The sequence below is a fragment of the Oncorhynchus masou genome, chromosome 14 (genome assembly GCF_036934945.1).
Source record: "Oncorhynchus masou masou isolate Uvic2021 chromosome 14, UVic_Omas_1.1, whole genome shotgun sequence".
Lineage (NCBI taxonomy): Eukaryota > Metazoa > Chordata > Actinopteri > Salmoniformes > Salmonidae > Oncorhynchus > Oncorhynchus masou.
In genome coordinates this window covers 32,976,075-33,111,201 of record NC_088225.1, presented here as the reverse complement: position 1 = coordinate 33,111,201, position 135,127 = coordinate 32,976,075, and the positions used below count along the sequence as shown (strand labels likewise).

Sequence of the window (135,127 nt, the reverse complement as noted above, 5' to 3'; positions counted from 1 at the left end):
GAGAATGAGCTAGTTAGGGGAAATGTAGAACAGCTGAAGAATGAGAGACAGAGAAGGTAACCTAAAAAGACCAGCAGAGAGAGAGAGTGAAGAGAAAGGACAGGAACAGACATAACAAGACATGACAACGGGGGGCTGTTGAGTGTGTGTGTGTATGTGTGTGTGTGTGTGTGTGTGTGTGTGTGTGTGTGTGTTAGTTAGGTGCTGGGACGGTACCAGAATCTCCCAAAAAAATTCCACTGCAAAAATGAGAACACGAATCAGGAAAAACTATATAAACTATAGTGTGGGTATATCTTCAAAAAAAATAAATAATTGTGACTCTATTTTCCATCAATAAGTAAAATATAATCTCAGCGACTATTTAAGCAATAAACCAAACAACATTATAGCCCCTCCCCTACTAATAACGAGTGATTCCAGGCTATTGGTAAAAACAGCTGTGAGATTCGTACTTTTTCTCTGACACCAAAATGGGAGTGAATGCATTGAAGCAGCGTATTCATCTGGGATAGCGTTAAGTGTAAGAATATATTTGTCGGGGGGCCTCGCGAGTGGCGCAGCGGTCTAAGGCACTCCTCGCCGTGCTGGAGGCGTCACTACAGACCCGGGTTCGATCCCAGGCTGTGTCACAGCCGGCACGTGACTGGGAGAACCATAAGGTGGTGCGCGATTGGCCCACCTTCATCCGGGTTAGGGGAGGGTTTGGCCGGCTGGGATTTCCTTGTCCTATCTCGCTCTAGCGACTCCTTGTGGTTGGCCTGGGTGCCTGCAAGCTGACTTCAGTCAGTGTTACCTCCTACACATTGGTGTGGCTGGCTTCTGGGTTAAGTGAGCCGTGTGTCAAGAAGCAGTGCGGCTTGGCAGGGTCATGTTTCAGAGACTCTCCGAGTCTGTAGGGGAGTTGCAGCGATGAGACAAGACTGTAACTATCAACTACCAAAAAAGGAAATATTATTTGCCAGGGCATATTAGTTCATTATAAATCAGATTTTTTTTTTACATGGGCTGTGGGAAGCTAATCAACTTTTAAATCACTTCAACTTCAAGATTGCCGTCTTGGTTTAGCTTGGCATTAAATAAACAGCCTATTTTGCATTAATAGCTCAAATATTCGCACTCCAGCCGAGAGCATGGGCCTAGATAAACCCTTTCATACCTATGGTGCCTGGTTAGCGTCCAAGCAGTTGATTTAGAATTTTGGTCTGTGTGTGCCCCCTCGTGTTGATTGGCCGCGTGACTGATTGACAGCTGTCTGCCCTCCCCAGGACCAATGAGCAGCTGGTGGGCTTCCTGACAAAGTACCGGGACATGAACTTCATCAAATCCCACGGCAGAGACAACACACGGTGAGACACATGTTCATCTGTGTGTGTGTGTGTGTGTGTGTTCAGCTGTGTGTGTGTGTGTGTGTGTGTGTTCATCTGTGTGTGTGTTCATCTGTGTGTGTGTGCGTGTGTTCATCTGTGTGTGTGTTCATTTGTGTGTGTGTGTGTGTGTGTGTGTTCATCTGTGTGTGAGTGTGAGTGTGTTCATCTGTGTGTGTGTGTGTGTTCATCTGTGTGTGTGTGTGTGTGTGTGTGTGTGTGTGTGTGTGTGTGTTCATCTGTGTGTGTGTGTGTGTGTGTGTGTGTGTGTGTTCATCTGTGTGTGTGTTTGTTCATCTGTATGTGTGTTTGTGTGTGTGTTCATCTGTGTGTGTGTGTGTGTTTGTGTGTGTGTTCATCTGTGTGTGTGTTTGTGTGTGTGTTCATCTGTGTGTGTGTGTGTGTGTGTTCATCTGTGTGTGTGTTTGTTCATCTGTGTGTGTGTTTGTGTGTTTGTTCATCTGTGTGTGTGTTTGTGTGTGTGTTCATCTGTGTGTGTTTGTGTGTGTTCATCTGTGTGTGTGTTTGTTCATCTGTGTGTGTGTTTGTGTGTTTGTTCATCTGTGTGTGTGTTTGTGTGTGTGTTCATCTGTGTGTGTGTGTGTTCATCTGTGTGTGTGTTTGTTCATCTGTGTGTGTGTTTGTGTGTGTGTTCATCTGTGTGTGTGTGTGTCCTTTCCAGGTTCATCCGTAAGCAGGGTCTGGACCGGCTCTTCTTCGAGTGTGACACACACATGTGGCGCCTAGGCGACCGCAAGATCCCAGAAGGCATTGCGGTGGACGGAGGTTCCGATTGGTTCCTTCTGAACCGCATGTTTGTGGATTACATCATCAACTCTGAAGATGAGCTGGTGGTCAGCATGAAGCGCTTCTACGCATACACACTGCTGCCTGCCGAGGTAACACACACACACACACACACACACACATTGATCTGTTGCACACACACACATCTGTTGCACACACACACACACATACACACATCTGTTGCACACACACACACACACACACACACACACACACACACACACACACACACACACACACACACACACACACGTCTGTTGCACACACACACACACACACCTGTTGCACACACACACACCTGTTGCACACACACACACATGCACACACACACACACACACATGCACACACACACACACGTCTGTTGCACACACACACACACACACACACACTATGCAATCAGCACAAACTGCACACTACTGACTATCTAACATATCCCCCCCCTTCTCTTTCCAGTCGTTCTTCCACACAGTACTCGAGAACAGTGCTCACTGTGAGAGTATGGTGGACAACAACCTGCGTATCACCAACTGGAACAGGAAGCTGGGCTGTAAGTGTCAGTACAAACACATCGTAGACTGGTGCGGCTGCTCCCCCAATGACTTCAAACCCCCTGACCTGCCACGCTTTCAGGTGAGACACAAGCGCTTACAACGCTCGCACACACACACGCACGCACGCACACACACAGGGCTGTAAATCTCAGTACATCTCTCTGCCAAGGGTATGAACCCAACTAGCTTAGCTCTAGCTGGCTAACTTCTATGAACGAGACTAGCTTAGCTCTAGCTGGCTAACTTCTATAAACCAGAATAACTTAGCTCTAGCTGGCTAACTTCTATGAACGAGACTAGCTTAGCTCTAGCTGGCTAACTTCTATGAACGAGACTAGCTTAGCTCTAGCTGGCTAACTTCTATGAACCAGAATAACTTAGCTCTAGCTGGCTAACTTCTATAAACCAGAATAACTTAGCTCTAGCTGGCTAACTTCTATGAACCAGAATAACTTAGCTCTAGCTGGCTAACTTCTATGAACCAGAATAACTTAGCTCTAGCTGACTAATTGATGTGAACCAGAATAGCAATGAGACAGCTGGCTATGTCTCACTGTGGCACAGCAAATGGACAAGAATAGCTTAACGTTCACAACTAAGTGCTCCTGTCTGTACTTATAGCCTGTGGTTACTTTATTCATCTAACAACTGTTCCAGGGCCAGCGGTGGTTGAGTTCCTGATGATATTGCTGATGACTTGGCCAGAGGAAACTGATTCTAAATCAGCAGTTCTGGGTCAGTGTGTGAGCGGTGGTTTCTGTAGTGCCTTGTAGCTGGTGGTGTGTGATTGTCAGAGTTGTTATTATAATAATGTTGGGGTTGTTGGACTGTAGAGAGGTCTTATGTAGCCCTGACCGAAGGGAAGCACACACACACACACACACACACACACACACACACACACACACACACACACACACACACACACAGGGGTTCTGAGGGTTTTCATTCAATTGAATTTCCTGGGCAGTGAGGTCGTCTTTAACTCTGAACCTCCCCCAGCTGAGTGCAGCACAGGTTCACGTGCACATAGATCCTCTCTCTCTGTCTCTAGTGTGGTAGTTGATCCTGTATTCTGTTGATTTTATGTCCTGCCTACAGTGATTGGCAGCGTGATTGGCAGTAGTGTGGGCCAATCACCAGTCAGCACCACAATGATGTTCTATGTCATTGACATTTTGGTTTCATTTGATGTGATGCACGGCCCCGGAATAGAACCCAGCTTGTTCTGGAGCCAGTCAGTCCTCAAACATTTATGTTTGTGTATAATACACATTATGGAAAGAAGGTTTTTTGTGGTCCTTCCACTCACATCCTCCACATCAGCCGTACAGTGAGTTATTAGTGAGATTCACAGTGCTCGCCATGTTTAGGTAAACTGGTTTTTACTAGTGGTTTATTTTTATTATAATTACATGTAGGCCATACTTGGCAGCTCAAAGCTTAAATCCAGGAAGTATTGATGGAGGAAGCTCCCATCCTGACTGAAGGAAGTATTGATGGAGGAAGCTCCCATCCTGACTGAAGGAAGTATTGATGGAGGAAGCTCCCATCCTGACTGAAGGAAGTATTGATGGAGGAAGCTCCCATCCTGACTGAAGGAAGTATTGATGGAGGAAGCTTCCATCCTGACTGAAGGAAGTATTGATGGAGGAAGCTTCCATCCTGACTGAAGGAAGTATTGATGGAGGAAGCTTCCATCCTGACTGAAGGAAGTATTGATGGAGGAAGCTTCCATCCTGACTGAAGGAAGTATTGATGGAGGAAGCTCCCATCCTGACTGAAGGAAACATTGATGGAGGAAGCTCCCATCCTGACTGAAGGAAGTATTGATGGAGGAAGCTTCCATCCTGACTGAAGGAAGTATTGATGGAGGAAGCTTCCATCCTGACTGAAGGAAGTATTGATGGAGGAAGCTTCCATCCTGACTGAAGGAAGTATTGATGGAGGAAGCTCCCATCCTGACTGAAGGAAGTATTGATGGAGGAAGCTCCCATCCTGACTGAAGGAAGTATTGATGGAGGAAGCTTCCATCCTGACTGAAGGAAGTATTGATGGAGGAAGCTCCCATCCTGACTGAAGGAAGTATTGATGGAGGAAGCTCCCATCCTGACTGAAGGAAGTATTGATGGAGGAAGCTCCCATCCTGACTGAAGGAAGTATTGATGGAGGAAGCTTCCATCCTGACTGAAGGAAGTATTGATGGAGGAAGCTCCCATCCTGACTGAAGGAAGTATTGATGGAGGAAGCTTCCATCCTGACTGAAGGAAGTATTGATGGAGGAAGCTCCCATCCTGACTGAAGGAAGTATTGATGGAGGAAGCTCCCATCCTGACTGAAGGAAGTATTGATGGAGGAAGCTCCCATCCTGACTGAAAGAAGTATTGATGGAGGAAGCTTCCATCCTGACTGAAAGGCCGCTCAGCAAGGAAGAAGCCACTGCTCCAAAACCGCCATAAAAAAGCCTGACTACGATTTGCAACTGTACATGGGGACAAATATCGCACTTTTTGGAGAAATGTCCTCTGGTCTGATGAAACAAAAATAGAACTGTTTAGCCATAATGACCATCGTTATGTTTGGAGAGAAAAGGGGGAGGCTTGCAAGCCGAAGAACACCATCCCAACCATGAAGCACGAGGGTGGCAGCATACCCAAGCATGCTTCCAGAGTTGTGGCAAAACGGCTTAAGGACAACAAAGTCAAGGTATTGGAGTTGTCATCACAAAGCCATGACCTCAATCCTATAGAAAATGTGTGGGCAGAACTGAAAAAGTGTGTGCAAGCAAGAAGACCTACAAACCTGACTCAGTTACACCAGCTCTGTCAGGAGGAATGGGCCATAATTCACCCAATTTATTATGCAAAGCTTGTGGAAGGCTACCCGAAACGTTTGACCCAAGTTAATCAATTTAAAGGCAATGCTACCAAATACTAATTGAGTGTATGTAAACTTCTGACCCACTGGGAATGTGATGAAATAAATCAAAGCTGAAATAAATCATTCTCTCTACTATCAGTCTGACATTTCACATTCTTAAAATAAAGTGGTGATCCTGACTGACCCAAGGCAGGGAATTTTTACTAGGATTAAATGTCAGTAATTGTGAAAAACAGAGTTTAAATGTATTTGGCTAAGGTGTATGTAAACTTCCGACTTCAACTGTATGTATCTATGGCAGATACGCCCTAGTCATGACATTGTGACATCATCAACCCGTGCCCATCTGTACCCCCCACATCAGACAGTACCACATACACACCGATAAACATATACTCTCTTCCTCCTCCATCCTCTCTCCCCTTTCACTCTACCATCCCTCTGTCCCTCTTTCCCCTTCTATCTCTTTCATTCTCTCTCTCCCTCTCTCTCTCTCCCTCTCTCTCTCTCTCTCCCTCTCTCTCTCTCTCTCTCCCTCTCTCTCTCTCTCTCTCTCTCTCTCTCTCTCCCTTTACCTCTCTCTCTCTCCCTCTCTCTTTCTCCCTCTCTCTCTCCCTCTCTCTCTCTCCCTTTACCTCTCTCTCTCTCCCTCTCTCTCTCTCCCTTTACCTCTCTCTCTCTCCCGTTCTCTCTCTCTCTCTTTCCCTATCTCTCTCTTTACCTCTCTCTCTCTCCCTCTCTCTTTCTCCCTCTCTCTCTCTCTCTCTCTCTCTCTCTCTCCCTCTCTCTCCCTCTCTCTCCCTCTCTCTCCCTCCTTCCCCCACAGCAAACATCCAGACCTACGTTTTTCGCCCGTAAATTTGAGGCTAGCGTGAACCAGGAGATTGTTACCCAGCTGGACAGCTTCCTGTTTGGCCCTTATCCACAGGTGGGTGGAACACACAGAGTACACACAACATACACACAGAGTACACACAACATACACACAGAGTACACACAACATACACACACACACAGAGTACACACAACATACACACAGAGTACACACAACATACACACAGAGTACACACAACATACACACACACACACACAACGTACACACAACATACACACACACACACAACGTACACACAACGTACACACAACATACACACAGTACACACACACAACATACACACACACACAGTACACACAACATACACACAACATACACACACACAGAGTACACACAACATACACACACACACACACACACACACACAGTACACAAACACAACATACACACACACAGCGTACACACACAGAGTACACAAACACAACATACACACACACACACAGAGTACACACACACTGCTCCCTCGCCTCCAGGAGACCCCAGGGTTCTACTATAACACCTCTCCCTCGCCTCCAGGAGACCCCAGGGTTCTACTATAACACTGCTCCCTCGCCTCCAGGAGACCCCAGGGTTCTACTATAACACTGCTCCCTCGCCTCCAGGAGGCCCCAGGGTTCTACTATAACACTGATTCCTCTCCTCCAGGAGACCCCAGGGTTCTACTATAACACTGATTCCTCTCCTCCAGGAGACCCCAGGGTTCTACTATAACACTGCTCCTCCAGGAGGCCCCAGGGTTCTACTATAACACTGATTCCTCTCCTCCAGGAGACCCCAGGGTTATACTATAACACTGCTCCTCCAGGAGACCCCAGGGTTCTACTATAACACTGATTCCTCTCCTCCAGGAGACCCCAGGGTTCTACTATAACACTGATTCCTCTCCTCCAGGAGACCCCAGGGTTCTACTATAACACTGATTCCTCTCCTCCAGGAGGCCCCAGGGTTCTACTATAACACTGCTTCCTCTCCTCCAGGAGACCCCAGGGTTCTACTATAACACTGCTTCCTCTCCTCCAAGAGTCCCCAGGGTTCTACTATAACACTGCTCCTCCAGGAGACCCCAGGGTTCTACTATAACACTGCTCCTCCAGGAGACCCCAGGGTTCTACTATAACACTGATTCCTCTCCTCCAGGAGACACCAGGGTTCTACTATAACACTGCTCCTCCAGGAGACCCCAGGGTTCTACTATAACACTGATTCCTCTCCTCCAGGAGACACCAGGGTTCTACTATAACACTGCTCCTCCAGGAGACCCCAGGGTTCTACTATAACACTGCTCCTCCAGGAGACCCCAGGGTTCTACTATAACACTGATTCCTCTCCTCCAGGAGACCCCAGGGTTCTACTATAACACTGATTCCTCTCCTCCAGGAGACCCCAGGGTTCTACTATAACACTGATTCCTCTCCTCCAGGAGGCCCCAGGGTTCTACTATAACACTGCTCCCTCGCCTCCAGGAGGCCCCAGGGTTCTACTATAACACTGCTCCCTCGCCTCCAGGAGGCCCCAGGGTTCTACTATAACACTGATTCCTCTCCTCCAGGAGACCCCAGGGTTCTACTATAACACTGCTCCTCCAGGAGGCCCCAGGGTTCTACTATAACACTGATTCCTCTCCTCCAGGAGACCCCAGGGTTCTACTATAACACTGCATCCTCTCCTCCAGGAGACCCCAGGGTTCTACTATAACACTGCTTCCTCTCCTCCAAGAGTCCCCAGGGTTCTACTATAACACTGCTCCTCCAGGAGACCCCAGGGTTCTACTATAACACTGCTCCTCCAGGAGACCCCAGGGTTCTACTATAACACTGATTCCTCTCCTCCAGGAGACACCAGGGTTCTACTATAACACTGCTCCTCCAGGAGACCCCAGGGTTCTACTATAACACTGATTCCTCTCCTCCAGGAGACACCAGGGTTCTACTATAACACTGCTCCTCCAGGAGACCCCAGGGTTCTACTATAACACTGCTCCTCCAGGAGACCCCAGGGTTCTACTATAACACTGATTCCTCTCCTCCAGGAGACCCCAGGGTTCTACTATAACACTGATTCCTCTCCTCCAGGAGGCCCCAGGGTTCTACTATAACACTGCTCCCTCGCCTCCAGGAGGCCCCAGGGTTCTACTATAACACTGCTCCCTCGCCTCCAGGAGGCCCCAGGGTTCTACTATAACACTGATTCCTCTCCTCCAGGAGACCCCAGGGTTCTACTATAACACTGCTCCTCCAGGAGGCCCCAGGGTTCTACTATAACACTGATTCCTCTCCTCCAGGAGACCCCAGGTTTATACTATAACACTGCTCCTCCAGGAGACCCCAGGGTTCTACTATAACACTGATTCCTCTCCTCCAGGAGACCCCAGGGTTCTACTATAACACTGATTCCTCTCCTCCAGGAGACCCCAGGGTTCTACTATAACACTGCATCCTCTCCTCCAGGAGACCCCAGGGTTCTACTATAACACTGCTTCCTCTCCTCCAAGAGTCCCCAGGGTTCTACTATAACACTGCTCCTCCAGGAGACCCCAGGGTTCTACTATAACACTGCTCCTCCAGGAGACCCCAGGGTTCTACTATAACACTGATTCCTCTCCTCCAGGAGACACCAGGGTTCTACTATAACACTGCTCCTCCAGGAGACCCCAGGGTTCTACTATAACACTGATTCCTCTCCTCCAGGAGACACCAGGGTTCTACTATAACACTGCTCCTCCAGGAGACCCCAGGGTTCTACTATAACACTGCTCCTCCAGGAGACCCCAGGGTTCTACTATAACACTGCTCCTCCAGGAGACCCCAGGGTTCTACTATAACACTGCTCCTCCAGGAGACCCCAGGGTTCTACTATCACACTGCTCCTCCAGGAGACACCAGGGTTCTACTATAACACTGCTTCCTCTCCTCCAGGAGACCCCAGGGTTCTACTATAACACTGCTCCTCCAGGAGACCCCAGGGTTCTACTATAACTCTGATTCCTCTCCTCCAAGAGACCCCAGGGTTCTACTATAACACTGCTCCTCCAGGAGACCCCAGGGTTCTACTATAACACTGCTCCTCCAGGAGACCCCTGGGTTCTACTATAACACTGCTCCTCCAGGAGACCCCAGGGTTCTACTATAACACTGCTCCTCCAGGAGACCCCAGGGTTCTACTATAACACTGCTCCTCCAGGAGACCCCAGGGTTCTACTATAACACTGATTCCTCTCCTCCAGGAGTCCCCAGGGTTCTACTATAACACTGCTCCTCCAGGAGACCCCAGGTTTCTACTATAACACTGATTCCTCTCCTCCAGGAGACCCCAGGGCTCCAGTCGTACTGGGAGAATGTGTACGATGAGACGGACAGCGTTGCCAGCTTATCAGACAGCCAGCTCACTCACTACCACGCCTTCACACGCATGGGCCTATCACGGGCCGCCACGTCACTGCAGGGCCACCCTGACAACAACAGCTGCAGGTCAGTCCAGAAGGTGTGTGTGTGTGTGTGTGTGTGTGTGTGTGTGTGTGTGTGTGTGTGTGTGTGTGTGTGTGTGTGTGTGTGTGTGTGTGTGTGTGTGTGTACGTCATGTGTGTGAATAACTGAATTCCAAACCAACCCCTAACACCCCCCCCCCTCCCCCCCTTACCCACCCGTACACACTGGTAGAACAGAAAGGATTGGATAGGGCCCTGTCCAACCCCTACTCTGTGCCCCCTACCCCCTACCCACTGCCCCCTAGACAGTTGTAGAGAGTGGAGAAGTTTTGGAAAGGTTTAGAAATATGGCAAAAATCCCAGCGAGTTTTTCAGAGGGTACGGAGGGGAAACATCACCACATTGCTTGTTATACCTCACAGTCTACCTGCTGTCTGCACTGTCACGGTACAATAGTACAGGAGCCTCAGAAGGTATTCTCACCTCAGGGATGTCACCATGAGGTCAATGGTGACTTTAAAACAGTTACAGAGTTTAATGGCTGTGACAGGAGAACACTGAGGATGGAGCAATAACATTGTAGTTACTCCACAATACTAACCTAACTGACTGAGTTTAATGGCTGTGACAGGAGAACACTGAGGATGGGATCAACAACATTGTAGTTACTCCACAATACTAACCTAACTGACAGAGTTTAATGGCTGTGATAGGAGAAAACTGAGGATGGAGCAACAACATTGTAGTTACTCTACAATACTAACCTAACTGACAGAGTTTAATGGCTGTGACAGGAGAACACTGAGGATGGGATCAACAACATTGTAGTTACTCTACAGTACTAACCTAACTGACAGAGTTTAATGGCTGTGATATGAGAACACTGAGGATGGATCAACAACATTGTAGTTACTCCACAATACTAACCTAAATGACAGAGTGAGAAGAAGGAAGCCTGTACAGAATAAAACATTCCAGGATATACATCCTGTTTGTAACCCTAAGTAATACTGCTAAAAATGTGGCAAAGCAATTCACTTTATGTCCTGAATACAAAGCGTTATGTTTGGGGCAAATCCAACACGTCACTGAGTACCACTCTTCATATTTTCAAGCATGGTGGTGGCTGCATCATGTTATGAGAATGCTTGTCATCGGCAAGGACTAGGGAGTTTTTTAGGATAAAAAGGAACGGAATAGAGATAAGCTCAGGCAACATCCTAGAGGAAAACCTGGTTCAGTCTGCTTTCCACCAGACAGCAGGACAGTTACCTAAAACACAAGGCCAAATATACACTGGAGATACTTACCAACTGATGCGGAGTGGCTTAGCTACAGTTTTGACTTAAATCCACTTGAAAATCTAATGGGTAAGATCTGAAAATGGCTGTCTAGCAATGATCAAGGGGCTAGGGGTTTATTCTGGACAGGACCCAGGGTTTAGGGGCTAGGGGTTTATTCTGGACAGAGTCTAGAGTTTAGGGGCTAGGAGAGTGGTTCACAAACTGTTGGGCGTGCCCGAAGGGTCGGCGGGGGTGCAGAATCTTCTGACCACAGAGGTTAAACCAGATCTCACCTATGCCAGGCTAGGGGCTAGGTTTTATCTAGCGGAGGAGACCAGATCTCATCATTACCAGGCTAGGAGCTAGGTTTTATCTAGCGGAGGAGACCAGATCTCATCATTACCAGGCTAGGAGCTAGGTTTTATCTAGCGGAGGAGACCAGATCTCATCATTACCAGGCTAGGAGCTAGGTTTTATCTAGCGGAGGAGACCAGATCTCATCATTACCAGGCTAGGAGCTAGGTTTTATCTAGCGGAGGAGACCAGATCTCATCATTACCAGGCTAGGAGGTTTTAACTAGCATTGTCTGTCTGCCTTTCTATCTGTCTGTCTGACTTCCTTTCTGTCTGACTGTCTGCCTTTTTATCCGTCTGTCTGCCTTTGTCTGTCTGCCTTTCTATCTGTCTGTCTGCCTTCCTATCTGTCTGACTGTCTGCCTTTCTATCTGTCTGTCTGCCTTTGTCTGCCTGCCTTTCTATCTGTCTGACTGTCTGTCTGCCTTTCTATCTGTCTATCTGTCTGTCCTTGTGTCTGTCTGTCTGCATAGGTGTGTCTGCCTTCCTTTCTTTCTGTCTATCTGTCTGTCTGCCTTTGTCTGTCTGTCTGCCTTTCTATCTGTCTGCCTTCCTTTCTGTCTGTTTGCCTTTCTATCTGTCTGTCTGCCTTTCTATCTGTCTGCCTTTCTATCTGTCTGACTGTCAGTCTGCCTTTCTATCTGTCTGACTGTCAGTCTGCCTTTCTATCTGTCTGTCCTTGTGTCTGTCCGTCTCCATAGGTGTGCCTGTCTGCCTGTCTGTCTGTCTGTCTGCCTGCCTGTGTCTGTCTGTCTGTCTGCCTGTCTGTCTGTCTGTCTGTCTGTCTGTCTGTCTGTCTGTCTGTCTGTCTGTCTGTCTGTCTGTCTGTCTGTCTGTCTGCATAAGTGTGTGTGTGTTTGTGACTGTGTGTGTGGGTATGTTGCAAGAGTTCCAAATCAAATATGGAGAATAACTTGTTACATTTAGACAAACAGGCCTCAGTCTCTCAGACTGGCTTTTTCCAGCCATGTAAGTCGGGGGGAGGACGGTGTGTGTGTGTGTGTGTGTGTGTGTGTGTGTGTGTAGGTTATGGGTGGAGTGTGTACACAAGCACAAGGAGACACTTGTTGCTGGTTGGGTGTGTATCAGAAGTGGGGGGACAAGATGTGTGTGTGGGGGGGGGGTTGAGAGGAGAGTGATCTCTCTGTTCCTCACCAACTCCTGTGACTGAAGCCCAGTTTGTTCTGACGTGTGTTTGAGTACCATCGAGTGGGTATGACTGTGTCTGTGGACATTTCAAATCAAACTTTGTCACATGCGCCGAATACAACAAGTGTAGTAGACTTTACAGTGAAATGCTTTACTGACAAGCCCTTAACCAACAGTGCAGTTAAAGAAGAAGATATTTACCAAGTAGACTGAAATAAAAAGTAACACAATAAGAATAATGAGGCTTCATACAGGGGGTACCAGTACTGAGTCAGTGTGGAGGCCATATACAGGGGGTACCGGTACTGAGTCAGTGTGGAGGTTATATACAGGGGGTACCAGTACAGAGTCAGTGTGGAGGTTATATACAGGGGGTACCGGTACTGAGTCAGTGTGGAGGCTATATACAGGGGGTACCAGTACAGAGTCAGTGTGGAGGTTATATACAGGGGGTACCAGTACTGAGTCAGTGTGGAGGTTATATACAGGGGGTACCAGTACTGAGTCAGTGTGGAGGTTATATACAGGGGGTACCAGTACTGAGTCAGTGTGGAGGTTATATACAGGGGGTACCAGTACTGAGTCAGTGTGGAGGTTATATACAGGGGGTACCAGTACTGAGTCAGTGTGGAGGTTATATACAGGGGGTACCAGTACTGAGTCAGTGTGGAGGTTATATACAGGGGGTACCAGTACTGAGTCAGTGTGGAGGTTATATACAGGGGGTACCAGTACAGAGTCAGTGTGGAGGTTATATACAGGGGGTACCAGTACTGAGTCAGTGTGGAGGTTATATACAGGGGGTACCAGTACTGAGTCAGTGTGGAGGTTATATACAGGGGGTACCAGTACAGAGTCAGTGTGGAGGTTATATACAGGGGGTACCAGTACTGAGTCAGTGTGGAGGTTATATACAGGGGGTACCGGTACTGAGTCAGTGTGGAGGTTATATACAGGGGGTACCAGTACTGAGTCAGTGTGGAGGTTATATACAGGGGGCACCAGTACTGAGTCAGTGTGGAGGCTATATACAGGGGGTACCAGTACTGAGTCAATGTGGAGGTTATATACAGGGGGTACCAGTACTGAGTCAGTGTGGAGGTTATATACAGGGGGCACCAGTACTGAGTCAGTGTGGAGGCTATATACAGGGGGGTACCAGTACTGAGTCAGTGTGGAGGTTATATACAGGGGGTACCAGTACAGAGTCAGTGTGGAGGTTATATACAGGGGGTACCAGTACTGAGTCAGTGTGGAGGTTATATACAGGGGGTACCGGTACTGAGTCAGTGTGGAGGTTATATACAGGGGGTACCAGTACTGAGTCAGTGTGGAGGTTATATACAGGGGGCACCAGTACTGAGTCAGTGTGGAGGCTATATACAGGGGGTACCAGTACTGAGTCAATGTGGAGGTTATATACAGGGGGTACCAGTACTGAGTCAGTGTGGAGGTTATATACAGGGGGCACCAGTACTGAGTCAGTGTGGAGGCTATATACAGGGGGGTACCAGTACTGAGTCAGTGTGGAGGTTATATACAGGGGGTACCAGTACAGAGTCAGTGTGGAGGTTATATACAGGGGGTACCAGTACTGAGTCAATGTGGAGGTTATATACAGGGGGTACCAGTACTGAGTCAGTGTGGAGGTTATATACAGGGGGTACCAGTACTGAGTCAATGTGGAGGTTATATACAGGGGGTACCAGTACTGAGTCAGTGTGGAGGTTATATACAGGGGGTACCAGTACTGAGTCAGTGTGGAGGTTATATACAGGGGGTACCAGTACTGAGTCAGTGTGGAGGTTATATACAGGGGGTACCAGTACTGAGTCAGTGTGGAGGTTATATACAGGGGGTACCAGTACTGAGTCAATGTGGAGGTTATATACAGGGGGTACCAGTACTGAGTCAGAGTGGAGGTTATATACAGGGGGTAGCAGTACTGAGTCAGTGTGGAGGTTATATACAGGGGGTAGCAGTACTGAGTCAGTGTGGAGGTTATATACAGGGGGTAGCAGTACTGAGTCAGTGTGGAGGTTATATACAGGGGGTAGCAGTACTGAGTCAGTGTGGAGGTTATATACAGGGGGTAGCAGTACTGAGTCAGTGTGGAGGCTATATACAGGGGGTAGCAGTACTGAGTCAGTGTGGAGGTTATATACAGGGGGTAGCAGTACTGAGTCAGTGTGGAGGTTATATACAGGGGGTAGCAGTACTGAGTCAGTGTGGAGGCTATATACAGGGGGTACCAGTACAGAGTCAGTGTGGAGGTTATATACAGGGGGTACCAGTACTGAGTCAGTGTGGAGGTTATATACAGGGGGTACCAGTACTGAGTCAGTGTGGAGGCTATATACAGGGGGGTACCAGTACTGAGTCAGTGTGGAGGTTATATACAGGGGGTACCAGTACAGAGTCAGTGTGGAGGTTATATACAGGGGGTACCAGTACTGAGTCAATGTGGAGGTTATATACAGGGGGTACCAGTACTGAGTCAGTGTGGAGGTTATATACAGGGGGTACCAGTACTGAGTCAATGTGGAGGTTATATACAGGGGGTACCAGTACTGAGTCAGTGTGGAGGTTATATACAGGGGGTACCAGTACTGAGTCAGTGTGGAGGTTATATACAGGGGGTACCAGTACTGAGTCAGTGTGGAGGTTATATACAGGGGGTACCAGTACTGAGTCAGTGTGGAGGTTATATACAGGGGGTACCAGTACTGAGTCAATGTGGAGGTTATATACAGGGGGTACCAGTACTGAGTCAGAGTGGAGGTTATATACAGGGGGTAGCAGTACTGAGTCAGTGTGGAGGTTATATACAGGGGGTAGCAGTACTGAGTCAGTGTGGAGGTTATATACAGGGGGTAGCAGTACTGAGTCAGTGTGGAGGTTATATACAGGGGGTAGCAGTACTGAGTCAGTGTGGAGGTTATATACAGGGGGTAGCAGTACTGAGTCAGTGTGGAGGCTATATACAGGGGGTAGCAGTACTGAGTCAGTGTGGAGGTTATATACAGGGGGTAGCAGTACTGAGTCAGTGTGGAGGTTATATACAGGGGGTAGCAGTACTGAGTCAGTGTGGAGGCTATATACAGGGGGTACCAGTACAGAGTCAGTGTGGAGGTTATATACAGGGGGTACCAGTACTGAGTCAGTGTGGAGGTTATATACAGGGGGTACCAGTACTGAGTCAGTGTGGAGGTTATATACAGGGGGTACCAGTACTGAGTCAGTGTGGAGGTTATATACAGGGGGTACCAGTACTGAGTCAGTGTGGAGGTTATATACAGGGGGTACCAGTACTGAGTCAGTGTGGAGGCTATATACAGGGGGTACCAGTACTGAGTCAGTGTGGAGGTTATATACAGGGGGTACCAGTACTGAGTCAGTGTGGAGGCTATATACAGGGGGTACCAGTACTGAGTCAGTGTGGAGGTTATATACAGGGGTACCAGTACTGAGTCAGTGTGGAGGTTATATACAGGGGTACCAGTACTGAGTCAGTGTGGAGGTTATATACAGGGGGTACCAGTACTGAGTCAGTGTGGAGGTTATATACAGGGGGTACCAGTACTGAGTCAGTGTGGAGGTTATATACAGGGGGTACCAGTACTGAGTCAGTGTGGAGGCTATATACAGGGGTACCAGTACTGAGTCAGTGTGGAGGCTATATACAGGGGGTACCAGTACTGAGTCAGTGTGGAGGATATATACAGGGGGTACCAGTACTGAGTCAGTGTGGAGGCTATATACAGGGGGTACCAGTACTGAGTCAGTGTGGAGGTTATATACAGGGGTACCAGTACTGAGTCAGTGTGGAGGTTATATACAGGGGGTACCAGTACTGAGTCAGTGTGGAGGCTATATACAGGGGGTACCAGTACTGAGTCAGTGTGGAGGTTATATACAGGGGGTACCAGTACTGAGTCAGTGTGGAGGTTATATACAGGGGTACAGTACTGAGTCAGTGTGGAGGTTATATACAGGGGGTACCAGTACTGAGTCAGTGTGGAGGTTATATACAGGGGGTACCAGTACTGAGTCAGTGTGGAGGCTATATACAGGGGGTACCAGTACTGAGTCAGTGTGGAGGTTATATACAGGGGGTACCAGTACTGAGTCAGTGTGGAGGCTATATACAGGGGGTACCAGTACTGAGTCAGTGTGGAGGCTATATACAGGGGGTACCAGTACTGAGTCAGTGTGGAGGTTATATACAGGGGGTACCAGTACTGAGTCAGTGTGGAGGCTATATACAGGGGGTACCAGTACTGAGTCAATGTGGAGGTTATATACAGGGGGTACCAGTACTGAGTCAGTGTGGAGGCTATATACAGGGGGTACCAGTACTGAGTCAGTGTGGAGGCTATATACAGGGGGTACCAGTACTGAGTCAGTGTGGAGGTTATATACAGGGGGTACCAGTACTGAGTCAGTGTGGAGGTTATATACAGGGGGTACCAGTACTGAGTCAGTGTGGAGGTTATATACAGGGGGTACCGGTACTGAGTCAGTGTGGAGGTTATATACAGGGGGTACCAGTACTGAGTCAATGTGGAGGTTATATACAGGGGGTACCAGTACAGAGTCAATGTGGAGGCTATATACAGGGGGTACCGGTACAGAGTCAATGTGGAGGCTATATACAGGGGGTACCAGTACAGAGTCAATGTGGAGGCTATATACAGGGGGTACCAGTACAGAGTCAATGTGGAGGTTATATACAGGGGGTACCGGTACAGAGTCAATGTGGAGGTTATATACAGGGGGTACCAGTACAGAGTCAATGTGGAGGTTATATACAGGGGGTACCAGTACTGAGTCAGTGTGGAGGCTATATACAGGGGGTACCAGTACTGAGTCAGTGTGGAGGTTATATACAGGGGGTACCAGTACTGAGTCAGTGTGGAGGCTATATACAGGGGGTACCAGTACTGAGTCAGTGTGGAGGCTATATACAGGGGGTACCAGTACTGAGTCAGTGTGGAGGCTATATACAGGGGGTACCGGTACTGAGTCAGTGTGGAGGTTATATACAGGGGTACCAGTACTGAGTCAGTGTGGAGGCTATATACAGGGGGTACCAGTACTGAGTCAGTGTGGAGGTTATATACAGGGGGTACCAGTACTGAGTCAGTGTGGAGGTTATATACAGGGGGTACCGGTACTGAGTCAGTGTGGAGGTTATATACAGGGGGTACCAGTACTGAGTCAATGTGGAGGTTATATACAGGGGGTACCAGTACAGAGTCAATGTGGAGGCTATATACAGGGGGTACCGGTACAGAGTCAATGTGGAGGCTATATACAGGGGGTACCAGTACAGAGTCAATGTGGAGGCTATATACAGGGGGTACCAGTACAGAGTCAATGTGGAGGTTATATACAGGGGGTACCGGTACAGAGTCAATGTGGAGGTTATATACAGGGGGTACCAGTACAGAGTCAATGTGGAGGTTATATACAGGGGGTACCGGTACAGAGTCAATGTGGAGGCTATATACAGGGGGTACCAGTACAGAGTCAATGTGGAGGCTATATACAGGGGGTACCAGTACAGAGTCAATGTGGAGGTTATATACAGGGGGTACCGGTACAGAGTCAATGTGGAGGTTATATACAGGGGGTACCGGTACTGAGTCAGTGTGGAGGCTATATACAGGGGGTACCGGTACAGAGTCGGTGTGGAGGCTATATACAGGGGGTACCAGTACAGAGTCTATGTGGAGGTTATATACAGGGGGTACCGGTACTGAGTCAGTGTAGAGGTTATATACAGGGGGCACCGGTACTGAGTCAGTGTTGAGGTTATATACAGGGGGTACCAGTACTGAGTCAGTGTGGAGGTTATATACAGGGGGTACCAGTACAGAGTCAATGTGGAGGTTATATACAGGGGGTACCAGTACTGAGTCAGTGTGGAGGTTATATACAGGGGGTACCGGTACTGAGTCAGTGTGGAGGTTATATACAGGGGGTACCAGTACTGAGTCAGTGTGGAGGCTATATACAGGGGGTACCAGTACAGAGTCAATGTGGAGGTTATATACAGGGGGTACCGGTACAGAGTCAATGTGGAGGTTATATACAGGGGGTACCAGTACAGAGTCAATGTGGAGGTTATATACAGGGGGTACCGGTACAGAGTCAATGTGGAGGCTATATACAGGGGGTACCAGTACAGAGTCAATGTGGAGGCTATATACAGGGGGTACCAGTACAGAGTCAATGTGGAGGTTATATACAGGGGGTACCGGTACAGAGTCAATGTGGAGGTTATATACAGGGGGTACCAGTACAGAGTCAATGTGGAGGCTATATACAGGGGGTACCAGTACAGAGTCAATGTGGAGGCTATATACAGGGGGTACCAGTACAGAGTCAATGTGGAGGTTATATACAGGGGGTACCGGTACAGAGTCAATGTGGAGGTTATATACAGGGGTACCAGTACAGAGTCAATGTGGAGGCTATATACAGGGGGTACCGGTACAGAGTCAATGTGGAGGCTATATACAGGGGGTACCAGTACAGAGTCAATGTGGAGGCTATATACAGGGGGTACCAGTACAGAGTCAATGTGGAGGCTATATACAGGGGGTACCAGTACAGAGTCAATGTGGAGGTTATATACAGGGTGTTACGGTACAGAGTCAATGTGGAGGTTATATACAGGGGGTACCAGTACAGAGTCAATGTGGAGGTTATATACAGGGGGTACCGGTACAGAGTCAATGTGGAGGTTATATACAGGGGGTACCAGTACAGAGTCAATGTGGAGGCTATATACAGGGGGTACCAGTACAGAGTCAATGTGGAGGCTATATACAGGGGGTACCAGTACAGAGTCAATGTGGAGGTTATATACAGGGGGTACCGGTACAGAGTCAATGTGGAGGTTATATACAGGGGGTACCAGTACAGAGTCAATGTGGAGGCTATATACAGGGGGTACCGGTACAGAGTCAATGTGGAGGCTATATACAGGGGGTACCAGTACAGAGTCAATGTGGAGGCTATATACAGGGGGTACCAGTACAGAGTCAATGTGGAGGCTATATACAGGGGGTACCAGTACAGAGTCAATGTGGAGGTTATATACAGGGTGTTACGGTACAGAGTCAATGTGGAGGTTATATACAGGGGGTACCAGTACAGAGTCAATGTGGAGGTTATATACAGGGGGTACCGGTACAGAGTCAATGTGGAGGCTATATACAGGGGGTACCAGTACAGAGTCAATGTGGAGGCTATATACAGGGGGTACCAGTACAGAGTCAATGTGGAGGTTATATACAGGGGGTACCGGTACAGAGTCAATGTGGAGGCTATATACAGGGGGTACCAGTACTGAGTCAGTGTGGAGGTTATATACAGGGGTACCGGTACTGAGTCAGTGTGGAGGCTATATACAGGGGGTACCGGTACAGAGTCAGTGTGGAGGTTATATACAGGGGGTGCCAGTACAGAGTCTATGTGGAGGTCATATACAGAGGGTACCGGTACAGAGTCAGTGTGGAGGTTATATACAGGGGGTACCGGTACTGAGTCAGTGTGGAGGTTATATACAGGGGGTACCGGTACAGAGTCAGTGTGGAGGTTATATACAGGGGGTACCGGTACTGAGTCAGTGTGGAGGTTATATACAGGTTAGTTGCGGTAATTTGAACATGTAGGTGGGGGGTGAAGTGCTATTTCCGTTGATGGCTGTACATTTGGTTGAAGATCTGTGTACATTTGGGTGGATGTCTGTGGATATTTGGGTGTGTATTTGTGTGTAATTGTACTCTGTATGTGTATATTTGGGGTTTCCCAGGTATATCCCCAGGGGCCACCCGGTGTCTGTCCATTTGTACTTCCTGTCAGACGTGTTCCAAGGCTACCTGGTTCGTCAACATGCTAGTAACCTAGCAACCAGCCAGCTAGAGACCCTAGAGACTTGGGTCTCCCATAGCAACCACTTCACCCTGGCCCCGGCAACCAACACACTCAACAGACTACAGTTTGCAGAGGTGAGACATGCACACACGCCCGCACACATACACTTTAAATGTAACCTATCCCTGGTACCTGAGAGAGAGAGAGATGGTGGTTCTGTCCCCACTGAAACAGGCTTTGGTACCTGAGAGAGAGAGAGATGGTGGTTCTGTCCCCACTGAAACAGGCTTTGGTACCAGAGAGAGAGAGATGGTGGTTCTGTCCCCACTGAAACAGGCTTTGGTACCTGAGAGAGAGAGAGAGAGAGAGAGAGAGAGAGAGAGAGAGAGATGGTGGTTCTGTCCCCACTGAAACAGGCTTTGGTACCTGAGAGAGAGAGAGATGGTGGTTCTGTCCCCACTGAAACAGGCTTTGGTACCAGAGAGAGAGAGATGGTGGTTCTGTCCCCACTGAAACAGGCTTTGGTACCTGAGAGAGAGAGAGAGAGAGAGAGAGAGATGGTGGTTCTGTCCCCACTGAAACAGGCTTTGGTACCTGAGAGAGAGAGAGATGGTGGTTCTGTCCCCACTGAAACAGGCTTTGGTACCAGAGAGAGAGAGAGAGATGGTGGTTCTGTCCCCACTGAAACAGGCTTTGGTACCTGAGAGAGAGAGAGAGAGAGAGAGAGAGAGAGAGAGATGGTGGTTCTGTCCCCACTGAAACAGGCTTTGGTACCTGAGAGAGAGAGAGATGGTGGTTCTGTCCCCACTGAAACAGGCTTTGGTACCAGAGAGAGAGAGAGAGATGGTGGTTCTGTCCCTACTGAAACAGGCTTTGGTACCAGAGAGAGAGAGAGAGATGGTGGTGCTGTCCCCACTGAAACAGGCTTTGGTACCTGAGAGAGATGGTGGTTCTGTCCCCGCTGAAACAGGCTCTGAGTCACTATTTGTTAAGTGTCTTTATTGTCAGGTTGCTGCAGGTTGCTGCTGCCCCCTGGGGATGACATGTGGTACTGGATGTGTCCTGTCACGCTGTCGCTAGAACACAAATTTAATTACCATTTGTTAATTAACAGGGAAGTCGTTAAAAAAATCAAGTAGTGCACAGGCTGCCATTCAGGGGACTTAGATTCCACCTGGTTAGCCTGTTGGAAATCCTTCACACGATTCTCTCTCTCTCTCTACAGTATCTCTGTTTTCATTCAAATCAGCCCTCTGTTTCTTGATCTCTCTCAATATCTCTCTCTATGTCCTCCCTCTCCTCCCCTCAGGTGGGTACAGACTGGGACGCCAAAGAGAGAATCTTCAGGAACTTCGGTAGCCTCCTGGGCCCCACGGAGGAGCCGGTTGCCATGCAACGCTGGGGCCGGGGACAGAACGTCACGGTAACCGTCGTCTGGGTGGACCCCACCAACGTCATAGCCGCCACGTACGACATCCTGGTGGACGGCGGGACAGAGTACACACACTACCGGCCCCCGTTAACCGTGCCGTTACGACCCGGCGTGTGGACGCTGCGTGTGCTCCATCACTGGAACCTGCTGGCCTCCACCAGCTTTGTGGTTTCACCTCTGGAGCACCACGGCCAGCAGCCTATACGCCAGGGTAAATACACACACACACACACACACACACACACAGTCACTGGACTGAGGACTAGAACCTGGACACCTCGATACACATCACCTGGAACACACTAACACACACCAAACCACACACACACACATTCACAGCCTATCCTGTAACACCTACATGGAATTTAAATAAATAAATAATAAATAATTATCTCCCTTTCGCCCCTCCTTCCTTCCTTCCTTCCTTCCTTCCTTCCTTCCTTCCTTCCTTCCTTCCTTCCTTCCTTCCTTCCTTCCTTCCTTCCTTCCCCTGTCTCCTCCCCTTCCTTCCTTCCTTCCTCCCCTCCCCTCCCCTCCCCTCCCCTTTCCACCTCTCTAGAAGACACAATGAAGCTCCACAGCGGGCCGGTCCGTAACTCCTACATGGATCAGAGTTTCCACGGCCTCAACCCCATCCTCAACCTCCCAGTGCACCTGGGACAGGTGGAGGAGGCGGAGTTTAAAGCATCACTGACAGGGGCGGAGCTCCAGAGCTGGGTGGACCATCTCCTGGCAGGGGTGTGGTCTGCAGCGGACGTGTGTTCTCAGGGTCCTAGCTCCTGTCCCGTTATGCAGCGGTGTCGGGAGACGGGATGGAGCGCGCTCAGTCCCGACCCGAAGTCTGATCTGGGTCCCCCCAGAGGGAACGGACGGATTAGGTAGCACCGTCGCCACGGCTACTGCTACAGCCAACCAATGGCTTGGAGGATGAACTGACGGGAAGCGTTTTAGTGTGTGGTGAGATGGTCTGCTGCGTTCTAAATTGTTCCTCCATTTCCTGTATACTGAGTGGACAAAACATTAAGAACACCTGTTGTATCCATGACATAGACCAGGTGAATCCAGGTGAAAGATATGATCCCTTACTGATGTCTCTTGTTAAATCCTCTTCAATCAGTGTAGATGAAGGGGAGGAGACCTGGTTAAAGAAGGATTTTTAAGCCTTGAGACAATAGAGACATGGATTGTGTATGTGTTGCCATTCAGAGGGTGAATGGTAGTAGGTGCCAGACACACCTGTTTGTGTCAAGAACTGCAACGTTGCTGGGTTTTTCACACTCCACAGTGTCTGTGTCTATCGAGAATGGTGCTCTTAAATGTGTTGTATATGCTCAGTGTATAGTGCACTACCATAGGGCTCTGATCAGAAGTAGTGCACTACATAGGGAACAGGGTGTCATTTGGGACACAGGGAAAGGGAGGAGATTGAATGCATTGGATTACTGTACGAACGGCGTCAACACCAACCATGGCGGAACTCAGGAGCCAGGTAGTAAAGAAGGTTAGAAGAGAAGGCTGCGGACTGAAACCAAGAAGAAATGAGATAAGGAGCAGAGTCATCCTCTTCAGCATCAGGTGGCGCCACCTTCTGTCTCGGAGGCTAAACTGACTCTAGGATTAGTTGAATTTGATTTATTTATTGATTGTTGTGTGGCACCCTTTTCCCTATATAGTGCACTACTTTAGACCAGAGCCCTAAGGGGAGTAGGGTGCCATTTGGGATAAATACTCATGCCTGGAGAAGAGGATGGAGGAACACGACACTGTTCTCTGAAAGGAGATGGAGAGACACAACACTGTTCTATGAAAGGAGATGGAGGAACACGACACCGTCGTGTGAAAGGAGATGGAGGAACACGACACCGTCGTGTGAAAGGAGATGGAGGAACACGACACCGTCGTGTGAAAGGAGATGGAGGGACACGACACCGTTCTCTGAAAGGAGATGGAGGAACAGGACACTGTTCTCTGAAAGGAGATGGAGAGACACGACACCGTCCTGTGAAAGGAGATGGAGAGACACGACACCGTCCTGTGAAAGGAGATGGAGGAACACGACACCGTCCTCTGAAAGGAGATGGAGGAACACGACACTGTTCTGTGAAAGGAGATGGAGGAACACGACACTGTTCTGTGAAAGGAGATGGAGGAACACGACACTGTTCTGTGAAAGGAGATGGAGGAACACGACACTGTTCTCTGAAAGGAGATGGAGGAACACGACACTGTTCTGTGAAAGGAGATGGAGGAACACGACACTGTTCTCTGAAAGGAGATGGAGGAACACGACACTGTTCTGTGAAAGGAGATGGAGGAACACGACACTGTTCTCTGAAAGGAAGGAGAGGACTAAAAGAAGAGGAAGACCAGGAGAGAGGAGTGAAAATACCTCCATATTCTCATTTATTCTCCTCTGAGCCCCTACTGAACTCATTTGGACTGAGTGTGTGTGTGTGAATGTGTGTGTGTGTGGGTTTTCTTCAGTGCCATGTCTGTATCTCTGCAGGTTATCGTGTGAGAGAGACCAGACCTCAGCTCTGCTGGATCACACAGGGGGTGCATCACGATAACATCTCCTGAAGTGCACACTCCTTCACTACTTCCCACACATCTAAAAGCATCGGATTGGGAGGCCGTAGTGCGAGTTCACTACTTCCCACACATCTAAAAGCATCGGATTGGGAGGCCGTAGTGGGAGTTCACTACTTCCCACACATCTAAAAGCATCGGATTGGGAGGCCGTAGTGGGAGTTCACTACTTCCCACACATCTAAAAGCATCGGATTGGGAGGCCGTAGTGGGAGTTCACTACTTCCCACACATCTAAAAGCATCGGATTGGGAGGCCGTAGTGGGAGTTCACTACTTCCCACACATCTAAAAGCATCGGATTGGGAGGCCGTAGTGGGAGTTCTGATACCAGTCATTTCCTTTTCAACCAGTGACAGGAAGTGAAGACACGGGGAGGAAGGAGAGATAATTGGCATGTACAGTAGCCAGGGATTGTATTCATCTCCCTGTTTATCCTGTAGAACTCTCTACCCTTCATGTGCTTAACATGTGACAGAGTACAATTCTAAGTTAACTATTTATTCCAGTTTATATTAATGAAATAGTTTTTTGTTGTTGTCAATGACTGTCAATGGCATCCTATTCCCTACATACTGTCTATGGACGCTGGTCAAAAGTAGTGCACTATGTAGGGAATATGATGCTGTTTTGGAGGCGATCATGCTGGGGGAGGGGGGGGGGGTTGCACACGGCAGAGAACCTGCTGTCTTGATTTCCAAAAACCCTCAACCCCCTGTTGTCATGACATCAGACATGTTGTTCTGTTCAGGGCTACATGTCAATACTCTAAAGAGGCTTGTCATCCCCTCTCCTCTTGTTCCTCCGGGAAAGGAGCTTAATAAAAGGGCTACGTTGGCAATGAGACCTGCCAGCATGCTAGCAGATAGCGCAACGACTGGAAGTCTATGGGTAACGCTAGTTAGCATCGGTTCGCAAAACTACCTCCAACTTCCCTCATACTGGACACAGAGACATAAACATACTATCCACGCGTTCAACGGGCTCTGGGGAAGTAGATAAAGATAAACCTCACTGCCAAAATCCCAAAGTATCCCTTTAAGGAAAAGAAGTGAGGAGAGGAGGCGAGGAAGCCTCTGTAGACTATTGAGATGCAACCCTATGACTGTGTTCTACTGCCACCCACAGGCTACATTCCAAATGGAATCCTATTCTATATATACTACTGTTGACCTGAAAACTATGGGCCCTTTTCCCTATATTGTACATTACTTGACCAGAGTCCTACATTGTACAGTCAGTAGCCGGTTAGACAGGATCACTGGGTCTGGATGCAACATTATAGACAGGATCACTGGGTCTGGATGTAACAGACAGGATCACTGGGTCTGGATGCAACATTATAGACAGGATCACTGGGTCTGGATGTAACATAGACAGGATCACTGGGTCTGGATGTAATATTATAGACAGGATCACTGGGTCTGGATGTAATATTATAGACAGGATCACTGGGTCTGGATGTAACATAGACAGGATCACTGGGTCTGGATGTAACGTAGACAGGATCACTGGGTCTGGGTGTAACATTATAGACAGGATCACTGGGTCTGGATGTAACATTATAGACAGGATCACTGGGTCTGGATGTAACATTATAGACATGATCACTGGGTCTGGATGAAACATTATAGACAGGATCACTGGGTCTGGATGAAACATTATAGACATGATCACTGGGTCTGGATGAAACATTATAGACAGGATCACTGGGTCTGGATGTAACAGACATGATCACTGGGTCTGGATGTAACATTATAGACAGGATCACTGGGTCTGGATGTAACATTATAGACAGGATCACTGGGTCTGGATGTAACATTATAGACAGGATCACTGGGTCTGGATGTAACATTATAGACAGGATCACTGGGTCTGGATGTAACATAGACAGGATCACTGGGTCTGGATGTAACATAGACAGGATCACTGGGTCTGGATGTAACATAGACAGGATCACTGGGTCTGGATGTAATATTATAGACAGGATCACTGGGTCTGGATGTAACAGACAGGATCACTGGGTCTGGATGTAACATTATAGATAGGATCACTGGGTCTGGATGTAATATTATAGACAGAATCACTGGGTCTGGATGCAACATAGACAGGATCACTGGGTCTGGATGTAACATTATAGACAGGATCACTGGGTCTGGATGCAACAGAGACAGGATCACTGGGTCTGGATGTAATATTATAGACAGGATCACAGGGTCTGGATGTAATATAATAGACAGGATCACTGGGTCTGGATGTAACATTATAGACAGGATCACTGGGTCTGGATGTAACATTATAGACAGGATCACTGGGTCTGGATGTAACATTATAGACAGGATCACTGGGTCTGGATGTAACAGACAGGATCACAGGGTCTAATAATAATAATATCCCATTTAGCAGACGCTTTTGTCCAAAGCGACTTACAAGTCGGCTGGGGCCACTACTTTTACATATGGGTGGCCCCAGCGGGAATCGAACCCACGACGCTTGGCGTTGCAAGCGCCATGCTCTACCGACTGAGCCACACAGGACTTCTATAGACAGGATCACTGGGTCTGGATGTAACATTATAGACAGGATCACTGGGTCTGGATGTAACAGACAGGATCACAGGGTCTGGATGTAATATAATAGACAGGATCACTGGGTCTGGATGTAATATTATAGACAGGATCACTGGGTCTGGATGTAATATTATAGACAGGTTCACTGGGTCTAGATGTAACATAGACAGGATCACTGGGTCTGGATGTAACATAGACAGGATCACTGGGTCTGGGTGTAACATTATAGACAGGATCACTGGGTCTGGATGCAACATAGACAGGATCACTGGGTCTGGATGTAACATAGACAGGATCACAGGGTCTGGATGCAACATAGACAGGATCACTGGGTCTGGATGTAACATTATAGACAGGATCACTGGGTCTGGATGTAATATTATAGACAGGATCACTGGGTCTGGATGCAACATAGACAGGATCACAGGGTCTGGATGCAACATTATAGACAGGATCACTGGGTCTGGATGTAACATTATAGACAGGATCACTGGGTCTGGATGTAACATTATAGACAGGATCACAGGGTCTGGATGTAACATTATAGACAGGATCACTGGGTCTAGATGTAACATAGACAGGATCACTGGGTCTGGATGTAACATTATAGACAGGATCACTGGGTCTGGATGTAACATAGACAGGATCACTGGTTCTGGATGTAACATAGACAGGATCACTGGGTCTAGATGAAACAGACAGGATCACTGGGTCTGGATGTAACATTATAGACAGGATCACTGGGTCTGGATGAAACAGACAGGATCACTGGGTCTGGATGTAACATAGACAGGATCACTGGGTCTGGGTGTAACATTATAGACAGGATCACTGGGTCTGGATGTAACATAGACAGGATCACTGGGTCTGGATGTAACAGACAGGATCACTGGGTCTGGATGTAACAGACAGGATCACTGGGTCTGGGTGTAACATTATAGACAGGATCACTGGGTCTGGATGTAACATAGACAGGATCACTGGGTCTGGGTGTAACATTATAGACAGGATCACTGGGTCTGGATGTAACATAGACAGGATCACTGGGTCTGGATGTAACAGACAGGATCACTGGGTCTGGATGTAACAGACAGGATCACTGGGTCTGGATGTAACATTATAGACAGGATCACTGGGTCTGGATGAAACAGACAGGATCACTGGGTCTGGATGTAACATTATAGACAGGATCACTGGGTCTGGATGTAACATAGACAGGATCACTGGGTCTGGGTGTAACATTATAGACAGGATCACTGGGTCTGGATGTAACATAGACAGGATCACTGGGTCTGGATGTAACAGACAGGATCACTGGGTCTGGATGTAACAGACAGGATCACTGGGTCTGGATGTAACAGACAGGATCACTGGGTCTGGATGTAATATTATAGACAGGATCACTGGGTCTGGATGTAACATAGACAGGATCACTGGGTCTGGATGTAACAGACAGGATCACTGGGTCTAGATGTAACAGACAGGATCACTGGGTCTAGATGTAACAGACAGGATCACTGGGTCTGGGTGTAACATTATAGACAGGATCACTGGGTCTGGATGTAACATAGACAGGATCACTGGGTCTGGATGTAACAGACAGGATCACTGGGTCTGGATGTAACAGACAGGATCACTGGGTCTGGATGTAACAGACAGGATCACTGGGTCTGGATGTAATATTATAGACAGGATCACTGGGTCTAGATGTAACAGACAGGATCACTGGGTCTGGATGTAACATCGACAGGATCACTGGGTGTGGATGTAAAATTATAGACAGGATCACTGGGTCTAGATGTAACATAGACAGGATCACTGGGTCTGGATGTAACATTATAGACAGGATCACTGGGTGTGGATGTAACATTATAGACAGGATCACTGGGTCTGGATGTAACACATGTACAGTCAGCGATGTCACATGACCTTCTCACTTTTGACCTCAAGAGTATACATGGCTACGATTGGCAAAACCCCAAAGAACATTGAGCCAGTGAGACGTCTGGTTCTGAGGCACCCTCTCCGCAGGGCGGGGCCAACAAGCAGGCCAGGCTGTCTGGTTTCAACACACCCTCAAAGGCCTTTCACTGCTGGGACCAACCGACATTGCTAACCTTCAATGAAATACGCTCTTGTGTGATGAGCAACCTTGCTTGGGCTTTAGCTCAACAGGCTAACACAGTTTTGCAGCGCACAGTCGACCCAGGTTCAAACCCACACTGACCTCAGAAAAAACACTGTTGCTTAGTTACCTCGTGTCCATGGGAACAATTCAACTTGTAGTTTCAGTCTCGGACATTTTTAAAGGTAGACTGAGCTAACTGACGTGATGCCACGAGCAGCGCCCGCAGATATTGAGATGAGCGAGATGCAACACTTCTCTCTCACGCCAGTCACACACAGTACCTGCGCATGTGCACAGGTTTGCTTCACGCTGTTCACAGCCCGGTAGCCAGGGGACCAAAACAGCGGACAAGTTGAGCGTCACGCTTCAACACTCTTACGTTTGAGGCGCTAATGCCGTTTCCTTTCTGCATGTACGTCATATTGCTGAGTCTACCTTTAAATTAAACTTATTCAATAAAATATTCCACAGATGTTTTTATGATGTACAATAGCTATTTTATTATGAATTATTTAAAAAAAAAATACAAAAAATGTAAATAAATATGTATTTTGTGACGTTGTGTTTTTTTAAAGTACAGTTTATAACATGAAGTTATGGAAAAGTGTCTAACAAATTGGATGGAGAAAAGGGCTTTGTATTAGTTCCAATGGCTACATATTCCCTATATAGTACACTACTGTTGACCAGGGCCTATAGGGCCCTATTCCCTATATAGTACCCTACTGTTGACCAGGGCCTATAGGGCTCTGATTGAAAGTAGTATGCTGTATAGGGAATCATTTGGGTCGCAAACTCAGTACTGCAAGTCATGTGACTGTTTTAAAGAGCCCTGTCAAGATGTTATGATAACGTTGTGACTATGTTGTCTGGCCGTTATGATAGAGGTGACCTGACATCAGCTCAACGTTGGTTAGCCTCTCTTTCTTTCTCTCAGTAATGTTTTTGCTCTACAGTCTCTACATCGCTCTACTCTCCTTTTTGGTCTTCCTTTCTGCGCTCTCCCCTCTCTCTTCCTCATCCTCTCTTCGCCACCCGCACCCTCCCTCTTTCTCTGATGGGGTGGTGGGCTGTGCCTTAGCTGTTCTCCTGTCTGAGGGCTCTAATTCAATCTATATCGCTGAAGTTCAGCGTTACAGTGCGATTGAAATGTAAAGGCAATGTTCGTTAGCTGAGACTGCATTCCCGGTAAATTCTGCACATGTTGGCTCAATCAGGAAATGATCTTCACGTTTCTATTGAGCAATCTGTAAGGCTTCGGCTTCAGACTGACTAGAGCCCTCAGGTTTGGGATTCAATCAAAGACGCATTCTGTCTGCGGAGAAAGCATTTGCGGTAAAACGCTACGAATGTTGTGGCTCAACCGTAATTGACCTGTAAAAGTTAAAGTGCCGTGAGCTTGTGGACAGAGTTCATTCTCAACCTTCTGTCTGTGACAAACAAACACTTCTGATGTTGCTGATGCCTTCTGGATTCACTTGTGGTTTGTGTCTACATTTTGAAATAAATTAAGGAAATAAGACCGTTTGTCATCTTGATTTCAGTCAGTCAGCCAATCAGTGAGTCAGTTATTTAAATCAGTCAGTAAGTCAGTTATTTAATCAGACAGTCAGTAATTTAATCAGCCAGTGAGTCAGTTATGTAATCAGTCAGCCAGCCAGTAATTTAATCAGTCAGTCAGTTATGTAATCAACCAGTCAGTTATTTAATCAGTCAGCCAGTTATTTAATCAGCCAGTCAGTTATTTAATCAGCCAGTCAGTTATTTAATCAGTCAGTCAGTTATTTAATCAGCCAGTCAGTTATTTAATCAGCCAATCAGTTATTTAATCAACCACACAGTTATTTAATCAGTCAGTCAGTTATCTAATCAGTCAGCCAGACAGTTATTTAATCAGTCAGTCATTTAATCAGCCAGTCAGTTATTTAATCAGACAGTCAGTTATTTAATCAGCCAGTCAGTTATTTAATCAGCCAGTCAGTAATTTAATCAGTCAGTCAGTTATTTAATCAGTCAGTCAGTTATTTAATCAGACAGCCAGTTATTTAATCAGCCAGTCAGTTATGTAATCAGTCAGCCAGACAGTTATTTAATCAGTCAGTCAGCCAGTCAGTTATTTAATCAGACAGCCAGTTATTTAATCAGCCAGTAAGTAATTTAATCAGCCAGGCAGTAATTTAATCAGCCAGTCAGTAATTTAATCAGTCAGTCAGACAATCAGTTATTTAATCAGTCAGCCAGTCAGTTATTTAATCAGTCAGTCAGTTATTTAATCAACCAGTCAGTTATTTAATCAGCCAGTCAGTTATTTAATCAGTCAGCCAGTCAGTTAGTCCTTTTCTTATGTCGTGTTGAGTCTCTACATCTCGTTCACCCAACCAGACAATGTTTCAAGATAACAGGTTTGTTCTGACATCAAGTTGACATGTTCACACGAGCACCAAGGCAGGCACTCACACACACACACACACACACACACAGAATGGGTGATTCCACTGTGTAGACGGACATGTTGGTCCTTTGAAGAGCTCTCACCAGTGTCTCCTATACACCTGTCAGTTAAGACTATGATCACAGGACAGATGAAAGGATTTTAACTTGAAAGAGGGCGAGCCACAACCGGTCACTGGTCTTAGGGAGAGAGAACACATGCAGAAACACTCCTTCCCTCCTGAAGTGTACACTCCTTCACACACATCTAAATGGCCAATGGGCTAGTGGGAGTTTCCACTATGTTTCTGATACCAGTCGTTTCCCTTCAAACCAGAGAAGGGAAGTGAACAAGTGCACACTTCAGGAGATGTTATTGGGACGGACGACAGGAGGGACGGACGCTGCCTCACTAACTCATTCACGAGGGGAACAAGAGGTCTGAGCACACACACGCACACACACACACACAGTGACTAGTATAAACTCTGATGTGGTAGTCTGTGGTAGACAAGGCTCACATCACTGTCTGTCATTATCATCTTTTCAGAAGCAAGCTAATGGTACACTACTCCTAGTGGGACCACACCCTTTACCAGACTCCGAGTGGGGGGACACACCCTTTACTAGACTCCTAGTGGGACACACCCTTTACCAGACTCCTAGTGGGACCACACCCTTTACTAGACTCCGAGTGGGACCACACCCTTTACCAGACTCCTAGTGGGACCACACCCTTTACTAGACTCCTAGTGGGACCACACCCTTTACTAGACTCCTAGTGGGACAACACCCTTTACTAGACTCCTAGTGGGACCGCACCCTTTACTAGACTCCTAGTGGGACCACACCCTTTACCAGACTCCTAGTGGGGGGACACACCCTTTACTAGACTCCTAGTGGGACCACACCCTTTACTAGACTCCAAGTGTGGGGACACACCCTTTACTAGACTCCTAGTGGGACCACACCCTTTACTAGACTCCTAGTGGGACCACACCCTTTACTAGACTCCTAGTGGGACCACACCCTTTACCAGACTCCTAGTGGGACCACACCCTTTACCAGACTCCTAGTGGGACCACACCCTTTACTAGACTCCTAGTGGGACCACACCCTTTACCAGACTCCTAGTGGGACCACACCCTTTACTAGACTCCTAGTGGGACAACACCCTTTACCAGACTCCTAGTGGGACCACACCCTTTACTAGACTCCTAGTGGGACCACACCCTTTACCAGACTCCTAGTGGGACCACACCCTTTACTAGACTCCTAGTGGGACCACACCCTTTACTAGACTCCTAGTGGGACCACACCCTTTACCAGACTCCTAGTGGGACCACACCCTTTACTAGACTCCTAGTGGGACCACACCCTTTACCAGACTCCTAGTGGGAACACACCCTTTACTAGACTCCTAGTGGGGGGACACACCCTTTACTAGACTCCTAGTGGGGGGACACACCCTTTACTAGACTCCTAGTGGGACCACACCCTTTACTAGACTCCTAGTGGGGGGACACACCCTTTACTAGACTCCTAGTGGGACCACACCCTTTACCAGACTCCTAGTGGGACCACACCCTTTACTAGACTCCTAGTGGGGGGGCACACCCTTTACTAGACTCCTAGTGGGGGGACCACACCCTTTACTAGACTCCTAGTGGGACCACACCCTTTACTAGACTCCTAGTGGGACCACACCCTAACTCTAGGCTCCCAGTGGGGGGGGGGGGCTTTACTAGACTCCTAGTGGGGGGACACACCCTTTACTAGACTCCTAGTGGGACAACACCCTTTACTAGACTCCTAATGGGGGGACACACCCTTTACTAGACTCCTAGTGGGACCACACCCTTTACCAGACTCCTAGTGGGACCACACCCTTTACTAGACTCCTAGTGGGGGGGCACACCCTTTACTAGACTCCTAGTGGGGGGACCACACCCTTTACTAGACTCCTAGTGGGACCACACCCTTTACTAGACTCCTAGTGGGACCACACCCTAACTCTAGGCTCCCAGTGGGGGGGGGGCTTTACTAGACTCCTAGTGGGGGACACACCCTTTACTAGACTCCTAGTGGGACAACACCCTTTACTAGACTCCTAATGGGGGGACACACCCTTTACTAGACTCCTAGTGGGACCACACCCTTTACTAGACTCCTAGTGGGACCACACCCTTTACTAGACTCCTAGTGGGACCACACCCTTTACTAGACTCCTAGTGGGGGGACACACCCTTTACTAGACTCCTAGTGGGGGGACACACCCTTTACTAGACTCCTAGTGGGGGGGACACACCCTTTACTAGACTCCTAGTGGGGGGACACACCCTTTACTAGACTCCTAGTGGGACCACACCCTTTACTAGACTCCTAGTGGGACCACACCCTTTACTAGACTCCTAGTGGGGGGACACACCCTTTACTAGACTCCTAGTGGGACCATACCCTTTACTAGACTCCTAGTGGGGGGACACACCCTTTACTAGACTCCTAGTGGGACCACACCCTTTACTAGACTCCTAGTGGGGGGACACACCCTTTACTAGACTCCTAGTGGGGGGACACACCCTTTACTAGACTCCTAGTGGGGGGACACACCCTTTACTAGACTCCTAATCGTGGAACTAGATTCAATCCGATCGCCCCTTTCAATGGCAATATTTTCTCATTCGCGGAGACCACACTGACTGTACACGCCACATGTGTCGGCTCAATTGGGAAATGACCTTTAAAAATGCTGCATTGTCCAGATCCCTGATCGGCTGGTCTCTTGGCCGACGTTAAAACTATCACTCTGATCTCATGGACGGTCCGAGCACTGAAAGCTCCGTTTGTGAATTTGAACAAGTCTAATGTCATAGTGGTTCCATTCCTCTAGCCCCATCATTCAGCTGTTTACCAAAACAGGGGGGTCCTCTTTGTTGTTGTTTGAACTGCAGATTGTAAAATCACCTTTAGCCGACATCCGCAACATTTAACTTGCATCCGATCTCCATAAACAATCACAACAACAAAAAAATGCCTTCAAAAGTCAAGTGCAGTCTGCTTGTTGACAATGTGCCCTTTGTCAGTTTATTAATGGAAAGACATTAATAGTCATTCAATAACAAATGCTAAAATCAGACACGGTTAGTGAACAATGAACCTTCATAAAACAAGACTGTCCTTTTGAGATATAATACCACCCAGGACTGTCTGTCATCATAGATGGACAGGGACTCCTGGTGCCAAGACACTGACTGACTGACTGCTCTCTATGAAAACAACTACCACCCAGGACTGTCTGTCATCATAGATGGACAGGGACTCCTGGTGCCAAGACACTGACTGACTGACTGCTCTCTATGAAAACAACTACCACCCAGGACTGTCTGTCATCATAGATGAACAGGGACTCCTGGTGCCAAGACACTGACTGACTGACTGCTCTCTATGAAAACAACTACCACCCAGGACTGTCTGTCATCATAGATGGACAGGGACTCCTGGTGCCAAGACACTGACTGACTGACTGCTCTCTATGAAAACAATTACCACCCAGGACTGTCTGTCATCATAGATGGACAGGGACTCCTGGTGCCAAGACACTGACTGACTGACTGCTCTCTATGAAAACAACTACCACCCAGGACTGTCTGTCATCATAGATGAACAGGGACTCCTGGTGCCAAGACACTGACTGACTGACTGCTCTCTATGAAAACAACTGACTTTCTACCAGGTTCTACAAGTTCTGTCCATTTTTAAAGCAGTTGCAGCAGAACGGTTTCTCTCCTGAGTGAACTCCCTGGTGGAGTTTTAGATAACCTGACTACGTTTCTCTCCAGAGTGAACTCCCTGGTGGAGTTTTAGATAACCTGACAACCTTTCTCTCCAGAGTGAACTCCCTGGTGGAGTTTTAGATAACCTGACAACGTTTCTCTCCAGAGTGAACTCCCTGGTGGAGTTTTAGATAAAAATCCACATCACTATTGTGTTGTCAGGTTGCAAAAAAAAAAAGATTAATTTGTGAACGACTCATTTTAGGGACTCGTTTTTCTGAGTGACACGTTCATTTTAGTTGTTCGGTTGACCTGCTGGCCGCATTGAGTCCTACTATAGGATTGGCTCCTCCTCCTCTTCCACCTGCAGAGACGGGCTCTGAGTCATATACCCAGGCAGGAAACAGATAAGCCTGCATAGAGCGTAGTGAACAAAAAGACATGTTTAGATCTGATCATTCTTGCACCATGCGTTCAGTTAATAGTTATTTATTTAACATTTATTTAACTCGGTAAATCAGTTAATTAAGAACAAATTCTTATTTTCAATATCGGCCTACCGGGGAACAGTGGGTTAACTGCCTTGTTCAGGGGCAAAACGACAGATATTTACCTCGTCAGCTCGGGGGATTCGATCTTGCAACCTTCCAGTTAGTAGTCCAACACTATAACCACTAGGCTACCTGCCACCTCTACACTCTAACCACTAGGCTACCTGCCGCCCCTCTACTCTAACCACTAGGCTACCTGCCGCCCCTACACTCTAAACACTAGGCTACCTGCCTCCCCTACACTCTAACCACTAGACTACCTGCCGCCCCTACACTCTAACCACTAGACTACCTGCCGCCCCTACACTCTAACCACTAGGCTACCTGCCACCCCTACTCTAACCACTAGGCTACCCTGCCGCCCCTACACTCTAACCGCTAGGCTCCCTGCCGCCCCCACACTCTAACCATTAGGCTACCTGCCACCCCTACTCTAACCACTAGGCTACCCTGCCACCTCTACACTCTAACCACTAGGCTACCCTGCCGCCTCTACACTCTAACCGCTAGGCTACCCTGCCGCCCCTACACTCTAACCACTAGGCTACCTGCCGCCCCTACACTCTAACCACTAGGCTACCTGCCTCCCCTACACTCTAACCACTAGACTACCTGCCGCCCCTACACTCTAACCACTAGGCTACCCTGCCGCCCCTACACTCTAACCGCTAGGCTCCCTGCCGCCCCCACACTCTAACCGCTAGGCTACCCTGCCGCCCCTACACTCTAACCACTAGGCTCCCTGCCGCCCCCACACTCTAACCACTAGGCTACCTGCCGCCCCCACACTCTAACCACTAGGCTACCTGCCGCCCCCACACTCTAACCACTAGGCTACCTGCCGCCCCCACACTCTAACCACTAGGCGACCTGCCACTCCGGACTCATTAACAATTGAATGTTATGATGATACACAGCTTGTAGAACCAAAACATACCACTGCCTCTGCTCAACAAACTCGAACACAAATCGATTTGGGAGTGCTGCAGTTTGTGAATTATATTGTGCATATTACCCTCACAGCAGTCAAGCCTCTGTAACGACTCAACGGAATGCCTTGGCAATCTAGTCAGACCGTATCTAGACCTCTTTCCACAAAGTATCAATAAATAATATCCTTTGTATGTATGGCCACAAATGTACATTGCTTAAAGGCACTTTTACAAATGACGACACCAATAAGCCCCTAATTGTGAACGAGAGGCTTGTAGAATCATTTCATCATTCACCGGTAGGGGGTCCTGCGTGCTCTGGGCGTTACTGACACGCAAGAAATTAGTTCAATGATTTTTTTATTTCTTTAAATGAGTCAAAGATCAGAGTCTGTAAAAAGAGCCAAACTTCCCATCACTACAATGCAAAATATTTTCCACAAACAGAACACTGGTGGGGTTTCTCTCCAGTGTGTATTTTCTGGTGAACTTTAAGAGAACCCAACGACATAAAGAAATCTCCACAAACAGAGCACTGATGCCTTCTTTCTTCATGTGTGGTCCTCATGTGGTCTCTCAGGGTTTTCATCGTTGGGAAGCGTTTGCCACAATCGCTGCAGAGGCACGATGGATTCTCTGGTTGGTCGGTCTCTGGTTTCTCTCCCGAGTAAATATGTTTTAGTTCATTTGATGACATAAGGGAACTGACACAAAGAGGACACTTATATGGATTCTCTCCTTTGTGAGTTCTCATGTGCCTCGTCAGAACCATCTTGTTTTGGAAACATTTGCCACACGCTATGCAGGTATGTGATTTCTCCCCTGTGTGCATTCTCAGGCTAATGTTATGAAGGAAACATTTGCTACATTCTTTGCAGCTATTAGATTTCTCCCCTGTGTGTGTCATCATGTGTTTAACCAGGAGAGATTTGATGGGGAACCGTTTGTTGCATTGAGTACATTCGTGAAGATTCTCTCCACCACTGTGAGTCATCATATGCAGTCTCAGGCTAATTTTATGACGGAAACATTTACCACATTCTTGGCAACAAAACGATTTCTCTCCTGTGTGAATTTTCATGTGCATTCTCAGGTTACTGTTAACAGAAAAACATTTGCCACATTCTTTGCAGCTGTACGGTTTCACCCCTGTGTGAGTTCTCATGTGCAGTCTCAGGCTAATGTTATGACTGAAACATTTGTCACATTCTTTACAGCTAAAAGGTTTCTCCCCTGTGTGCGTTCTCATGTGTTTAACCAGGTCTGACTTGACAGGGAAGCGTTTGTTGCATTGTGTGCATCCGTGAGGTTTCTCTCCACTGTGAGTTCTCTCATGGCGTCTTAGAATGGTTGTTGAAGTAAAGCACTTTTCACACACGGAACACGTAAAAGGTTTCTCCCCTGTGTGAGTCCTCACATGCTCTTCTAAGCCCGTCTTTGTCCTGTAGCACTTGACACAATCATTGCAGGGATACGATTTCTCTTCTGTGTGAATTTTCTTGTGGTGTTTAAGGTTGTACTTTGATTTAAAGTGTTTTTCACATGTTGGACACTGGTATCGTTGATCTTCAATGTGAATTCTCTGATGTTTCTTTAGCTCTTTCGCTGATTTAAAGTGTTTTTCACATGTCGGACACTGACTGGGTTTCTCTACGGTGTGGCATATCATATGAGTTTTCAGATGGTTTGGTAGTTTAAATCTTTTACTGCACACATGACATGTCGGTGATTCCTCCTCTGTGTGATTCTTCATATGTTTCTTCCATTGTTTGAACAAGTTAAATGATTGGCCACATTTCTTGCAGTGATGATTATTTTCAGTTGAGTGAATTCTCTGATGCGTTTTTAAACCGCCGAGTGTCTTATAGCGTTTACTGCACACTGGACATTTGAACGGTTTCTTATTTGTGTGAGACTTCAATGGTTCTTTCAGCTCACCGGTTGTCTTGGCCTCAGTGCAGACTTGAGAGCTTTGTCGTTTCTCTGCCTGTGTCCTCCTTGATTTGAGGGTCTTTAACACAGGCTCCTCGCTCTCATCCTCATCCACACTTACAATGATTTCACTGTGAGCTGCAGAACAGTCTGGATTTACTGCAGATAGGAGCAGAGAGTCACTGGTTGGTTCTGATACTCTGCAGACCTCTCCATTAGGTTCTGTTTGGATCTGTTCAGTTGTGTTGGTGGGTAGAGAGTCCCTCTCTCTCTCTCTGTCCCGATCAGAGTACTTTTCCACACAGGGAGGAGCAGTAAATATGAACTCTACAACATCTGTGGAATCAGACTCAAGTCTGTGAAGCTGCTCTTCCTCCGGACTCGCCCCACGTTCCTCCTGTTCCTCTTTAATCTGTTTGGGCTCCGTGCCCTGCTGCCCCAGACTGGGGCTCCACTCCTGCTCACAGTGCTGCTGCTCAGGGGGAACCTCCTCTTCAGGGACAGTTAGCTGCTGGGGGTCTGGAGAGAAGGAGACGGAATAATTAGCCAGTTGGATAAATATGAAATGTCTTTGTCTAAATACACTCACGTGTCTACGCTCTGCTGAGGCTAAAGGGATATCATACAGCACATAGTAGTGAATCTAGCTAGGAGGTTGGCTGCTCTTTGCTTTGGCCACAATGAGAAATGACAATGGATGAAAGGGCTTCGCTAGATATCTACTTACATTAGGCTACATCACATCCCAGAGGGCTTAGCTACTTACATTAGGCTACATCACATCCCAGAGGGCTTAGCTACTACTTACATTAGGCTACATTACATCCCAGAGGGCTTAGCTACTTACATTAGGCTACATCACATCCCAGAGGGCTTAGCTAGATATCTACTTACATTAGGCTACATCACATCCCAGAGGGCTTAGCTACTTACATTAGGCTACATCACATCCCAGAGGGCTTAGCTAGATATCTTCTTACATTAGGCTACATCACATCCCAGAGGGCTTAGCTAGATATCTACTTACATTAGGCTACATCACATCCCAGAGGGCTTAGCTACTTACATTAGGCTACATCACATCCCAGAGGGCTTAGCTAGATATCTACTTACATTAGGCTACATCACATCCCAGAGGGCTTAGCTACTTACATTAGGCTACATCACATCCCAGAGGGCTTAGCTACTTACATTAGGCTACATCACATCCCAGAGGGCTTAGCTAGATATCTACTTACATTAGGCTACATCACATCCCAGAAGGCTTAGCTACTTACATTAGGCTACATCACATCCCAGAGGGCTTAGCTACTTACATTAGGCTACATCACATCCCAGAGGGCTTAGCTAGATATCTACTTGCATTAGGCTACATCACATCCCAGAGGGCTTAGCTACTTACATTAGGCTACATCACATCCCAGAGGGCTTAGCTAGATATCTACTTACATTAGGCTACATCACATCCCAGAGGGCTTAGCTACTTACATTAGGCTACATCACATCCCAGAGGGCTTAGCTAGATATCTACTTACATTAGGCTACATCACATCCCAGAGGGCTTAGCTACTTACATTAGGCTACATCACATCCCAGAGGGCTTAGCTACTTACATTAGGCTACATCACATCCCAGAGGGCTTAGCTAGATATCTACTTACATTAGGCTACATCACATCCCAGAGGGCTTAGCTACTTACATTAGGCTACATCACATCCCAGAGGGCTTAGCTAGATATCTACTTACATTAGGCTACATCACATCCCAGAGGGCTTAGCTACTTACATTAGGCTACATCACATCCCAGAGGGCTTAGCTACTTACATTAGGCTACATCACATCCCAGAGGGCTTAGCTACTTACATTAGGCTACATTACATCGCAGAGGTCTTAGCTAGATATCTACTTACATTAGGCTACATCACATCCCAGAGGGCTTAGCTACTTACATTAGGCTACATCACATCGCAGAGGGCTTAGCTAGATATCTACTTACATTAGGCTGCATTACATCCCAGAGGGCTTAGCTACTTACATTAGGCTACATTACATCCCAGAGGGCTTAGCTACTTACATTAGGCTACATTACATCCCAGAGGGCTTAGCTACTTACATTAGGCTACATTACATCCCAGAGGGCTTAGCTACTTACATTAGGCTACATTACATCGCAGAGGGCTTAGCTACTTACATTAGGCTACATTACATCCCAGAGGGCTTAGCTAGATATCTACTTACATTAGGCTACATTACATCCCAGAGGGCTTAGCTAGATATCTACTTACATTAGGCTACATCACATCCCAGAGGGCTTAGCTACTTACATTAGGCTACATCACATCCCAGAGGGCTTAGCTACTTACATTAGGCTACATCACATCCCAGAGGGCTTAGCTAGATATCTACTTACATTAGGCTACATCACATCCCAGAGGGCTTAGCTAGATATCTACTTACATTAGGCTACATCACATCCCAGAGGGCTTAGCTAGATATCTACTTACATTAGGCTACATCACATCCCAGAGGGCTTAGCTAGATATCTACTTACATTAGGCTGCATTACATCCCAGAGGGCTTAGCTACTTACATTAGGCTACATTACATCCCAGAGGGCTTAGCTACTTACATTAGGCTACATTACATCGCAGAGGGCTTAGCTACTTACATTAGGCTACATCACATCCCAGAGGGCTTAGCTACTTACATTAGGCTACATCACATCCCAGAGGGCTTAGCTAGATATCTACTTACATTAGGCTACATCACATCCCAGAGGGCTTAGCTAGATATCTACTTACATTAGGCTACATCACATCCCAGAGGGCTTAGCTAGATATCTACTTACATTAGGCTGCATTACATCCCAGAGGGCTTAGCTACTTACATTAGGCTACATTACATCCCAGAGGGCTTAGCTACTTACATTAGGCTACATTACATCCCAGAGGGCTTAGCTACTTACATTAGGCTACATTACATCGCAGAGGGCTTAGCTACTTACATTAGGCTACATTACATCCCAGAGGGCTTAGCTAGATATCTACTTACATTAGGCTACATTACATCCCAGAGGGCTTAGCTAGATATCTACTTACATTAGGCTACATCACATCCCAGAGGGCTTAGCTACTTACATTAGGCTACATTACATCGCAGAGGGCTTAGCTACTTACATTAGGCTACATTACATCCCAGAGGGCTTAGCTAGATATCTACTTACATTAGGCTACATTACATCCCAGAGGGCTTAGCTACTTACATTAGGCTACATTACATCGCAGAGGGCGTAGCTACTTACATTAGGCTACATTACATCGCAGAGGGCTTAGCTACTTACATTAGGCTACATTACATCCCAGAGGGCTTAGCTACTTACATTAGGCTACATCACATCCCAGAGGGCTTAGCTAGATATCTACTTACATTAGGCTACATCACATCCCAGAGGGCTTAGCTACTTACATTAGGCTACATCACATCCCAGAGGGCTTAGCTAGATATCTACTTACATTAGGCTACATTACATCCCAGAGGGCTTAGCTAGATATCTACTTACATTAGGCTACATTACATCCCAGAGGGCTTAGCTAGATATCTACTTACATTAGGCTACATTACATCCCAGAGGGCTTAGCTATCTACTTACATTAGGCTACATCACATTACTCTTATATGTGGTTGGCCAGCAACACACCACCCTGCATCCCACTGCTGGTTTACCACTCAAGCTAAGCAGGGTTGGTCCTGGTCGGTCCCTGAATGGGAGACCAGCTGGAAGTGGTGTTGGAGGGACAGTAGGAGGCACTGTTTCCTCTTGTCTAAAAAAAACATATCCCAATGCCCCAAGGCAGTGACTGGGGACGTTGCCCATTGTCTTGTGTAGCTATTCTAGCTTAGCTGCTAACGGAAAGTCTGCTGAATAACACATTCCTTTAGATATTTTTATTTCAAATTCGCCGTTATAATGACCAACAGTCCAAGCCCACCGCCACAGGAAATTGAATTGTATTTAATTAACGTCTGGCTTCCCGTGGACTGTTCAGGTTTTTTTGCAAGGCAATTCAAAGCAACACTAGCGTAAATACGCCAATGGCAATTTGAATAGACAAAGCCATCGATCACGTAACACCATTCATTCCTATGTGAAGACTCAATAGCGCATTTGAAGCCGGTTATGATGGCCCCTCATGTAGGAAACGTATGTAGACTAATGCCTCGTTTAAAACGGGGAACTCGGAAATATCCCGACTTCAGTGCGTTCAAAACAACTGGGAACTCAGGAAAAAAAACGAGCTCAGATTGGGATTTTTTTTTTTTTTAACGGTCATCCATTTCTAGAACTCCGACTTTCCGATCGCTGACGTCATGATTTGAACTCGTATTTTCCGAGTTCCCATTTGCTTTGAACGCGGCATTAAGATGCGACGTTTCAGCTACTCCAGAGTGACGTTGCAGGCTAGCTCAGTGGTGCGGACTCATTGAGTTTGTCAAGCCGAAGTTCAACCGGGGTACTGCAGGCTGCCATTACCTACTAAATTGTCCTTAACTTGTGTGTACATCTGGAGTAATGGAAGCATTTATTGGTACAATAATTGTTTTCGAATTGTGTTTATTTATACGAGGATTGGCATGTGGATGAGAGCGAGGAACCTGTATAAAGATCCTCAAATCAAGGAGGACACAGGCAGAGAAACGACAAAGCTCTCAAGTCTGCACTGAGGCCAAGACAACCAGTGAGCTGAAAGAACCATTGAAGTCTCACATTTCGAAATGTGTTTATTTACACGAAGATTGGCATTTTCATATTCCCTATAATGGGTTATCTTGTTTTCAGCAAACGATGCCGGCAGTACCGCGGGCGGCCTTGAAGTTCGTGCGGGGTCTTCCCTGGGAGGGGCATTCGTTCTCCCCCGAAATACACCGGCGTTGCTTAAAAACAGCTCATTCTAGCCATGCTGTAGGCTAAACTAGCTGCCCCTCTTTGGTGGTTATTTGTTACCCGTGTAAACCACCCCCCTCTCGCTCTCTTTCAAGACCTATCTACGAACCTGCTCCCGACTCCAGAAGAAGCCTCCGTAGACGTTCAATCTCCTGCTTTGAACTAGAGAGCTCTTGTTCAATCGTCGTTTCCACCGCCGCCATTATCTCAACAGTCACTGCTGCTAGTGGCTCCTGGTACTGGGCTATCCACCTTTCCTCTATCCCAAATATGTTCACGGCTGCCGATATTAATCGCTTGGCTATAAACACAGTCAACAACTGTTGTTCCGACATTTTGAAGAAACATTTAACTTGAGACTGTCGTCTATGGGCTTCTTCTTTAAGGTTTACAGACTACATCCTAAAATGTCTATTGCCGCCACCTACTGGGTGGCGTAAAAACTGATACTTTAACCAAAAAATAAAATAATTATATTTTCAGTACCAGTCAAAAGTTTGGACACACCTACTCATTCAAGGAGTTTTATTTAAAAACAACAATTTTCTACATTGTAGAAAAATAGTGAAGACATCAGAACTATGAAATAACACATATGGTATCATGCAGTAACCAAAAAAGTGTTAAACAAATCATGTATTTTAGATTCTTCAAAGTAGCCAACCTTTGCCTTGACAACTTTGCACACTCTTGACATTCTCTCAACCAGCTTCATGAGGTAGTCACCTGGAATGCATTTAAATTAACAGTTGTGCTTTTGTAGCCGGTGCACCGCTGTAACTCTGCGTTGTGTGTGGTTGATTGAGACTATAAACGTGGACTTTGGAGATCAGGTAGTTCTAATCAAGCAGAACTGATTCTCTGCATCCTGCATCTGCATCCAAAAGGAAATAAAACATTTGTAGAGCCACATATGTTCTGAGAATCGTCGCCTCTTTCTCTCTCAGTGCATCAAAATGATTTTCGAATACAAAAATTAATACACTCTCCTTATTATACATAACATATTTTACATAGATAAAACCACAAACCTGCATCCAAAAGGAAGTAAAACATTTGTAGAGCACATATGTTCTGAGAATCGTCGCCTCTTTCTACAACAGATGCACAATAGGAGCGACTGGGATCATTCGAGGAGCTGGCCATCGTTCACACATACAATAGCCTGCTAATACCTTAGCTAGCTATTAACCACATGTTGAATTCAGAATGTTGATATCATCCTAAAAAGTACAATTACAAGTGCATCTTAACAATACCATCCACTTATGGGTAACCTCTAAATATACATCATTATTCATTAACAAAACACTGTGTGTGTGACTTTGTACTTAAAATAATCAAACTTTTGTGAAGACAGAAAAAGCGCGCCTACCTCTCAGTGCAACAAAATGATTTGAGCACGAGCACGCCGGGCAAAACGTAAGTACACACTCCCCTTCTCCCAGGATGCAGGCATGCTTAACAAATCAACACAACATATTGATTATATGAACCTGGTGAAATTCACATAGTACTTTAACAACTGTTACACTTTGTTAAAGGTTCATTTCTGGAATTTCTTTCCTTCTTAATGTGTTTGAGCCAGTCTGTTGTGTTGTGACAAGGTAGGGGTGGTATACAGAAGATAGCCCGATTTGGTAAAAGACCAAGTCCATATTATGGCAAGAACAGCCCCCATAAGCAAAGAGAAATGACAGTCCATCATTACTTTAAGACATGGTGAGTCAATATGGGAAATGTCAAGAACTTTTAGAGTTTCTTCAAGTGCAGTCGCAAAAACCACCAAGCGCTATGATGAAACTGGCTCTCATGAGGACCTATTAAATAATACAAATAAGACAACTAGATTTAGCTTTTAAATATTACTTACTAAAGAATTTCTAAATAAAACAAATTAAATGGATTTTAACACACTTGTGTGAAATCCGAAATCCTATGCCACTTATTATTATTTGACCCTGCTGGTCATTTATGAACATTTGAACATCTTGGCCATGTTCTGTTATAATCTCCACCCGGCACAGCCAGAAGAGGACTGGCCTCCTGGTTCCTCTCTACCCGGCACAGCCAGAAGAGGACAGGCCAACCCTCAGAGCCTGGTTCCTCTCTACCCAGCACAGCCAGAAGAGGACTGGCCACCCCTCATAGCCTGGTTCCTCTCCAGGTTTCTTCCTAGGTTTTGGCCTTTCTAGGGAGTTTTTCCTAGCCACCGTGCTTCTACACCTGCATTGCTTGCTGTTGGGGAGTTTAGGCTGGGTTTCTGTACAGCACTTTGAGATATCAGCTGATGTAAGAAGGGCTATATAAATACATTTTATTGATCATCTTCTACCGAGGTAACTGTTGCCCCTTTTCTAAAAACAAAGTTTCATGAAATAAGAAAGAAAGGGTAAACTGTGGATATTTATTTCCCTTTATAGTTTATTGGCCTACGCATAACCTTCATCCACATACCATTTATTTTCCAAACATTGCTTTCTTGTGTCAGCAATTAGACATTGATCTTAGGGGAGGGCTAGTTACGCCCCAGTAACCTAGGTAATAAATTGCGCTGCCTGTTGGATGCATAGACTAGAGCAGAAACTAGACATTATAACATCCTATCTAATAGACCCAATGAAATGAGAGATGCGCGTGGTTATTTGTTGCATAGCTACTTTGGGAATGTGAACTCATCGTGGCAAGAAAAGGTGAGACATGTATAAAGCAGCGGTTATGATATACAGGGCATTCGGAAAGTATTCAGACCCCTTGACTTTCTACACATTGTGTTACGTTACAGCCTTATTCTACAACCAATCTACACACAATACCCCGAAATGACAAATCAACAACAGAAATATCACATTTACACAAGTGTTCAGACCCTTTACTCAGTACTTTGTTGAAGCACCTTTGGTAGTGATTTCAGTCTAGTCTTCTTTGGTATGACACTACAAGCTTGGTAAACCTGTATTTCTCCCATTCCTCTCGGCAGATAGATCCTCTCAAGCTCTGTCAGGTTGGATGGGGAGCATCGCTGCACAGCTATTTTCAGGTCTCTCCAGAGATGTTTTTATTTATTTATTTATTTCACCTTTATTTAACCAGGTAGGCAAGTTGAGAACAAGTTCTCATTTACAATTGCGACCTGGCCAAGATAAAGCAAAGCAGTTCGACACATACAACAACACAGAGTTACACATGGAGCAAAACAAACATACAGTCAATAATACAGTATAAACAAGTCTATATACGATGTGAGCAAATGAGGTGAGATAAGGGAGGTAAAGGCAAAAAAAGGCCATGGTGGCAAAGTAAATACAATATAGCAAGTAAAACACTGGAATGGTAGATTTGCAATGGAAGAATGTGCAAAGTAGAAATAAAAATAATGGGGTGCAAAGGAGCAAAATAAATAAATTAAATACAGTAGGGAAAGAGGTAGTTGTTTGGGCTAAAATATAGGTGGGCTATGTACAGGTGCAGTAATCTGTGAGCTGCTCTGACAGTTGGTGCTTAAAGCTAGTGAGGGAGATAAGTGTTTCCAGTTTCAGTGCTTTTTGTAGTTCGTTCCAGTCACTGGCAGCAGAGAACTGGAAGGAGAGGCGGCCAAAGAAAGAATTGGTTTTGGGGGTGACTAGAGAGATATACCTGCTGGAGCGTGTGCTACAGGTGGGAGATGCTATGGTGACCAGCGAGCTGAGATAAGGGGGGACTTTACCTAGCAGGGTCTTGTAGATGACATGGAGCCAGTGGGTTTGGCAATGAGTATGAAGCGAGGGCCAGCTAACGAGAGCGTACAGGTCGCAATAGTGGGTAGTATATGGGGCTTTGGTGACAAAACGGATTGCACTGTGATAGACTGCATCCACTTTGTTGAGTAGGGTATTGGAGGCTATTTTGTAAATGACATCGCCAAAGTCGAGGATTGGTAGGATGGTCAGTTTTACAAGGGTATGTTTGGCAGCATGAGTGAAGGATGCTTTGTTGCGAAATAGGAAGCCAATTCTAGATTTAACTTTGGATTGGAGATATTTGATATGGGTCTGGAAGGAGAGTTTACAGTCTAACCAGACACCTAAGTATTTGTAGTTGTCCACGTATTCTAAGTCAGAGCCGTCCAGAGTAGTGATTTTGGACAGGCGGGTAGGTGCGGGTAGCGATCGGTTGAAGAGCATGCATTTAGTTTTACTTGTATTTAAGAGCAATTGGAGGCCACGGAAGGAGAGTTGTATGGCATTGAAGCTTGCCTGGAGGGTTGTTAACACAGTGTCCAAAGAAGGGCCAGAAGTATACAGAATGGTGTCGTCTGCGTAGAGGTGGATCAGAGACTCACCAGCAGCAAGAGCGACCTCATTGATGACCTCATTGAAGAGAGTCGGCCCAAGAATTTAACCCTGTGGCACCCCCATAGAGACTGCCAGAGGTCCGGACAGCAGACCCTCCGATTTGACACACTGAACTCTATCAGAGAAGTAGTTGGTGAACCAGGCGAGGCAATCATTTGAGAAACCAAGGCTGTCGAGTCTGCCGATGAGGATGTGGTGATTGACAGAGTCGAAAGCCTTGGCCAGATCAATGAACACGGCTGCACAGTAATGTTTCTTATCGATGGCGGTTAAGATACCGTTTAGGAGCTTGAGTGTGGCTGAGGTGCACCCATGACCAGCTCTGAAACCAGATTGCATAGCAGAGAAGGTATGGTGAGATTCGAAATGGTCAGTAATCTGTTTGTTGACTTGGCTTTCGAAGACCTTAGAAAGGCATGGTAGGATAGATATAGGTCTGTAGCAGTTTGGGTCAAGAGTGTCCCCCCCTTTCAAGAGGGGGATGACCGCAGCTTTCCAATCTTTGGGGATCTCAGACGACACGAAAGAGAGGTTGAACAGGCTAGTAATAGGGGTGGCAACAATTTCGGCAGATAATTTTAGAAAGAAAGGGTCCAGATTGTCTAGCCCGGCTGATTTGTAGGGGTCCAGATTTTGCAGCTCTTTCAGAACATCAGCTGAACGGATTTGGGAGAAGGAGAAATGGGGAAGGCTTGGGCGAGTTGCTGTGGGGGGTGCAGTGCTGTTGACCGGGGTAGGAGTAGCCAGGTGGACAGCATGGCCAGCCATAGAAAAATGCTTTTTGAAATTCTCAATTATGGTGGATTTATCAGTGGTGACAGTGTTTCCTATCCTCAGTGCCGTGGGCAGCTGGGAGGAGGTGCTCTTATTCTCCATGGACTTTACAGTGTCCCAGAACTTTTTTGAGCTAGTGTTGCAGGAAGCAAATTTCTGCTTGAAAAAGCTAGCCTTGGCTTTTCTAACTGCCTGTGTATAATGGTTTCTAGCTTCCCTGAACAGCTGCATATCATGGGGGCTGTTCGACGCTAATGTAGAACGCATTAGGATGTTTTTGTGTTGGTTAAGGCAGTCAGGTCTGGGGAGAACCAAGGGCTATATCTGTTCCTGGTTCTAAATTTCTTGAATGGGGCATGTTTATTTAAGATGGTTAGGAAGGCATTTAAAAAAAATATCCAGGCATCCTCTACTGACGGGATGAGATCAATATCCTTCCAGGATACCCCGGCCAGGTCGATTAGAAAGGCCTGCTCGCTGAAGTGTTTCAGGGAGCGTTTTACAGTGATGAGTGGGGGTCGTTTGACCGCTGACCCATTACGGATGCAGGCAATGAGGCAGTGAGTTTGATTGGGTTCAAGTCCGGGCTCTGGCTGGGTCACTCAAGGACATTCAGAGACTTGTCCCGAAGCCACTCCTGCGTTGACTTGGCTGTGTGCTTAGGGTCGTTGTCCTGTTGGAAGGTGAACCTTCGCCCCAGTCTGCTCTGGAGCAGGTTTTCATCAAAGCTCAATTTCGAGTCAAAAAGCAAAGGGGCTGAATACTTATGTAAATAAGGTATTTATTTTTTGTTTTCATTTTGTCATTATGGGGTATTGTGGCATCATTGTTGGGTATTGTGAAGTCATTATGGGGTATTGTGGCGTCATTGTTGGGTATTGTGAAGTCATTATGGGGTATTGTGGCGTCATTGTTGGGTATTGTGATGTCATTATGGGGTATTGTGGCGTCATTGTTGGATATTGTGATGTCATTATGGGGTATTGTGACATCATTGTTGGGTATTGTGATGTCATTATGGGGTATTGTGTGTATATTGATGTGTTTTTATGTTTTATTTAACCCATTTTAGAATAAGGCTGTAACGTAACAAAATGTGGAAAATGTCAAGCGGTCTGAGTACTTTCAGAATGCACTGTATGTATTATGTTTATAAATGACATTTAGTCTACTTGAGGCTTAAGTATTCAGGCGCATAGCCGCAGGAAGTAGGGTTTAGTCTACTTGAGGCTTAAGTATTCAGGCACATAGCTGCAGGAAGCAGGGTTTAGTCGACTTGAGGCTTAAGTATTCAGGCGCATAGCTGCAGGAAGTAGGGTTTAGTCGACTTGAGGCTTAAGTATTCAGGCGCATAGCTGCAGGAAGTAGGGTTTAGTCTATTTGAGGCTTAAGTATTCAGGCGCATAGCTGCAGGAAGTAGGGTTTAGTCGACTTGAGGCTTAAGTATTCAGGCGCATAGCTGCAGGAAGTAGGGTTTAGTCGACTTGAGGCTTAAGTATTCAGGCGCATAGCTGCAGGAAGTAGGGTTTAGTCTACTTGAGGCTTAAGTATTCAGACGCATAGCCGCAGGAAGTCGGGTTGCTGAAGCACCACGAGAAATCGTCATACATTATATATATATATATATATATATATCCTATATAAAAAATATTCCTCACAAAAGTAGCACACTGGACCTTTACTAGTCCTGTATTAACGGACCGATATAGCCATCTGTGGCGAGGGCAAATTACTGTATCTTGTTATTATATTTAGCTACCTGTTTTTTGTTATGAATAAGAGTTTAATCATATATTCTCCATTTCCGCAAGGTTACTACAAATAGGCTACCTTTAACCTTCCTGCAAAGCAATAGATCTACTTCAACCACCGGAAACTGCACACGCATGATCCGTTTAACGTTCGCAGGAGGATGAGCACGTCAAGTTCCGTTTTTATAAATGCCTCGTGTGAAAACTGGCGCACTGATGTTTTGGGAGATATTTTGTGGGTATGCAACGTTTCTAAATGAGTCACCCGCGTCTCAATATGACTGACTCCAAGCTACACATAATAATAATAATACAAACAAAAACAATCCAGGGCCATTCAGGCACGAACATGGCGTAACGCTAAAATTGGTCTCTCCTGTCTTGTAATTCTATATCTACGTTGTTGCTAGAATTGTTTACTTGTATCCATAACAACAGAAGTTCAACAATGATTTCGAACTTCCGATATTGTGCTTCTTGGCTTGAGTTTGGGTAAGTACATAACATTACCGAGAAGAAGGTCTTTATTAGTTACTGTATGAAGCTATGCTATTACATTTCTTTTCACATGATAACATTTGGTTTAATAAATACTTTCCTTATTACAGCGTATCTTATAATAAAATGAAGGATTTTATGTTTGTCAACAATGGTGGGGACTGTGTTTAGGCTACAAATAGAAAATAAAATGAATCATCACATTCTTTATTGCATTGCGATTTATTTTATGAAAATGTCGGGCTGTTACTGTACAGACAACCAGGTAGCCTGGGCTCTGGTCAATAGTAGTGCACTATACAGGGAATAGGTTATCATTGGGCTCTGGTCAATAGTAGTGCACTATACAGGGAATAGGTTATCATTGGGCCCTGGTCAATAGTAGTGCACTATACAGGGAATAGGTTATCATTGGGCTCTGGTCAATAGTAGTGCACTATACAGGGAATAGGTTATCATTGGGCTCTGGTCAATAGTAGTGCACTATACAGGGAATAGGTTATCATTGGGCCCTGGTCAATAGTAGTGCACTATACAGGGAATAGGTTATCATTGGGCTGTGGTCAATAGTAGTGCACTATACAGGGAATAGGTTATCATTGGGCTCTGGTCAATAGTAGTGCACTATACAGGGAATAGGTTATCATTGGGCTCTGGTCAATAGTAGTGCACTATACAGGGAATAGGTTATCATTGGGCCGTGGTCAATAGTAGTGCACTATACAGGGAATAGGTTATCATTGGGCCCTGGTCAATAGTAGTGCACTATACAGGGAATAGGTTATCATTGGGCTCTGGTCAATAGTAGTGCACTATACAGGGAATAGGTTATCATTGGGCCGTGGTCAATAGTAGTGCACTATACAGGGAATAGGTTATCATTGGGCCCTGGTCAATAGTAGTGCACTATACAGGGAATAGGTTATCATTGGGCCGTGGTCAATAGTAGTGCACTATACAGGGAATAGGTTATCATTGGGCCGTGGTCAATAGTAGTGCACTATACAGGGAATAGGTTATCATTGGGCCGTGGTCAATAGTAGTGCACTATACAGGGAATAGGTTATCATTGGGCCGTGGGTCAATAGTAGTGCACTATACAGGGAATAGGTTATCATTGGGCCGTGGTCAATAGTAGTGCACTATACAGGGAATAGGTTATCATTGGGCTCTGGTCAATAGTAGTGCACTATACAGGGAATAGGTTATCATTGGGCCGTGGTCAATAGTAGTGCACTATACAGGGAATAGGTTATCATTGGGCCCTGGTCAATAGTAGTGCACTATACAGGGAATATGTTATCATTGGGCCCTGGTCAATAGTAGTGCACTATACAGGGAATAGGTTATCATTGGGCCCTGGTCAATAGTAGTGCACTATACAGGGAATAGGTTATCATTGGGCCCTGGTCAATAGTAGTGCACTATACAGGGAATAGGTTATCATTGGGCCGTGGTCAATAGTAGTGCACTATACAGGGAATAGGTTATCATTGGGCCCTGGTCAATAGTAGTGCACTATACAGGGAATAGGTTATCATTGGGCCCTGGTCAATAGTAGTGCACTATACAGGGAATAGGTTATCATTGGGCCGTGGTCAATAGTAGTGCACTATACAGGGAATAGGTTATCATTGGGCCGTGGTCAATAGTAGTGCACTATACAGGGAATAGGTTATCATTGGGCCGTGGTCAATAGTAGTGCACTATACAGGGAATAGGTTATCATTGGGCCGTGGTCAATAGTAGTGCACTATACAGGGAATAGGTTATCATTGGGCCGTGGTCAATAGTAGTGCACTATACAGGGAATAGGTTATCATTGGGCCGTGGTCAATAGTATTGCACTATACAGGGAATAGGTTATCATTGGGCCGTGGTCAATAGTAGTGCACTATACAGGGAATAGGTTATCATTGGGCCGTGGTCAATAGTAGTGCACTATACAGGGAATAGGTTATCATTGGGCCGTGGTCAATAGTAGTGCACTATACAGGGAATAGGTTATCATTGGGCCCTGGTCAATAGTAGTGCACTATACAGGGAATAGGTTATCATTGGGCCGTGGTCAATAGTAGTGCACTATACAGGGAATAGGTTATCATTGGGCCGTGGTCAATAGTAGTGCACTATACAGGGAATAGGTTATCATTGGGCCGTGGTCAATAGTAGTGCACTATACAGGGAATAGGTTATCATTGGGCCGTGGTCAATAGTAGTGCACTATACAGGGAATAGGTTATCATTGGGCCGTGGTCAATAGTAGTGCACTATACAGGGAATAGGTTATCATTGGGCCCTGGTCAATAGTAGTGCACTATACAGGGAATAGGTTATCATTGGGCTCTGGTCAATAGTAGTGCACTATACAGGGAATAGGTTATCATTGGGCCGTGGTCAATAGTAGTGCACTATACAGGGAATAGGTTATCATTGGGCCGTGGTCAATAGTAGTGCACTATACAGGGAATAGGTTATCATTGGGCCCTGGTCAATAGTAGTGCACTATACAGGGAATAGGTTATCATTGGGCTCTGGTCAATAGTAGTGCACTATACAGGGAATAGGTTATCATTGGGCCCTGGTCAATAGTAGTGCACTATACAGGGAATAGGTTATCATTGGGCTCTGGTCAATAGTAGTGCACTATACAGGGAATAGGTTATCATTGGGCCGTGGTCAATAGTAGTGCACTATACAGGGAATAGGTTATCATTGGGCTGTAGTCAATAGTAGTGCACTATACAGGGAATAGGTTATCATTGGGCTCTGGTCAATAGTAGTGCACTATACAGGGAATAGGTTATCATTGGGCTCTGGTCAATAGTAGTGCACTATACAGGGAATAGGTTATCATTGGGCTGTAGTCAATAGTAGTGCACTATACAGGGAATAGGTTATCATTGGGCTCTGGTCAATAGTAGTGCACTATACAGGGAATAGGTTATCATTGGGCTCTGGTCAATAGTAGTGCACTATACAGGGAATAGGTTATCATTGGGCTCTGGTCAATAGTAGTGCACTATACAGGGAATAGGTTATCATTGGGCCATGGTCAATAGTAGTGCACTATACAGGGAATATGTTATCATTGGGCCCTGGTCAATAGTAGTGCACTATACAGGGAATAGGTTATCATTGGGCCCTGGTCAATAGTAGTGCACTATACAGGGAATAGGTTATCATTGGGCTCTGGTCAATAGTAGTGCACTATACAGGGAATAGGTTATCATTGGGCCCTGGTCAATAGTAGTGCACTATATAGGGAATAGGTTATCATTGGGCCCTGGTCAATAGTAGTGCACTATATAGGGAATAGGTTATCATTGGGCCGTGGTCAATAGTAGTGCACTATACAGGGAATAGGTTATCATTGGGCCCTGGTCAATAGTAGTGCACTATACAGGGAATAGGTTATCATTGGGCCCTGGTCAATAGTAGTGCACTATACAGGGAATAGGTTATCATTGGGCTCTGGTCAATAATAGTGCACTATACAGGGAATAGGTTATCATTGGGCCCTGGTCAATAGTAGTGCACTATACAGGGAATAGGTTATCATTGGGCCCTGGTCAATAGTCGTGCACTATACAGGGAATAGGGTTCCATTGGGCTCTGGTCAAACGTAGTGCACTATATAGGGAATAGGGTACGATTTGGGACTGAACCTTGACAGATAAAATGATATGTTCTTTTCCAGGGGACTGACCAGCAGTATGTCTAAGAACCGGGACACTGTGGTGACAGTAGGCTTCGGCCAGGGGAGCAAGGTGGATAGTGTGCCCATGGGCAGCCAGATGACCCACATCCCAGAGGCCTTGACTGGGCAGTGGGGTCCAGTCAAACCCCAGTCTTCCGGCCCGAGGCATGGGCGTCTGATGCACCAGAGCACCCTGTCACTGGGGGACCCACAGGGATCTGGGACCAGCTACACAACCACACACACTCAGGTCAGGACTGTACCACTAGATGGTATTAGAGAACTGTACCACGACCACGCACACTCAGGACTGTACCACTAGATGGTATTATAGAACTGTACCACGACCACGCACACTCAGGACTGTACCACTAGATGGTATTATAGAACTCTACCACGACCACGCACACTCAGGACTGTACCACTAGATGGTCTTATAGAACTGTACCACGACCACTCTGGTCAGGACTGTACCACTAGATGGGTTTATAGAACTGTACCACAACCACACACACTCAGGACTGTACCACTAGATGGTATTAGAGAACTGTACCACGACCACACACACTCAGGACTGTACCACTAGATGGTATTATAGAACTGTACCACGACCACGCACACTCAGGTCAGGACTGTACCACTAGATGGTATTAGAGAACTGTACCACGACCACACACACTCAGGACTGTACCACTAGATGGTATTATAGAACTGTACCTGTACCACTACCACACACACACACGTGTCTTTGGCATGACGTGTCCTGAGATCCTCTTCCTGGTACTCTCCAGAGTTACTGTGGGCGGGAGGCCGATGGCCAACCTCTGGTCTTCTTTCTCCGAGATCCCGCCTACCCCTCCCAGCACACCAGTCAGCTGGACCTGAGTCACACATCCACCAGCCAATTACAGACACACAGCAGAGACATCCATAACCCCAAAGACATCATCCCGGTACGACCAAGTGTCATTCTGGATGGATGGATGGATGAATGACCGTCAGTTGAGCTTTATTTCATTCTGTGTTGTCTCAGTGCAGCACCTACGTTCATGTCGTCACTATAATTGTCAGGCAGCTTTATCCAGTACTCAATGTCACCAGTAGAGGGTGCTGTAGCCTCAGAGGAAGGAAACCCCTGAACAACTGAATAGAATGGAACACTATTCATCTCCCTCTTTCCCACACCTCTCCATTCTCCCACCGAGGTCTTCCTCTACTCGTCCCCTGTATCTTCCTCTACTCGTCCCCTGTATCTTCCTCTACTCGTCCCCTGTATCTTCCTCTACTCGTCCCCTGTATATTCCTCTACTCGTCCCCTGTATCTTCCTCTACTCGTCCCCTGTATCTTCCTCTACTCGTCCCCTGTATATTCCTCTACTCGTCCCCTGTATCTTCCTCTACTCGTCCCCTGTATCTTCCTCTACTCGTCCCCTGTATATTCCTCTACTCGTCCCCTGTATCTTCCTCTACTCGTCCCCTGTATCTTCCTCTACTCGTCCCCTGTATATTCCTCTACTCGTCCCCTGTATCTTCCTCTACTCGTCCCCTGTATCTTCCTCTACTCGTCCCCTGTATCTTCCTCTACTCGTCCCCTGTATCTTCCTCTACTCGTCCCCTGTATCTTCCTCTACTCGTCCCCTGTATCTTCCTCTACTCGTCCCCTGTATCTTTCTCTCATATCCCCTGTATCTTTCTATTTTGCCCCGTTCTCCCTCGCGGTCCCCCCAAACGCCTATTCTTATTTTCTCTCTATGACCCCTTCTCTATGCTTCAACCTCCTCTCTCTGGTCCCTCTTCTATCCTTCTACCCCCTCTCTCTCCAGTTCAATGTTCTTCATAGGCTGGGTCAGAGTAATTGGTCTCGTAATCGCGAGGGCGTGGCCATGAGAGAGGTGACCAATCCCAAGGAGCCCACCCCCTACTGGACGACCTATCGCAGTGAGCACAGGAGTCCTAGCCCCTCTCCCTCACCACACAACCCCACTGGTAGACCCACACTGTGGCATCAACATGATATACTGACAGGTAATACACTGTTTCCTTCTTTCTTACATTTTCTCATGTAAACCCACAGTATCCTGTACGAACCACAGCTGTTTGTGTGTGTGTATACATGCGTTGTGTGTGTGTACATGCATTGTGTGTGTGTGTGTACATGCGTTGTGTGTGTGTGTGTGTACATGCGTTGTGTGTGTGTGTGTGTGCACATGCGTTGTGTGTGTGCACATGCATTGTGTGTGTGTGTGTGCACATGCATTGTGTGTGTGTGTGTGTGTGCACATGCGTTGTGTGTGTGTGTGCACATGCGTTGTGTGTGTGTGTGCACATGCGTTGTGTGTGTGTGTGCACATGCGTTGTGTGTGTGTGTACATGCGTTGTGTGTGTGTGTACATGCGTTGTGTGTGTGTACATGCGTTGTGTGTGTGTGTGTGCGCACATGCATTGTGTGTGTGTACATGCGTTGTGTGTGTGTACATGCGTTGTGTGTGTTTCAGGTGAGACCAGGACTCCAGCAGGTCCAGGTAACGCCAGGAGACAGTCTGGAGAGAGAGTCCTGTGGGCAACACGACGCTGGGAGACGGACTGCTGTTCCTTCCGACTCTACTAAACACACAATTCAACTGTACGTGTACACACACCCCCAACTCTGACCCAACTGAGTGCAGTTCAGTCCAACACCAGTGAAATACAACCAAAACCAGTCCACTAAGACTCCATCTAGTCAGAACAACTCCCTGGAATAACAGTTATTATTAAACCTGCTCCCCGAAGAGCACTGAACTGGCAGATCTGGGCTGAGTGTCACAGCACTGAACTGGCCAAACTGGGCTGAGTGTTACAGCACTGAACTGGCAGATCTGGGCTGAGTGTTACAGCACTGAACTGGCAGATCTGGGCTGAGTGTTACAGCACTCAACTGGCAGACCTGGGCTGAGTGTTACAGCACTGAACTGGCAGATCTGGGTTGAGTGTTACAGCACTGAACTGGCAGATCTGGGCTGAGTGTTACAGCACTCAACTGGCAGACCTGGGCTGAGTGTTACAGCACTGAACTGGCAGATCTGGGCTGAGTGTTACAGCACTGAACTGGCAGATCTGGGTTGAGTGTTACAGCACTGAACTGGCAGATCTGGGCTGAGTGTTACAGCACTGAACTGGCAGATCTGGGCTGAGTGTTACAGCACTGAACTGGCAGATCTGGGCTGAGTGTTACAGCACTCAACTGGCAGATCTGGGCTGAGTGTTACAGCACTGAACTGGCAGACCTGGGCTGAGTGTTACAGCACTCAACTGGCAGATCTGGGCTGAGTGTTACAGCACTCAACTGGCAGATCTGGGCTGAGTGTTACAGCACTCAACTGGCAGATCTGGGCTGAGTGTTACGGCACTGAACTGGCAGATCTGGGCTGAGTGTTACAGCACTGAACTGGCAGACCTGGGCTGAGTGTTACAGCACTGAACTGGCAGACCTGGGCTGAGTGTTACAGCACTGAACTGGCAGATCTGGGTTGAGTGTTACAGCACTGAACTGGCAGACCTGGGCTGAGTGTTACAGCACTGAACTGGCAGATCTGGGCTGAGTGTTACAGCACTCAACTGGCAGATCTGGGCTGAGTGTTACAGCACTCAACTGGCAGATCTGGGCTGAGTGTTACAGCACTCAACTGGCAGATCTGGGCTGAGTGTTACAGCACCAAACTGGCAGATCTGGGCTGAGTGTTACAGCACCAAACTGGCAGATCTGGGCTGAGTGTTACAGCACTCAACTGGCAGATCTGGGCTGAGTGTTACAGCACTCAACTGGCAGATCTGGGCTGAGTGTTACAGCACCAAACTGGCAGATCTGGGCTGAGTGTTACAGCACTCAACTGGCAGATCTGGGCTGAGTGTTACAGCACTCAACTGGCAGATCTGGGCTGAGTGTTACAGCACTCAACTGGCAGATCTGGGCTGAGTGTTACAGCACTCAACTGGCAGATCTGGGCTGAGTGTTACAGCACTCAACTGGCAGATCTGGGCTGAGTGTTACAGCACTCAACTGGCAGATCTTGGCTGAGTGTTACAGCACCAAACTGGCAGATCTTGGCTGAGTGTTACAGCACCAAACTGGAGGGGCTTTTCACTGAATAAAATAAGTAATTAATGGGAACTGTGTGAGAGAATGTGTGCATAGGAGACTGAACGGGTGTGTGTGTGTGTGTGTGCAAAAAGTGTGTCCAGTGCCATGAGTAGAACAGTACATCAACTATCTAACCACGTCTGTCTGACAAGACATTTAAAATGGAGGGTTGGCCCTGGGGGGGGGGGAAACGGTCAGTACAGTCTCAACACCCCTCCCTCCCTAACGTCAACACCATTTAACACCCCTCCCTCCCTAACGTCAACATTTAACACCCCTCCCTCCCTAACGTCAACATTCAACACCCCTCCCTCCCTAACGTCAACATTCAACACCCCTCCCTCCCTAACGTCAACACCATTCAACACCCCTCCCTCCCTAACGTCAACATTCAACACCCCTCCCTCCCTAACGTCAACATTCAACACCCCTCCCTCCCTAAAGTCAACACCATTCAACACCCCTCCCTCCCTAACGTCAACACCATTTAACACCCCTCCCTACCTAACGTCAACATTCAACACCCCTCCCTACCTAACGTCAACACCATTCAACACCCTCCCTCCCTAACGTCAACACCATTTAACACCCCTCCCTCCCTAACGTCAACATTCAACACCCCTCCCTCCCTAACGCCAACATTCAACACCCCTCCCTCCCTAACGCCAACATTCAACACCCCTCCCTCCCTAACGCCAACATTCAACACCCCTCCCTCCCTAACGCCAACATTCAACACCCCTCCCTCCCTAACGCCAACATTCAACACCCCTCCCTCCCTAACGTCAACATTCAACACCCCTCCCTACCTAACGTCAACATTCAACACCCCTCCCTCCCTAACGTCAACACCCCTCCCTACCTAACGTCAACACCCCTCCCTACCTAACGTCAACATTCAACACCCCTCCCTCCCTAACGTCAACATTCAACACCCCTCCCTCCCTAACGTCAACATTCAACACCCCTCCCTCCCTAACGCCAACACCCCTCCCTCCCTAACGCCAACACCCCTCCCTCCCTAACGCCAACACCCCTCCCTCCCTAACGCCAACACCCCTCCCTCCCTAACGCCAACACCCCTCCCTCCCTAACGCCAACACCCCTCCCTCCCTAACGCCAACACCCCTCCCTCCCTAACGCCAACACCCCTCCCTCCCTAACGCCAACACCCCTCCCTCCCTAACGCCAACACCCCTCCCTCCCTAACGCCAACACCCCTCCCTCCCTAACGTCAACACCCCTCCCTCCCTAACGTCAACACCCCTCCCTCCCTAACGTCAACACCCCTCCCTCCCTAACGCCAACACCCCTCCCTCCCTAACGCCAACACCCTCCCTCCCTAACGTCAACACCCCTCCCTCCCTAACGTCAACACCCCTCCCTCCCTAACGTCAACATTTAACACCCCTCCCTCCCTAACGTCAACATTTAACACCCCTCCCTCCCTAACGTCAACATTTAACACCCCTCCCTCCCTAACGTCAACATTCAACACCCCTCCCTCCCTAACGTCAACATTCAACACCCCTCCCTCCCTAACGTCAACATTTAACACTCCTCCCTCTGTCAACACCCCTCCCTCCCTAACGTCAACATTTAACACCCCTCCCTCTCCTTCCCTAATGTCAACACCATTCAACACCCCTCCCTCCCTAACGTCAACACCATTCAACACCCCTCTCCTTCCCTAACGTCAACACCATTCAACACCCCTCCCTCCCTAACGTCAACATTTAACACCCCTCCCTCTCCTTCCCTAATGTCAACACCATTCAACACCCCTCCCTCCCTAACGTCAACACCATTCAACACCCCTCCCTCCCTAATGTCAACACCATTCAACACCCCTCCCTCCCTAACGTCAACACCATTCAACACCCCTCCCTCCCTAATGTCAACACCATTCAACACCCCTCCCTCCCTAACGCCAACACCATTCAACACCCCTCCCTCTCCTTCCCTAATGTCAACACCATTCAACACCCCTCCCTCCCTAACGTCAACACCCCTCCCTCCCTAACGTCAACACCATTCAACACCCCTCCCTCCCTAACATCAACATTTAACACCCCTCCCTCCCTAACGTCAACATTCAACACCCCTCCCTCCCTAACGTCAACACCATTCAACACCCCTCCCTCCCTAACGTCAACATTTAACACCCCTCCCTCTCCTTCCCTAATGTCAACACCATTCAACACCCCTCCCTCCCTAACGTCAACACCATTCAACACCCCTCCCTCCCTAACGTCAACACCATTCAACACCCCTCCCTCCCTAATGTCAACACCATTCAACACCCCTCCCTCCCTAACGTCAACACCATTCAACACCCCTCCCTCTCCTTCCCTAATGTCAACACCATTCAACACCCCTCCCTCCCTAACGTCAACACCCCTCCCTCCCTAATGTCAACACCATTCAACACCCCTCCCTCCCTAACGTCAACACCATTCAACACCCCTCCCTCCCTAACATCAACATTTAACACCCCTCCCTCCCTAACGTCAACATTCAACACCCCTCCCTCCCTAACGTCAACACCCTCCCTCCCTAACGTCAACATTTAACACCCCTCCCTCTCTAACGTCAACACCATTTAACACCCCTCCCTCCCTAACGTCAACACCATTCAACACCCCTCCCTAACGTCAACATTTAACACCCCTCCCTCCCTAACGTCAACACCATTCAACACCCCTCCCTCCCTAACGTCAACACCTCTCCTCCCTAACGTCACCATTTAACACCCTCCCTCCCTAACGTCACCATTTAACACCCTCCCTCCCTAACGTCACCATTTAACACCCTCCCTCCCTAACGTCAACACCATTCAACACCCGAGGGGTAAACTACGAAGCAGGATCAATGAGCGAGCCGCCATCCATGTTCATTTAAATCAGACTTTATTCATTGTTTGTAGAGAACTCAAAACAGATGAAATGGAGGAGAGGAGCAGCGAGATAGTAGGTAAAGAATATAAACACAGACAAGACAGAGAGATAAAAGATAGGAAGAGGATTGGCGTATTTACAATCATTGGCCCCCCGACCAGAGAGATAGAGAGACAGAACGGACTCTAGCAGGTCCAGCTAACAGCGTTATTAGTAGCTAACAGCGTTATTAGGAGCTAACAGCGTTATTAGTAGCTAACAGCGTTATTAGTAGCTAACAGCGTTATTAGGAGCTAACAGCGTTATTAGGAGCTAACAGCGTTATTAGTAGCTAACAGCGTTATTAGGAGCTAACAGCGTTATTAGGAGCTAACAGCGTTATTAGGAGCTAACAGCGTTATTAGGAGCTAACAGCGTTATTAGTAGCTAACAGCGTTATTAGGAGCTAACAGCGTTATTAGGAGCTAACAGCGTTATTAGGAGCTAACAGCGTTATTAGGAGCTAACAGCGTTATTAGTAGCTAACAGCGTTATTAGTAACAGGGAACGTGAGCTGGGTTTAGACCGTCGTGAGACAGGGACAGAGGAGGGACAGATAAAGGACTAGCAGGTCCAGCTAGCAGCGTAACAGCAGTGGGACTAGTAAGGTAAAGATCCCCTGGACTAGACAGTAAGGGTCAGGGTAGGGGGCAGGTTACGCTGATCCTAGGTCTGTGCCTCTGAACCAGTGTCAGCTCACACCAGGGCGGTGTCTTAAATAGCACCTTATTCCCTAGATAGTGCACTACTGTTGACCAGGGCCTATAGGGATAGTGCACTACATAGGGAATCGGGTGCCATTTCAGACAGACCCAGAATTATATATTCCAAATGTCAATCAGACTAGGCTTGAGTCCCAAATAACACCCTATTCCCTAGATAGTGCACTGCTGTTGACCAGGGCCTATAGGGATAGTGCACTTCATAGGGAATAGGGTGCCATTTCAGACAGACCCAGAATTATATATTCCAAATGTCACCAGACGAGGCTTGAGTCCCAAATAACACTATTCCCTAAATAGGCCTTGGTCAAGAGTAGTGCACTACATAGGGAATAGGGTGCCATGTGGGAGGCGTCACCTAGGTCTGCTTCTCTACTCTAAACTCCAGTTTCTGCTACGGTTTCAGTGCAATCTTAAAAACAGACAGAAGCAGGAATCTGAAAGGTAAAGGAACGATGGCAACAACAACAACAGCAGTGTCCCAGCCTTCTGAAACAATACTGACACTACCGACCATCAGCATGTCCAGTAAACTAACCATCCTCTCTGGGAGATTTAATTACTGACACTACCGACCATCAGCATGTCCAGTAAACTAACCATCCTCTCTGGGAGATTTAATTACTGACACTACCGACCATCAGCATGTCCAGTAAACTAACCATCCTCTCTGGGAGATTTAATTACTGACACTACCGACCATCAGCATGTCCAGTAAACTAACCATCCTCTCTGGGAGATTTAATTACTGACACTACCGACCATCAGCATGTCCAGTAAACTAACCATCCTCTCTGGGAGATTTAATTACTGACACTACCGACCATCAGCATGTCCAGTAAACTAACCATCCTCTCTGTGAGATTTAATTACTGACACTACCGACCATCAGCATGTCCAGTAAACTAACCATCCTCTCTGGGAGATTTAATTACTGACACTACCGACCATCAGCATGTCCAGTAAACTAACCATCCTCTCTGGGAGATTTAATTACTGACACTACCGACCATCAGCATGTCCAGTAAACTAACCATCCTCTCTGGGAGATTTAATTACTGACACTACCGACCATCAGCATGTCCAGTAAACTAACCATCCTCTCTGGGAGATTTAATTACTGACACTACCGACCATCAGCATGTCCAGTAAACTAACCATCCTCTCTGGGAGATTGATTATATATTGTATTGTGATGGTATTTTATAAGTGTGGGGGGAGGGGATAATAATATTGCTAGAGGTTTCTGTTCAGTAGTCTTTCCTCGGACTTCAAAAGTAATAAGTGACTGGCATCTTAAACACCTCCCTATAGGATCTAGAGAGACACAGCTGGGGGCCACCTCCATGTGTGTGTGGGGTTAATATGTGTGTGTTGTAATGTTTCAGTGTGGTCTACTCGTCAACTAAAGCCTTGACCGACGTGGCGACTGACTGCATGCATGGGAGGGTAGGTGGAAAAACACTTCCGGTTGAAAAACAAAAATCCCGCCAGGTGATTGGTTGGTTAGGTGACAGGTCAGAGGTCAAGGGGGGAGAGTTGGTCTGAGCAGACTGAGGAAGTACAGAAGTACTTTAGTTGAAGCTCCTTTTCTTTGATCTACGGGTTTCTCATTTTCTTCTTCTCTCGTTCGTCTCATCTCACAGATCCCCTCTTCTTCTCCCCCTCTTTCTACTCGTTCTTCTTCTCCTTCTGTTTCAGCAGTTTGTTGATCTCTCTCTTGGCCATGCCAGCGTACTTGCTTATGACGCCATGCTGGTTCAGACCAGGAAGCAGGAGCAGGAAACTCACTGGGAACAAAGGAAACAGAGTCACTACAGTTGAAATCTGAAGTTTACATACACCTTAGCCAAATACATTTAAACTCAGTTTTTCACAATTCCTGACATTTAATCCTAGTAAAAATTCCCTGTCTTAGGTCAGTTAGGATCACCACTTTATTTTAAGAATGTGAAATGTCAGAATAATAGTAGAGAGAATTATTTATTTCAGCTTTCATTTCTTTCACCACATTCCCAGTGAGTCAGAAGTTTACATACACTCAATTAGTATTTGGTAGCATAGCCTTTAAATTGTTTAAATTGGGTCAAATGTTTCGGGGAGCCTTCCACAAGCTTCCCACAATAAGTTGGGTGAATTTTGGCCCATTCCTCCTGACAGAGCTGGGGTAACTGAGTCAGGTTTGTAGGCCTCCTGGCTCGCACACACCTTTTCAGTTCTGCCCACAAATGTTCTATAGGATAGAGGTCAGGGCTTTGATGGCCACTCCAATACCTTGACTTTGTTCTTAAGCCATTTTGCCACAACTTTGGAGGTATGCTTGGGGTCATTGTCCATTTGCGACCAAGCTTCAACTTCCTGACTGATGTCTTGAGATGTTGCTTCAATACATCCACATAATTTCCCCTCATGATGCCATCCATTTTGTTTCTGATGTCTTGGCTGATTTCTTTTGATTTTCCCATGTCAAGCAAAGAGGCACTGAGTTTGAAGGTAGGCCTTGAAATACATCTACAGGTACACCTCCAATTGACTCAAATGATGTCAATTAGCCTATCAGAAGCTTCTAAAGCCATGGCATCATTTTCTGGAATTTTCCAAGCTGTTTAAAGGCACAGTCAACTTAGTGTATGTAAACTTCTGACGCACTGGAATTGTGACACAGTGAATGATTAGTGAAATAATCTGTCTGTAAACAATTGTTGGAAAAATGACTTGTGTCATGCAACATGGAGATGTCCTAACCGACTTGCCAAAACTATAATTTGTTAACAAGAAATTTGTGGACTAACTAAACAGCATACTGCTTAAAGGGCTGTTCTCATTAGTGCATACTGTAGCAAAACAAGCCTCTCTTATTGGACAAGCTCAGGTTAGTCCCTCCACCACTGTGCAGTTTGGTACCTAACGGGTCTATTAAAACAACCTACTCCACGTTTAGTGGAACCATGTCTCACCATATATAAAACAAGTCGGGATTGTGTAGGAGAGTTTGTCCGGTGAACTGAGTAAAGAGACTAGGTCTGCCTCCCAAAGGGCACCCTATTCCCTATGTAGTGCACTACTTTTGACCAGAACCCTATGGGGTTCCCCTAATAGGGACTGATCCTATGATGTATAACCCTTTCTCTTCGTGGTATTTTACAGTTGCAGGATGCCAATGCACTGACTACTGAACAGCTGGCTATGGGGCCTTGTGCTTGTCTGTTACAGCTACGCAGTCAGACCAATAGTTAGCCAAGGTCTCCGGTGATGTTTGGAATATATAGCGAATGCTGGGTCTCGGTCTGAAATGGCACCCTATTCCCTATATAGTCCACTACCCCTAATAGGCCCTAGTCAAAAGTAGTGCACTATATAGTTAGAAAAAGGTGCCAATCAATACTTGTTGTGCTGGCCTGGTATGCAAAGACATGTACAAACCAAGTAACATTGGAGTCAGAATTTAACTTGATCCATAAACTGACAGGGTGTGCATCCCAAAATGGCACCCTATTCCCCATGTAGTGCACTACTTTTGACCAGAGCCCTACAGAGAATAGGGTGCCATTTTGGAACATGTCCAAGGACTTCCGTTACGGACATCCTTCCTATGTGGCCACTTCTCTAGTGGTGTCAGGTGGCTTTAACTGTCACTGTCATCATTACTATAGCAACAGGAGAAAGCAGGAGAGAGAATTCAGCTACGTCGTCACACACCAGAATACAACCGATTGTATTTTATTTATTTAACTAGGCAAGTCAGTTAAGAACACATCCTTATTTACAAGGACGGCCGACCTGGGAACAGCGGGTTAACTGTCTTGTTCAGGGGCAGAACGACATTTTTACCTTGTCAGCTCGGGGATTTGATCCAGCAACCTTTCAGTTACTGGCTCAACGCTCTAACCACTAAGCTACCCGATTGGACCTAAATACTCCTGCTTGTATTAACCTGATTGTTTGAACTCAGAACACCAGGACTGTGTGAAATAATGCAGCAATGAGTAAGCTACAGTCGTGGGACCTTTTGGCTGAGTTAGCCATCAGCCCAGGTAGGTTTAGTACAGGTAGGCTGAGTTAGCCATCAGCCCAGGTAGGTTTAGTACAGGTTGGCTGAGTTACCCATCAGCCCAGGTAGGTTTAGTTACCCATTAGCCCAGGTGGGTTTAGTACAGGTTGGTTAGTTACAGGTTGGTACAATGTCTTCAGAAAATATTCATACCCCTGGACTTACTCCACATGTTGTTGTGTTGCATCTACACAACATATCTCATCATGACAAAGTGAAAACATGTTTTTAGAAATGATAGCAAATGTATAAAATGAAATGCATCTAATTTGCATAAGTATTCACATAGATGTTAGAAGCACCTTTGGTAGTGATTACAGCTGTGAGTCTAAGAGCCGTGAGTCCTTCTGGGTGAGTCTAAGAGCCGTGAGTCCTTCTGGGTGAGTCTAAGAGCCGTGAGTCCTTCTGGGTGAGTCTAAGAGCCGTGAGTCCTTCTGGGTGAGTCTAAGACCCGTGAGTCCTTCTGGGTGAGTCTAAGAGCCGTGAGTCCTTCTGGGTGAGTCTAAGAGCCGTGAGTCCTTCTGGGTGAGTCTAAGACCCGTGAGTCCTTCTGGGTGAGTCTAAGAGCCGTGAGTCCTTCTGGGTGAGTCTAAGAGCCGTGAGTCCTTCGGGGTGAGTCTAAGAGCCGTGAGTCCTTCGGGGTGAGTCTAAGAGCCGTGAGTCCTTCTGGGTGAGTCTAAGAGCCGTGAGTCCTTCTGGGTGAGTCTAAGAGCCGTGAGTCCTTCGGGGTGAGTCTAAGAGCCGTGAGTCCTTCGGGGTGAGTCTAAGAGCCGTGAGTCCTTCGGGGTGAGTCTAAGAGCCGTGAGTCCTTCTGGGTGAGTCTAAGAGCCGTGAGTCCTTCTGGGTGAGTCTAAGAGCCGTGAGTCCTTCTGGGTGAGTCTAAGAGCCGTGAGTCCTTCGGGGTGAGTCTAAGAGCCGTGAGTCCTTCGGGGTGAGTCTAAGAGCCGTGAGTCCTTCGGGGTGAGTCTAAGAGCCGTGAGTCCTTCGGGGTGAGTCTAAGAGCCGTGAGTCCTTCTGGGTGAGTCTAAGAGCCGTGAGTCCTTCTGGGTGAGTCTAAGAGCCGTGAGTCCTTCTGGGTGAGTCTAAGAGCCGTGAGTCCTTCTGGGTGAGTCTAAGAGCCGTGAGTCCTTCGGGGTGAGTCTAAGAGCCGTGAGTCCTTCTGGGTGAGTCTAAGAGCCGTGAGTCCTTCTGGGTGAGTCTAAGAGCCGTGAGTCCTTCTGGGTGAGTCTAAGAGCCGTGAGTCCTTCTGGGTGAGTCTAAGAGCCGTGAGTCCTTCTGGGTGAGTCTAAGAGCCGTGAGTCCTTCTGGGTGAGTCTAAGAGCCGTGAGTCTTTCTGGTTGAGTCTAAGAGCTTTACACACCTGGATTCTACAATATTTGCACATTATTATTCTCAAAAATTCTTCAAGCTCTGTCAACTTGGTTGTTAATCATTACTAGACAAATCTTTCAAGTATTGCCATAGATTGTCAAGTAGATTTAAGTCGAAACTGCCACTCAGGAATATTCAACGTCTTCTTATACAGTGTATATTTGGCCTTGTGTTTTAGATTATTGTCCCGCTGAAAGGGGAATTCATCTCCCAGTGTCTGGTGGAACGCAGACTGAACCAGGTTTTCCTCTAGGATTATGCCTGTACTTCGCTCCATTCAGTTTGCCCCAAACATTAAACTTCATATTCAGGACAAAAAGTGAATTGATTTGCCACATTTTTTTACAGTATTACTTTAGTGGATTGCTGTGAACAGGATGCATGTTATGGAATATTTTTCACTCTGTCGTTTAGGTCAGTTTTCTCCTATCACAGCCATTAAACTAACGGTTTTAAATATCACCATGGTGAAATCGAGTGGTTTCCTTCCTCTCCGGCAACTGAGTTGCCTGAAGGACGCCTGTATCTTTGTATTGATACGCCATCCGAAGTGTAATTAATAACTTGACCATGCTCAAAAAGGGACATTCAATTACTGCTATTTTTTGTTTTGTTTTTACCCATCTACCAATAGGTGCCTTCTTTGCGAGGCATTGTGAAACCTCCCTGGTCCTTGTGGTTGAACCAGCGTTTGACTGAGGGACCTGGCAAATAACTCTATGTAATATATGAGGTAGTCATTCTAAAATATGTTAAACCCTATTATTGCACACAGAGTGAGTCCATGCAACTTATTATGTGACTTGTTAAGGACATTTTTACTGAACTTTTACCTGAACGTATTTAGCCTTGCAATAACAAAGGGGTTGAATAGTTATTCATTAGTAAAAAAACTTAATTCCACTTTGACATCATGGGGTATAATATGCAGATCAAAGACACAAAATCTCAATTTAGTCCATTTCAATCCAGTCAAAGGATGTGAATACAGGTCGGCCGGTAGGGTACAAGTAGGTAGGTCGGCCGGTGGGGTACAAGTAGGTAGGCCGGCCGGTGGGGTACAAGTAGGTAGGCCGGCCGGTGGGGTACAAGTAGGTAGGGAGGGAGGTCAGTACGGTACATGTAGATAAGGTAGGTAGGGTACATGTATGTAAGTAGGTAGGGTGCAAGTAGGTAGGGAGGTCAGTAGGGTACATGTAGATAAGGTAGGTCAGTAGGGTGCATATAGATAAGGTAGGTAGGGTGCATGTAGGTAAGTAGGTAGGGTGCATGTAGGTAGGGTTCAGGTAGGGTGCATGTAGGTAGGGTACAGGTAGGTAAGGAGGTAGGGAGGTCAGTAGGGTACATCTAGACAAGGTAGGTAGGGTACATCTATGTAAGTAGGTAGGGTACAGGTAGGGAGGTCAGTAGGGTACATGTAGATAAAGTAGGTAGGGTACATGTAGATAAGGTAGGTAGGGTACATGTAGATAAAGTAGGTAGGGTACAGGTAGGGAGGTCAGTAGGGTACAGGTAGGGAGGTCAGTAGGGTGCATGTAGGTAAGTAGGTAGGGTACAGGTAGGTAGGGTACAGGTAGGTAAGTAGGTAGGGTACAGGTAGGTAAGTAGGTAGGGTACAGGTAGGTAAGTAGGTAGGGTACAGGTAGGTAAGTAGGTAGGGTACAGGTAGGTAGGGTACAGGTAGGTAAGTAGGTAGGGTACAGGTACAGGCAGGTAGACAGGTGCTGGTACGTACCGATCAGGTAGGTGAGGAAAAGGTTGTGGACTTGCTGTCCCATCCAGGCCACCGTCACCAGACTGCTGATCACCGACGCAAAGTACTGTGGGGAGACAACCGGAAGTGACATCACTACCCCGTTCCAGAACAGACGACAGAGCTAAAGTGGGTCTCGGTGTGTGTGTGTGTGTGTGTGTGTGTGTGTGTACCATCTTGGGTTTCTCCTCCTTAAGCGAGAAGAGTCTCTTCCACCAGCCCAGGATGCGACGCTGAGTCTTCACCAGGTTACCACAGATCTCATGGAAACGCTGCTGCTGCTCTGAAGACCTGGAGAGAGGGAGAAAGAGGAGGAGAAGAGAGGAGAGCGGAGGAAGGAAGAGAGAGAGAGGAAGGAGGAGGAGAGTGTCAGTCAACAGCTCTCCCTACATCTCTCCATCCATCTGAACAGGAACACTTGATCAGAACCAGCTCAGCAGAATGAGATGAGTCTATCAATGGGGCCATATGATATCTGATAAGGCAGTTGGGGAAGTGCCCTTCATTTCTGCTGAGCCACAACTACCCATTTCAGGCTCAGGTCAGAACATGGGCTTATGAACCAGCAGAACTCACTGCCAGACACTGAAATAGACCCAGTGTGTGTGTGTGTGATATACCCACCCTCCACCCCAGATATACCCACCACCCTGTACCCTAGATATACCCACCACCCTGTACCCTAGATATACCCACCCTCCACCCCAGATATACCCACCCTGTAACCCCAGATATACCCACCCTGTAACCCCAGATATACCCACCCTGTAACCCCAGATATACCCACCCTGTAACCCCAGATATACCCACCCTGTAACCCCAGATATACCCACCCTGTAACCCCAGATATACCCACCCTGTAACCCCAGATATACCCACCCTGTAACCCCAGATATACCCACCCTGTAACCCCAGATATACCCACCCTTCACCCTAGATATACCCACCCTTCACCCTAGATATACCCACCCTTCACCCTAGATATACCCACCCTCCACCCTAGATATACCCACCCTCCACCCCAGATATACCCACCCTCCACCCCAGATATACCCACCCTCCACCCTGTACCCTAGATACACCCACCCTTCACCCTAGATATACCCACCCTTCACCCTAGATATACCCACCCTCCACCCCAGATATACCCACCCTTCACCCTAGATATACCCACCCTCCACCCTAGATATACCCACCCTCCACCCCAGATATACCCAACCTCCACCCCAGATATACCCAACCTCCACCCCAGATATACCCACCCTCCACCCCAGATATACCCACCACCCTCCACCCTAGATATACCCACCCTCCACTCCAGATATAACCACCCTCCACTCCAGATATAACCACCCTCCACTCCAGATATACCCACCCTCCACTCCAGATATACCCACCCTCCACCCTAGATATACCCACCCTTCACCCTGTACCCTAGATATACCCACCCTCCACCCCAGATATACCCACCCTCCACCCTAGATATACCCACCCCGTACCCTAGATATACCCACCCCGTACCCCAGATATACCCACCCTGTACCCTAGATATACCCACCCTCCACCCCAGATATACCCACCCTCCACCCCAGATATACCCACCCTCCACTCCAGATATACCCACCCTCCACTCCAGATATACCCACCCTCCACCCCAGATATACCCGCTCCACCCTGTACCCTAGATATACCCACCCTCCACCCTAGATATACCCACCCTTCACCCTAGATATACCCCCTCCACCCTGTACCCTAGATATACCCACCCTGTACCCTAGATATACCCCCTTCACCCTGTACCCTATATATACCCACCCTCCACCCTAGATATACCCACCCTCCACCCTAGATACACCCACCCTTTACCCTAGATACACCCACCCTGTACCCTAGATATACCCCCTCCACCCTGTACCCTAGATATACCCACCCTCCACCCTAGATATACCCACCCTCCACCCCGTACCCTAGATATACCCACCCTCCACCCTATACCCTAGATATACCCACCCTCCACCCTAGATATACCCACCCTCCACCCTAGATATACCCACCCTCCACCCTAGATATACCCACCCTCCACCCTAGATATACCCACCCTCCACCCTCGATATACCCACCCTCCACCCTAGATATACCCACCCCGTACCCTAGATATACCCACCCTCCACCCTAGATATACCCACCCTGTACCCCAGATATACCCACTCTCCACCCTGTACCCCAGATATACCCACTCTCCACCCTGTACCCTAGATATACCCACACTCCACCCTGTACCCCAGATATACCCACCCTGTACCCCAGATATACCCCCAGGCTCTCACCACTTGTTGGATCCGAAGATGCGGGGTGCGAGGGTAGGCACCAGGTAGTCAGACAGACACAGCAGCATGACAGTGCAGGACAGGCCGGTCAGCACCGAGGGGTCCAGGTAGTAGATCATCCTGGAGAAAGGAGGGGGGGGGGAAGAGAGAGGGTCAGATGTCTCAATTCCACTGCAAGCCAAAACCAGCGGACACCAGAGAAATTAGGTATTCTATCAAAGGTTCTGAAAAACTACATTTACTATACCGAACAAAAATATATAAAACGCAACATGCAACAATTAAAGATTTTACAGAGTTGCTGTTCAAATAAGGAAATCAGTCACTTGAAATAAATGCATCAGGCCCTATGAATGGCACGACAATGGGCCTCAATCTCATCACAGTCTCTCTGAGCATTCAAATTGCCGTCGATAAAATGCAATTGTGTTCGTCGTCCGTAGATTATGCCTGCCCATTACCCCACCGAGGGGCACTCTGTTCACAATGTTGACATCAGCAAACCACTCTACCACACGAAGCCATTTACTTAGTCTGGAGTTGTGAAGCCGGTTGGACGTACATCCAAATTCTCTAATATTACTTTGGAAGCGGCTTATGGTAGAGAAATTAACATTAAATTCTCTAGTAACAGCTCTAGTGGACATTCCTGCAGTCAGCATGGCAATTGCACGCTCCCTTAAAATAAAATGCCACAGATCTCTAGTTGTGACAAAACTACACATTTGAGTGGCCTTTTATGTAAAAAAAAGTGCATGGATGACCCTTATTCACAAATCACAGATGCAAAACATTTTCTGGGCAGAAGCGAAGACAGTAGCCTAGCGTTACTGATTAGTTACACAGGGAGAAGTGTAGACAGTAGCCTAGCGTTACAGATTAGTTACACAGGCAGAAGTGAAGACAGTAGCCTAGCGTTACAGATTAGTTACACAGGGAGAAGTGAAGACAGTAGCCTAGCGTTACAGATTAGTTACACAGGGAGAAGTGAAGACAGTAGCCTAGCGTTACTGATTAGTTACACAGGCAGAAGTGAAGACAGTAGCCTTGCGTTACAGATTAGAAGTGTAGAAGTGAAGACAGCAGATGGGTGGTGCTGTTGTGGCAACTGTGCTCCATTGCGAACTCATTAAGAATGCTTATGCTGCAGAGAACTTGATTGATGAGGAACACCGGGATCTTGCTGCCCACATCAACTCTGTTGTCATGGAAACATTTGTCCCGATCCCAAAAAAGAAATTGCAGACAACTCCATTTCAGCTGGACCAAATGGGACAGTGATCCATTTCAGCTGGACCAAATGGACAGTGATCTGACAAGTAGCTAAACTTTACTTTATTGAATAATCTCTGATCATTAACCTCTATGAGCGGGACGGTTGTGGGTTGTTGCTTTTATACCAGCCCAAACACAGTGGATATATGTTTTCACATTAAATCACAATATTTTGTTGGCACATTTTATTAGAATAGGATATATAGGCCTACACTTATTTATTTATTTTACCTTTATTTTACTAGGCAAGTCAGTTAAGAACAAATTCTTATTTTCAATGACGGCCTGGGAACAGTGGGTTAACTGGGGCAGAACGACAGATTTTGTACCTTGTCAGCTCGGGGATTTGAACTTGCAACCTTTCGGTTACTAGTCCAATGCTCTAACCACTAGGCTACCCTGCCACCCCATTGAACTGGAAATATCAGAATATAACTTGTTTCATATTGACAAAACAAAAGCAACAGTTCTAAGTACATGCCTGCTGCTCCAGAATCTCAAATCCACTTGGTGATGTATAAATGGTGAAATCCAGACAATTCAGACCGGTCTCATACTGCAGCGTTCTGGAGTGGTTCCTCCACAATGAGACACTGGGTCCAGGTGGTCCAGTTCCCTCTCCCATCATACGTGGTTCATTCCAGACAAATATCCGTCACCTTATGGGGTCTAAACTGGTTCAGGAAGCAGAAGACTCCCAGGACTTGTGAAGTGAAAGTTCCAGGTATGTCCTGCACCCAAGCCTGTGATGTGTGTGTGTGTGTGTGTGTGTGTGTGTGTGTGTGTGTGTGTGTGTGTGTGTGTGTGTGTGTGTGTGTGTGTGAGGTTAGGTACGGTGACTGCAAAAATAAAGAATATCCACGCAAATGGACCAATAAAGCAAGTATTGTTACTTTTATATACTTTTTTTTTTTTGTGTTGTTGAAAAAAAATAATTCAACCTTCACCCACCCAGAGAGAAAAGTGAAGACACTTGGTTGCATATTAAAAAATAAAACACTAAGTATACAACACAATATTAGCAAAATGTTGTATGTGCTGCCCAAAAGTCTGTGGTGCTACGTTCATCCTGGAGTGGTCTTCTAACCAGGTCCTCGTTCTCAGGTCTCTCCTCTGTAGCAGTGTTTAAGTGGGACATTAGGCTTGGGCAGGTGGGATGAAGGATCCCTGGAAACCACTGGTGGATCCTGTCACCAGTCCAGCACCTGGTCAACCAGGTTCTACTGGAACTGTTTTGGTTAATGGATGATGTTGTCATCCACTGCTTGGACTGTTTTGGTTAATAGATGTGTTGTTGTCATCCACTGCTTGGACTGTTTTAGTTAGATGTGTTGTTGTCATCCACTGCTTGGACTGTTTTAGTTAATAGATGTGTTGTTGTCATCCACTGCTTGGACTGTTTTAGTTAGATGTGTTGTTGTCATCCACTGCTTGGACTGTTTTAGTTAATAGATGTATTGTTGTCATCCACTGCTTGGACTGTTTTAGTTAATAGATGTATTGTTGTCATCCACTGCTTGGACTGTTTTAGTTAATAGATGTATTGTTGTCATCCACTGCTTGGACTGTTTTAGTTAATAGATGTATTGTTGTCATCCACTGCTTGGACTGTTTTAGTTAATAGATGTATTGTTGTCATCCACTGCTTGGACTGTTTTAGTTAATAGATGTATTGTGTTGTCATCCACTGCTTGGACTGTTTTAGTTAATAGATGTATGTTGTTGTCATCCACTGCTTGGACTGTTTTAGTTAATAGATGTATGTTGTTGTCATCCACTGCTTGGACTGTTTTAGTTAATAGATGTATTGTTGTCATCCACTGCTGGGACTGTTTTAGTTAATAGATGTATGTTGTTGTCATCCACTGCTTGGACTGTTTTGGTTAATAGATGTGTTGTTGTCATCCACTGCTTGGACTGTTTTGGTTAATAGATGTGTTGTTGTCATCCACTGCTTGGACTGTTTTAGTTAATAGATGTGTTGTCATCCACTGCTTGGACTGTTTTAGTTAATAGATGTGTTGTCGTCATCCACTGCTTGGACTGTTTTAGTTAATAGATGTGTTGTTGTCATCCACTGCTTGGACTGTTTTAGTTAATAGATGTGTTGTTGTCATCCACTGCTTGGACTGTTTTAGTTAATAGATGTGTTGTTGTCATCCACTGCTTGGACTGTTTTAGTTAATAGATGTGTTGTTGTCATCCACTGCTTGGACTGTTTTAGTTAATAGATGTGTTGTTGTCATCCACTGCATGGACTGTTTTAGTTAATAGATGTGTTGTCATCCACTGCTTGGACTGTTTTAGTTAATAGATGTGTTGTTGTCATCCACTGCTTGGACTGTTTTAGTTAATAGATGTATTGTCGTCATCCACTGCTTGGACTGTTTTAGTTAATAGATGTGTTGTCGTCATCCACTGCTTGGAATGTTTTAGTTAATAGATGTGTTGTCATCCACTGCTTGGACTGTTTTAGTTAATAGATGTGTTGTTGTCATCCACTGCTTGGACTGTTTTAGTTTATAGATGTATTGTTGTCATCCACTGCTTGGACTGTTTTAGTTAATAGATGTATGTTGTTGTCATCCACTGCTTGGACTGTTTTGGTTAATAGATGTGTTGTTGTCATCCACTGCTTGGACTGTTTTAGTTAATAGATGTGTTGTTGTCATCCACTGCTTGGACTGTTTTAGTTAATAGATGTGTTGTTGTCATCCACTGCTTGGACTGTTTTAGTTAGATGTATTGTTGTCATCCACTGCTTGGACTGTTTTAGTTAATAGATGTGTTGTCATCCACTGCTTGGACTGTTTTAATAGATGTATGTTGTTGTCATCCACTGCTTGGACTGTTTTAGTTAATAGATGTGTTGTTGTCATCCACTGCTTGGACTGTTTTAGTTAATAGATGTATTGTTGTCCTCCACTGCTTGGACTGTTTTAGTTAATAGATGTATTGTTGTCATCCACTGCTTGGACTGTTTTAGTTAATAGATGTGTTGTTGTCATCCACTGCATGGACTGTTTTAGTTAATAGATGTATGTTGTTGTCATCCACTGCTTGGACTGTTTTGGTTAATAGATGTGTTGTTGTCATCCACTGCTTGGACTGTTTTAGTTAATAGATGTGTTGTTGTCATCCACTGCTTGGACTGTTTTAGTTAATAGATGTGTTGTCATCCACTGCTTGGACTGTTTTAGTTAATAGATGTGTTGTTGTCATCCACTGCTTGGACTGTTTTAGTTAGATGTATTGTTGTCATCCACTGCTTGGACTGTTTTAGTTAATAGATGTGTTGTTGTCATCCACTGCTTGGACTGTTTTAGTTAATAGATGTGTTGTTGTCATCCACTGCTTGGACTGTTTTAGTTAATAGATGTGTTGTTGTCATCCACTGCTTGGACTGTTTTGGTTAATAGATGTATTGTTGTCATCCACTGCTTGGACTGTTTTAATAGATGTATGTTGTTGTCATCCACTGCTTGGACTGTTTTAGTTAATAGATGTATTGTTGTCATCCACTGCTTGGACTGTTTTAATAGATGTATGTTGTTGTCATCCACTGCTTGGACTGTTTTAGTTAATAGATGTGTTGTTGTCATCCACTGCTTGGACTGTTTTAGTTAATAGATGTGTTGTTGTCATCCACTGCTTGGACTGTTTTGGTTAATAGATGTATTGTTGTCATCCACTGCTTGGACTGTTTTAATAGATGTATGTTGTTGTCATCCACTGCTTGGACTGTTTTAGTTAATAGATGTGTTGTTGTCATCCACTGCTTGGACTGTTTTAGTTAATAGATGTATTGTTGTCCTCCACTGCTTGGACTGTTTTAGTTAATAGATGTATTGTTGTCATCCACTGCTTGGACTGTTTTAGTTAATAGATGTATTGTTGTCATCCACTGCTTGAACTGTTTTAGTTAGATGTGTTGTTGTCATCCACTGCTTGGACTGTTTTGGTTAATAGATGTGTTGTTGTCATCCACTGCTTGGACTGTTTTAGTTAATAGATGTGTTGTTGTCATCCACTGCTTGGACTGTTTTAGTTAATAGATGTGTTGTCATCCACTGCTTGGACTGTTTTAGTTAATAGATGTGTTGTTGTCATCCACTGCTTGGACTGTTTTAGTTAGATGTATTGTTGTCATCCACTGCTTGGACTGTTTTAGTTAATAGATGTGTTGTTGTCATCCACTGCTTGGACTGTTTTAGTTAATAGATGTGTTGTTGTCATCCACTGCTTGGACTGTTTTAGTTAATAGATGTGTTGTTGTCATCCACTGCTTGGACTGTTTTGGTTAATAGATGTATTGTTGTCATCCACTGCTTGGACTGTTTTAATAGATGTATGTTGTTGTCATCCACTGCTTGGACTGTTTTAGTTAATAGATGTATTGTTGTCATCCACTGCTTGGACTGTTTTAATAGATGTATGTTGTTGTCATCCACTGCTTGGACTGTTTTAGTTAATAGATGTGTTGTTGTCATCCACTGCTTGGACTGTTTTGGTTAATAGATGTATTGTTGTCATCCACTGCTTGGACTGTTTTAATAGATGTATGTTGTTGTCATCCACTGCTTGGACTGTTTTAGTTAATAGATGTGTTGTTGTCATCCACTGCTTGGACTGTTTTAGTTAATAGATGTATTGTTGTCCTCCACTGCTTGGACTGTTTTAGTTAATAGATGTATTGTTGTCATCCACTGCTTGGACTGTTTTAGTTAATAGATGTATTGTTGTCATCCACTGCTTGAACTGTTTTAGTTAGATGTGTTGTTGTCATCCACTGCTTGGACTGTTTTAGTTAATAGATGTGTTGTTGTCATCCACTGCTTGGACTGTTTTAGTTAATAGATGTATTGTTGTCATCCACTGCATGGACTGTTTTAGTTAATAGATGTGTTGTTGTCATCCACTGCTTGGACTGTTTTAGTTAATAGATGTGTTGTTGTCATCCACTGCTTGGACTGTTTTAGTTAGATGTATTGTTGTCATCCACTGCTTGGACTGTTTTAGTTAATAGATGTATGTTGTTGTCATCCACTGCTTGGACTGTTTTAGTTAATAGATGTATTGTTGTCATCCACTGCATGGACTGTTTTAGTTAATAGATGTGTTGTCATCCACTGCTTGGACTGTTTTAGTTAATAGATGTGTTGTCATCCACTGCTTGGACTGTTTTAGTTAATAGATGTGTTGTTGTCATCCACTGCTTGGACTGTTTTAGTTAATAGATGTGTTGTTGTCATCCACTGCTTGGACTGTTTTAGTTAATAGATGTGTTGTTGTCATCCACTGCTTGGACTGTTTTAGTTAATAGATGTGTTGTTGTCATCCACTGCTTGGACTGTTTTAGTTAATAGATGTGTTGTTGTCATCCACTGCTTGGACTGTTTTAGTTAATAGATGTGTTGTTGTCCTCCACTGCTTGGACTGTTTTAGTTAATAGATGTATTGTTGTCATCCACTGCTTGGACTGTTTTAGTTAATAGATGTATTGTTGTCATCCACTGCTTGGACTGTTTTAGTTAATAGATGTGTTGTTGTCATCCACTGCTTGGACTGTTTTAGTTAATAGATGTGTTGTTGTCATCCACTGCTTGGACTGTTTTAGTTAATAGATGTATTGTTGTCATCCACTGCTTGGACTGTCTTAGTTAATAGATGTATTGTTGTCATCCACTGCTTGGACTGTTGTTTTGGGAAGACAGCCTTCATTACATGTTTCTCACCTACACAATGAATCCAGATTAGTTACACAGGCAGAAGTGAAGACAGTAGCCTAGCGTTACTGATTAGTTACACAGGCAGAAGTGAAGACAGTAGCCTAGCGTTACTGATTAGTTACACAGGGAGAAGTGAAGACAGTAGCCTAGCGTTACTGATTAGTTACACAGGCAGAAGTGAAGACAGTAGCCTAGCGTTACTGATTAGTTACACAGGCAGAAGTGAAGACAGTAGCCTAGCGTTACTGATTAGTTACACAGGCAGAAGTGAAGACAGTAGCCTTGCGTTACAGATTAGTTACACAGGCAGAAGTGAAGACAGTAGCCTAGCGTTACTGATTAGTTACACAGGCAGAAGTGAAGACAGTAGCCTAGCGTTACTGATTAGTTACACAGGCAGAAGTGAAGACAGTAGCCTAGCGTTACTGATTAGTTACACAGGCAGAAGTGAAGACAGTAGCCTAGCGTTACTGATTAGTTACACAGGCAGAAGTGAAGACAGTAGCCTTGCGTTACAGATTAGAAGTGTAGAAGTGAAGACAGCAGATGGGTGGTGCTGTTGTGGCAACTGTGCTCCATTGCGAACTCATTAAGAATGCTTATGCTGCAGAGAACTTGATTGATGAGGAACACCGGGATCTTGCTGCCCACATCAACTCTGTTTTCATGGAAACATTTGTCCCGATCCCAAAAAAGAAATTGCAGACAACTCCATTTCAGCTGGACCAAATGGGACAGTGATCCATTTCAGCTGGACCAAATGGACAGTGATCTGACAAGTAGCTAAACTTTACTTTATTGAATAATCTCTGATCATTAACCTCTATGAGCGGGACGGTTGTGGGTTGTTGCTTTTATACCAGCCCAAACACAGTGGATATATGTTTTCACATTAAATCACAATATTTTGTTGGCACATTTTATTAGAATAGGATATATAGGCCTACACTTATTTATTTATTTTATTTTACCTTTATTTTACTAGGCAAGTCAGTTAAGAACAAATTCTTATTTTCAATGACGGCCTGGGAACAGTGGGTTAACTGGGGCAGAACGACAGATTTTGTACCTTGTCAGCTCGGGGATTTGAACTTGCAACCTTTCGGTTACTAGTCCAATGCTCTAACCACTAGGCTACCCTGCCGCCCCATTGAACTGGAAATATCAGAATATAACTTGTTTCATATTGACAAAACAAAAGCAACAGTTCTAAGTACATGACTGCTGCTCCAGAATCTCAAATCCACTTGGTGATGTATAAATGGTGAATCCAGACAACTCAGACCGGTCTCATACTGCAGCGTTCTGGAGTGGTTCCTCCACAATGAGACACTGGGTCCAGGTGGTCCAGTTCCCTCTCCCATCATACGTGGTTCATTCCAGACAAATATCCGTCACCTTATGGGGTCTAAACTGGTTCAGGAAGCAGAAGACTCCCAGGACTTGTGAAGTGAAAGTTCCAGGTATGTCCTGCACCCAAGCCTGTGATGTGTGTGTGTGTGTGTGTGTCAGGTTAGGTACTGTGACTGCAAAAATAAAGAATATCCACGCAAATGGACCAATAAAGCAAGTATTGTTACATATATATTTTTTTGTGTTGTTGAAAAACATAACATTCAACCTTCACCCACCCAGAGAGAAAAGTGAAGACACTTGGTTGCATATTAAAAAAATAAAACACTAAGTATACAACACAATGTTAGCAAAATGTTGTATGTGCTGCCCAAAAGTCTGTGGTGCTACGTTCATCCTGGAGTGGTCTTCTAACCAGGTCCTCGTTCTCAGGTCTCTCCTCTGTAGCAGTGTTTAAGTGGGACATTAGGCTTGGGCAGGTGGGATGAAGGATCCCTGGAAACTACTGGTGGATCCTGTCACCAGTCCAGCACCTGGTCAACCAGGTTCTACTGGAACTGTTTTGGTTAATGGATGATGTTGTCATCCACTGCTTGGACTGTTTTGGTTAATAGATGTGTTGTTGTCATCCACTGCTTGGACTGTTTTAGTTAGATGTGTTGTTGTCATCCACTGCTTGGACTGTTTTAGTTAGATGTGTTGTTGTCATCCACTGCTTGGACTGTTTTAGTTAGATGTGTTGTTGTCATCCACTGCTTGGACTGTTTTAGTTAGATGTGTTGTTGTCATCCACTGCTTGGACTGTTTTAGTTAGATGTGTTGTTGTCATCCACTGCTTGGACTGTTTTAGTTAATAGATGTGTTGTCATCCACTGCTTGGACTGTTTTAGTTAATAGATGTATTGTTGTCATCCACTGCTTGGACTGTTTTAGTTAATAGATGTGTTGTTGTCATCCACTGCTTGGACTGTTTTAGTTAGATGTGTTGTTGTCATCCACTGCTTGGACTGTTTTAGTTAGATGTGTTGTTGTCATCCACTGCTTGGACTGTTTTAGTTAATAGATGTGTTGTTGTCATCCACTGCATGGACTGTTTTAGTTAATAGATGTGTTGTCATCCACTGCTTGGACTGTTTTAGTTAATAGATGTGTTGTCATCCACTGCTTGGACTGTTTTAGTTAGATGTATTGTTGTCATCCACTGCTTGGACTGTTTTAGTTAATAGATGTGTTGTCGTCATCCACTGCTTGGACTGTTTTAGTTAATAGATGTGTTGTCATCCACTGCTTGGACTGTTTTAGTTAATAGATGTGTTGTTGTCATCCACTGCTTGGACTGTTTTAGTTAATAGATGTATTGTTGTCATCCACTGCTTGGACTGTTTTAGTTAATAGATGTGTTGTTGTCATCCACTGCTTGGACTGTTTTAGTTAATAGATGTATTGTTGTCATCCACTGCTTGGACTGTTTTAGTTAATAGATGTATTGTTGTCATCCACTGCTTGGACTGTTGTTTTGGGAAGACAGCCTTCATTACATGTTTCTCACCTACACAATGAATCCAGAGTGCAGTTAGACATGTTTTATATGGTGAACACACACACACACACACACACACTAAATGATTGAAGTTTGGGTTTCACCAAATACAGGAAGAGTAGCTGACGCAACAGAAAAGGTGGTAGTTTATATTACACTAGACAATGTCTTCAAAGTGATGTACATGCCTGGTCCGTTTTATAATAGGAGGTATCAAGTCAAATCCGGTGGATCCATCCGTTCAACTTCTTTACGTACCAGTTATGGGCACTTCTTTGCCCACATTTTCAAACGCCAAATACTGACAGAGATCTGTTTTCTTCTCTCCCCGTTTTAAACACACCCCCAAGTCAAGTGACATGTTTACAAATCTGTAAAACTTGTTAGTTATGGCCATTGTACTAAAAGTAATTGTATTGTTAGGATATGAATTGCCCCCATTGACATGGAGAGGGGTTACAAATAGGGATCTTTACCGCTGAATCAGTTAGCCACAGAAAATATTTTTGACTACGCTAATCCGTCCATAGGTACATTTGAGTCTTTTAATTGTTATTAAATTGGCTTGTGTGTATCTTATGACACGCTCACAGCATTCAGGACCTAGTCTGAGGAGAGGAATAGGCCTTCACCTGCCAGACACGCTCACAGCAGCTCCTCACAGACACGCTCACAGCAGCTCCTCACAGACATGCTCACAGCAGCTCCTCACAGACACGCTCACAGCAGCTCCTCACAGACACGCTCACAGCAGCTCCTCACAGACACGCTCACAGCAGCTCCTCACAGACACGCTCACAGCAGCTCCTCACAGACACGCTCACAGCAGCTCCTCACAGACACGCTCACAGCATACAGGACCTCGTCTGAGGAGTGGAATAGGCCTTTACCTGCCAGACAGCTGTGAGCAGCAGCTCCTCACAGACACGCTCACAGCACACAGGACCTAGTCTGAGGAGAGGAATAGGCCTTCACCTGCCAGACACGCTCACAGCAGCTCCTCACAGACACGCTCACAGCAGCTCCTCACAGACACGCTCACAGCATACAGGACCTCGTCTGAGGAGCGGAATAGCCCTTTACCTGCCAGACAGCTGTGAGCAGCAGCTCCTCACAGACACGCTCACAGCACACAGGACCTAGTCTGAGGAGAGGAATAGGCCTTCACCTGCCAGACACGCTCACAGCAGCTCCTCACAGACACGCTCACAGCATTCAGGACCTAGTCTGAGGAGAGGAATAGGCCTTCACCTGCCAGACACGCTCACAGCAGCTCCTCACAGACACGCTCACAGCAGCTCCTCACAGACACGCTCACAGCAGCTCCTCACAGACACGCTCACAGCACACAGGACCTAGTCTGAGGAGAGGAATAGGCCTTCACCTGCCAGACAGCTGTGAGCAGCAGCTCCTCACAGACACGCTCACAGCAGCTCCTCACAGACACGCTCACAGCAGCTCCTCACAGACACGCTCACAGCATACAGGACCTCGTCTGAGGAGTGGAATAGCCCTTTACCTGCCAGACACGCTCACAGCAGCTCCTCACAGACACGCTCACAGCATTCAGGACCTAGTCTGAGGAGAGGAATAGGCCTTCACCTGCCAGACACGCTCACAGCAGCTCTCACAGACACGCTCACAGCAGCTCCTCACAGACACGCTCACAGCAGCTCCTCACAGACACGCTCACAGCAGCTCCTCACAGACACGCTCACAGCAGCTCCTCACAGACACGCTCACAGCACACAGGACCTAGTCTGAGGAGAGGAATAGGCCTTCACCTGCCAGACAGCTGTGAGCAGCAGCTCCTCACAGACACGCTCACAGCAGCTCCTCACAGACACGCTCACAGCAGCTCCTCACAGACACGCTCACAGCAGCTCCTCACAGACACGCTCACAGCATACAGGACCTCGTCTGAGGAGTGGAATAGCCCTTTACCTGCCAGACACGCTCACAGCAGCTCCTCACAGACACGCTCACAGCATTCAGGACCTAGTCTGAGGAGAGGAATAGGCCTTCACCTGCCAGACACGCTCACAGCAGCTCCTCACAGACACGCTCACAGCAGCTCCTCACAGACACGCTCACAGCAGCTCCTCACAGACACGCTCACAGCAGCTCCTCACAGACACGCTCACAGCATACAGGACCTCGTCTGAGGAGTGGAATAGCCCTTTACCTGCCAGACACGCTCACAGCAGCTCCTCACAGACACGCTCACAGCATTCAGGACCTAGTCTGAGGAGAGGAATAGGCCTTCACCTGCCAGACACGCTCACAGCAGCTCCTCACAGACACGCTCACAGCAGCTCCTCACAGACACGCTCACAGCAGCTCCTCACAGACACGCTCACAGCAGCTCCTCACAGACACGCTCACAGCAGCTCCTCACAGACACGCTCACAGCAGCTCCTCACAGACACGCTCACAGCATACAGGACCTCGTCTGAGGAGTGGAATAGGCCTTCACCTGCCAGACACGCTCACAGCAGCTCCTCACAGACACGCTCACAGCATACAGGACCTAGTCTGAGGAGAGGAATAGGCCTTTACCTGCCAGACAGCTCTCACAGCAGCTCCTCACAGACACGCTCCTAGAGTAAAAACGGCCTTTTGGAAGACTAGACATTGCGCAACAAAATAACAACTCTAAATTTAATAGTGTGTTTAAACTTGATGGCCACGATAAAGTAGTATGTTTGTCCATCTTAACTCACCATTCCAGTGCGTATGCTAGTCAACAGTAGGCAGGCTATCACCACGACAACCACCACTTTGACCTGTGAGCGGGAGGCAGTAGACGCTTTTTTTTTTTTTTAAAGCGGTTTTACTTTAATTAAAATAATGAAGTCTTCCCTTGCTTCTTAGGGAGCCGAGCCAAAAATCCATCCATAGAACCGCGGAGGCAATTATATATATATATATATATGAGCAACACATCCTAGTTGTTGAAAATAGATTCCTCCTCTAGGTTTCTAATGTAAATGTTCATCTCCGTCACATATAGAACCGCTCGTATTGGGTGAGCTGTTCAGAACGGTGTTGTCCTGAGATTTTCATTTTGGTAAATGTTTGAAAATGACTTTCTATTATGGCTTTCATTACAGCCGTTGCGTGTTCAATACCAGGCTATAGCCTTTTGACTGGAAGGTGATTGGCTTGATATTGTTGCATGTTTCCATTAAGCGCGTAATGAAAGATGTCTGTTCCTTGTATGCACGCATAGTATTTTTGTGGTTCCCGGAGCCAGCCATTATGGGCAGCATGCCCCAGGTGGTTCCCGGAGCCAGGCATTATGGGCAACATGCCCCAGGTGGTTCCCGGAGCCAGGCATTATGGGCAGCATGCCCCAGGTGGTTCCCGGAGCCAGGCATTATGGGCAACATGCCCCAGGTGGTTCCCGGAGCCAGGCATTATGGGCAGCATGCCCCAGGTGGTTCCAGGAGCCAGGCATTATGGGCAACATGCCCCAGGTGGTTCCCGGAGCCAGGCATTATGGGCAACATGCCCAGGTGGTTCCCGGAGCCAGGCATTATGGGCAACATGCCCCAGGTGGTTCCCGGAGCCAGGCATCATGGGCAACATGCCCCAGGTGGTTCCCGGAGCCAGGCATCATGGGCAACATGCCCCAGGTGGTTCCCGGAGCCAGGCATCATGGGCAACATGCCCCAGGTGGTTCCCGGAGCCAGGCATCTTGGGCAACATGCCCCAGGTGGTTCCCGGAGCCAGGCATTATGGGCAACATGCCCCAGGTGGTTCCCGGAGCCAGGCATCATGGGCAGCATGCCCCAGGTGGTTCCCGGAGCCAGGCATCATGGGCAGCATGCCCCAGGTGGTTCCCGGAGCCAGGCATCATGGGCAGCATGCCCCAGGTGGTTCCCGGAGCCAGGCATCATGGGCAGCATGCCCCAGGTGGTTCCCGGAGCCAGGCCTTATGGGCAGCATGCCCCAGGTGGTTCCCGGAGCCAGGCCTTATGGGCAGCATGCCCCAGGTGGTTCCCGGAGCCAGGCCTTATGGGCAGCATGCCCCAGGTGGTTCCCGGAGCCAGGTCTTATGGGCAACATGCCCCAGGTGGTTCCCGGAGCCAGGTCTTATGGGCAACATGCCCCAGGTGGTTCCCGGAGCCAGGTCTTATGGGCAACATGCCCCAGGTGGTTCCCGGAGCCAGGTATTATGGGCAACATGCCCCAGGTGGTTCCCGGGCCAGGTATTATGGGCAACATGCCCCAGGTGGTTCCCGGAGCCAGGTATTATGGGCAACATGCCCCAGGTGGTTCCCGGAGCCAGGTATTATGGGCAACATGCCCCAGGTGGTTCCCGGGCCAGGTATTATGGGCAACATGCCCCAGGTGGTTCCCGGAGCCAGGTATTATGGGCAACATGCCCCAGGTGGTTCCCGGAGCCAGGTATTATGGGCAACATGCCCCAGGTGGTTCCCGGAGCCAGGTATTATGGGCAACATGCCCCAGGTGGTTCCCGAAGCCAGGTATTATGGGCAACATGCCCCAGGTGGTTCCCGGGCCAGGTATTATGGGCAACATGCCCCAGGTGGTTCCCGGAGCCAGGTATTATGGGCAACATGCCCCAGGTGGTTCCCGGAGCCAGGTATTATGGGCAACATGCCCCAGGTGGTTCCCGGAGCCAGGTATTATGGGCAACATGCCCCAGGTGGTTCCCGGAGCCAGGTATTATGGGCAACATGCCCCAGGTGGTTCCCGGAGCCAGGTATTATGGGCAACATGCCCCAGGTGGTTCCCGGAGCCAGGTATTATGGGCAACATGCCCCAGGTGGTTCCCGGCCAGGTATTATGGGCAACATGCCCCAGGTGGTTCCCGAGCCAGGTATTATGGGCAACATGCCCCAGGTGGTTCCCGGAGCCAGGTATTATGGGCAACATGCCCCAGGTGGTTCCCGGAGCCAGGTAATATGGGCAACATGCCCCAGGTGGTTCCCGGAGCCAGGTAATATGGGCAACATGCCCCAGGTGGTTCCCGGAGCCAGGTAATATGGGCAACATGCCCCAGGTGGTTCCCGGAGCCAGGTATTATGGGCAACATGCCCCAGGTGGTTCCCGGAGCCAGGTATTATGGGCAACATGCCCCAGGTGGTTCCCGGAGCCAGGTATTATGGGCAACATGCCCCAGGTGGTTCCCGGAGCCAGGTATTATGGGCAACATGCCCCAGGTGGTTCCCGGAGCCAGGTCTTATGGGCAACATGCCACAGGTGGTTCCCGGAGCAAGGTATTATGGGCAACATACCCCAGGTGGTTCCCGGAGCCAGGTAATATGGGCAACATGCCCCAGGTGGTTCCCGGAGCCAGGTAATATGGGCAACATGCCCCAGGTGGTTCCCGGAGCCAGGTATTATGGGCAACATGCCCCAGGTGGTTCCTGGAGCCAGGTATTATGGGCAACATGCCCCAGGTGGTTCCTGGAGCCAGGTATTATGGGCAATAATGTTAAGGCAATGGGGCTAAAAGTAATTATATTGTTTGGATAATCATGGCCATAATGGACAGGTGAGGTGGGGGTTATGAATACACAACAGACCAGACTACTTGCAACCTAATTAGGCCGACACCAGGGGGTTCCTGGTACCATGCATTCCACACTAATAGGCCGACACCAGGGGGATCCTGGGCCCATGCATTCCACACTAATAGGCCGACACGGGACCATGCATTCCACACTAATAGGCCTACACCAGGGGGTTCCTGGGACCATGCATTCCACACTAATAGGCCTACACGGGACCATGCATTCCACACTAATAGGCCTACACCAGGGGGTTCCTGGGACCATGCATTCCGTGCAAGGCTATAGAGTTGTTAAAAGCATGAAATGTTGCCATGCAAATAAACCATGGCTAGCCAACACAGACATTATAGATTGATAAGTAGACAAGATACTAAATAATTTAAATGCAAAACCTTTTATTTTAATTATGTGTATTCTGCAACGTAAGATGACACAATTACTATCTGTTATCTCCTTCAACCCTGTGTCATAAAGGCAGGACACAATAAGATCCACTCAAACTGCTATTACATACCTCAGCAGCTCCCTCCATTTTGGAGCAACGCCATATCCAGCCAACGAGAACACAGAAGCTAGAGCTGTCAGAGTTCTACGTGTTCCCCCCACACGAGAATACAGAAGCAAGAGCTGTCAGAGTTCTGTGTTCCCCCCACACGAGAATACAGAAGCTAGAGCTGTCAGAGTTCTACGTGTTCCCCCCCACACGAGAATACAGAAGCTAGAGCTGTAAGAGTTCTGTGTTCCCCCCACACGAGAATACAGAAGCTAGAGCTGTCAGAGTTCTACGTGTTCCCCCCACACGAGAATACAGAAGCTAGAGCTGTCAGAGTTCTACGTGTTCCCCCCACACGAGAATACAGAAGCTAGAGCTGTCAGAGTTCTACGTGTTCCCCCACACGAGAATACAGAAGCTAGAGCTGTCAGAGTTCTACGTGTTCCCCCCACACGAGAATACAGAAGCTAGAGCTGTCAGAGTTCTACGTGTTCCCCCCACACGAGAATACAGAAGCTAGAGCTGTCAGAGTTCTACGTGTTCCCCCCACACGAGAATACAGAAGCTAGAGCTGTCAGAGTTCTACGTGTTCCCCCCACACGAGAATACAGAAGCTAGAGCTGTCAGAGTTCTATGTGTTCCCCCCACCCGAGAATACAGAAGCTAGAGCTGTCAGAGTTCTACGTGTTCCAACCCACACGAGAATACAGAAGCTAGAGCTGTCAGAGTTCTACGTGTTCCCCCCACACGAGAATACAGAAGCTAGAGCTGTCAGAGTTCTACGTGTTCCACCCCACACGAGAATACAGAAGCTAGAGCTGTCAGAGTTCTACGTGTTCCACCCCACACGAGAATACAGAAGCTAGAGCTGTCAGAGTTCTACGTGTTCCCCCCACACGAGAATACAGAAGCTAGAGCTGTCAGAGTTCTACGTTTTCTCCCCAGCATTTCTGAATTGTAGTCATCGTCGTTGATGAAGTGCTTAGGCTACTGCACACATCTGTATCGGTCTCTTTCAAAAAGAAAAGTGACATTTTGTTCCTTCTTAAAGCCACAGACTGAAAACACACATGCACAGTTGTTACCCATCTCCAATGTTATTGCAGTCGGCCACATAAAATAATACAGATCACTTTAGGTGGAAAATAACACATTTCCTGTCTCAAAACCTATAATACTTTTGATTTAAAAAATAAAAAAAAATAAAATATATATATATATATATATATATATATATATATATATATATATATATATATATATATATATATATATATATATATATATATATAGAGCTCATTTGGCCAAATGCTTTCAATAAAACAAAAGAATTTGTCCACAATTCACAGGTTTCTCAATCGCTCTGACTAACGGAGCAGAGCTGGTGCACAACAAAACGCCACGAGTCACGTGACCCTTTTATTTTGGCCGCTTTCCAGTTCTAGACCCCAGGGGGAGAAGGCAAAGTCCACCTAACTAGTCAATGTATGGAATCACTTGGGAAATTTAGAATTTTAGGTTAACTTACCCTTTAACTGCAAAATATCTCAAGACTCATGACAAAATGTGTATGTAGAAAAGCATGAAACTGCAAATGTCTCTGCCCCATAGCAAAACGTGTTAACGCAGGAAGTTAGCAAAATGTGTTGAAAAGCTAGCTAACTTCCTACATTAACACATTTTGCTATGGGGCAGAGACATGTGCAGTTAGGGAGCCTTTCACTTACTGTGTTTTCAAAATACCTCATCAAGAGAGGCATTGGGGCGGCAGGGTAGCCTAGTGGTTAGAGCGTTGGACTAGTAACCGGAAGGTTGCAAGTTCAAACCCCCGAGCTGACAAGGTACAAATCTGTTGTTCTGCCCCTGAACAGGCAGTTAACCCACTGTTCCTAGACCGTCATTGAAAATAAGAATTTGTTCTTAACTGACTTGCCTAGTAAAATAAAGGTAAATAATAATAATAATTTAAAAAAAAAGTGTGTGTCAAACTGTGGAACTGCAGGAAATGCATTTAACATGTAATTGTTTTTTTTTTATCTGGGGGACATTGCGTGTCAAGACATTAACATCCCTTATTGATTAAATAGAGCTAAATATGTAGTACATTTTTTATTTAACTAGGCAAGTCAGTTAAGAACAAATTCTTATTTTCAATGACGGCCTACCGGGGAAAAGTGGTGGGTTAACTGCCTTGTTCAGGGGCAGAACGACAGATTTTTTCCCCCTTGTCAGCTCGGGGAATTCAATCCAGCAACCTTTCAGTTCCTGGCCCAACGCTCTAACCACTAGGCTACCCTGCCACCTCAAAATGTCAACTGTATGCTGGCACGAGCACACAACTGCTTCCACAGCTGAGTGCCGTGTGGAAAGAAACGTGTTCCAATGAGCCCAGTCACTGGACAACATGTCGAAATGCAATCTGGGAAAAGACAACAGTTTTGATGGTAATAATTGAAAAAAGAGAGGATCCAAGCTATCCACTGCTGTATGATCTATTGCTCAACTCCAATTGGCAGTGTTTCATAACAGGAGTGTCCGGCATGACAAAGGAAAGAAACCACATCGGCCATTCAAATGCATAAACGGTAGGCCTACATCCTCTTTAACAATGTACACAGTTAAACTACTTATAAAACTGAAGTATCTGATGATACTTCGGTAAACACGCTGCCTCATGCTACAGAAACAGGGGATTGGGCTCCTGTCTTGTGCTGTTCTGGCTCGTACCAGGCTACTTAACTAAACTCGGTCTCTGTGTGGGCGTGCCTGTCCACCGTGTGTCTGTCTTCTCTCTGTGTGGTGTTCTGTGATAACGCTGACTGTAACCCCCTGCTGATTGTAACACCCCCCCCCCCGCCGTTGCATCAGGTCACAGGCCCTTTAAAAACATGACATTTCATCAATGTTATTGGGCTCATTTCTAGATTCTATGGTTGGCTATGATATACTGTAATTGCCCAGACAGCAAATGAATCATGAAATCACCCATGATTAAAATTCTGCCTAAATAACTTTCTCCTGTGATCTCGACCCACCAGCCTGTAGTTGTCACTTGGTACTGGCCCGGTGTGCTACTGGCAAATTTACCTGAATGTCAAGCCCTGGTGTGTGAGCTAGAGACAGGACAGCTGTATGTATCGTGTGTGTGTGTGTGTGTGTGTGAGAACGTGACAGGACAGCTGTATGTATCGTGTGTGTGTGTGACAGGACAGCTGTATGTATCGTGTATGTGTGTGTGTGACAGGACAGCTGTGTGTATCGTGTGTGTGTGTGTGTGTGTGACAGGACAGCTGTGTGTATCGTGTGTGTGTGACAGGACAGCTGTATGTATCGTGTGTGTGTGTGTGTGTGACAGGACAGCTGTGTGTATCGTGTGTGTGTGTGAGTACTACTCACACAAAGACCAGTGTGGTGGCTGCCATCAGGGCTGTGTGTGCGTGTGAGTACTACTCACATAAAGACCAGTGTGGTGGCTGCCATCAGGGCTGTGTGTGTGTGTGAGTACTACTCACATAAAGACCAGTGTGGTGGCTGCCATCAGGGCTGTGTGTGTGTGTGAGTACTACTCACATAAAGACCAGTGTGGTGGCTGCCATCAGGGCTGTGTGTGTGTGTGTGTGTGTGTGTGTGTGTGAGTACTACTCACATAAAGACCAGTGTGGTGGCTGCCATCAGGGCTGTGTGTGTGTGAGTACTACTCACATAAAGACCAGTGTGGTGGCTGCCATCAGGGCTGTGTGTGTGTGTGTGAGTACTACTCACATAAAGACCAGTGTAGTGGCTGCCATCAGGGCTGTGTGTGTGTGTGTGAGTACTACTCACATAAAGACCAGTGTGGTGGCTGCCATCAGGGCTGTGTGTGTGTGTGTGAGTACTACTCACATAAAGACCAGTGTGGTGGCTGCCATCAGGGCTCCAGGGAACCATGGTTTCTTCCAGCGCAGGACCTGGTCCCCAGCCAGGATCACCTCTCCCCAGCCCTGCAGCTGCTCCTCCAGCTGGGCCGTCTCCTGGGCCTGGAACACAGACACCGACCGAGACAGAGGTTAGGAAGTAGCCGTGGACGAGCCAGTACGGTCCATGAGACAGAAGCCCATCTTCTGTTTCTGTAGATTGAGGCAGCGTGATCTACCAGTACACCTCCTGGACAGGACGCTAGTCTATTACAGAGCCAGGTGTTAACCTCCTGGACAGGACGCTAGTCTATTGCAGAGCCAGGTGTTAACCTCCTGGACAGGATGCTAGTCTATTACAGAGCCAGGTGTTAACCCCCTGGACAGGACGCTAGTCTATTGCAGAGCCAGGTGTTAACCTCCTGGACAGGACGCTAGTCTATTGCAGAGCCAGGTGTTAACCTCCTGGACAGGACGCTAGTCTATTGCAGAGCCAGGTGTTAACCTCCTGGACAGGATGCTAGTCTATTGCAGAGCCAGGTGTTAACCTCCTGGACAGGACACTAGTCTATTGCAGAGCCAGGTGTTAACCTCCTGGACAGGATGCTAGTCTATTGCAGAGCCAGGTGTTAACCCCCTGGACAGGACGCTAGTCTATTGCAGAGCCAGGTGTTAACCTCCTGGACAGGATGCTAGTCTATTGCAGAGCCAGGTGTTAACCTCCTGGACAGGACGCTAGTCTATTGCAGAGCCAGGTGTTAACCTCCTGGACAGGACGCTAGTCTATTGCAGAGCCAGGTGTTAACCTCCTGGACAGGACGCTAGTCTATTGCAGAGCCAGGTGTTAACCTCCTGGACAGGACACTAGTCTATTGCAGAGCCAGGTGTTAACCTCCTGGACAGGACGCTAGTCTATTGCAGAGTCAGGTGTTAACCTCCTGGACAGGACACTAGTCTATTGCAGAGCCAGGTGTTAACCTCCAGGACAGGACGCTAGTCTATTGCAGAGCCAGGTGTTAACCTCCTGGACAGGACGCTAGTCTATTGCAGAGCCAGGTGTTAACCTCCTGGACAGGACACTAGTCTATTGCAGAGCCAGGTGTTAACCTCCTGGACAGGACGCTAGTCTATTGCAGAGCCAGGTGTTAACCTCCTGGACAGGATGCTAGTCTATTGCAGAGCCAGGTGTTAACCTCCTGGACAGGACGCTAGTCTATTGCAGAGCCAGGTGTTAACCTCCTGGACAAGATGCTAGTCTATTGCAGAGCCAGGTGCTAACCTGCTGGACAGGATGCTAGTCTATTGCAGAGCCAGGTGTTAACCTGCTGGACAGGACACTAGTCTATTGCAGAGCCAGGTGTTAACCTCCAGGACAGGATGCTAGTCTATTGCAGAGCCAGGTGTTAACCTGCTGGACAGGACACTAGTCTATTGCAGAGCCAGGTGTTAACCTGCTGGACAGGATGCTAGTCTATTGCAGAGCCAGGTGTTAACCTCCTGGACAGGACGCTAGTCTATTGCAGAGCCAGGTGTTAACCTCCTGGACAGGACACTAGTCTATTGCAGAGCCAGGTGTTAACCTCCTGGACAGGACGCTAGTCTATTGCAGAGCCAGGTGTTAACCTCCTGGACAGGACACTAGTCTATTGCAGAGCCAGGTGTTAACCTCCTGGACAGGACGCTAGTCTATTGCAGAGCCAGGTGTTAACCGCCTGGACAGGACGCTAGTCTATTGCAGAGCCAGGTGTTAACCTCCTGGACAGGATGCTAGTCTATTGCAGAGCCAGGTGTTAACCTCCTGGACAGGACGCTAGTCTATTGCAGAGCCAGGTGTTAACCTCCTGGACAGGATGCTAGTCTATTGCAGAGCCAGGTGTTAACCTCCTGGACAGGACGCTAGTCTATTGCAGAGCCAGGTGTTAACCTCCTGGACAGGATGCTAGTCTATTGCAGAGCCAGGTGTTAACCTCCTGGACAGGACGCTAGTCTATTGCAGAGTCAGGTGTTAAGCGTTGTTTAAATACATACACAAATCCCCAGCTCCCAACATGGCAAAGTAGCAATTTGACCAGCCTGATTAATTTTTAATTCACCTTTATTTAACCAGGTAGGCCAGTTGAGAACAAGTTCTCATTTACAACTGCGACCTGGCCAAGATAAAGCAAAGCAGTGCGACAAAACAGTTACACATGGGATAAACAAACGTACAGTCAATAACACAATAGAAAATCTACATACAGTGTGTGCAAATGGAGTAAGGAGGTAAGGCAATAAACAGGCCACGGCAGTAGCCCCCCCCCAGGTGTGTGACAACGCAGCCTGGTAACGGGTCAGGTTGAAAAGGACTCAAGATGCACTGGTGCACTCAGAAGAAAAGCCATCTAACTCTCAGTCCAGACAACGCTGAAATCCAATTCACATAGTTAACAGTTTAGCCTGTTCATCTAAGGAGCTAGGCTGAGTCCCAAATGGCACCCTATTCCCTATAGGACTCTGGTCAATGAAGTGCACTATATAGGGACTAGGGTGCCATTTAGACGCAAACAGACTGCACCACAGAAATACCACTGTTTAATGGCTTGCTAATACCTTAAGCCCTGCTGACTTCCAAACATCTCTCTACTACTATCAGTTGGCGGCTGAGCAGAGCCACAGGGCTGAAAACAGAGGTGTCATTGTGAATGGTCGGGCAAGTGAAATAATCCCACGTTGTGCTGGCACCACAAAGACCCGTCTTCATACAGACATCTCTATTCCAAGGGCACTAAACACCATGTCGTCTCATGACCCACAGCCAGCCAGGAAAAGGCATAGCTATTAACGTTACAGACTTGTTTTGCCACACAGATCATCATCATCGTGATCCATCCTAGTTGTCAGTTGATCCTCTGTGGTAGGTTTGTTCGGTGGATGAATGTAATCAACGACAGACAAGGCCTGACTGCCGCATCTGAGAGCTGTCGTGAAGCTGACAAAGCACGATCTAACTGAAGACAGTTTCAACCAGATTCTAGTGTTCCATCACTGTTCTAGAACAGCAGTTCCCAAACCTTCTCCCACTCGAGCTCCCCTTGCCAGCATTGGTGAACAATCCCCCTGCATATCTATTTCTATGGACACAAACTGTTTACACCCCTCTTGTTGCTAGACAACTTATTTTTGCAGGTTTAAAAGCTTATTTCCTGCAATTCAAAAAACAAAAACCATGGCGTAGTGAGAAAATTCAGTTTTGAAGCCAATTTTCTTTCACTTCCATACATTTTGCCATGGCTAATGTATATTCATATGATATTTGAGTGACTAACATTAACAAAAAATTTATAAGCAAAAAAAGGACACTAGTTATAAGCGGCAGGTAGCCTAGTCGTTAGAGTGTTGGGCCAGTAACTGAAAGGTTGCTGGATCGAATCCCTGAGCTGACAAGGTACAAATCTGTCATTCTGCCCCTGAACAAGACAGTTAACCCACTGTTTCCAGTAGGCTGTCATTGTAAACAATAATTTCCCCCCCCTCTGCGTACACATCACGGACAAACTGAAATGGTCCAACCACACAGACAGTGTGGTGAAGAAGGCGCAGCAGTGCCTCTTCAACTTCAGGAGGCTGAAGATATTTGGCATGTCACCTAAAACCCTGACAAACTTTTACAGATGCACAATCGAGAGCATCCTGTCAGGCTGTATCACCGCCTGGTACGGCAACTGCTCCGCCCATAACCGTAAGGCTCTCCAGAGGGTTGTGCGTTCTGCACAACGCATCACCAGGGGCAAACTACCTGCCCTCCAGGACACCTACACCACCCGATGTCACAGGAAGGCCATAAAGATCATCAAGGACAACAACCACCCAAGCCACTGCCTGTTCACCCCGCTATCATCCAGAAGGCGAGGTCAGTACCGGTGCATCAAAGCTGGGACCGAGAGACTGAAAAACAGCTTCTATCTCAAGGCCATTAGACTGTTAAACAGCCATCACTAACATTGAGTGGCTGCTGCCAACATACTGACTCAACTCCAACCACTTTAATAATGGAAAAATGTATGTAATAAATGTATCACTAGCCACTTTAAACAATGCCACATCATATAATGTTTACATTACTCATCTCATATGTATATACTGTACTCTATACCATCCACTGCATCTTGCCTATGCCATTCTATACCATCTCTCATTCATATAAAAAATTTTAATGTACATATTCTTATTACTTCCTTTACACTTGTGTGTATAAGGTAATTGTTCTGAAATTGTTAGGTTGGACATTACTGCATTGTCAGAACGAGAAGCACAAACATTTCGCAAAACACTCGCATTAACATCTGCTAACCATGTGTATGTGACAAATCAAATTTGATTTGTTCATTGACTACAGCGCAACACCATAGTGCCCACGAAGCGCAACACTAAGCTAATGACCCTGGGACTAAACACCTTCCTCTGCAACTGGATCCTGGACTTCCTGACAGGCCGCCCCCAGGTTGTAAGGCTAGGCAACAATACATCTGCCACGTTGATCCTCAACACAGAGGCCCCTCAGGGGTACGTGTTTAGTCCCCTCCCGGTTTCCCTGTTCACCCACGACTGCGTGGCCAAGCACGATTCCAGCACCACCATTAAGTTGGCTAACGACAACAGTGGCAGGCCTGATCACCGACAACAATGAGAGCCTATAGGGAGGAGGTCAGAGACCTGTCAGTGTGGTGCCAGGACAACAACCTCTCCCTCAATGTGAGCATGACAAAGGAGCTGATCGTGGACTACAGGAAAAGTAGGACTGAACACGCCCCCATTCACATCAACAGGGCTGTAGTGGAGCAGATTGAGAGCTTCAAGGTCCTTGGTGCCCACATCACCAACAAACTATCATAGTCCAAACACACCAAGACAGTCGTGACGAGGGCACAACAATGCCTTTCCCCCCTCAGGAGACTGAAAAGATTTGGCATGGGTCCCCAGATCCTCAAGATCCGCTGCACCATCGTGAGCATGGTGACTGGTTGCATCATCATGGCAACTGCTCGGGATCCAACCGTAAGGCGCTACAGAGGGTAGCGCGCACAGCCCAGTACATCACTGGGGCCAAGCTTCCTGGCATCCAGGACCAATATACTAGGCGGTGTCAGAGGAAGGCCCCCCCAAAAATTGTCCAAGACTACAGTCACCCAAGTAATAGACGGCATTGTTGGTTTAGGGCTTGTAAGTAGTTCTCTTTAGCCCATGTCATTATGAATCACAGAATGAATCATTAGATTGTTCTCTACAAGATTACAAATGCAATATGCTTGTACTTAACAGTGTTGATTAAATGAGAACGTTAGTTTGTTGTGACCTTCGCCCAGCTCTAGGATGCATCTCCTCCATATTTCAGCATTTGTAGATGGTAACATTAGGAGGCGTTTCTGCGCTTTGGATGACTGATACCCTCATCATTTTCATCTTCCAGATCAGTGGCTTTCTATTCCTCTAACCCCAATCAATCAATGTTGCAAGGGGCCGTTTCTATGGCAATTTATACAACGGGCGGATCAGATCCTGAATGCTGATTGGTTAAAACAGCATTCCAGCCTGTGTCTACCTCACAAATGACCACCTGCTAAATCTTCGACGTTAAAATGCCTATTTTCTATCGGGACTATACATCGTGGAAGGATGAAATTGTATGAATAAATTAATCAAGATGACGTTAATGAAAATATGTCAATCATTATTTGAATCTGTTCCTAACCCGTTGTATAAATGCCCTCGAAGGCGGTGTTTGGAGGACAGTATTTGACTCTGACAAGGGGAGATTTGCGGCACACCACCTGCCCTCGACTACAAGCATTTCGCTATCGCCGCAATAACATCTGCTAACCATGTGTATGTGACCAATAAAATATGATTTTATCTCGGGCCAAACTCCTCCAGTGCCAATATATCCTTCAAACACGGGCATTATCATTTAATTAAAAAAGGTTAGCCTCAAATGCACAATGAAAACTGGAATACTTTTTTCTGGGATGGGTATACACTGAAATTCAGTCTTAACGTTCATTAATATATAGGCTCAATTTTGTTTTGTATTCCCGGATTTCGTTTAGAACAGGTCAGTGTTATTACACCATCTAGGTTACCAGTCAACGTTCAAATGTATCGCCGTTCAGCCCTCGGTCCGAGCAGCGACCACTTCTGACCATAGTCTTAATTACACCAGTCACTCGAACCACGCTTAATTATTGAGTAAATTGTCTAACTTTTACACCAAATATATAATTTGTCATCTTTCGGTGACTAATCAAATAGTTAAGGTAACGCACATTTGTTAATTTCAAAGGGGATGTTAAATAAATGTCACAAGATCCAAATTAGCCAGACATGGGCTCTCTCGGCTTGTCAGCTGAACGTGTCACATTTAAAATAACCTTACGGACAGCCGCTGTGTTGGCTAGCCAGCCAAATAAACACAGCTAGCTACAAAAACACCTTTCACCAATTAGCCGTATCATGCGAGAACAGCTAGTTAGCCGAGCAATAATGTTAGCTATAAGGCCAATATTAGACTGCATAACGTTAATTGTTAACGGCCTATGTAAAATGATACATAGGCCATCTAACAAACCATGTATTGTATGGCTTAGTTAATTTGCTCAGATGGTCAGATTAATGATTTAATTTGTTGGGCACGGTTCTCATTTTCACTAATCCTCCTTCGCTAGCATAGCTGGTTAGTTGTTCGCATTTCGAAGGCCGTTGACAAGCGAACGACAGCAGTTAAGCAACACTACGACGTTAACGTCACCTAAATTCAGGAACTAAAGCTTGTCAAGTCGAAAGTGGGATAACGTTACTTACGAGTACGTTGGCGCTTTTGTTGTCTCCCTCTGCCATAGCTAGCGGTTGTTTAAGTTTTCGGTGATGTTTTAAAGGCAAATTTAAAACGACCCAGGGGCGCAGCAGACGCTTCCCTCTCTCCTTTGTGGATTTTGCAGTTCACAAACCAACCGTTGGATGGACTTGCGAACAACGTCATGGCTAAAGGCATTATGGGTAATGTAGTTCACGCCCCTTTCCTTGGCATTGCCCAAAATAAAATTACTCGGCTGACATTTACGAGCCAAATTAATTTTAAATCAATAAACCGTTTGTTTAGGAGGAGGAAACTCCTACCACAAGGAAATTACAAGAATGAACAATAATTGAATTGGTGAACCTCTGACCAATTTCACAAATCACTTGATTGATTAGGTTTAGATTAGATTTAGATTTAGATTTAAGTCATTTAGCAGACGCTCTTATCCAGAGCGACTTACAAATGTTTAGCTTAAATGTAATTGGATGATTAATTTAATGTCTGTCAGGCGTTTGGACCACTGCTGAAGTCTTCAGGGCTCTCTGTGTTACATTTCCCCCTCACTGACTGGATATAGACTGGTGAATGAGCTCACTGGGCTATAACCATTACTAGATAGTCTGAAGTGAATTCCTTTCCTTGGCCAAGTCCCAAACTGTACCCTATTCCCCTGGTCAAAAGTCTAGGACACAGCAGTTGTCTCTTTTAGACCACTGAAAACCGTTAGGATGGCTGGAGAAAGCTGTTTCCACATCAGTGTAAATACCAGATTGTTAAAAACCAGTGTGGCTTCTCATCCAAAGCAGCGAAGTACATGCACATTTCAGTCTGACGTTATGAGAGTATGGGATGTAGAGAAACAATGGAAAAATGCACAGAGGGGAAAGTCCTCTGTATGTTCTTCCATTAGCCATTTTCTATGTACAAATGTACATGTTCAGTTTACAGTATCAATCTTTCCACTTGGAGAAAGAATTCCTAGAATTAAAACGACTACTTTTACTGTATTTTTGTTGGCAACACCGTGCAAGAATGAAAAATATCAGCCAGCAAATCAACGTAATTTTTTGTTTTGTTTAATTAACACAAATACATGGGGCTCCCGAGTGGCACAGCGGTCTAAGGCACTGCATCTCAGTGCGAGATGAGTCACTACAGACATCCAGGCTGTATCACAACCGGCCGTGATTCGGGCGGCACACAATTGTCGTCCGGGTTTGGCCATCATTATAAATAAGAATTTCTTCTTAACTGACTTGCCTAGTTATAATAAAACATTTAAAATACATTTATTAACTTTTGTATTTGCAGAACATATGCAAGAGACAGAAACAGACGACCATTTTAAATGCAATTTTATTTCAAACTAAATCCAATAAAACCTTTAAGAAATAGCAGTTTTGCACTATCATCAAAAAACATCCACTATCCCTTTACTTATCTATTCTACTTATTTCTCCCACTAAAAAGGTAAAACTAGAGGGTCAGTCAGTAAGGATCAGTAAAACACAAGCTGGGAGAGTATACATCCCATATCAGGAAGGAAGGCTACTACTACTACTACTACTCACTCACTCACAGGCAAGGCAGCAAGTCAAAAAAAGGAATCAATCTAGTCTAAAGCTTTGCTATTTTATAAACAAGGGATAGGGAGTAGAGAAACCTACAAAATACAACAGATAAGAATGAAGATTCACATTGAAGAAAAATGATTATTACATGGATTTCTCTCAGGTCAAGGCTTGCATTCCAAATGGCACCCTATTCCCTATTTAGGACACGACCTTTGACCCATATGTCTCTGGTCAAAAGTAGTGCACTGTATAGGGGATATGGTACTGTTTGGGACGTAGACCAAGGGTTCAGATAGTAACTAGCTAGAACTTTGCCCACATTGTCATCCTTTCTCAGTCAATCCCGAAATATTAACTCCCCTCAACAAAAAAAAATGGTAACTTGAGGCACATCGTTACGCAGTGCCGAAACATATGAATAAAAAGAGAACGCCACACGACTGTGAATCTTCTCCCCCAAAAAAACCCCATCTCCATTTATAATGTCAAACTTGTGTGATACACAATTTCTAAAGAGCTTTGTAAAATAAGTATTTTTTTTTCCTTCAGTGTTACAATAAATGTTTTAGAGAAGAAAAAAAGAAGAAAAAAAGACAGTCTGATTCCACTATTTTATTTCCTGAAATCATTTCCCCTCTCAGGCTTTGGATGGAGTCCACTGAGCCAACAGATTCTTCCCTCCCGCCCCCACTCCACAACTGCCCAATCACGCAGCTCAGTCGCTGGCCAATCAGAATCACTGTACCATCAGGGAGATTGGTTTAAAAACAGGTGCAGCCAATCAGCTCTTCAGACCACACCTGGCAAAGCCTCCCCTTTCTCCGCCCCTTTGAATGAGGTCCAAACCCAACGGCATTGCTGGGTAAACCAGCTGAGCTGTTAAAGGGGGGGGGGTTGTCATCGGTGGTAACAGTGAGTGGAGGGTGGTGGTTTTCATTAGGGGAGGGTAAAGGTTATTCAAAACATAGTGTAGAGGGGGAGGGCCTTATCACCATACCTTCCCTACCAATACCTCTGTTCCCCTTCCTGTCTCAGACAGACCCCCCCACCCGTACAGACAAGCAGAGTGGTCAGATCTGGCTGCAGACAGACTGCAGAGTGACCCTTTAGCTGGTTGTGTTAGCTTGGTCTATAGCCAGGTGGCAGGTTGGGTGGGACTGGGTTTAGCCAGCCAATCAGCCAGGCAGACAGACAGCTCTAGTGCTGCTACGGTACGGGAGTAGGGGTTCCATGGTGGACCCCTAGGAGGTTATATCGGGGTGGGGGGAGTATCTTGAACCCCCCTGCTCTCCCCCTCCTTCCCCATCAGCGTGTGGCACGGTTGGGTGCTGCTGCTCCAGTGGCTCCCCCTCTCCTTCCTTCACCCCCAGGCCCAGACAGACACACCTAACCCTAACTCTGCCAGAACAGGGCAGGTGGGTAACAGGGTATGTACGCATCCGGGTGTCTGGTCTGGAGGTTGGGTTGGATGGCTAACCCTCCCTCTGCGAGGCTCTGTTGTGTGCTGGAACCAAAGAGATGCACCACAGGGAGACCCCACTCACACCCAGGCTGTCCAGCCCTCGTACAGCTGGGACAGGTTGTCCACATTGGTGGCCTCCTTTATCACACAGTCCACCTGGAGAGGAGAGAGGGGAGGTGGGGAGACAGGTCGGGGAGAGAGGGATGGAGGAGGAGGAGAGGGGGAGCAGGAGGAGAGGAGAGAGACCGGGATAAGTAAAAGGAGGAGGAAAGTGTAGTCAACAAAGTGTGTAGCTGCCTGCTCAGTGTGTAAAGCAGTGTGTAGCTGCCTGCTCAGTGTGTAAAGCAGTGTGTAGCTGCCTGCTCAGTGTGTAAAGCAGTGTGTAGCTGCCTGCTCAGTGTGTAGCTGCCTGCTCAGTGTGTAAAGCAGTGTGTAGCTGCCTGCTCAGTGTGTAGCTGCCTGCTCAGTGTGTAGCTGCCTGCTCAGTGTGTAAAGCAGTGTGTAGCTGCCTGCTCAGTGTGTAAAGCAGTGTGTAGCTGCCTGCTCAGTGTGTAAAGCAGTGTGTAGCTGCCTGCTCAGTGTGTAAAGCAGTGTGTAGCTGCCTGCTCAGTGTGTAGCTGCCTGCTCAGTGTGTAAAAGCAGTGTGTAGCTGCCTGCTCAGTGTGTAAAGCAGTGTGTAGCTGCCTGCTCAGTGTGTAGTTACCTGTTCAGTGACACTCATCCTCCTGCTGGGGTCCACGTCTCTCCCCTCCAGCTTGGCTTTCACCCTCTTCCACACGCTCACCGCGTACGAGTTCCTCTCCTGGACAGCTGCAGCACACACACACCATCACGTCAGTCACCACACACCACCACCACGTCAGAGTCACCACACACCACGTCAGAGTCACCACACACCACCACCACGTCAGAGTCACCACACACCACCACCACGTCAGTGTCACCACACACCACCACCACGTCAGAGTCACCACACACCACCACCACGTCAGAGTCACCACACACCACCACCACGTCAGTCACCACACACCACCACCACCACGTCAGTCACCACACACCACCACCACGTCAGAGTCACCACACACACACCACCACGTCAGTCACCACACACACACACCACCACGTCAGAGTCACCACACACCACCATCACGTCAGAGTCACCACACACCACCACCACGTCAGAGTCACCACACCACCACCACCACGTCAGAGTCACCACACACCACCACCACGTCAGAGTCACCACACACCACCACCACGTCAGAGTCACCACACACCACCACCACGTCAGAGTCACCACACACCACCACCACGTCAGAGTCACCACACACCACCACCACGTCAGTCACCACACACCACCACCACGTCAGAGTCACCACACACCACCATCACGTCAGAGTCACCACACACCACCACCACGTCAGTCACCACACACACACCACCACGTCAGAGTCACCACACACCACCACCACGTCAGAGTCACCACACCACCACGTAAGTCACCACACACCACCACCACGTCAGTCACCACACACCACCACGTCAGAGTCACCACACCACCACCACGTCAGAGTCACCACACACCACCACCACGTCAGAGTCACCACACACCACCACCACGTCAGAGTCACCACACACCACCATCACGTCAGAGTCAACACACACCACCACCACGTCAGAGTCACCACACACCACCATTACGTCAGTCACCACACACCACCACCACGTCAGAGTCACCACACACCACTACCACGTCAGAGTCACCACACACCACTACCACGTCAGAGTCACCACACACCACTACCACGTCAGAGTCACCACACACCACCACACACCACCACCACGTCAGAGTCACCACACACCACCATCACGTCAGTCACCACACACCACCACGTCAGTCACCACACACCACCACCACGTCAGTCACCACACCACCACCACCACCACCACCACGTCAGAGTCAACCACCACATCAGATTTAGCATGGGTCCCCAGATCCTCAAAAAGTTAGACAGCTGCACCATCGAGAGCATCCTGACCGTTTGCATCACCGCCTGGTATGGCAACTGCTCGGCCTCCGACTGCAAGGCACTACAGAGGGTAGTGTGGACGGCCCAGTACATCACTGGGGCCAAGCTTTCTGCCATCCAGGACCTCTATACCAGGCGGTGTCAACCAACCTGTTCCCCCGCACACTGACTCTGTACCGGTACCCCTGTATATAACCTCCACATTGACTCTGTACCGGTACCCCTGTATATAACCTCCACACTGACTCGGTACCGGTACCCCCTGTATATAACCTCCACACTGACGCGGTACCGGTACCCCTTGTATATAACCTCCACACTGACTCGGTACCGGTGCCCCCTGTATATAACCTCCACACTGACTCAGTACCGGTACCCCCTGTATATAACCTCCACACTGACTCGGTACCGGTGCCCCCTGTATATAACCTCCACACTGACTCGGTACCGGTACCCCCTGTATATAAGCTCGCTATTGTGATACTTTTTATATTTTATTTCCAAAGTGGCACAGCGGTCTAAGACACTGCATCTCAGTGCTTGAGGTGTCACTACAGACACCCTGGTTTGAATCCAGGCTGTATCACAACCGGCCGTGATTGGGAGTCCCCATAGGGTGGTGCACAATTGGCCCAGCGTCGTCCGGGTATGGCCGTCATTTTAAATAAGAATTTATGACTTGCTTAGTTAAATAAAATATATATATACACACATATTGATGTCACTTGTTATATCCACTTCAAATCAGTATAGACGAAGGGGTTAAATAAGGATTTTTAAGTCTTAACACAATTGAGACATTGATTGTGTACAGTCGTGGCCAAAAGGTTTGAGAATTACATTAATTAACTGAGGTCTTCTGCCTCAGTTTGTATGATGGAAATTTGCATACACTCCAGAATGTTATGACGAGTGATCAGATGAATTGCAATCAATTGTAAAGTCCCTCTTTGCCATGCAAATGAACTGAATCCCCCAAAAACATTTCCACTGCATTTCAGTCCTGCCACAAAAGGACCAGCTGATATCATGTCAGTGATTCTCTCGTTAACACAGGTGTGAGTGTTGATAAGGACAAGGCTGGAGATCACTCTGTCATGCTGATTGTTCGAATAACAGACTGGAAGTTTCAAAAGGAGGGTGGTGCTTGGAATCATTATTCTTCCTTTGTCAACCATGGTTACCTGCAAGGAAACACGTGCCGTCATCATTGCTTTGCACAAAAAAGGCTTCACAGGCAAGGATATTGCTGCCAGTAAGATTGCACCTAAATCAACCATTTATCGGCTCATCAAGAACTTCAAGGAGAGCGGTTTAATCGCCCAAGAAAGTCCAGCAAGCGCCAGGACCGTCTCCTAAAGTTGATTCAGCTGCAGGATCGGGGGACCACCAGTACAGAGCTTGCTCAGGAATGGCAGCAGGTAGGTGTGAGTGCATCTGCCCACACAGTGAGGCAAAGACTTTTGGAGGATGGCCTGGTGTCAAGAAGGGCAGCAAAGAAGCCACTTCTCTCCAGGAAAAACATCAGGGACGGACTGATATTCTGCAAAAGGTACAGGGACAGGACTGCTGAGGATGGGGGTAAAGTCATTTTCTCTGATTAATCCCCTTTCTGATTGTTTGGGGCATCCGGAAAAAAGCTTGTCCGGAGAAGACAAGGTGAGCGCCACCATCAGTCCTGTGTCATGCCAACAGTAAAGCATCCTGAGACCATTCATGTGTGGGGTTGCTTCTCAGCCAAGGGACTGGGCTCACTCACAATTTTGCCTAAGAACACAGCCATGAATAAAGAATGGTAGCAACACATCCTCCGAGAGCAACTTCTCCCAACCATCCAGGAACAGTTTGGTGACGAACAATACCTTTTCCAGCATGATGGAGCACCTTGCCATAAGGCAAAAGTCATAACTAAGTGGCTCGGGGAACAAAACATCAATATTTTGGGTCCATGGCCAGGAGACTCCCCAGACCTGAATCCCATTGAAAACTTGTGGTCAATCCTCAAGAGGCGGGTGGACAAACAAAAACCCACAAATTCTGACAAACTCCAAGCATTGATTATACAAGAATGGGCTGCCATCAGTCAGGATGTGGCCCAGAAGTCAATTGACAACATGCCAGGGCGGATTGCAGAGGTCTTGAAAAAGAAGGGTCAACACTGCAAATATTGACTCTTTGCATCAACTTCATGTAATTGTCAATAAAAGCCCTTTGACACTTATGAAATGCTTGTAATTATACTTCAGTATCCATAGTAACATCTGACAAAAATATCTAAAGACCCTGAAGCAGCAAACCTTGTGGAAATTAATGTGTGTCAGTGCCATTCAGAGGGTGAGACAACATAGACATGGATTGTGTATGTGTTGCCATTCAGAGGGTGAATGGGCAAGACAACATATTGAAGTGCCTTTGAACGGGGGTGTGGTAGTAGGTGCCAGGCGCACCGGTTTGTGTCAAGAAATGCAACGCTGCTGTGTTTTTCACGCTCCACAGTTTCTGTGTATTTCATGAATGGTCTACCACCCAAAGGACATCCAGCCAACTTGACACAACTGTGGGAAGTATTGGAGTCAACATGGGCCAGCATCCCTGTGGATGCCCAGACGAATTGAGGCTGTTCTGAGGGCAAAGGGGGGTGCAACTCAATATTAGAGAGGTGTTCCTAATGTTTTGTACAGTCAGCACTCTACTGTTGTACTATATGGAATAGGGTCCCATTTGGGACAGTTAGGCAGAGTCTATATGGTATAGGGTCCCATTTGGGACAACTAGGCAGCAGTCTATATGGAATAGGGTCCCATTTGGGACAGTTAGGAAGCAGTCTATATGGAATAGGGGGCCATTTGGGACAGTTAGGCAGCAGTCTATATGGAATAGGGTCCCATTTGGGACAGTTAGGCAGCAGTCTATATGGAATAGGGTCCCATTTGGGACAGTTAGGGTAGCAGTCTATTTGGGACAGTTAGGCAGCAGTCTATATGGAATAGGGGGCCATTTGGGACAGTTAGGCAGCAGTCTATATATGGAATAGGGTCCCATTTGGGACAGTTAGGCAGCAGTCTCTTTGGGACAGTTAGGCAGCAGTCTATATGGAATAGGGTCCCATTTGGGACAGTTAGGGTAGCAGTCTATTTGGGACAGTTAGGCAGCAGTCTATATATGGAATAGGGTCCCATTTGGGACAGTTAGGCAGCAGTCTATATGGAATAGGGTCCCATTTGGGACAGTTAGGAAGCAGTCTATATGGAATAGGGGGCCATTTGGGACAGTTAGGCAGCAGTCTATATGGAATAGGGTCCCATTTGGGACAGTTAGGCAGCAGTCTATATGGAATAGGGTCCCATTTGGGACAGTTAGGGTAGCAGTCTATTTGGGACAGTTAGGCAGCAGTCTATATGGAATAGGGGGCCATTTGGGACAGTTAGGCAGCAGTCTATATATGGAATAGGGTCCCATTTGGGACAGTTAGGCAGCAGTCTCTTTGGGACAGTTAGGCAGCAGTCTATATGGAATAGGGTCCCATTTGGGACAGTTAGGGTAGCAGTCTATTTGGGACAGTTAGGCAGCAGTCTATATATGGAATAGGGTCCCATTTGGGACAGTTAGGCAGCAGTCTATATGGAATAGGGTCCCATTTGGGACAGTTAGGAAGCAGTCTATATGGAATAGGGGGCCATTTGGGACAGTTAGGCAGCAGTCTATATGGAATACGGTCCCATTTGGGACAGTAAGGGTAGCAGTCTATTTGGGACAGTTAGGCAGCAGTCTATATGGAATAGGGTCCCATTTGGGACAGTTAGGGTAGCAGTCTATTTGGGACAGTTAGGCAGCAGTCTATATGGAATAGGGGGCCATTTGGGACAGTTAGGCAGCAGTCTATATATGGAATAGGGTCCCATTTGGGACAGTTAGGCAGCAGTCTATTTGGGACAGTTAGGCAGCAGTCTATATGGAATAGGGTCCCATTTGGGACAGTTAGGGTAGCAGTCTATTTGGGACAGTTAGGCAGCAGTCTATATATGGAATAGGGTCCCATTTGGGACAGTTAGGCAGCAGTCTATATGGAATAGGGTCCCATTTGGGACAGTTAGGAAGCAGTCTATATGGAATAGGGGGCCATTTGGGACAGTTAGGCAGCAGTCTATATGGAATAGGGTCCCATTTGGGACAGTTAGGCAGCAGTCTATATGGAATAGGGTCCCATTTGGGACAGTTAGGGTAGCAGTCTATTTGGGACAGTTAGGCAGCAGTCTATATGGAATAGGGGGCCATTTGGGACAGTTAGGCAGCAGTCTATATATGGAATAGGGTCCCATTTGGGACAGTTAGGCAGCAGTCTCTTTGGGACAGTTAGGCAGCAGTCTATATGGAATAGGGTCCCATTTGGGACAGTTAGGGTAGCAGTCTATTTGGGACAGTTAGGCAGCAGTCTATATATGGAATAGGGTCCCATTTGGGACAGTTAGGCAGCAGTCTATATGGAATAGGGTCCCATTTGGGACAGTTAGGAAGCAGTCTATATGGAATAGGGGGCCATTTGGGACAGTTAGGCAGCAGTCTATATGGAATACGGTCCCATTTGGGACAGTAAGGGTAGCAGTCTATTTGGGACAGTTAGGCAGCAGTCTATATGGAATAGGGTCCCATTTGGGACAGTTAGGGTAGCAGTCTATTTGGGACAGTTAGGCAGCAGTCTATATGGAATAGGGGGCCATTTGGGACAGTTAGGCAGCAGTCTATATATGGAATAGGGTCCCATTTGGGACAGTTAGGCAGCAGTCTATTTGGGACAGTTAGGCAGCAGTCTATATGGAATAGGGTCCCATTTGGGACAGTTAGGGTAGCAGTCTATTTGGGACAGTTAGGCAGCAGTCTATATATGGAATAGGGTCCCATTTGGGACAGTTAGGCAGCAGTCTATATGGAATAGGGGGCCATTTGGGACAGTTAGGCAGCAGTCTATATGGAATAGGGGGCCATTTGGGACAGTTAGGCAGCAGTCTATATGGAATACGGTCCCATTTGGGACAGTAAGGGTAGCAGTCTATTTGGGACAGTTAGGCAGCAGTCTATATGGAATAGGGTCCCATTTGGGACAGTTAGGCAGCAGTCTATATGGAATAGGGGGCCATTTGGGACAGTTAGGCAGCAGTCTATATGGAATAGGGGGCCATTTGGGACAGTTAGGCAGCAGTCTATATGGAATACGGTCCCATTTGGGACAGTAAGGGTAGCAGTCTATTTGGGACAGTTAGGCAGCAGTCTATATGGAATAGGGTCCCATTTGGGACAGTTAGGCAGCAGTCTATTTGGGACAGTCAGGCAGCAGTCTATATGGAATAGGGTCCCATTTGGGACAGTTAGGGTAGCAGTCTATTTGGGACAGTTAGGCAGCAGTCTATATATGGAATAGGGTCCCATTTGGGACAGTTAGGCAGCAGTCTATATGGAATAGGGGGCCATTTGGGACAGTTAGGCAGCAGTCTATATGGAATACGGTCCCATTTGGGACAGTAAGGGTAGCAGTCTATTTGGGACAGTTAGGCAGCAGTCTATATGGAATAGGGTCCCATTTGGGACAGTTAGGCAGCAGTCTATTTGGGACAGTCAGGCAGCAGTCTATATGGAATAGGGTCCCATTTGGGACAGTTAGGCAGCAGTCTATTTGGGACAGTTAGGCAGCAGTCTATATGGAATAGGGTCCCATTTGGGACAGTTAGGGTAGCAGTCTATTTGGGACAGTTAGGCAGCAGTCTATATATGGAATAGGGTCCCATTTGGGACAGTTAGGCAGCAGTCTATATGGAATAGGGGGCCATTTGGGACAGTTAGGCAGCAGTCTATATGGAATAGGGTCCCATTTGGGACAGTTAGGGTAGCAGTCTATTTGGGACAGTTAGGCAGCAGTCTATATGGAATAGGGTCCCATTTGGGACAGTTAGGCAGCAGTCTATTTGGGACAGTTAGGCAGCAGTCTATATGGAATAGGGTCCCATTTGGGACAGTTAGGGTAGCAGTCTATTTGGGACAGTTAGGCAGCAGTCTATATATGGAATAGGGTCCCATTTGGGACAGTTAGGCAGCAGTCTATATGGAATAGGGGGCCATTTGGGACAGTTAGGCAGCAGTCTATATGGAATAGGGGGCCATTTGGGACAGTTAGGCAGCAGTCTATATGGAATACGGTCCCATTTGGGACAGTAAGGGTAGCAGTCTATTTGGGACAGTTAGGCAGCAGTCTATATGGAATAGGGTCCCATTTGGGACAGTTAGGCAGCAGTCTATATGGAATAGGGTCCCATTTGGGACAGTTAGGCAGCAGTCTATTTGGGACAGTCAGGCAGCAGTCTATATGGAATAGGGTCCCATTTGGGACAGTTAGGGTAGCAGTCTATTTGGGACAGTTAGGCAGCAGTCTATATATGGAATAGGGTCCCATTTGGGACAGTTAGGCAGCAGTCTATATGGAATAGGGGGCCATTTGGGACAGTTAGGCAGCAGTCTATATGGAATAGGGTCCCATTTGGGACAGTTAGGGTAGCAGTCTATTTGGGACAGTTAGGCAGCAGTCTATATGGAATACGGGTCCCATTTGGGACAGTTAGGAAGCAGTCTATATGGAATAGGGTCCCATTTGGGACAGTTAGGGTAGCAGTCTATTTGGGACAGTTAGGCAGCAGTCTATATATGGAATAGGGTCCCATTTGGGACAGTTAGGCAGCAGTCTATATGGAATATGGGGCCATTTGGGACAGTTAGGCAGCAGTCTATATGGAATAGGGTCCCATTTGGGACAGTTAGGGTAGCAGTCTATTTGGGACAGTTAGGCAGCAGTCTATATGGAATAGGGTCCCATTTGGGACAGTTAGGAAGCAGTCTATATGGAATAGGGGGCCATTTGGGACAGTTAGGCAGCAGTCTATATGGAATAGGGTCCCATTTGGTACAGTTAGGCAGCAGTCTATATGGAATAGGGGGCCATTTGGGACAGTTAGGCAGCAGTCTATATGGAATAGGGTCCCATTTGGGACAGTTAGGGTAGCAGTCTATTTGGGACAGTTAGGCAGCAGTCTATATGGAATAGGGTCCCATTTGGGACAGTTAGGCAGCAGTCTATTTGGGACAGTTAGGCAGCAGTCTATATGGAATAGGGTCCCATTTGGGACAGTTAGGGTAGCAGTCTATTTGGGACAGTTAGGCAGCAGTCTATATATGGAATAGGGTCCCATTTGGGACAGTTAGGCAGCAGTCTATATGGAATATGGGGCCATTTGGGACAGTTAGGCAGCAGTCTATATGGAATAGGGTCCCATTTGGGACAGTTAGGGTAGCAGTCTATTTGGGACAGTTAGGCAGCAGTCTATATGGAATAGGGTCCCATTTGGGACAGTTAGGAAGCAGTCTATATGGAATAGGGGGCCATTTGGGACAGTTAGGCAGCAGTCTATATGGAATAGGGTCCCATTTGGGACAGTTAGGCAGCAGTCTATATGGAATAGGGGGCCATTTGGGACAGTTAGGCAGCAGTCTATATATGGAATAGGGTCCCATTTGGGACAGTTAGGCAGCAGTACTGCTGCTTCTTCTAATTATAGACTCATTGACTTGGAGGTCAGGTGTTAGATGGAGGTTAGGGGTCATACCTCGTCCCGTCTTAGGGTCGCGTACAGCCCGTTTGGGGCTGGGATTTAGACCCTTGCTGGTCATCGTCTGAGCGCTGGGGGGGGTGTCCGCCGGGGTGCCAAGGTTACGGGGGAGGAGCTTGCGTGAATTCTGGGACATTGAGTCCGTCTGAGTCTTCACACCGCTGCACCTCACCGCTGGGGAGAGAAGGGGAAAAAGAGAGAAGGGGAGGGAGCGTGAGAGTGTAAAGGAAAGAGTGAGAGAGAGAGAGAAGGTGGGAGAGAGAAGGTGGGAGAGAGAGAGAGAGAAGGTGGGAGAGAGAGAGAGAGAAGGTGGGAGAGAGAGAGAGAGAGAGAGAGAGCGAAGGTGGAGAGAGAGAGAATGGGGAGAGAGAGAGAGAGAATGGGGAGAGAGAGAGAGAGAAGGGGGAGAGAGAGAGAGAGAAGGGGGAGAGAGAGAGAGAGAGAAGGGGAAGAGAGAGAGAGAGAAGGGGGGAGAGGAATGGAAAGAGAAAGAAGGAGAGAAAGATCGTAAAGAGAAGAGAACAGTAGAGAGAGTAATCATTCTGGTATTTAACACAGGTTATCACATTAAACGAAGGGCCCCCTATTCCTTATGACCTAGGGCCCCATAGTAGTGCACCACATTGGGAGCAGGGTGCCCTCAGCCAGGGTAGCGCACAATGAGGAAGGTGTAGTTACCTGCAGCGAAGCTGGTCTGAGCTGTAGAGGTGGGGCTGGAACAGTCTCCACCCCTCTCTGTCACCAACGGAGACGCAAAGCCAACCAGGCCGTTGTACACACTGAAGACCGACAGAGAGGAGGGACAGGGTGGCCACTGTCAGTACGGTTTGGGGGTGTTTGTAGCTCATTCAGTGTGTGTGTGTGTGTGTGTGTGTACCTGGTGCTCTGTGTGTGTAGCTCCTTCAGGGTAGCAGGTATCTCCTGCAGTAGCTCCACCCCCTCCTGACTGGCTCCTCCGCCTCGGGTCTGGCCCGTTGCCTGGACGACAGTGAACAGCACTATCTGCACGTTGTCCTGCCACGCCTTGTACTCCAACAGGAACTGGCGCACGCTGCCCTCGTAGGTCACTTCCTCCCCCTCCGCCAGCGCGTTCTCCTCGTCCTACGGGAGAGACAGAAGAGAAAGACATTTCACTGGTTCACCTACAGTCAATGAACTAAGTAGACCAGACCCAGTTGTTATCGCATTGGTGTATGTGGAAGAAGCCACCCCTTAAGCAGACCGGGACAGCGACCATTTTTTTCTTATAGTAAACAGCCTGATTAAAAGACATCTTGATTTATCCACCATCTTTGCTACGGTACGGGGGACACGCAGGGACAAACAGAGTGGGCGGAGGTCAGGTCAGTTAGGGAGGCGTTTCTAACAAATAAAATTACTGTGAGAGTTGCGTAGTGGATTGCTGAGAGTATCATGCAGCTGTACACCTGTCTCCCTGTTGGCGTGTCACTGCCCATACCTTGGCCATGGCTCTCAGAAGGTGTTTAACGTCAGCCAGCTGGCGGTTGTGATTGGACAGGATGCCCTTGATGCTGTCCACCAATAGCTGCAGTGATTCCGTGGCGACATCCAGCTGCTGCTCACGCTCCTCTTGCACAGCCCCCTGGGTAGCCAGCTCCTGGCCCAGTTGCTTCTGGGCACAAGCTAGCCAATCAGGGCTGCCGATGGGCAGCTCTAACGCCGGACTCTGAGTTTGAGGAGAGATGGGAGAAATGGGAGAGTAAGGAAAGTCCCAAATGGTACCCCTATATCAGCCCTGTCCCTGGAGAGATACCCTCCTGTTGGATTTGGTACCCTCCTGTAGGATCTGGTACCCCTATATCAGCCCTGTCCCTGGAGAGATACCCTCCTGTAGGATCTGGTACCCCTATATCGGAGCTGTAGCTAAGGGTCAGTACTCACCAGTCTGTGGAGCTGTAGCTAAGGGTCAGTACTCACCAGTCTGTGCAGCAGCTGTAGCTAAGGGTCAGTACTCACCAGTCTGTGGAGCTGTAGCTAAGGGTCAGTACTCACCAGTCTGTGGAGCTGTAGCTAGGGGTCAGTACTCACCAGTCTGTGGAGCTGTAGCTAAGGGTCAGTACTCACCAGTCTGTGGAGCTGTAGCTAAGGGTCAGTACTCACCAGTCTGTGGAGCTGTAGCTAAGGGTCAGTACTCACCAGTCTGTGGAGCTGTAGCTAGGGGTCAGTACTCACCAGTCTGTGGAGCTGTAGCTAAGGGTCAGTACTCACCAGTCTGTGGAGCTGTAGCTAAGGGTCAGTACTCACCAGTCTGTGGAGCTGTAGCTAAGGGTCAGTACTCACCAGTCTGTGGAGCTGTAGCTAGGGGTCAGTACTCACCAGTCTGTGCAGCAGCTGTAGCTAAGGGTCAGTACTCACCAGTCTGTGGAGTTGTAGCTAAGGGTCAGTACTCACCAGTCTGTGGAGCTGTAGCTAAGGGTCAGTACTCACCAGTCTGTGCAGCAGCTGTAGCTAAGGGTCAGTACTCACCAGTCTGTGGAGCTGTAGCTAAGGGTCAGTACTCACCAGTCTGTGGAGCTGTAGCTAAGGGTCAGTACTCACCAGTCTGTGGAGCTGTAGCTAAGGGTCAGTACTCACCAGTCTGTGGAGCTGTAGCTAGGGGTCAGTACTCACCAGTCTGTGGAGCTGTAGCTAAGGGTCAGTACTCACCAGTCTGTGGAGCTGTAGCTAAGGGTCAGTACTCACCAGTCTGTGGAGCTGTAGCTAAGGGTCAGTACTCACCAGTCTGTGGAGCTGTAGCTAGGGGTCAGTACTCACCAGTCTGTGCAGCAGCTGTAGCTAAGGGTCAGTACTCACCAGTCTGTGGAGTTGTAGCTAAGGGTCAGTACTCACCAGTCTGTGGAGCTGTAGCTAAGGGTCAGTACTCACCAGTCTGTGGAGCTGTAGCTAAGGGTCAGTACTCACCAGTCTGTGGAGCTGTAGCTAGGGGTCAGTACTCACCAGTCTGCAGCAGCTGTAGCTAAGGGTCAGTACTCACCAGTCTGTGGAGTTGTAGCTAAGGGTCAGTACTCACCAGTCTGTGGAGCTGTAGCTAAGGGTCAGTACTCACCAGTCTATGGAGCTGTAGCTAGGGGTCAGTACTCACCAGTCTGTGCAGCTGTAGCTAAGGGTCAGTACTCACCAGTCTGTGGAGCTGTAGCTAGGGGTCAGTACTCACCAGTCTGTGGAGCTGTAGCTAAGGGTCAGTACTCACCAGTCTGTGGAGCTTTAGCTAGGGGTCAGTACTCACCAGTCTGTGGAGCTGTAGCTAGGGGTCAGTACTCACCAGTCTGTGGAGCTGTAGCTAAGGGTCAGTACTCACCAGTCTTTGGAGCTGTAGCTAGGGGTCAGTACTCACCAGTCTGTGCAGCAGCTGTAGCTAAGGGTCAGTACTCACCAGTCTGTGGAGCTGTAGCTAGGGGTCAGTACTCACCAGTCTGTGGAGCTGTAGCTAGGGGTCAGTACTCACCAGTCTGTGCAGCAGCTGTAGCTAAGGGTCAGTACTCACCAGTCTGTGGAGCTGTAGCTAGGGGTCAGTACTCACCAGTCTGTGGAGCTGTAGCTAAGGGTCAGTACTCACCAGTCTGTGCAGCAGCTTTAGCTAAGGGTCAGTACTCACCAGTCTGTGGAGCTGTAGCTAGGGGTCAGTACTCACCAGTCTGTGGAGCTGTAGCTAGGGGTCAGTACTCACCAGTCTGTGGAGCTGTAGCTAGGGGTCAGTACTCACCAGTCTGTGGAGCTGTAGCTAAGGGTCAGTACTCACCAGTCTGTGGAGCTGTAGCTAAGGGTCAGTACTCACCAGTCTGTGGAGCTGTAGCTAGGGGTCAGTACTCACCAGTCTGTGGAGCTGTAGCTAAGGGTCAGTACTCACCAGTCTGTAGAGCTGTAGCTAGGGGTCAGTACTCACCAGTCTGTGGAGCTGTAGCTAAGGGTCAGTACTCACCAGTCTGTGGAGCTGTAGCTAGGGGTCAGTACTCACCAGTCTGTGGAGCTGTAGCTAAGGGTCAGTACTCACCAGTCTGTAGAGCTGTAGCTAAGGGTCAGTACTCACCAGTCTGTGGAGCTGTAGCTAGGGGTCAGTACTCACCAGTCTGTGGAGCTGTAGCTAAGGGTCAGTACTCACCAGTCTGTGGAGCTGTAGCTACGGGTCAGTACTCACCAGTCTGTGCAGCAGCTGTAGCTCTATGGAGGAGACGGAGGTGTTGAACTGGGCAGCGTAGGAGCAGGTCTGCTGGCACCTCTTCAGCAGCTCAAACAGAGCAGAGTCCATGCTCAGGGCCTCAGGGGTCCGCATCCGCAGGCTCTCAAAGTTCAGTATGGTACTGCACAGGAACGTCACCTGGTATTGGGAATAATAAAGTTGAGGAACGTCACCTGGTATTGGGAATAATAAAGTTGAGGAATGTCACCTGGTATTGGGAATAATAAAGTTGAGGAATGTCACCTGGGATTGGGAATAATAAAGTTGAGGAATGCCACCTGGGATTGGGAATAATAATGTTGAGGAATGTCACCTGGTATTGGGAATAATAAAGTTGAGGAATGTCACCTGGTATTGGGAATAATAAAGTTGAGGAATGTCACCTGGTATTGGGAATAATAAAGTTGAGGAATGTCACCTGGTATTGGGAATAATAATGTTGAGGAATGTCACCTGGGATTGGGAATAATAATGTTGAGGAATGTCACCTGGGATTGGGAATAATAAAGTTGAGGAATGTCACCTGGTATTGGGAATAATAAAGTTGAGGAATGTCACCTGGTATTTATTTGGAATAATAAAGTTGAGGAATGTCACATGGTATTTATTTGGAATAATAAAGTTGAGGAATGTCACCTGGTATTTATTTGGAATAATAAAGTTGAGGAATGTCACCTGGTATTGGGAATAATAAAGTTGAGGAATGTCACCTGGTATTGGGAATAATAATGTTGAGGAATGTCACCTGGTACTGGGAATAATAAAGTTGAGGAATGTCACCTGGGATTGGGAATAATAAAGTTGAGGAATGTCACCTGGGATTGGGAATAATAATGTTGAGGAATGTCACCTGGTATTTATTTGGAATAATAAAGTTGAGGAATGTCACCTGGTACTGGGAATAATAAAGTTGAGGAACGTGAACTGGTAATAATAAAGTTTAGATATGATTTTAAATATATACATATACAGTGGGGCAAAAAAAGTATTTAGTCAGCCACCAATTGTGTAAGTTCTCCTACTTAAAAAGATGAGGCCTGTAATTTTCATCATAGGTACACTTCAACTATGACAGACAAAATGAGAAACAAAAAGAAAATCAAGAAAATCACATTGTAGGATTTTTTTATGAATTTATTTGCAAATGATGGTGGAAAATAAGTATTTGGTCAATAACAGAAGTTTATCTCAATACTTTGTTGGCAATGACAGAGATCAAACGTTTTCTGTAAGTCTTCACAATGTTTTCACACACTGTTGCTGGTATTTTGGCCCATTCCTCCATGCAGATCTCCTCTAGAGCAGTGATGTTTCGGGGCTGTTGCTGGGCAACATGGATTTTCAACTCCCTCCCAATATTTTCTATGGGGTTGAGATCTGGAGACAAGCTAGGCCACTCCATGACCTTGAAATGCTTCTTATGAAGCAACTCCTTCGTTGCCCGGGCGGTGTGCTTGGGATCATTGTCATGCTGAAAGACCCAGCCACGTTTCATCTTCAATGCCCTTGCTGATGGAAGGAGGTCTTTACTCAAAATCTCACGATACATGGCCCCATCCATTCTTTCCTTTACACGGATCAGTTGTCCTGGTCCCTTTGCAGAAAAACAGCCCCAAAGCATGATGTTTCCACCCCCATGCTTCATAGTAGGTATGGTGTTCTTTGGATGCATCTCAGCATTCTTTGTCCTCCAAACACGATGAGTTGAGTGTTTACCAAAAAGTTATATTTTGGTTTCATCTGGGGGACACGTCTGGCACTGCAGGATTTGAGTCCATGGCGACGTATTGTGTTACTTATGGTAGGCTTTGTTACTTTGGTCCCAGCTCTCTGCAGGTCATTCACAAGGTCCCCCCGTGTGGTTCTGGGATTTTTGCTCACCGTTCTTGTGATCATTTTGACCCTACGGGGTGAGATCCTGCGTGGAGCCCCAGATCGAGGGAGATTATCAGTGGTCTTGTATGTCTTCCATTTCCTAATAATTGCTCCCACAGTTGATTTCTTCAAACCAAGCTGCTTACCTATTGCAGATTCAGTCTTCCCAGCCTGGTGCAGGTCTACAATTTTGTTTCTGGTGTCCTTTGACAGCTCTTTGGTCTTGGCCATGGTGGAGTTTGGAGTGTGACTGTTTGAGGTTGTGGACAGGTGTCTTTTATACTTATAACAATTTCAAACAGGTGCCATTAATACAGGTAACGAGTGGAGGACAGAGGAGCCTCTTAAAGAAGAAGTTACAGGTCTGTGAGAGCCAGAAATATTGCTTGTTTGTAGGTGATCAAATACTTATTTTCCACCATAATTTGCAAACAAATTCATTAAAAAAATCCTACAATGTGATTTTCTGGATTTTCTTCCCTCATTTTGTCTGTCATAGTTGAAGTGTACCTATGATGAAAATTACAGGCCTCTCTCATCTTTTTAAGTGGGAGAACTTGCACTATTAGTGGCTGACTAAAAACTTTTTTGCCCCACTGTAGATGGTTGAATCATCAGCATACATGGACACACAGGGTTTGTTTAAATCGTGGCACTTTTATTAATTTCCTCGTGTGTTTCATAAGACTATACAACCAGGGTGTTGGGTAATAGGCCTTGTATTGTGCTTTGATTGACGACCAAAACAGCGTTGACTCGTTTATAAAAAAAAAAGTGTCTGACTGACAGAACAATTCAATCCTTTAATATCCCTTTTCCTATTTATAAATCATACAATGTAGTTTATATGTTCATGGTATCGCGTCGGGACACGTAAACCAAAATATCTGGTTTCTGTTGAACGAGGATTCGAAGCCCATGTCGAGACTTGCCAGTGACCTCTAAAGTGCCTCGTCAGTGAAGACTTGTAATGGGTTGTTTCAAAACAAACAGCTCTCTTTGAACGGGATGTTTTATGTGAACCGGATCGGTGAGAGAGCTGTTCATTTACTCCCTAATTTGCACACTGGTAGGCTACTACTGATTTTTAGCAATTCTCTTCAGGTAAATTATGAAAACATTCGATGAAGATGTTGAGTCCTTCACTGCATGAACAATAGGTAGTAGAGCCTTATTCTGGTCTGACTTTGTATAAAAGTGGGACTGCACGATATTGCAGGGGGGTCTGGTGGGTCCTCCCCTTGAATTATTTTTGTATTTTTAAAATGTTTATTTTCCTGCAATTCTATACTGAACAAATATAAATGAACATGCAACAATTTCAAAATGTTTTAGTGCGTTACAGTTCATATAAGGAAATCAGTCAATTGAAATAAATAAATTAGGTCCTAATCTATGAATTTCACATGACTGGGAATACAGATATGCATCGGTTGGTCACAGATACCTTAAAAAAAAAAGGTAGGGGCATGGATCAGAAAACCAGTCAGTATCTGGTGGGACCGTTTGCCATTTGCCTCATGCAGCGCAACACATATCCTTCACATAGAGTTGATCAGGCTGTTGATTGTCCCACTACGTTGTCCTACTACTCTTCAATGGCTGTGTGTTGCTGGATATTGGACCACACTGTCAAACGCGTTGATCCAGAGCATCCCAAACATGCTCAATGGGTGACATGTCTGGTGAGTATGCAGGCCATGGAAGAACATGTTCAGCTTGCAGGAATTGTGTACAGATCCTTGCAACATGGGGCTGTGCATTATCGTAATGAAACGATGATGATGATGGTTGCGGATGAATGGCACGATAATGGGCCTCAGGATCTCATCACGGTATCTCTGTGCATTCAAATTGCCATCGATAAAATGCAATTGTGTTCATAGTCCGTAGCTTATGCCTGTCCATACCCTAACCCCACCATGGGTAACTCTGTTCACATCAGCAAACCGCTTGCCCACACGACACCATACACATGGTCTGCGGTTGAGGCCGGTTGGACATACTGCCAAATTCTTTAGAACAACGTTGCGGCAGCTTACGGTAGAGAAATTAACATTAAATTATCTGGCAACATTTCTGCAGTCAGTATGCTAATTGCACGCACCCTCAAAACTTGAGACAATCTGTGGCATTGTGTTGTGTGACAAAACTACAGCCTTTTATTGTCCCCAGCACAAGGTGCACCTGTGAAATGATTATGCTGTTTAATCGGCTTCTTGATATTCCACACCTGTCAGGTGGATGGAATATTTTGGCAAAGGATGAACGCTCACTAACAGGGATGTAAACTAACATGCGCACAACATTTGAGAGAAATCAGCTTTTTGTGCATATGGAACGTTTCTGGGATTTTTTACTTCAGCTCATGAAACACTTTACATGTTGCCTTTATATTTTTGTTCACTGTATATTGTTTCTCAATAGGGAATCCATGTTTACTTGACAGAACACAATCTTTTAGGTTTTTGCCACAAACTAAAATGAAAGATTTAGTTTATTGTAGCAAAAAACTAAATTGAAAGAGTAGACTATTTTTTCTGACTAGATTAATAATTTACCGCCTTCCCTCAAAGTCCCACCCACAGTGGATTGATTGACAGGTCTGAAACTCTACCAACTCTGTGACTCAAACATCCCGCCCCCTCCCCTGACAGTCCCACCCACAGTGGATTGATTGACAGGTCTGAAACTCTACCAACTCTGTGAATCAAACATCCCGCCCCCTCCTCTGACAAACCCACCCACAGTGAATGATTGTTAGGCCAAACTGTTAAAGGGATAGTTCACCCAAATTAGAAAAAGGCATATTAGTTTCCTTACCCTAAGTGTCCACAGCAGCAAAGCCAATGAAATACATCATTGTGGCAGTTCATATCTTGCACTAAAGCTGTAAATATGACTAATCTCAGAGAAGACCGCTTTAATGTTTAAAAAAAAATAAACAAAAAGTTATTAGAAAATAGTCCTGATCCTATTGGCCAATATCCAAAGCTACTAACACACGGAAATAATACATTTCCAGTAAATCAACACATTAGAATGTACAAGGAGGCCACCAAAATAGAGCTCTGCATGCAAAGAAAATGGGGGGGGGGGGGGGGGGGCATGCCCCTCCAAATTCTTCTCAATTTTCTTCCAGAAAACCCTGACTATACAGGGAATAGGGTGCCATTGGAGACCCAGGAAAGGTGGAGACCCAGGAAAGGTGGAGACCCAGGAAAGGTGGAGACCCAGGAAAGGTGGAGACCCAGGAAAGGTGGAGACCCAGGAAAGGTGGAGACCCAGGAAAGGTGGAGACCCAGGAAAGGTGGAGACCCAGGAAAGGTGGAGACCCAGGAAAGGTGGAGACGTAAACCCAGAAAAGGTGGAGACGTAAACCCAGAAAAGGTGGAGACGTAAACCCAGAAAAGGTGGAGACGTAAACCCAGAAAAGGTAGAGACGTAAACCCAGAAAAGGTGGAGACGTAAACCCAGAAAAGGTGGAGACGTAAACCCAGAAAAGGTGGAGACGTAAACCCAGAAAAGGTGGGAGACGTAAACCCAGAAAAGGTGGGAGACGTAAACCCAGAAAAGGTGGGAGACGTAAACCCAGAAGGTGGGCAGCGTGGGTGGTGTACCTGGCTGGTACGCTGGCTCTCCCGGGCCACGAGGGCGCGGCGCTCTGCGATGGTCAGATCAAAGTCCTGGAGCACCGGGGCCAGGGCAGGGTTGGCCCCTCCGGCCCACTTCAGACGCTGCTCTATACTGCCCTCTAGTGATGCCAGCTTCTCCTGCAGGGGGAGAGGACAGATCCGATTAAAAAAACACAGATACACAATCATTAAAGGACTCAGACCAGAGAGAGAAAAGAGAGCATTTTATTTACAGGAGAAGCTTAGAGTAACGGTCTAGTTAGCTATCAAGGTTGACAGATTGGTCAGCAGGTAGCCTAGTGGTTAGAGGAGGCAGATAGCCTAGTGGTTAGAGCGTTGGGCCAGTAACAAAGGTTGCTAGATCGAATCCCCGAGCTGACAAGGTAAAAATCTGTCATTCTTAACAAGGCAGTTAACCCGCTGTTCCTCGGCGGTCATAGTAAAAAATAATTTATTCTCAACTGACGAGCCAGGTTAAATAAAGGTTAAATAAAAAAATATAAATAATAATTGGTGATGACTGACCTGGACAGCAGCGATGGCCGCCTCGTCCTGGCTGAGTTTGTAAAGCTTCTTCTTCATACTACTGAGGATGATGGAGCGAGGAGGAGGGCTCACACTCATCGGCTGGGTCCGAGGACCGAGCACGTCCTCATGCTGCCACTGGAATACAGACAGGGGACAGGGTTCAAGGGAGAATCCATCACAAAACACTACTTCCTATGGTTAACCCCCACACCCCTCCTCTCACACTGGGACACACAGAGACAGGACAGGGTTAACCCCCACACCCCTCCTCTCACACTGGGACACACAGAGACAGGACAGGGTTAACCCCCACCCCCCCCCTCCTCTCACACTGGGACACACAGAGACAGGACAGGGTTAACCCCCCCACCTTTCCTCTCACACTGGGACACACAGAGACAGGACAGGGTTAACCCCCACCCCCCCTCCTCTCACACTGGGACACACAGAGACAGGACAGGGTTAACCCCCACACCCCTCCTCTCACACTGGGACACACAGAGACAGGACAGGGTTAACCCCCACCCCCCCCCTCCTCTCACACTGGGACACACAGAGACAGGACAGGGTTAACCCCCACACCCCTCCTCTCACACCGGGACACACAGAGACAGGACAGGGTTAACCCCCCCACCCCTCCTCCTCTCACACTGGGGCACACAGAGACAGGACAGGGTTAACCCCCACACCCCTCCTCTCACACTGGGCTACACAGAGACAGGACAGGGTTAACCCCCCCACCCCTCCTCCTCTCACACTGGGACACACAGAGACAGGACAGGGTTAACCCCCCCTCCTCCTCTCACACTGGGCTACACAGAGACAGGACAGGGTTAACCCCCCCACCCCACCTCCTCCTCTCACACTGGGACACACAGAGACAGGACAGGGTTAACCCCCCCACCCCACCTCCTCTCACACTGGGACACACAGAGACAGGACAGGGTTGACCCCCACACCCCTCCTCCTCTCACACTGGGACACACAGAGACAGGACAGGGTTAACCCCCACACCTCCTCTCACACTGGGACACACAGAGACAGGACAGGGTTAACCCTCACACCCCTCCTCTCACACTGGGACACACAGAGACAGGACAGGGTTAACCCCCACACCCCTCCTCTCACACTGGGCTACACAGAGACAGGACAGGGCTAACCCCCACCCCCCCAGGACAGGGCTAACCCCCACACCCCTCCTCCTCTCACCTGGAACATGGTGATGTGTAGCTGGGTGCGTTGCAGGGAGACCTTGGCAGCGTCCAGGCTGGTCTCCAGGCGTCTGAGCAGGTCCAGTTTCTTCCAGGCCGTGTCGTAGGAGGACGCCAGCACCGTGCCTCTGTTCAGCAGCAGCTGAGACATACGGCCGGCGCCCAGACCCTGCACCACCGTCTGCTTACACAACTCATCTAGCGACACCTGGACAAAACGACACGTTTAAAAATCGGGACAGAACTAAACATGTATGAAGGAAGACAATTTTTTTATTTTTACCTTTATTTTACTATGCAAGTCAGTTAAGAACAAATTCTTATTTTCAATGACGGCCTAGGAACAGTGGGTTAACTGCCTGTTCAGGGGCAGAACGGCAGATTTGTACCTTGTCAGCTCGGGGATTTGAACTTGCAACCTTTCGGTTACCAGTCCAACGCTCTAACCACTAGGCTACCCTGCCGCCACAACCCATGTAACATGTTGACCGATCAGGTCCGGAACATTCCACTCCCTACCTTGCCGTCGGCTCCGAAGTCCTTGGCCTCCACCTGCGCGGTCAGATCCAGACCCAGGGCGGACAGAGTGCTGCAGAGAGACAGACCCAGGGTCTGGGTGGGAAGACCAATCAGCATCTGACGGACAAACTCAGCCGTGAACGCCTTGATGGGCCGGGTCATCTGCTCCTCGCTCACTACCGCCGCCGCCGCCGCCGCCCCCCGGAACACGGGCTTCCCTGGTAGACCTACACCCCCCAGACCCACTACTGGGCCGTTGGAGGGAGGAGGGTCCTCAGACACTGGGGGGCACGTACCTGGGGAGGGAGGGGGGAGAGAGAGAGGGTCAAACGCACTATATATATAATGTTTCAGATACTGTTTCATAGGGCAGGGAATTGCCAGGGACATCGCGATACAATATTATGATGATACTTCGGTGGAGATACGATATGTATTTAGGTTCTCATGATTCTGTATGGATTACTATTCGATAGTGATTTTTATTGTGATTCGATGTTCCAAACATACTGCTCACTATACGTCTGCTGCAGAGACGAGAGAGAGCATGAGAAAACAAGTTTAGGTCAGCCATGGAGACAGTAGCCATGGAGACAGTAGCCATGGAGACAGTAGCCATGGAGACAGTAGCCATGGAGACAGTAGCCATGGAGACAGTAGCCATGGAGACAGAAGCCATGGAGACAGAAGCCATGGAGACAGAAGCCATGGAGACAGTAGCCATGGAGACAGTAGCCATGGAGGCAGAAGCCATGGAGACAGTAGCCATGGAGACAGCAGCCATGGAGACAGCAGCCATGGAGACAGAAGCCATGGAGACAGAAGCCATGGAGACAGTAGCCATGGAGACAGAAGCCATGGAGACAGAAGCCATGGAGACAGTAGCCATGGAGACAGTAGCCATGGAGACAGTAGCCATGGAGACAGAAGCCATGGAGACAGAAGCCATGGAGACAGAAGCCATGGAGACAGAAGCCATGGAAACAGAAGTGCTGAAAACCAACTGGCTCCATTTAGACCGTTGGAGAACAAGCTGAGAGAACATCCTAGAGTTCTGGGGCAGGAACAGACAACTAGCAGTCGTCAAAACGGTACGATATATTGTCAATAATAATATCCTGAAAAGTATCTGTATGTATTTAAACCGTTTCTCTAGTTGGAAAAAGGTTTTTATAAAAACAGAGTGGATGAAACCTTGTTTCCTAAGACCCTCCCCCTTTCTGCATCTGACACAAAGCATCTCTCAGACAGACTGTACAGTGTTGACCTCTACTGGCGTTCTGCATCTGACACAAAGCATCTCTCAGATAGACTGTACAGTGTTGACCTCTACTGGCGTTCTGCATCTGACACAAAGCATCTCTCAGACAGACTGTACAGTGTTGACCTCTACTTCCGTTCTGCGTCTGAGTGACAGGACAACGCTCATAACAGACACAAGACATTTGAAATGTCTTGATTCTTTAGTAACTAGCGTGAGTGTAATATTCACTGTTTCAACTTTTTATTTCACTTTGTTTTTGTTTGTTTATCTAGTTCACTTGCTTTGGCAATGTAAACATGTGTTTCCCACGCCAATAAAGCCCCGTAAATTGAAACTGAATTTTGACACACACAGAGAGACTAAATAAAGCCACCCCGTTGTTCTCACCAGAGAGTGTCTGAGCGAAGGAGCCACACAGCCTGAAAAACTCCCTGATGGTTTGGAGTCTCTTGAGGAAGAAGACCTCCTCCAGAACATGTCTGTGAGGACCGCTGTGGAAGAAATGGACCTGGGCCGCCCGCGCCTCACGCATCACATCCACCTTCCGCCACGCCGGCGGCACCTCCATGGAAATCATCTAAGAGAGGAGAGGAAGTAACATCATGGAGAGACGGGAGAGTGAGAAGGAAGGAATAGCCCGAGATAAAAGTGACAAACAAATGGAATGTGGATTGAAGAGGAATAACAAGACAAGGACGTGATTGAGCCAAAAAGAGAGAGAGAGAGAGAGAGAGGGAGGAAAGAGCTTGAGAAAGAGGGAGGCTGAGAGAGGAAAGAGATTGAGAAAGAGAGAGGGTGAGAGAGGAAAGAGATTGAGAAAGAGAGAGGCTGAGAGAGGAAAGAGATTGAGAAAGAGAGAGGCTGAGAGAGGAAAGAGATTGAGAAAGAGAGAGGGTGAGAGAGGAAAGAGATTGAGAAAGAGAGAGGGTGAGAGAGGAAAGAGATTGAGAAAGAGAGAGGGTGAGAGAGGAAAGAGATTGAGAAAGAGAGAGGGTGAGAGAGGAAAGAGATTGAGAAAGAGAGAGGGTGAGAGAGGAAAGAGATTGAGAAAGAGAGAGGGTGAGAGAGGAAAGAGATTGAGAAAGAGATAGGGTGAGAGAGGAAAGAGATTGAGAAAGAGAGGCTGAGAGAGGAAAGAGATTGAGAAAGAGAGAGGGTGAGAGAGGAAAGAGATTGAGAAAGAGAGAGGCTGAGAGAGGAAAGAGATTGAGAAAGAGAGAGGGTGAGAGAGGAAAGAGATTGAGAAAGAGAGAGGGTGAGAGAGGAAAGAGATTGAGAAAGAGAGAGGGTGAGAGAGGAAAGAGATTGAGAAAGAGAGAGGGTGAGAGAGGAAAGAGATTGAGAAAGAGAGAGGGTGAGAGAGGAAAGAGATTGAGAAAGAGAGAGGGTGAGAGAGGAAAGAGATTGAGAAAGAGATAGGGTGAGAGAGGAAAGAGATTGAGAAAGAGAGGCTGAGAGAGGAAAGAGATTGAGAAAGAGAGAGGGTGAGAGAGGAAAGAGATTGAGAAAGAGAGAGGGTGAGAGAGGAAAGAGATTGAGAAAGAGAGAGGGTGAGAGAGGAAAGAGATTGAGAAAGAGAGAGGGTGAGAGAGGAAAGAGATTGAGAAAGAGAGAGGGTGAGAGAGGAAAGAGATTGAGAAAGAGATAGGGTGAGAGAGGAAAGAGATTGAGAAAGAGAGGCTGAGAGAGGAAAGAGATTGAGAAAGAGAGAGGGTGAGAGAGGAAAGAGATTGAGAAAGAGAGAGGGTGAGAGTGGAAAGAGATTGAGAAAGAGAGAGGGTGAGAGGAAAGAGATTGAGAAAGAGAGAGGGTGAGAGAGGAAAGAGATTGAGAAAGAGAGAGGGTGAGAGAGGAAAGAGAGGCTGAGAGAGGGGAAAGAGATTGAGAAAGAGAGAGGGTGAGAGAGGAAAGAGATTGAGAAAGAGAGAGGGGAAAGAGATTGAGAAAGAGAGAGGCTGAGAGAGGGGAAAGAGATTGAGAAAGAGAGAGGCTGAGAGAGGAAAGAGATTGAGAAAGAGAGAGGGGAAAGAGATTGAGAAAGAGAGAGGGTGAGAGATGGGAAAGAGATTGAGAAAGAGAGAGGGTGAGAGAGGGGAAAGAGATTGAGAAAGAGAGAGGGTGAGAGAGGAAAGAGATTGAGAAAGAGAGAGGGTGAGAGAGGGAAAGAGATTGAGAAAGAGAGAGGGTGAGAGAGGGGAAAGAGATTGAGAAAGAGAGAGGCTGAGAGAGGGGAAAGAGATTGAGAAAGAGAGAGGCTGAGAGAGGAAAGAGAGGCTGAGAGAGGGGAAAGAGATTGAGAAAGAGAGAGGGTGAGAGAGGAAAGAGATTGAGAAAGAGAGAGGGGAAAGAGATTGAGAAAGAGAGAGGCTGAGAGAGGGGAAAGAGATTGAGAAGAGAGGGTGAGAGAGGGGAAAGAGATTGAGAAAGAGAGAGGGTGAGAGAGGGGAAAGAGATTGAGAAAGAGAGAGGGTGAGAGAGGGGAAAGAGATTGAGAAAGAGAGAGGGTGAGAGAGGGGAAAGAGATTGAGAAAGAGAGAGGCTGAGAGAGGAAAGAGAGGCTGAGAGAGGGGAAAGAGATTGAGAAAGAGAGAGGGTGAGAGAGGAAAGAGATTGAGAAAGAGAGAGGGGAAAGAGATTGAGAAAGAGAGAGGCTGAGAGAGGGGAAAGAGATTGAGAAAGAGAGAGGCTGAGAGAGGAAAGAGATTGAGAAAGAGAGAGGGGAAAGAGATTGAGAAAGAGAGAGGGTGAGAGAGGGAAAGAGATTGAGAAAGAGAGAGGGTGAGAGAGGAAAGAGATTGAGAAAGAGAGAGGGTGAGAGAGGAAAGAGATTGAGAAAGAGAGAGGGGGTGAGAGAGGAAAGAGATTGAGAAAGAGAGAGGGTGAGAGAGGAAAGAGATTGAGAAAGAGAGAGGGTGAGAGAGGAAAGAGAGGCTGAGAGAGGGGAAAGAGATTGAGAAAGAGAGAGGGTGAGAGAGGAAAGAGATTGAGAAAGAGAGAGGGGAAAGAGATTGAGAAAGAGAGAGGCTGAGAGAGGGGAAAGAGATTGAGAAAGAGAGAGGGTGAGAAAGGGGAAAGAGATTGAGAAAGAGAGAGGGTGAGAGAGGAAAGAGATTGAGAAAGAGAGAGGCTGAGAGAGGAAAGAGAGGCTGAGAGAGGGGAAAGAGATTGAGAAAGAGAGAGGGTGAGAGAGGAAAGAGATTGAGAAAGAGAGAGGGGAAAGAGATTGAGAAAGAGAGAGGCTGAGAGAGAGGAAAGAGATTGAGAAAGAGAGAGGGTGAGAGAGGGGAAAGAGATTGAGAAAGAGAGAGGCTGAGAGAGGGGAAGGAGATTGAGAAAGAGAGAGGCTGAGAGAGGGGAAAGAGATTGAGAAAGAGAGAGGCTGAGAGAGGGGAAAGAGATTGAGAAAGAGAGAGGCTGAGAGAGGGAAGAAATTGAGAAAGAGAGAGGCTGAGAGAGGAAAGAGATTGAGAAAGAGGGAGGCTGAGAGAGGGGAAAGAGATTGAGAAAGAGAGAGGCTGAGCTTGAGGACATTGAGGAAGTAGGTGTGTTACCTTCTCTGTGAGCTGCCCGAAGGCGGTCTCCAGCTGGGCAAACATGCCATCGAAGGCCACCAGCAGCATCTGACCGGCGGACATCTTAGGAGAGTCCTGTCCCACGGCGTCCATACTGGCCCCTGGAGGCTGCATCAGCTGGCAGTACTGGGCCCGCAACATCCTGTAATGTAACATAAACAATTAACACGAACCCTACTGCCTGTCTGTTCCCAGTACTGGGCCCGCAACATCCTGTAATGTAACATAAACAATTAACACGAACCCTACTGCCAGTCTGTTCCCAGTACTGGGCCCGCAACATCCTGTAATGCAACATAACCAATTAACACGAACCCCACTGCCAGTCTGTTCCCAGTACTGGGCCCGCAACATCCTGTAATGCAACATAACCAATTAACACGAACCCCACTGCCAGTCTGTTCCCAGTACTGGGCCCGCAACATCCTGTAATGCAACATAACCAATTAACACGAACCCTACTGCCTGTCTGTTCCCAGTACTGGGCCCGCAACAGTGTGTGTTCTAACCTGGTGATGTGGAGACAGTGTCTGTTCTAACCTGGTGATGTGGAGACAGTGTCTGTTCTAACCTGGTGATGTGGAGACAGTGTCTGTTCTAACCTGGTGATGTGGAGACACTGTGTGTCCGCCTCGTGCTCCAGGCCCATGGCGGCGCTGCGGAGGTGTGTGTGCAGAGCGTCGGCCAGCCCCTGCAGGGAGACCCCGTCTGCACACTGCTCCACTAAGAGGTCCAGCTCAGACAGCATGGTCTCCAGGGTGGCCTCGCCCTTCAACATGCAGCGAAGAGCCTCCGGGAAGATGATCTGACGGAAGTTAGTGTTCAGCTCCTGAGAGGGAGGAAGGAAGGAAAGAAGGAAGGAAGGAAAGAAGGAAAACAGGAAGGAAGGAAGGAAAGAAGGAAGGAAAACAGGAAGGAAGGAAGGAAAGAAGGAAGGAAGGAAAGAAGGAAAGAAGGAAAACAGGAAGGAAAACAGGAAGGAAAGAAGGAAGGAAAACAGGAAGGAAGGAAAACAGGAAGGAAGGAAAACAGGAAGGAAAACAGGAAGGAAGGAAGGAAAGAAGGAAGGAAAACAGGAAGGAAGGAAAGAAGGAAGGAAAACAGGAAGGAAGGAAGGAAAGAAGGAAAACAGGAAGGAAGGAAGGAAAGAAGGAAGGAAGGAAAGAAGGAAGGAAAACAGGAAGGAAGGAAGGAAAGAAGGAAGGAAGGAAAGAAGGAAGGAAGGAAAACAGGAAGGAAAACAGGAAGGAAGGAATATTTTTAGCTGAGTGGGCGAAAGGACATTGAGCGAAATTTCTGACCACTCAACTCTGTCCACATCCTCAGACACACACACACTTCTATCCTCACCACACACACACACTTCTATCCTCACCTCACACACACACACACACACACTTCTATCCTCACCTCACACACACACACACACACACACACTTCTATCCTCACCACACACACACACACACTTCTATCCTCACCACACACACACTTCTATCCTCACCACACACACTTCTATCCTCACCACACACACTTCTATCCTCACCACACACACACACACACACACACACTTCTATCCTCACCACACACACACTTCTATCCTCACCACACACACACTTCTATCCTCACCACACACACACTTCTATCCTCACCACACACACACTTCTATCCTCACCACACACACACACACACACACACACTTCTATCCTCACCACACACACACACTTCTATCCTCACCACACACACTTCTATCCTCACCTCACACACACACTTCTATCCTCACCTCACACACACACACACTTCTATCCTCACCACACACACACACACACTTCTATCCTCACCACACACACACACACACACACACACTTCTATCCTCACCACACACACTTCTATCCTCACCACACACACTTCTATCCTCACCACACACACTTCTATCCTCACCACACACACACACACACACACACTTCTATCCTCACCACACACACTTCTATCCTCACCACACACACTTCTATCCTCACCACACACACTTCTATCCTCACCACACACACTTCTATCCTCACCACACACACTTCTATCCTCACCACACACACACACACTTCTATCCTCACCACACACACTTCTATCCTCACCACACACACTTCTATCCTCACCACACACACTTCTATCCTCACCACACACACACACACACACACACTTCTATCCTCACCACACACACTTCTATCCTCACCACACACACACACTTCTATCCTCACCACACACACACACTTCTATCCTCACCACACACACACACTTCTATCCTCACCACACACACACACACTTCTATCCTCACCACACACACACACACTTCTATCCTCACCACACACACACACACACACACACACACACACACACACACACACACACACACTTCTATCCTCACCACACACACACACACTTCTATCCTCACCACACACACACACACACTTCTATCCTCACCACACACACACACTTCTATCCTCACCACACACACACACTTCTATCCTCACCACACACACACACACACACTTCTATCCTCACCACACACACACACTTCTATCCTCACCACACACACACACTTCTATCCTCACCACACACACACACTTCTATCCTCACCACACACACACACACTTCTATCCTCACCACACACACACACACACTTCTATCCTCACCACACACACACACACTTCTATCCTCACCACACACACACACACTTCTATCCTCACCACACACACACACACACACTTCTATCCTCACCACACACACACACACACACACACACACACACACACACACACACACACACACACACTTCTATCCTCACCACACACACACACTTCTATCCTCACCACACACACACACACACACACACACTTCTATCCTCACCACACACACACACTTCTATCCTCACCACACACACACACACACCCCATTACACCGTACCTGTAGACAGGTGTAGACGGCGTTGGCCAGGTAGACGGTCTGGGCGGTCTCCTGCGGCGAGGGCAGGTCCAGGTCGTGTGGGAGGAGCTGACACTGCCCCAGCAGCTGGACCAATGAGGTGATATTACCGCTCATGGAGCACAGCTCCTCCAGGAACCAGGCCCCGTCGCGAGACGTCAACTCTACCAGCTGCCCCCCCGCCGCCGCCGCCGCCCCTTCCATCACCAGGTTACGCCTGAGTGGGACCAGACACACAGTTACACCCCCTTCTACCCCCCCACCAGACACACAGTTACACCCCCTTCTACCCCCCACCAGACACACAGTTACACCCTACCCCCCACCAGACACACAGTTACACCCCTTCTACCCCCCACCAGACACACAGTTACACCCCCTTCTACCCCCCACCAGACACACAGTTACACCCCCTTCTACCCCCCACCAGACACACAGTTACACCCCCTTCTACCCCCCACCAGACACACAGTTACACCCCCTTCTACCCCCCACCAGACACACAGTTACACCCCCTTCTACCCCCACCAGACACACAGTTACACCCCCTTCTACCCCCCACCAGACACACAGTTACACCCCCTTCTACCCCCCACCAGACACACAGTTACACCCCCTTCTACCCCCCCCCCACCAGACACACAGTTACACCCCCTTCTACCCCCCACCAGACACACAGTTACACCCCCTTCTACCCCCCACCAGACACACAGTTACACCCCCTTCTTCTACCCCCCACCAGACACACAGTTACACCCCCTTCTACCCCCCACCAGACACACAGTTACACCCCTACCCCCCACCAGACACACAGTTCTACCCCCCACCAGACACACAGTTACACCCCCTTCTACCCCCCACCAGACACACAGTTACACCCCTTCTACCCCCCACCAGACACACAGTTACACCCCCTTCTGCCCCCCACCAGACACACAGTTACACCCCCCCCCCACCAGACACACAGTTACACCCCCTTCTACCCCCCACCAGACACACAGTTACACCCCCTTCTGCCCCCCACCAGACACACAGTTACACCCCCTTCTACCCCCCACCAGACACACAGTTACACCCCCTTCTACCCCCCACCAGACACACAGTTACACCCCCTTCTACCCCCCACCAGACACACAGTTACACCCCCTTCTTACACCCCTTCTACCCCCACCAGACACACAGTTACACCCCCTTCTACCCCCCCACCAGACACACAGTTACACCCCCTTCTACCCCCCACCAGACACACAGTTACACCCCTTCTACCCCCCACCAGACACACAGTTACACCCCCTTCTACCCCCCACCAGACACACAGTTACACCCCCTTCTTCCCCCCACCAGACACACAGTTACACCCCCTTCTACCCCCCACCAGACACACAGTTACACCCCCTTCTACCCCCCACCAGACACACAGTTACACCCCCTTCTACCCCCCACCAGACACACAGTTACACCCCCTTCTACCCCCCACCAGACACACAGTTACACCCCCTTCTACCCCCCACCAGACACACAGTTACACCCCCTTCTACCCCCCACCAGACACACAGTTACACCCCCTTCTACCCCCCACCAGACACACAGTTACACCCCCTTCTACCCCCCACCAGACACACAGTTACACCCCCTTCTACCCCCCACCAGACACACAGTTACACCCCCTTCTACCCCCCCCACCAGACACACAGTTACACCCCCTTCTACCCCCACCAGACACAGACACCCCCTTCTACCCCCCACCAGACACAGTTACACCCCCTTCTACCCCCCACCAGACACACAGTTACACCCCCTTCTACCCCCCACCAGACACACAGTTACACCCCTTCTACCCCCCACCAGACACACAGTTACACCCCTTCTACCCCCCACCAGACACACAGTTACACCCCCTTCTACCCCCCACCAGACACACAGTTACACCCCCTTCTACCCCCCACCAGACACACAGTTACACCCCCTTCTACCCCCCACCAGACACACAGTTACACCCCCTTCTACCCCCCCACCAGACACCCCCCACAGTTACACCCCCTTCTACCCCCCACCAGACACACAGTTACACCCCCTTCTACCCCCCACCAGACACACAGTTACACCCCCTTCTACCCCCCACCAGACACACAGTTACACCCCCTTCTACCCCCCACCAGACACACAGTTACACCCCCTTCTACCCCCCACCAGACACACAGTTACACCCCCTTCTACCCCCCACCAGACACACAGTTACACCCCTTCTGCCCCCCACCAGACACACAGTTACACCCCTTCTACCCCCCACCAGACACACAGTTACACCCCCTTCTTACACCCCCTTCTACCCCCACCAGACACACAGTTACACCCCCTTCTACCCCCACCAGACACACAGTTACACCCCTTCTGCCCCCCACCAGACACACAGTTACACCCCCTTCTGCCCCCTTCTGCCCCCACCAGACACACAGTTACACCCCCTTCTGCCCCCCACCAGACACACAGTTACACCCCCTTCTACCCCCCACCAGACACACAGTTACACCCCCTTCTACCCCCCACCAGACACACAGTTACACCCCTTCTGCCCCCCACCAGACACACAGTTACACCCCCTTCTACCCCCCACCAGACACACAGTTACACCCCCTTCTTACCCCCCCCCACCAGACACACAGTTACACCCCCTTCTACCCCCCACCAGACACACAGTTACACCCCTTCTGCCCCCCACCAGACACACAGTTACACCCCTTCTACCCCCCACCAGACACACAGTTACACCCCCTTCTACCCCCCACCAGACACACAGTTACACCCCCTTCTGCCCCCCACCAGACACACAGTTACACCCCCTTCTACCCCCCCACCAGACACACAGTTACACCCCCTTCTACCCCCCACCAGACACACAGTTACACCCCTTCTACCCCCCACCAGACACACAGTTACACCCCCTTCTACCCCCCACCAGACACACAGTTACACCCCCTTCTACCCCCCACCAGACACACAGTTACACCCCTTCTACCCCCACCAGACACACAGTTACACCCCCTTCTACCCCCCACCAGACACACAGTTACACCCCCTCTACCCCCCACCAGACACACAGTTACACCCCTTCTACCCCCCACCAGACACACAGTTACACCCCCTTCTACCCCCCACCAGACACACAGTTACACCCCCTTCTACCCCCCACCAGACACACAGTTACACCCCCTTCTACACCCCCACCAGACACACAGTTACACCCCCTTCTGCCCCCCACCAGACACACAGTTACACCCCCTTCTACCCCCACCAGACACACAGTTACACCCCCTTCTACCCCCCACCAGACACACAGTTACACCCCCTTATACCCCCCACCAGACACACAGTTACACCCCCTTCTGCCCCCCACCAGACACACAGTTACACCCCCTTATACCCCCCCACCAGACACACAGTTACACCCCCTTATACCCCCAGGATACGCCTGAGTGGGACCAGCACACAGCCACGTCTATCCCCAGCACACAGCCACGTCTATCCCCAGCACACAGCCACGTCTATCCCCAGCACACAGCCACGTCTATCCCCAGCACACAGCCACGTCTATCCCCAGCACACAGCCACGTCTATCCCCAGCACACAGCCAGCCACATCTATCCCCAGCACACAGCCACGTCTATCCCCAGCACACAGCCACGTCTATCCCCTGCACACAGCCACGTCTATCCCCAGCACACAGCCACGTCTATCCCCAACACACAGCCACGTCTATCCCCAG

General features: G+C 47.4%; 5 protein-coding genes across 5 annotated transcripts in view; 2 read left to right on the top strand and 3 right to left on the bottom strand.

Annotated features, from left to right (window-relative positions):
* LOC135553876 (xylosyltransferase 1-like) overlaps nt 1-23,100 on the top strand; it is a 41,872-nt gene extending 18,772 nt beyond the window's left edge. Inside the window, exons 2-10 of the mRNA XM_064985802.1 lie at nt 564-692; nt 1,252-1,349; nt 2,050-2,266; nt 2,629-2,805; nt 6,433-6,534; nt 9,805-9,968; nt 20,537-20,732; nt 21,908-22,241; nt 22,590-23,100. Coding sequence (XP_064841874.1) covers nt 564-692; nt 1,252-1,349; nt 2,050-2,266; nt 2,629-2,805; nt 6,433-6,534; nt 9,805-9,968; nt 20,537-20,732; nt 21,908-22,241; nt 22,590-22,912 — 1,740 coding nt within the window. The 3' untranslated portion in view covers nt 22,913-23,100. The remainder of the gene's footprint in view (nt 1-563; nt 693-1,251; nt 1,350-2,049; nt 2,267-2,628; nt 2,806-6,432; nt 6,535-9,804; nt 9,969-20,536; nt 20,733-21,907; nt 22,242-22,589) is intronic.
* Nucleotides 23,101-36,889: 13,789 nt separating this feature from the next.
* LOC135554762 (oocyte zinc finger protein XlCOF6-like) lies at nt 36,890-44,276 on the bottom strand. Its single transcript, XM_064987192.1, has 2 exons — nt 43,986-44,276; nt 36,890-39,453 (listed from the first exon to the last, which is right to left on the bottom strand). Exons 1-2 carry the CDS (start codon nt 44,209-44,211, stop codon nt 37,421-37,423), a joined length of 2,259 nt encoding a protein of 752 aa, XP_064843264.1. The 5' UTR covers nt 44,212-44,276; the 3' UTR covers nt 36,890-37,420.
* A 10,709-nt stretch (nt 44,277-54,985) lies between these two features.
* LOC135554759 (uncharacterized) lies at nt 54,986-68,624 on the top strand. Its single transcript, XM_064987190.1, has 5 exons — nt 54,986-55,183; nt 55,725-55,886; nt 56,757-56,958; nt 57,429-57,556; nt 68,312-68,624. The coding sequence occupies exons 1-4, from the start codon at nt 55,019-55,021 to the stop codon at nt 57,539-57,541; spliced, it is 642 nt and encodes a 213-aa protein (XP_064843262.1). The 5' UTR covers nt 54,986-55,018; the 3' UTR covers nt 57,542-57,556; nt 68,312-68,624.
* On the bottom strand, nt 61,946-99,034 carry LOC135554760 (ADP-ribosylation factor-like protein 6-interacting protein 1). Its single transcript, XM_064987191.1, has 6 exons — nt 98,877-99,034; nt 92,032-92,165; nt 72,214-72,333; nt 70,060-70,177; nt 69,869-69,953; nt 61,946-64,501 (listed from the first exon to the last, which is right to left on the bottom strand). The coding sequence occupies exons 1-6, from the start codon at nt 98,910-98,912 to the stop codon at nt 64,383-64,385; spliced, it is 612 nt and encodes a 203-aa protein (XP_064843263.1). The 5' UTR covers nt 98,913-99,034; the 3' UTR covers nt 61,946-64,382.
* A 1,178-nt stretch (nt 99,035-100,212) lies between these two features.
* smg1 (SMG1 nonsense mediated mRNA decay associated PI3K related kinase) overlaps nt 100,213-135,127 on the bottom strand; it is a 149,689-nt gene continuing 114,774 nt past the window's right edge. The window contains exons 51-65 of the mRNA XM_064987189.1: nt 131,347-131,581; nt 128,994-129,220; nt 128,371-128,533; nt 125,207-125,396; nt 123,556-123,851; nt 123,035-123,244; nt 121,823-121,960; nt 121,283-121,435; nt 115,746-115,925; nt 113,049-113,276; nt 112,467-112,690; nt 112,268-112,368; nt 111,587-111,763; nt 102,614-102,720; nt 100,213-102,066 (exon numbers count right to left, since the gene is read on the bottom strand). Of these exons, the coding sequence (XP_064843261.1) occupies nt 101,989-102,066; nt 102,614-102,720; nt 111,587-111,763; nt 112,268-112,368; nt 112,467-112,690; nt 113,049-113,276; nt 115,746-115,925; nt 121,283-121,435; nt 121,823-121,960; nt 123,035-123,244; nt 123,556-123,851; nt 125,207-125,396; nt 128,371-128,533; nt 128,994-129,220; nt 131,347-131,581 (2,707 nt within the window). The 3' untranslated portion in view covers nt 100,213-101,988. The remainder of the gene's footprint in view (nt 102,067-102,613; nt 102,721-111,586; nt 111,764-112,267; nt 112,369-112,466; nt 112,691-113,048; nt 113,277-115,745; nt 115,926-121,282; nt 121,436-121,822; nt 121,961-123,034; nt 123,245-123,555; nt 123,852-125,206; nt 125,397-128,370; nt 128,534-128,993; nt 129,221-131,346; nt 131,582-135,127) is intronic.

Excerpts from the sequence above, each read along its gene's own strand:
- LOC135554762 (XM_064987192.1), bottom strand. The coding sequence starts at position 44,211 with ATGTCGGAACAACAGTTGTTGACTGTGTTTATAGCCAAGCGATTAATA. Across the intron at positions 39,454-43,985 it reads TCTTCTGGAGTCGGGAGCAG|ACCCCCAGCAGCTAACTGTC; the intron begins GTTCGTAGATAG and ends CCTTCTCTCCAG.
- LOC135554759 (XM_064987190.1), top strand. The coding sequence starts at position 55,019 with ATGGGCAGCCAGATGACCCACATCCCAGAGGCCTTGACTGGGCAGTGG. Across the intron at positions 55,184-55,724 it reads ACACAACCACACACACTCAG|AGTTACTGTGGGCGGGAGGC; the intron begins GTCAGGACTGTA and ends GGTACTCTCCAG. Across the intron at positions 55,887-56,756 it reads ACCCCAAAGACATCATCCCG|TTCAATGTTCTTCATAGGCT; the intron begins GTACGACCAAGT and ends CTCTCTCTCCAG.
- LOC135554760 (XM_064987191.1), bottom strand. The coding sequence starts at position 98,912 with ATGGCAGAGGGAGACAACAAAAGCGCCAACGTACTC. Across the intron at positions 72,334-92,031 it reads GCCACCACACTGGTCTTTAT|GATGATCTACTACCTGGACC; the intron begins GTGAGTAGTACT and ends TCCTTTCTCCAG. Across the intron at positions 70,178-72,213 it reads ATCTTCGGATCCAACAAGTG|GTCTTCAGAGCAGCAGCAGC; the intron begins GTGAGAGCCTGG and ends CCCTCTCTCCAG.